Source organism: Budorcas taxicolor, chromosome 12 (genome assembly GCF_023091745.1).
Source record: "Budorcas taxicolor isolate Tak-1 chromosome 12, Takin1.1, whole genome shotgun sequence".
NCBI lineage: Eukaryota > Metazoa > Chordata > Mammalia > Artiodactyla > Bovidae > Budorcas > Budorcas taxicolor.
In genome coordinates, this window is record NC_068921.1 from 20,451,362 (window position 1) to 20,569,999 (window position 118,638).

Genomic DNA, 118,638 nt, shown 5'->3' on the forward strand with positions numbered 1-118,638 from the left:
CGATTACTGGTTTGATCTCCTTGCTGTTCAAGGGACTCTCGAGAGTCTTTTCCAGCACCACAATTCAAAAGCATCAGTTTTTCAGTGCTCAGCCTTCTTTACGGTCCAACCCATATCTGTACATGACTGATGAAAAAACCATTGCTTTGATTATATGGACTTTTGTCGGCAAAGTGATGTCTCTGCTTTTTAATATGCTGTCTAGGTTTGTCACAGCTTTTCTTCCAAGGAGCAAACATCTTTTAATATCTTGGCTGCAGTCACCATCCACAGTGATTTTGGAGCCCAAGAAAATAATGTCTGTCATTGTTTCCATTTTTTCCTCATCTATTTACCACGAAGCAATGGGACTGGATACCATGATCTTAGTTTTTTGAATGTTGTTTTAAGCCAAACTTTTCTCTCTCCTCTTCCACCTTCCTCAAGAGGTTCTTTATTTCCTCTTTGCTTTCTGCCATTAGGGTGGTGTCGTATGTGATTGTTGATATTTGGTCATATCTGAGGTTGTTAATATTTCTCCCAGCAATCTTGATTCCAGCTTGTGCTTCATCTAGCCTAGCATTTCCCATGATGTACTCTGCATATACGTTAAATAAGCAGGATGACAATATACAGCCTTGATTTATTCCTTTCCCAATTTTGAACCAGTCCCGTGTTCGTGTCCATTCTAACTGTTTCTTCTTGACCTGCATACAGGTTTCTCAGGAGGCAGTAAGTGATCTGTTATTCCCATCTCTTTAAGAACTTTCCAGTTTGTTGTGATCCAAACAGTCAAAGGCTTTAGCGTAGTCAATGAAACAGAAGTAGATGTTTTTCTGGAATTCTCTTGCTTTTTCTGTGATCCAACAGCTATTGGCAGTTTGATCTCTGGTTCCTCTGCCTTTTCTAAATCCGGCTTGTACATCTGGAAGTTCTCAGTTCACGTACTGTTGAAGCCTAGCTTGAATGTCAATTATTAGCACAGCCAAAACTAAGCTGTGATAATAGAAGTCAGAAAATAGTTATCTGTGTGAAAGGAGAGAACTAATTGAAAGGGGTACAAGGGAAATTTCTGGGGTTAATAGAAATGTTTTATACGTTGTTATACATGGTGATTACATTATTTATAAAATCATCAAAATTCATTACACTTTATATCCCCATCAGACACAAACAAACACAGTGAGACACCCTATATGCCCACTAGTCTGGCAAAAATAAAAAGGACCAACTGTAAGTGTTGGCTAGAATGTGAAGCAACGAGAACTCTCATGCACTTCTGGTGTGGGTCTAAAATGGCATAACCAGCTTGGAGACATGTTTGGAAACTTCTTATAAAGTTAAACTTACATTTTCACCATAACCCAGCAATTCCACTTGTAGGAGTTTACCTAATAAAAATGAAAACTAGGTTTACAGAAAGACTTGTGCAGTAATGTTCATAGCAGCCTTATCCATGATGGCCCCAAGTTGAAAAAATAACCTAATGTCTATCAAGAGGAGAATGGAAAAACAAATTGCAGTATATCCCTACAGTAATACAGTGTATTATTGTTGTTTAGTGGCTAAATTGTGTCTGATTCTTTTTGTGACCCCATGGACTATAGCCCACTAGGCACCTCTGTCGATGGAATTTCCCAAGCAAGAACTGGAGTGGGTTGCCATTCCTTCTTCAGGGAATCTTCCCAAGCCAGGGATCGAACCTGTGTCTCCTGTTTGGCTGGCAGATTCTTTGCCACTGAGCCACAGAGATGCCCAATACAATGTATACTCAGCAAAAAAAAAGTAATGAATGATACTCAGAGAAACATGAGTGAATCTTAAAAATATTATATTGAACAAAATAATTTCTGTACAAAAGAATGCACACTGTTGGTTCCATTTATATGAAGCGGGTGAACAGTAAATAAATAAATACATAAGTAACTATGGTGATTAGAACCAAGAATTGGTTGCCTCTGGATCTGGGATGAATGATTAATTGGAGAGGGTCAGGAAAAAACTCTGTGGGGTGATGGTAATATTCTATAATTTGTTTCAGATGGTGATGACACAGGAGTAAGTAATTGTCAGAACTTATTCTACTGAACATTGGAATCCTGTGCATTATATGTAAATTTGTCTCTTTGTAAATGAAAAAGAAATCCTAAGAAAGTGGGAATAGTATTTATTTGGTCAGCATTTACTCTCTTAATGTAATGAATTAAGTGTCTTATCTATTGCACACCTGACCCTGTGCTGAGCCCGCATGCTGGAAGACCATTTTGTCTTGATTTTATCTGTTTATTATCTTGACAGATGTGCTTCAGATGCTTCCTTAATGACAAATTTCACAAGTTCAAACAGGTCTTTATTACATTAATAGTAAAAAGTTACATGCAGATGTCCACAGATACTCCATGTACAGTGGTATGGTATCTGCATATAATGTACACACACCCTCTCATATATCTTAAATCATCTCTAGATTATGTAAAATACCTACTACCATGTAAATGCTATATAAATAATTGTAAATACAACGTAGATGCCATATGAATGTTTGCCAGAGTGTGGCAAACTCAAGTTTTGCTTTTTGGAACTTTCTGGAATTTTTTTTTCTAGATATTTTTGACCTATAGTAGGTTGAATCTGTAGATGAAGAACCCACAGATAAGGAGCATTGACGGTATCATAACTGCACCCCATCCCCGAAGCCAGCAGCTTTAAGGGTTCCCTCTTACTCGCCTTGCTACGGCTGCTACAGCACTTCAATTATGTCTGACTCTGCAACTCCATGGACTGTAGCCCACCAGGCTCCTCTGTTCATGGAATTCTCCAGGCAAGAATACTGGAGTGTGTTGCCGTTTCCTCCTCCAGGCGATCTTCTCAGCCCAGGGTTCAAACCACGCCCACCCCCGCCACCCCCGTCTCCTGCATTGACAGGCCGATTCTTTACCACTAGCGCCACCTAGGGAAGGAGGACTGACTATATAATAGTTACACTATTAGCCTAAAATGTGTGTTTCCAACAACTATAGCATGAAACACAGTGTAGCTTATTTTCATAGGAAATGGAAAATTACGTCCAGGGAATAGTTTGATTTAGAATTCTGAGTCCACCCAAACCTTATGGAGTTGAAAGCTTTGAGAGTAAACTGAAGGAAGATATTGAGATTTACATTTCTTTTTCACTTATTTCTATTTTGGCAGTATTTGTTTGCTATGGATTATTTAGTCACTGCTTTAATTCTTGTTGATACCATACAAGCTATGTTTTTAATATTGTGCTGTGGTGAGTATGAAGATTTGAAGGTTTTATAGAGAGTAGAAGGATTATCATAGAGATATAAAATTTATTTAAAATTTTTATTTTGCCCTTGCAGAGCATTTTGCTTCAGGGCTTCCCTGGTGGCTCAGAGGTTAAAGCGTCTGCCTGCAGTGCAGGAGACCTGGGTTTGATCCCTGGGTCGGGAAGATCCCCTGGAGAAGGAAATGGCAACCCACTCCAGTATTCTTGCCTGGAGAATCCCATGAACAGAGGAGCCTGGTGGGCTATAGTCCACGGGGTCGCAAAGAGTCGGACACGACTGAGTGACTTCACTTGTTCACATCGAGAGTAGAGGGATTATTATAGAGATATAAATTTTATTTTAAATTTTTATTTTGCCCTTGCAGAGCATTTTGCTTCAAAATTTAAAGCAGTTCACAAAAGGAGAAATACAAATGATTAATAAGCATATGACAGAAGTTAAGCTATTCCAATAATGAAAGAAAAATAAATTACAAATTAGATACTATGCTTTTGCCTCTCAAGTTAGCAAAGATTTATATAAGTGATGTTACCCAGGTTTGCCTGGATTGTAACATGGGTTGATGGTAGAAATGTAAACTGGTACAATTTTTGGAAAAGCAGTGTGGCTTTGTACATCAGCACCCTTACAAGTATAGGCAGCCCTCTCCTTGCATGGTGCCATGTTTAACTGAAACTCATTCATATCAGAACTATGCAAAGTAAGGAGTGTCTTTCTTGCCTTAGATATAATAATTCTGCCTCCAGGAATCTTATTTTGAGATAATACACAGAGATGCCTAAAAGATTAACATATAAGTATATTTATGGGGCATTATTTATAATAAAATGAGAAATAATACACATATCCAACAATAAGGAATTGGTTAAATAAATTATGGTGCTTGCATATAGTGGAACACTCTGCTTCTATAAAAATCATGTTTTCAAACAATAACTAAAAACATTTGGAAATGCTTATGATATAATATTCAATAAAAAAGGAGAATGCAAAAATTACATGCAGAATGAGCTCAATTTTATGTGCATCTGTGCAGCCATGCTCCCAAAAATATACACACATGATTCTAGTTTAAATTGAACCAAAACGTTAAGAAGGCTCTTTCTGAGTGATGAGATTATGGATAATCTGTAATTTTTTTTTAAGTTTTCTGTACTTCCCCCAATTTTTGTTATAAAACTATTCATTCTTATTTTATATTTTAATACTTATAATAAATATATTTTATAGTACATTTTAAAAATCTGAAACTGTATAGAGTAAAAATGTAAAGTGCCCAGTCTGTTTTCCTGTACGAATGTCCAAACCATTCTCTATGCACTTGCATAATGATAAAGGCATTATCCAAATTAAAAATGACTTCACTGAAAATTAAGTTACTGCATACAGTAAACCACATCCATTTGAAGTATACAGTTTAATGAATTTGACAGATGTACCTCTCTGTTAAGCTGGCACCATAATCAGAACAGAAGACACTCCCAGCACCCGCAGAAGTTTGGTCATGTCGCTTACAGTTCAACACTCCCTCCATTCATCAATTTTTGTTATCTTATTTGAGAACTTTATATAAATGGAATTATATAGTATTTAGTCTTTAGTATTTAGCTTATTTTGCTCATCATTATGGTTTTGAGATTCATCCATGTGGTGTGTATAGAAAGAGTTCCTTTTTTATTGCTATAGTATTTAATTGCATATATATAAGAAATGTTTATATATTCACCTGAAAATATTTGACTTATTTCTAGGTTTTTTACTATTACAGATAAATCTGCTTTTATCATTTGTACATAGTATTTGTGTAGACATAACATTTTCATTTTTCTTGGCTAAACACCTGGGAGTGTATATTAGTCTGGGTTCTCCAGAGAAAAAGAACCAAGAGAATGTATGTAATAAATATGTATTACATAGATATATAGAGAGGTAGATAGAGGGACAGAAAGGATTTACTATAAGGAGTTGGCTCCCTTGACTGTGGGGGCTGAGAAGTCCTAAAATCTGCAGTTAAGTCAGCTGGAGACCCAGAAGAACTATTGGTATAGTTCCAGTGTGAGTTCAAAAGTCTGAGAACCAGACGAGCCGATGGTTTAAATTCCAGTCTGAGTCCAAGTCTAAGGGCAGGAGAAGACTAATGTTCTAGCTCAAAGACAGCCACAGAGAGAGTGAATTCATCCTTCCTCAGTCATTTAGTTCTATTCAGGCCCTCAACAGATTGGGTGAGCCCACCCTTAACGCAGAGGGCAATCTTCTTTACTCTACTGATTCAAACATTTATCTCATCAAGAAACACCTTTACCAACATACCCAGAATAATGTTTGACCAAATATCTGGGCTCCCAGAGACCCTGTCAAGTTGACACATAAAATTAACCATCACAGAGTAGAATGAATGAGTCATAAGGTAAATGTATGTTTTACATTTTTAAGAAACCATGAGAAGTTTTCTGAAGTGATTGGGCCATTTTCCTTTCTTACCAGCAATATATGAGTAGTTGCACTTTTCCCACATCCTTTCCAACACTGGTACAATCAGTCTTTTTAATTTTAGCCATTCTAATAATTGTTATTTATTTAATTTATATGCAGAGTACATCATGAGAAACGCTGGGCTGGAGGAAGCACAAGCTGGAATCAAGATTGCCGGGAGAAATATCAATAACCTCAGATATGCAGATGGCACCACCCTTATGGCAGAAAGTGAAGAGGAACTAAAAAGCCTCTTGACAAAAGTGAAAGTAGAGAGTGAAAAAGTTGGCTTAAAGCTCAACGTTCAGAAAACTAAGATTATGGCATCCAGTCCCATCACTTCATGGGAAATAGATGGGGAAACAGTGGAAACAGTGTCAGATTTTATTTTGGGGGGCTCCAAAATCACTGCAGATGGTGACTGCAGCCGTGAAATTAAAAGATGCTTACTCCTTGGAAGGAGAGTTATGACCAACCTGGATAGCATATTGAAAAGCAGAGATATTACTTTGCCAACAAAGGTCCATCTAGTCAAGGCTATGGTTTTTCCAGTGGTCATGTATGGATGTGAGAGTTGGACTATAAAGAAAGCTGAGCACCAAAGAATTGATGCTTTTGAGGTGTTGGAGAAGACTCTTGAAAGTCCCTTGGACTGCAAGGAGATCTAACCAGTCCATTCTGAAGGAGATCAGCCCTGGGTGTTCTTTGGAAGGAATGATGCTAAAGCTGAAACTCCAGTACTTTGGCCACCTCATGCGAAGAGTTGACTCATTGGAAAAGACTCTGATGCTGGGAGGGATTGGGGGCAGGAGGAGAAGGGGACGACAGAGGATGAGATGGCTGGATGGCATCACCAACTCAATGGACATGAATCTGAGTGAACTCCAGGAATTGATAATGGACAGGGAGGCCTGGCGTGCTGCAATTCATGGGGTTGCAGAGTCGGACATGACTGAGCGACTGAACTGACTGACTGAATAATTGTTACTTCACTATGGTTTTAATTTGTGTTTCCAGAAGATGTAAAAACATCTTTTCATGTGCTTATTTGCCATATGTGTATGTTCTTTGGTAAAATGTTCAAATTTTTTGCCCAGTTTTTGATTGGATTGTTTCTGCCCTTACCATTGTGTTTTGAAAGTTCTTTATATATTCTAGAAACAAGTCCTTTTCAGATATACACTTTATATTTTTTCCTAGTCTGTGGCTTAACAGTGTCTTTCCGGGAGCAGAAGTTTTTTGTTTTGATGTTGTGCAATTTACAATTTTTTAATTTTTTGTGTTTTGCTTTTGGTATTGCAGGTAAGATCTTTGTAAATGCTAGGTAACAGGTAACAAAGATTTTCTCCTAGTTTTTTCCCAGAAGATTTATAATTTTACATTTATGTATGTGATTCATTTTGAGTTAGTTTGTATATATGATGTGAGGTGTGAATCAAATTCTTTTTTTAAAAATACAGATATCTGATTTGATTGTTCCAGCCCTGTTCCACTGTTGTTGCAGATACTATCCTTTCTCCACTGAATTGCTTTTGCACCCCTGCTAAAACTCAGTTGTTCATCCATGTGAGAGTCTGTTATTAGAGTATCTAATCTGTGTTATTATCTCTTTGTCTATCTTTATGCCAAAACTGTATCATCTTGATTAATGAAGCTTTATACTCGGTTTTGACAGCAGAGACATTACTTTGCCAACAAAGGTCCGTCTAGTCAAGGCTATGGTTTTTCCAGTGGTCATGTATGGATGTGAGAGTTGGACTGTGAAGAAGGCTGAGCACCGAAGAATTGATGCTTTTGAACTGTGCTGTTGGAGAAGACTCTTGAGAGTCCCTTAGACTGCAAGGAGATCCAACCAGTCCATTCTGAAGGAGATCAGCCCTGGGATTTCTTTGGAGGGAATGATGCTAAAGCTGAAACTCCAGTACTTTGGCCACCTCATGCGAAGAGTTGACTCATTGGAAAAGACTCTAATGCTGGGAGAGATTGGAGGCAGGAGGAGAAGGGGACGACAGAGGATGAGATGGCTGGATGGATGTGAGTCTGAGTGAACTCCGGGAGTTGGTGATGGACGGAGGCCTGGCATGCTGCGATTCATGGGATCACAAAGAGTCGGACACAAGTGAGCAACTGAAATGAACTGAACTGAGTGTTAATCTTCCAACTTTGTTTGTATTTATCACATTTAATATGATTATTTTAGATTCTCTGTATTTCTATACACACTTTAAAATTAACATTTCATTTCCTACAGAAAGCCCTTTTGAGGTTTCTACCGAGATTGTGATGAATCTATAGATTCAGTTTGGAGACAGCTGACATCTTAATATTGAATCTTTCATCTATCAGCATGGTTTCAGTATCTATCTATATCTGTATTAATCTATCTATCCTAAACATTGCTGAAGCTATCAGATATTATTAATACGTATATCAGCAGTGCACACACTCACACACACAATATTGTTAAAACCATTAAACACTGCTGAGAGATATATCAGGGCCTCGTGATACAAGGATAAAAGTCCCAAGACAGTTAAGATTCTAGCAGACTTTGGGAACAATAGAAGGATCATAATTTAGATGTGAGCACTCCCATGATATTCAAGTTCACATAGTCTAACATTTGAAACAGCTATTTCAGGAGCCAAATTATTAGGGATAATTTATTCCAGATCTCCGCTGGAATAAACAATGCTTCTGAGTTCTGTACAGATGTGTAGCCAACAGCGAACCGCCTGACTGCATCAGTTTCTAGACATCTTTCAGCAGAGTCAGAACTCCACGAGGAAAGCCAAGTATTCGGGGCCTCTGTGCATTTTCCGGCTCACTCTGGGGCCTCAGTCTAATAAGGGGATTACACTCTTCTCTGTGTGTAATTTTTTTCACTGGTGACAGATTTAATGTGGATAATAATGCTCACTTAATATAGCAGTACAGTATAATTTAACAGAAGTTAGTAATTCAAGTAAAAATGAATTTTCATCTACAATTTTCAGAGCATCATGTGTGTATGATAGAGAAGAACAGTGGCTGAAGAGCTAACCTAAAAATAGAAACATCCTGAATTGTGTGTTAGTGGATTCATTTCTTTTACTTAAACAGTTGAGACAATGAAAAGTGGAAAAGTGTATGTCATGGTAGAGACAATTTGCATAAATAGTAAGAGCTTAAACCGAAAGATTGTACCTGTCACCTAACATAAGACATGAAGTCATGTTTACTTAGAGTTTTAGCCTATCGTCTAAACCAGTGTTGGCAAATGTTTTCTCTAAAAGTCCAGACTGTAAATGTTTTAGACTAAGTAGACTATCCAGTTTCTGCTGCAACTACCCAACAACTCTTGCCTTTGCAGCCTGAAAATAGCCATAAGCAATAGGTAAATAAATGAGCATGGCTCTGTTTTAGTAAAACTTTATTTACAAGAACATGTAGCAGGCTGAGTTTGGCTTGAATAAATAGGTGGGAGCAGTGGAGCTGAAATTAGACTCGCTACAAGAAATTATAAGTTGTGCACAAAACGTGTTGATCTTTGGCTGGCTCCGGGCAGAATTAGTTGATCTACAGCTGGCTACAGGCTGTGTGTTATGCATTAATTATGACTATCGCGCAAATACAAGATGAGACTTATGAGTGGGTATTATAGCAATACGTCATGGCCATTTTCCTCAGGGTGGTCAGGGAGTAAGATCCTCAGTGGACTCAGTAGCTTTCCACTGCGTGGGAGAAGAATTAATTAGATTAAGATCATTTAAGTTATAGATGTTTTCAACACCACTCATTCATTCACCCAGCACTATGTTGTTCATATCTTGCTAGGATCTGGGAATACAAAGATAAATAGAAAATAATATCTATTCCCAAGGGCTCAGTCTAGTTATAGGAAGTGATGAAAAAATAATTTAAAGGATTTAATAAATCTCATACCTGGTAGCCCAGTGATAAAGAATCTGCCTGCAATGCAGGAGATGCGGGTTTGATCTCTGGGTCGGGAAGATCCCCTGTGAAAGAAAACGGTTACCCTCTCCAGTATTCTTGCCTGGAAACTTTCATAGACAGAGGAGACTGGCTAAGCCTATGGGGGTCACAAAGAGCTGGACACAACTGACTGACTGAGCATAGCGCAACACGCAGTAAAAGCGTGGACAAGGGACTCTGATGTGGGGAAAGAGAAGCTCGCAACTTTTCCTGAAGCTATTAAGGAAGGCTTTGCAGAAGAGACGGACACGACTGAGCGACTTCCCTTTCCCTTTGCAGAAGAGATGTCATTTATTTGGTCTTCAAAGACTAAATGTTTGCCAGGCAGACAGATGAGAGAGAATTCTAGGCAGACAGGCAATTTCATTTTACTTTCTTCACTTTATTCTTAGCCTCTGGTCATCAGGCTTCTGTCTCCACAACTTAAACTATTCTCTCTCTCCTATCCGCTGTTTCTCAGGCTGTGTATTCTCCTTGATTTTTCTGCCTTATGTCACATTGTTTAATCACTGTCTTCTCCTCATCCATTTTTTTCCCCCTCCTTTTTCTTTTTTTAAACAGATACATACTTTTGGAAAATCCCTCAGCTTGAAATATGGAAAATAGATGGTAACAGAGAGACTGGTTACACTTTTATTGTGTTAAGTAAGAAATGGTAGGTCCCGACCTGAGTCTTAGAGTGCTAATTGAGACAGGGGAAAAGATTCTTGAGGTGTTAGGGAAATTGATTCCTAACAACTGAGTAGGGACTGATCAGATTTGGCACTGTGAGAGGTGAATAAGGTATGACCCATGACCCCACCAGACTGAACTTGGTGTGTTAGAACCTTGAAAAAGCAATTGACTCCTGTCTCAGAAATACTATCACCCCTGAACACATATAAAACAGATAGATAATTTTACTTGTTTCTTTGAATTATTTTTTGTCTTAAAATACACATATAAAAAAATTAATAAAATAAAATAAGATACACTTATAAATGTTACCATCATCACGAGTTTTAAGTGTACATTTCAGTGGCCTTAAGTACATTCACGTTGTTGTGCAATCATCATCACCACCCATTTCCAGAACTGTTTCATCTTTTGTGAAACTGGAAGTCTGTATTTATTAAACAAAACTCCCGTTTCCTCCCCCTGCATCGCTGGCAAGCACCACGTACATTCTGTCTCTATGGATTTGGTTACTCTAGGTACCTTGCGCAAGTGGAATTACACAGTATTTGTCTTTTAAGGAGTGGCTTATTTTACTTGGCATAATGTCCTCAAAGTTTATCCATGTTGTAACATATGTCAGAATTTCCTTTTTAAAAACTGAAAAATATTCTATTATGTGTATATACCATATTTTGTTTATCCATTCACCCATTGATGGATACTTGTGTTTCTCCTAGCTTTTGGATATTTACTTACTTTCTAAAGCTTAAAATAACATTGTAAGATGCTTTTCAAACTAAGTACTATTTAAGTACTATTGTAACTACTATTTCAAACTAACAAATCTGCAAATTATCAACATTTTCAAAAATGCATGATTTTTTCACTAATTAACCTAGTGTAAAAAAGAGAGGAAAGCACAAAACTGTTCTTAACTGCACAGATATCTCAAAAATCTTCCATCTTCTATATACTCTTTTTGTGGTTTTTTTCTGCCTTTCCCTTTCTTCCCTTTTATGATACAGTTAGGAAGAAATTGGCTGTTAAATAACCCTCAGAATAGCCAGCATGTATAATGATTACTGTTTGGTAGTCAGAGCTTGTTTTGTTTTATTTGCACCTTTGCCAAATAAAGCAAAGATGTATTGCTTCTTACCTCCCAATTCTCTCATCTGGTTTCAGTATTCTTCCTGAAGAACATAATTCAGTAGCTCTTACAAGGACCTAGTTGATTTCTCAGGCTTTGTAGCTCTGAAAGTCTATTTTGCCCTCACTCTTGAATGAAAGTCAGAGGACCATAGTTGGACACATCGCCGTGAAACCTCAGGATACCAAGGAGAGAGAAGCCTTCTAACTTAACTTAGATGCAGACATTTGGCATATGACATAAGCAACATTATAATTAGTAATCTTGGGAAATTTGGCGGCTTAGATAGATGAAAAACCTAAATTTAAAAAATGCAATATTGTAAAAGTTTGGGAAAAAATAGAAAATAATATCTTTATGGTATTGTAATATAGTTATTACTATATGAGATTCAAGAACATAAACTATAAAAAATAGTAAATTTAAATGTCTTAAACTTAAAAAAAATCCTCACACAATACCTTATACAAGGGAGAAAAGCCACACACAGGGTAGGATATTTGCACGGCATACAGCAGACGACTACCATTATGTAAAGAATTCCAAGAAATCAATAAGAAAAAGTGATCATAGAAAAACTGGGCAAAGAATGTGAATAGGCAACTTATAGAAGAATAAACTTGAATAACCAGTAAGCATGTGAAAAGATAGTTGGTCTCACCAATAATCAGAGAACTTAAAAACAAAGAAACTTTGAGACAGCCTCTTACTCTCACTGGCTTGGCAAGAATGGTCTCACCAATAATCAGAGAACTTAAAAATGAAGAAACGTTGAGACAGTGGCTTACTCTCACTGGCTTGGCAAGGAAAATATTTTAATCTGACTACACAGAATGTTGATAAGGACATGAGAGAAAAAGAACTCTAAAAAATCATTGATTAGAAAGTGAATTGCTATAATCACTTTGAAAAATTTAGTACTGCCAGTGGCTCAGTAACTAAAAATTGCCCTGCCATTCCAGGAGACATGGGTTCAGTCCCCGGAATAGGAACTGGCAACCCACTCTGTACTCTTGCCTAGAGGATCCCATGGACAGAGGAGCCCAGTAGGCCACAGTCCATGGGGTCACAAAGAATCAGACATGACTTAGCAACTAAACAACAACTACAACAATAAATTTGAAGGCACACATAACTTACAATTTATTTGGCACACAATTTGGCACTGTGAGAGGTGAATAAGGCATGACCCATGACCCCACCAGACTGAACTTGGTGTGTTAGAACCTTGAAAAAGCAATTGACTCCTGTCTCAGAAATACAATCACCCCCGAACACATATAAAACAAATAGATAATTTTACTTGTTTCTTTGAATTATTTTTTAATTGTCTTAAAATACACAAAATACTGCTTGCTGGCTGTTCCACATCTGAGTGTCAATTATCCATTTAATAAAATACTATAAAACAGAGATTCCTTTTCTAAAATAAGGTGTAGGGATACTCTTAATGTTATGTTCTACCTTATGAAAAAATACACTTAAAAAAATCATTTTAGGATAAGAGTACTTAGGATAACCATACAGCCAAATACCTATCAAGGTAATGCTTTCCATATAAGTTTTAAAGTCCTTAATTGTTAGAGCAGACAGATTACCTGACTGTAATGTATAAATTGAAATATTATAGCCTATCTTCATTAAGGTTAAATCAAAAATAAGTAAAGATTAGCATTTTGGTACAACCTCTCCTCACTCAATGAGTGACAGTTATTTTCCAATTATTTTCCTGCAGCCTTTGGCATCTGTGCTGCCCTGCACAGCACCTAGCCTCGCCCACCACTGGAGAAGCCAGGAGTGTTCCTGGACAGTGGAAGAGGTGCTGGGGATGTGCTCACAGTCTCCCGTTCTTCCTGATGGTAAGTGGTTGCTCAGCGGCAGTTCATGTGACACGTATTCCCCTTCTCAGTATCTGTTATTCTGTAAAAGGAGAAAGAGTAAAGGAGGGGAGAGGAAATCTAGGAGACGAAAGAGAAAAGCAAGAACAGAAAGATGAATTAGAAGGGCTGTGGTTTTCAAACACAAGGCCTGAATAACAGAAAATGGAAACAGAATAAAAAACTTAAAGCTATGGGACAAAGGAATATGAGAAGTGAAATCTTTAATCTGAAAAAAAAAAAAAAAATGTTTGCTGATAACGATCATCTTAAGATGTTCTTAAGAACATCCTGAGATGCCCTTGATTGCCCTAAAGGGAGAACTGGACCGAAGTGTTTCTCGTGGTCACTTTATGTCTGTAAGAATGGTAGGTGTACATGATGTACATGGTGTAAATGTAAATGATGAAAAACAACCTTGTAGGGGAAATCCCAGGGACAGGGGAGCCTGGTGGGCTGCCGTCTATGGGGTCACACAGAGTCGGACACGACTGAAGTGACTTAGCAGCAGCAGCAGCAGCAGCAGCAAGGGAAATCAAAGTGCTAGTTTGGTTTAATATGGCCCGAACAAGCTACATACACCCACTTTATTCAAGGGCTTTGCAGCAGTCCATGGACTTTTTCGATTCTATGAGACCCTTGGGATTCCAGCCATACTTAGGATTCCCTCGCCTTGTAGTTTTGGTACCAAAGCCTTACAAACGCAGTTTGTGTAGAGAAATGAGTGATGTTAGAGAAAGCCATCATTCATAAGGAAAATTCCAAAGGGAGCAGTAACACTAAATGATGAAAATGCCAAAGACATGAAAAATAAAGACAATTGTTACAAGACACAATAGCTCTGAATGTTTGCTTTTATGTGACAGATGTTTTTAACCAAAGCTCAACGTTGGCAGTTTAAGTACACTTGTGATTTTAATTTGTATTCTATCCCCTTTTCATATCGATGTCTACTTACAACATCTGTGAAGGCTCTGTAACCTGAATTTGACAGGGGAAAGTGAACAGACTGCCTTTGGAGTATTTCCATTAAGTCCCCGTAATAGACTGTTAACAAAAATCTTAAATAACTATTCTAATCATCAACAGCAATCTTACACAAATTAAATTAGACCCAAAGGGCCCGATTAACTTTAAAATGCCTTACAGGCATGTAGCATAAGTTTAACTCTTTTTTCCTTTGGAATAGAATAGGATTGTTCGGTGTGTGTCTGATGAACAGTTTAAAAACGAAGTTAGCATGCAGGTCGGATTCATAAGGACTCAAGACAGTTTCATTTGCTTTATCAGGAAACCACACTTCTGTGCCTAGAAATTCAGTTACACCACAGCCAAGCTCCCTGTTTACATGCAAAGTAGATGCTTTGAAAGAGGTAGGGAACACAGCTCCTCTAATAAGCTCAAGGAGGTCTTGCTGGTAGAGAAAAGAGGCATATAACAATAGGCATTAACATTAAAATGATGCCATCAGCAGAGGTTAAAGCTGAGCTAGAATTTCTGTAGTTCAAATCTACCTATCAAGAAATAAGCTGGATTCATGATGTGAAGTATAATTATACTACGAATCAAGGAAGAACCATTGTTATAAATATCTTCCATTCTTTGCTTTAGCCAGTTCCCCAGAGGCCTGTCCAAACGTACTTCTTGAATTTTCACTCATCTCAAATTCTAGCCATCATTTGTACATAAGGTATAGTCTCCAGTCTTCATGGATAGTTGATAACTTCATGTAGGCACCTTCCTTCCGGCTGCATGGAACATGTAATTTCTGCCCAAATCAATAGCAGTGAATGGGAAAGTCGATTCATATTAAAGAATATTAACCACCAAAAATTCCCCAAACTATATGTGGACCTTTGAGGGAGATATGGCCTTTCAAGTCTTACAGAGCTATCACAGACACCCATACTTGTCAACACCCCTGCGTTACTGCTCCCCATCTCCCCAGACACTGGATCAGAGTCGTGCAAAATGTCCACTGCCTGCAGAATATTCATTAGTACCTTACAGAACCAAAACACTTTTTTCTCTTCCTTTCATACATCTCAGGATTTAACAACCACCTGGATCACCAAGGATAGAACCAGATCCACTCAAGTCAATGGCAGCCACTGTCACTGGGCCAAGGATGGGCATATGATCTGAGATGACATAGACAAGGAAGAAAGAAGGCTTCTATTAATATTTCATGCTTCAGTCTAAACCAGAAAGTGCATAGCTCCCATTGCCACCGGCAGCCAAATTGTGAGCGTGAAGAAAACCAGTCCTCGGAGGAAAGTGATGCTGCTTTACCTTTGTGAAAGTGTCAGTCGCCCAGTCGTACTGACTCTTTTGTGACCCCATGGACTGTAACCTGCCTCTGTCCATGGAATTCTGCAAGCAAGAATACTGGAGTGGGTTGCCATTCCCTTCTCCAGGGGATCTTCCTGACCCAGGGATGGAACCTGGGTCTCCTGCATTGCAGGCAGATTCTTTACTGTCTGAGCCACCAGGGAAGTCCTGCCTTTGGGATCTAGTTATACAAAGAAATTTTCTTAGTGTTTATGCCAACCTGAGTCAGGGATTTTAATTCCCTGTAGTTGAAAATACTTAACTGATTTAAGGGGTCTTCTGAGCCATTTGTAGGCCAATGTCTCTGAAGTTTTCCTAGAATTCAACCTCCAGTTCATGAGGGCTGGGCCACGATGCTATGAACCACGGAGTGTGTCCTCCATGCCTTCTCTGTTCTCCAGGGCTAGAGATCTGGTTGTGAACCAAGCATGTGCTTGGCTTTCTAAAAATGGATTTGTCTCCCAAGAGAGTTCTATCCTCATGAAACTAGACTTCCTACCCACCCGTCAAGTATGTTCAGGTAAGCCGTAAAATATATCAGGCTAGGCTCAAACTAGAACCTTTGTTACATAAATACATTTATTTTTTATTCAGTTCAGTTCAGTTCAGTCAGTCATGTCCAACTCTTTGCGACCCCATGGACTGCAGCACGCCAGGCTTCCCTGTCCATCACCAACTCCCAGAGTTTACTCAAACTCATGTCCACTGAGTCGGTGATGCCATCCACCCATCTCATCCTCTGTAGTCCCCTTTTCCTCATGCCTTCAATCTTTCCCAGCATCAGGGTCTTTTCTAACGAGTCAGTTCTTCGCATCAGGTGGCCAAAGTATCGGAGTTTCAGCTTCAGCATCAGTCCTTCCAATGAATATTCAGGACTGATTTCCTTCAGGACTGACTGATTTGATCTTGCTAAAACCCACTTTCTTAGTTTATCTTCACACCCCTCAATTTTAGATGAAACCTGGAGTGAGGAAGGGGTAGCTCAGACAGTAATGAATCCTCCTGCAATGCTGGAAACTTGGGTTTAATCCTTAGGTCAGGAAGATCCCCTGGAGGAGGGCATTGCAACCCACTCCAGTATTCTTGCCTAGGGAATCCCCTGGACAGAGGAGCCTGGAGGGCTACAGTCCATAAGATTGCAAAGAGTTGGACATGACTGAGTGAGCACAGCACACAGGCTCCAGCTAGAACACTTGTTACATAAATAAATGTATTTTTTATTCATTTGTGCTAAAACCCACTTTCTTAGTTTGTCTATCTCCACATCCCTCAATTTTAGAAGAATCCTGGACTGAGGAAGGGGCCAGACTCAGGAGAACAATGGAGGAAAACCTGAGCTGGGACTGACCTCGCATCCCTGCCCTCAGTTCAGGGTTCTGCCTGAGGCAGACACGCAGCCTGCCAGGGCAACCCCAGTGCCCTTCCCCAATGGCCTGGGAGCGCAACGCGTGTGTTATGCTGGCGATTTGGAATAAAACTGTTGAAATGCTATATTTAAGAAGTTTGAATTTTTGTACCGGCCAAATTAGCCGTTTACATGATTTTTGCTATTTTTCTTGAAATAGGGCTCAGGTGCAGTAAAAATCTAAAGAAGAATCAACCACTTAGAAGGGCTGTAAGCTCCAGGTCAAAGCTCTGCAAACGGCGTCTGACTGATGATCAGGTTCGTCCAGTTACACTTGGCCTTCTCTCCACAGGTGTGTTTTAAATTAATTGAGTGTCATTTAAAAACAAAAATTGTATATTTTAACAGAAAAAAAGAAGTAGAGTTTTAATTTTCTGCACGTGGACCTTTCATTTCATGCCTTGTGCTCAAGCTCAGTCGCTTCTGTTGTGTCTGACTGTTAGCGACCCTGTGGGCTGCACCCGCCAGGCTCTGTCCATGAGACTCTCCAGGGCAAGAATGCAGGAGCAGGTTACCATGGCCTCCTCCAGGGGATCTGCCTGACCCAGGGATCGACCACTGGCCCCTGTGTCTCCTGCAGTGCAGGCAAATTCTTCACGGCTGAGCCACCTGGGAATCCCATTTTATACCTGCTGCTGCTGCTGCTGCGTCGCTTCAGTCGTGTCCAACTCCTAGCGGCCCCATGGACTGCAGCCTACCAGGCTCCTCCGTCCGTGGGATTTTCCAGGCAAGAGTCCTGGAGTGGGTTGCCATGGCCTTCTCTGATTTTATACCTAATCCATATGAAATACTTGATTGTAAAAAATTGCTACCAAACACATCTGGAAATGTGGTTTACAATATATCTCTGACCTACTCAAGAACACACACTGCTTCTTTCCTTCTTTCGCTCCCTCCTCAAGTCTAGAATTCTCTGGCTGATTTTCAAAGCATTCTGTGACCACACACCACTAATCAATTATTCCACTTCACCACCTCCCGTGCTCTCCAACATATCTGCACTATAGACAGATTCAGCAGCATACTCTGATACTCAATCCGGTTTTAGCCCCCATTTAGCAAACATCTGGAATGCCCTCCACAGTCTACAACGGTTCAAGTTCCATCCGTCCCCCAAGAATCCTCATAACCCCCTCTTCATTGCTGGTGAGCCCACACGCTTTGCTGCGGCTCAGCCTTATCCATTGCTGTGTTATGTTTTTCTAATTATTTCTTATGTGTGGGTCTTTTCAAATTTGATTGTACACATTTTAAGAATAAGCAATGATGGTATTCTTTCCTATATTCATTCTGCAGAGCACCTTATACAGTGTGGAATGTGAATGATCCTCTACAGATGCTTGTTGATGATGGAAAGAAATAACCTGGAATACAGATGAAGAGGCACCTTCCCCTGCATCACTGGCCCCCAGAGCCTTGGTTGCGATGGTCCTGCTCAGGTACCACTAGCATCTGTTATGTTATAAGCTCTTATGAGGACTGATGGCCAAGCTTTCTTGTTCTCTTCCTCAGTGTCCTTCTTTCTTTGTTGCAGATTCTGAGTAGATCAGTAAAGATCAGTAAAGAGTAGATCATAAAGATCAGATCTATAGAGTTGGTGGACAGAATCCAAATTTCAGAGGACATCTGTGACATTGGTAATCCCTTCTGGTTCCAAGTAGGCTAGAATCGAAGCTGTTTCAGCAAATCTCTTATTCTCAAAATCCCCAGGCAGTCCTGAAAGTCTTACAGAGATCTGAAATTATTTCTTATGTCTAATCTAAATCTCTCTGACTTCAACAGTTTGTTGAAGTTTATTTCCTTCAACATAGAAACATTCCAAAGCCTGTTTCCTTTATCACAACCCTAAGGATTGATAGAAATAGAGACAAGGGCTTTCTTTGCTGAAAACCATGTCCACACCCTAAAACTGATTTTTTTAAAAAATGTATTTATCAGGCTATCTTCTTTACAACATGAGCTGTACCTTTTCAGCCTTTACATAATATTTATAAATGCTATCTGTTTGGAATAGTGTAGCTGGAGACTTGAAGTGTGCACCCAGTATGCAGTGTGCCCTGACTCGCTCCTTATTGGCATAGCTGAGAGGAGATCTGGCGGATGGATGAGAGGCATGGCCTCAGTGGACTTAATTTAGTAAATAATTTAATAACTAGCAGGAATTTGGGCACAGAAGATGAAAATCAATGAGTCGTCACTTCACCAAGACATTCTAAGAATTCATAGAGTATCAACAAATTCTTGATTCTTGAGAAATTGTAATTTGGACTCAATAGGTTGTCCTTGAAAAGTTTAAAACCTTTAGATAAAACTATCTTTATTAGTCAAAGGAAATCATAATTAATACTCACTGATGAATTTTCCTTTCATAATTATTCTACAGTAATTATTCTAATTTTTTAGACTTCAAAAAATTTGCTTATTCATCCGCTAACAAGAATTTACTGAGCATTGATTATGCACCAGAGTCTGTGCTGTGAGGAAATGAGACAAGATAGATGGGTCCCTGCCCTCATGCACCTTATACACCTCAAGGAAATATGTCATCACAGGGACAAGTTTAATTTGTGCTGTGACAAGGGCCCTCCAGCACCCTCTTCCTTTTCTTCACACATGGGGCTCCTTTCTTCCCTCAGGGTCTCAGTGAAACTGTCATATTCTCCAAGAATCCTCTCCCCACCAGCGACTAGCCTCTGGTCCAGCTCAGAGCCCTGACTTAAGATGCTATCCCCACTTACTCTCGTTTGGGTGTTTTTAGACAGTCTGTCATCCTGACGAGACTAAGAGCTCCACAAGGACTCAGAGCCTGTCTCTTGTCCTGTCATCTTTGCTGACCCTCGCCAACATCTAGCGCAATGCCTGGCTCACAGATGGAACTCAACGCACTTGCTAAAGGAGTGAATGAACACGTGAGCCAAGAAGAGGAGATCAAGGAAATGAGTTGGCTTTGTCCAGGAAAGAAGGACATGAGACGAGTGTTGGATGGGAGTGGAAACGACTTCCTGGCAGAGGAAACACCCTGTGCCTGATTTTTGAGGCTGGAAGGAGCGTGGCATGCTGCAGAGGCAGAAAGAAGACCAAGAGACTGGAGCTGCAGGGACCCAGTGGTGGGCAGTGGCTTCCCTCATGGCTCAGACGGTAAAGAATCTGCCTGCAGTGCAGGAGACCTGGGTTCAGTCTCTGGGTTGGGAAGATCCCCTGGAGGAGGGCATGGCAACTCTCTCCAGTATTCTTGCCTAGAGAATTCCATGGACAGAGGAGCCTGGCAGGCTACAGTCCATGGGGTCACAAAGAGCTATACGTGACTGAGCTACTGACACACACACACACAAACACACACACACACACATAGTGGTGGGCTGGGGTCGGTTTGTCTTGGTTTTGAATGCCAAGCTGAGGATTTTAAATTTTGAAACATTGTTGGAAACCGCTGAAGGGGTTTAGGCAAGGCAGTGATTTGTTCAGGTTCTCATACCATCCACATCAGGGCTCAAAAGCGTAAGTGGCTAGTGGCTACCCTAACAGAGAAAAACAGCTATAGAGCATTCCCATCATTGCAGAAAAATCCATTGGGTAACACTATGGAAAAAATTGGCCACTCTTGCTCTGTGGCCAATGACAAATCTAAGAACTTTTTGCAGTGGCAAATATATATATATATTTAAAAGTACAACCTTGTTGAAAATGAATTCTGAGTTTTGAAAGGGCAATTTAACAGTTCAGAAAAGTACCAGTCCTTATATATTCATAAAACCAAGCTGTTCTCAAACATTTTGAAAAACTTTAAAAAGATTTTTGAGATCTAGTTCTAAAGTTTGCACTGTTTTCTAAAACAACTATATCTAAACATTGGTCTGGAGATAATGAACAGAAATCTATTAGCAAATTTACTAATTAGGGTCATGTCTACACTTTTATGGAAACATTAAACATTTGTTTATTTGAAGTAAAGTCTCTTTAGTCAGCTACCATAAATATTGGCTGCCTGTCAGAAATGATGTGCCCAAATTTCACATGTTTCACATTTCCTAACAGTGACCCAGCCCACACAAGATTTTTATATGACTACAACTGTCATGAAAGCAGAATATCTTATATTGGCTTTTGATTAATGAGCTAACGGTGGTTCCCTGTTGAAAGTCATTAGGCCTTATGTGTGTTTAGCCAAATCTCACTCAGAGTTGACAAAGATGATGATTATGTCATCCACATGTTAGGGTGTAGCCAGAACGGTCACATTACCGATTAGCCGTGCTCTTTTAACTGTATATCACAACCCATTACTAGATTGTAAAATCAACTTAGTCATTGTTACCAGCATTGAATAAGGAAAAGAAACCCAATAGCCTAGATTCAGAGTCCACTGAATGTTGATGTATGTAAGTTTGGGTTTGTGTACCTTTTATTTGTATGTGTGCCTTTTGTGTGATGGTTGGGTCATGCTGTAAAATACGTTTCTTATTGTGGATGACAGTGGAAACATTTTGAGCAACACTGGGCTTTTCTGTCATGTTTTTAGTTGCAACTATTCTTGATTGTTCTCCCTTTTCCCCTTTTCTTACCCTTTATTACACTCCTTTAGCTTTCCTTGGTCAGCCCTCTGGAGAATCCCATTTTACCTCTTCCCATGGCATATAAGGGTTTCCCTGGTGGCTCACACGGTAAAGCCTCTGCCTGACCCAGGTTCGATCCCTGGATCGGGAAGATCCCCAGGAGGAGGAAATGGCAACCCGCTCCAGTACTCTTGCCTGGAAAATCCCATGGACGGAGGACCCTGGTAGGCTGCAGTCCATGGAGTCGCAAAGAGTTGGATGTGACTGAGCAACTTCACTTTCTTTCTTTCTTTCTTTATGGCATATAAGGTCCTTACTTCTCTATACCTGTCTCCTGCTTCTCTTCCCCTTGCTCATTTTGGTCAAGCCACACAGCCTTGTTTGCTATCCTGTAATATGCCATAAAAGCTGTAGGCTGGAGGTTTTGCACTGGTTGTTCCCTGTGCCTCCCCTTCCCTCAGATATATACACACCTAACTTCCTTTTCTCCTTCAGGTCTTTGCTCAAAGTTTACCCTCTTAATGAGGCTGACACTAACCACTTTATTTAAAACTGCACCCCTCCTCATCCTCATGAACCCCTTGCCCTGCTGTCCCTCTTTCCTACAGAGGACTAGCCCCCTTCTTTTGCACTATAAAATCTATTTATTATGTGTGTTGCGTGTCTGTCTCCCTCCACTAGATGTAAAATCCAGGAGGACCGGCATTTTAATTTATTTATTGATATAGCCCAAGGCACCAGAACAGTGTCTAAAACAGAGTGGGTATCAGTAATATTATAGAATTAATTTAGATTTGCCCATGCAGGGAGAGAGAGAGAGAGAATGAGAAGGACCAAGCATCAAAGTAACCAGGAGACGGCATGCGTGCTTAGTTGCTCAGTCATGTCCAACACTTTTGCGACCCCATGGACTGTAGCTTGCCAGGCTCCTCTGTCCATGGCATTCTCCAAGCAAGAGTATTGGAGTGGGTAGCCATTCCCTTGTCCAGGGGGTCTTCCCAACCCAGGAATTGAACCCAGGTTTCCTGCATTGCAGGTGGATTCTTTACCATCTGAACCACTAGGGAACCCCCTAACCAGGAGATTGTTATTGCATTATTAGGTCATTTCCTGCCTTTTATCAAAACTTTCTGAACGCTGAAGTTTGTAAGCACTTTTAAAGGACAATTGCTTTATGACACTCTTAAAGAACTGTTGTTTAGTCACTAAACAGATAAGTTGTTTCTGACTGTTTTGTGACTCCATGGACTGTAGCCCACCAGGCTCCTCGGCCCAAGGGATTTCCCAGGCAAGAGTACTGGAGTGGGTTACCATTTCCTTAAAGAATTAGGAATGCTTAATAAACTAATAAAGAAGACTCTAAGTTTTCAGGAACGTTACATGGTCAATTTAACTACTAAAGTCAGTATGAAATTGAATATTATTCTGTTGAAGATGCATCAGTTCTTCCTTAAATAGTCAACCATTACTTATTTTTTCTTTTGAAAAAAATCAGGTGGAATTCACATTACTAAGAACATTGTTAATCTTTTGCAACAGATCAGCCATATTTAGCAATTGCATTTCCTATTTTTTGCTAGTTTGACAGAATGAATTAATAAAGGATCACATTACTATTTGAAGAGTATTTTATTTGTAGGGAGAGAAGAGCAGAAATGTACTGCTTAGATGTTATAAATGAATGTGTATCTTTTTGATGTTCAGTCGTTCAGTCGTGTCTGACTCTTTCTGACCCCATGGGCTGCAGCATGCCAGGCTTCCCTGTTCTTCACCATCTCCTGGAGCTTAAACTCATGTCCGTTGAGTCTGTGATGCCATCCAACCATATCGTTCTCTGTTGTCCCCTTCTCCTCCTCCTGCCTTCAATCTTTCCCAGCACCAGGGTTTTTTCTAATGAGTAAGCTCTTCACGTCCTGTGGCCAAAGTATTGGAGGTTCAGCTTCAGCATCAGTCCTTCCATTGAATATTCAGGATTGATTTCCATTAAGCCTCCTGATTATGAGATCATCAGTAAAAGTTATCAGAACTAACCACATGAGAACCAGAATGTTACTGTTTTAGTAGCTAGGAGGAAGCACAGAGTCTAAAAAAAAAAAAAACAAATAGAAATGAATTATATTGCTATTATCAAATTTAAATTATTAACTGAACAATTTTTTAAAATATATCAAAGTAGAAAAAAATGATTAAAGGACAACTATGGTTAGATGTTAGTCACCAGTCTTTTATTTTTATCATTCTTCTTAGCTGTAATCATGCCCTCTATACAAGTTTGTATCCTGCTTTTGAAAATTAATATTTACCTGAAAAATAGCCAACATTTTGGCATTTCTCCATTTCTCCTTGTCAGATAACTCATAACTTAAAAGATACGTCTCTGTACTATATAAAATATTAAAAGCACATATAAAAGCAAAGTGGGAATAAATAGAACATCAAGTTACTGAAAGTTTCTGAAGTGATTGCTTAGGCTGTCAGGAAGCAAAATATGTAATTATTTGACTGTCTGCTTCACTTGAGGAGTAGGAAATGGCAACCCACTCCAGTGTTCTTGCCTGTAGAATCCTGTAGATGGAAGAGCCTGGCAGGCTATAATCCATGGGCTCACAATGAGTCAGACACGACTGTGCAACTGACCTATTGCTTCACTTGAACGTGGCAGCCTAGCTCTATAGGCTGCAAAAGTACATTTTGGAGCTTAAATTGCCTGAATTTTCATACTACCTTAATTTTACGTAAATATATGTAAGGTTTATGACTGCACGCACACGCAGAGAGGAAATGTGTAAACACAGTGTCAAGCCCAAGTTTAGCCCAAGAACAACCTGCGCTTGATCAAGCAGATCCAATACTCAATTGCAGGAGGCGGAGCACAGGCCATGGGAAGTCAGGGCTTGTCGGGAGCCACGTTAGGCATTACTGACAAAATAGGGGCACGGCCCTAAACCCTCTCCTTTTGCTCCGTAGGCACGGACCCGGAATGAGGGAGTTAGGTTTTGTGATTCTGACTTGTTTTTTCCTTTCCTCGGCTGAGTTGACTGAGGAGACTATTAAGGTACTTATTGTTTTTGAGAGGAGCAGGAGAAGGCATAAAGCCTTCTGCAGCTGTGCTCAAAGAATAATTCATAAAGTTAATCACTGACATTTGTTCAAGGACTTTTACAAAAAAGTGTTCCAGGGTGAGCACAGAGGCCGCAGCTTGAGACCATGGGAGGGATTCCTATCTGAAGCCTATTTGTGAGAAAAGTGTTTATGGCAAAGGAGTTTGCTGAATTTAGGGCTTAGGAATAATTAAAATAGTTAGAAGCTAAAGATTTAAGGATGGCTGTAATGTTACAATATTCTACTACAGCTTATAAAAATTAGGGACTTTAGAGATATTATTTAGCTAGAAGCCCTTTCTAAGAAATAGTGAGCTTAGGATACTAGGGGCAAACAGGACTTAGAAAGATAAGAAATAAACTGAGGAATGCGGTATGCAGCCCAGACATTAGCGTGAGTTACAGTGTATTCACAAGGACACATGAGAAGAAGTAGATAAGAGAATCGCTGAGGAAGGAACTCCTTTTGAGGGGCAACAATGATTTTTGGAGAAAAATAAATCTGGGTCAACGGGAACTAAAAATATCAAACCTCTGACCTAATGCTTTTGTAAAAGTATAAAAGAGAATCATAAGCTTGAAATAAACAAGCAGTCCAAGAAAACCGAGAGGCTGCCTCAGTTTCTCTTGCCGACACCGCCCACCCCTTCAGGGTGAATCCCTGGCTGCTGGAGCTGGACTCTGGCAAGGGGTGTTGAGTAGGAGGGGGCTGGGAGGAAGCTTGGGAGGGTTGGGCTCTGGTTGGGTGACCTGGGGAGGGTCTAAGGACACAGGGATCCACCCTGGCTCTGGTGCTATGAGAAGGCAGGGCAGATCTACCATTGGTGTCTCCTCTACAAGGAGGGGAAGCTGGGGGAGGATGAAGCTGTAATTGCAAAGAAGTAGCAGTCACTCATTTCGGCTAGGAGAGGAGGTTTCAGTATTTTGCAGGTCAGCCAGTGACCTGTTTTTGTCTTTGCTTCGCCCAAATCGTGAAGCGGCCTTACTCTCTCATTTTATTGTGGTCTCAGGGCAGCCTTGTCTGAGGCTAGTATGGTCCTGGGAGAGTCATGGATTCCAGGGGGGCCAGGTTCTGAATGTCTGAGGCTGCTGTTCTTTCTCTCTCAATAGCTTCGATCATTCTTGTTCTATAACTTGCAGATCTCAGTTTTATATGTGGGTATTTGCATATAGCATATGCAGCCTTTTGCAACAAGTACGATCCTGTTGGGTTGGATAAGAGAGTGAATATAAGAGGAAATATTATCCCCAGAAAGAACAGCTCAGTACTACTCCTTGGTCTCCCATCTAAACAGTTGGCCCTTTCGAGAACTGATGCCCTTCTCCTCCCCATCTTTTGCTTGGGTACCACGTTGCCTTCCTTGATATCCCTAGATGAATGCTTGGCAACAGGACAAAAACACAGCAACAATCCTTTCTCAGGATAAAAGTGATGATAAACTAGGATTTTCATTCTCATTTTGTTTTGAAAGAAGGATTCTCATAAGTGTTTAATAATTTATAAGAGGAAAAGAATTTTATTTCATTATCAGTTCAGACTCTGTGTTCTGATCATCATTAACCATTGCTAGAGGTCACTGGACTGTGAACTGTCTAAAATTTTTTTCCCCAGTTCCTTTTTTTTCTTCTACTAGAAAATAAACATTTCTTATTTCTGGTATTTAGAAGAGGTTTTTTTTTTTTCTTTCTACTCAGAGGTATTAATGTTGCTATTCCCTTCTTACTCCTTGGAGAATGACCTGTTGGTCTCTTTGTGTGTCAGTATAACTAGTACAAAAATTAATTTATGGAATATTTTATGATATACTAAATATAATCACTTTGTTCTTGCTTATGAAGCTTAGGAATGCCACACTGACTTTTACGATAACTGCCTATCTATCCACATGCATGTTTACTCAGAAAATATTTGTGGGGCATATGCTATGTGCCCATACAGCTTTGTTCCAGGCACTGGGACACTAAGGAGGGAGGGAGGGGAGGCCAAGAGTCCAATGTCTGGGTTGGAATTCCTGCTCTGCCACTGCTGGGTAATTAGTTGACCTCGTTAAAGTTTGCATTCTTTCTCTGTAAAATCTGGGGATCACACTGCTCCTTCCGCTTAAGACTGCTGGGAGGACTCAAAGAATCAGTCACATGTTCACCGCCATGCTTGTCACAGTTAGTATGCAGTGAAAGTCATCTCCCACTCTCTTTTTTTTGAGGATAAACTGTTGAATTATTAGATGCTGTCCTTCCTCAAAGAACTGACTGAAAATCAGGCTCACTCCCTTGTAAGCAGGCATCTCACTCATTCATGGGGAGGGTGTTTGGAGAGAGGAAGAGGAGTGCTAATGAGAAGTGAGCCTGATGGGTGAGGGTCCAGGCTAAGTGGAGAGTGAGAGAAAAAGTGGAGTTGAGAGCTTAGTCCATAGTTGTGTGTGTGTGTGTGTGTGTTAGTCACTCAGTCGTGTCCGACTCTTTGCGACCCCATGGACTGTAGCCTGCTAGGCTCCTCTGTCCATGGGATTTTCCAGGCAAGAATACTGGAGTGGGTTGCCATTTCCTTCTCCAGGGGATCTTCCCAACCCGGGGATTAAACCCGGGTCTCCCACATTGCGGGCAGACGCTTTACCATCTGAGCCACCAGGGAAGATTTAGTCCATAGTTGAGGGCGGTGCAGTTCCAACATTAGGGACACAGTGTCAAGTGCTGACAGACAGCAGTTTCTTAGGACCTGCCAGACTGTGGTCAAGGTGGGGAGGGAGGGAGGCAGTGGAAACTGACAGGAGAGGCACGTGAGGACCAGATCTCATGGGCCATGTATTCCAAGCTTAGGACCTTAGACTTTACCCTGAGGACAGTAGGAATCTGGAGCCCGTCTGGAACATCACCACTTCCAAGAAGGTCACCCAGTTGTGTCAGACTCTTCACCACCGCATGGACTGCGGCACACCAGGCCTCCCTCAGCACACAGAGTCTGAACTGATAATGTCCTTTGCATCCAACCATCTCATTTTCTGACGCCCTCTTCTTCTCCTGCCCTCAGTCTTTCCCAGCATCAGGGTCTTTTCTAATGAGTCATCTCTTCGCATCAGGAGGCCAAATTAATGGAGCTTCAGCTTCAGCATCAGTCCTTCCAATGACTGGCATGTGAATGTGAAGTTGCTCAATCGTGTCCGACTCTTTGCCGCCCGATGGACTCCAGCCTACCAGGCTCCTCCATCCATAGAATTTTCCAGGCAAGGGTACTAGAGTGGGTTGCCATTTCCTTCTCCAGGGGATCTTCCCAACCCAGGGACCAAACCCGGGTCTCCTGCATTGTGGGCAGACACTTTACCATCTGAGCCACCTCAGAATAATCCAATGATTATTCAGGGTTTATTTCCTTTAGGATTGACTGGTTTGATTTCCTTGTTGTCCAAGACAGCAAGGGTTCCAAGAAGGTACTTAACTAATTTTTTGATGGATAAATGAAATTGGATAGAGATGTTTGTTTCAGCACATTAAAAAAGAAAGAAAGTTTTCATACTTGGACCTACAGTGAATTATATTCTCATTCACAGGACATAGTGACAGTCATCCACGTGCCCCTCCAACCCCTCTTTTGATATTTCTTGCCTTCTCATTCCTTATCCCATTCTTTTGTCGTTTAAAGACACCCATTTCTTATGTGTTTGATATATAGCCTTAAATGTGCATGTATCCTTCTAAAAGATATGTTGTTTTATGTATTTCTAATTTACCGATATTTTTTCTGCCCTAAATCTTTTCCTACTTCTCTTTTTCCCTCTTGATATAAAGCATCCACGTTGCCATGTGTACATTAGTTCACTATGTATACCTCTAGTTCATTGCTTGGCTCAGTGGGTAAAGAATCTGCTTGCAGTGCAGGAGACTCAGGTTTGGTCCCTGAGTCAGGAAGATCTCCTGGAGGAGGGCATGGCAACCCACTCCAGTATTCTTGCCTGGAGAATCCCATGGATAGAGGAGCCTGGTGGACTATAGTCTATGGGGTCGCAAAGAGTTGGACACGACTGAAGTGACTGAGCACACACTCCTGCTGCATAGTCCATATATAGTATACAGAAAAGGAGCACGTCAAGGCTGTATACTGTCACCCTGCTTATTTAACTTATATGCAGAATACGTCATGAGAAACGCTGGGCTGGAAGAAACACAAGCTGGAATCAAGATTGCCAGGAGAAATATCAATAACCTCAGATATGCAAATGACACCACCCTTATGGCAGAAAGTGAAGAGGAACTAAAAAGCCTCTTGATGAAAGTGAAAGAGGAGAGTGAAAAAGTTGGCTTAAAGCTCAACATTCAGTAAACGAAGATCATGGCATCCAGTCCCATCACTTCATGGGAAATAGATGGGGAAACAGTGGAAACAGTGTCAGACTTCATTTTTGGGGGCTCCAAAATCACTGCAGATGGTGACTGCAGCCATGAAATTAACAGATACTTACTCCTTGGAAGAAAAGTTATGACTGACCTAGATAGCATATTCAAAAGCAGAGACATTACTTTGCCAACTAAGGTCCGTCTAGTCAAGGCTATGGTTTTTCCTGTGGTCATATATGGATGTGAGAGTTGGACTGTGAAGAAGGCTGAGCGCCAAAGAATTGATGCTTTTGAAGTGTGGTGTTGGAGAAGACTCTTGAGAGTCCCTTGGAATGCAAGGAGATCCAACCAGTCTATTCTGAAGGAGACCAGCCCTGGGCTCTCTTTGGAAGGAATGATGCTAAAGCTGAAACTCCAGTACTTTGGCCACCTCATGCAAAGAGCTGACTCATTGGAAAAGACTCTGATGCTGGGAGGGATTGGGGGCAGGAGGAGAAGGGGACGACAGAAGATGAGATGGCTGGATGGCATCACTGACTCGATGGACGTGAGTCTGAGTTGGTGATGGACAGGGAGGCCTGGCGTGCTGTGATTCATGGGGTTGCAAAGAGTCTGACACGACTAAGCAACTGAACTGAACTGATAGCATTGTTTGATGGGTGTCCCTGGTGGCTCAGAGGTTAAAGCATCTGCCTCCAATGCGGGAGAACTGGGTTCGATCCCTGTGTCAGGAAGATCCCCTGGAAGGAAATGGTAACCCACTCCAGTATTCTTGCCTGGAGAATCTCATGGACAGAGGAGCCTGGCAGGCTACAGTCCAAGGGGTCGCAAAGAGTCAGACACGACTGAGCTACTTCACTTCATAGCATTGTTTAGAATAACTGTTTGAAATAACCTAAATATTGCAGGTTAAGGAATGGGTGAGTAACCATGGTACATTAGCAGTGTGAAATAGCCTGTCTCCAATGATGGTTCTGGATGCCATGGGAAAGGTATTTATGGCAATCTCAACGGAGAAAAGCAGACAAAAATAGTTTTGTACTGTCCATTCTAAAGAAGATCAGTCCTGGGTGTTCTTGGGAAGGACAGATGCTAAAGCTGAAACTCCAATACTTTGGCCACCTCATGCGAAGAGTTGACTCACTGGAAAAGACTCTGATGCTGGGAGGGATTGGGGGCAGGAGAAGAAGGGGATGACAGAGGATGAGATGGCTGCATGGCATCACCGACATGAGTTTGAGTGAACTCTGGGAGTTGGTGATGGACAGGGAGGCCTGGCGTGCTGCGATTCATGGGGTCGAAAAGAGTCGGACACGGCTGAGCAGCTGAACTGAACTGAACTGACTGTGAAAACAACCACATAAAAACACATATTCAAACAGCCAATGGCTGGGAATGTTCAGAGAAAGATGAAAATAGCTCTAGAGCAATACCTCTCTGCCGCCTGCCCCAGAGCTGGCCTCTGGGTGCCCCTCCTCTACCAGAAAGGCTTCCTCTCTGCCAGGTGCTTCCTGCAGTCACCTTCAGTTGCATTTGTCTGCCCTGGTGGGAGGTAGGATGGAAACAGAGAATCTTTTCAGAAGGCCGAGATGATCTAGTGCTGCAGCATTTAACTATCTTCAAGATTAAACAAAAACGGATAAGTGCCTTAAGAGTTATGCATGTTACTCTTTCATTTGTGCAAAATAAGAGTAAGACACAGGAACTTGTTTGTGAATGGAAAAATTCTGGAAGAACAGATAAGAGACTGATAACAGTAACTACCCTGGGGGAGGGGGATTGGGGGTCTGGGGTAGCAGGGTGTCAAACTTATTCTTAAGTATGAGACACACACTTGGTACCTTTTCTAAAACCGTGTACAATTAAAATTTTATTTTTGAGAAGTTTAAATACGTAAATATCATGACTCTGACTTTGTAAACATCGCTTTTAAAAAGTCTTGACTTGTTACAAATCAACGTCTTCCAAAACAACAAATGTACATTTTGGGCCTCAAACTGTGCCCCTCTTTGGAGTAATGAGGACTAACCCCAATTTGAGGTCTGCTTTGCATGCATTTTGTCATGAATCACAAAGCACGCCAGATTCTGGCATTCATTCCAACGCAGAATGCAAGCGCTATCCAGAAACGTTGACGAGGAACAGCGGCATGAGGTTTCGGGTGTGACGGTTCTCGTCCTCAGGAGGAATTTGCGCCAGGCTTTGCGGCCGGCCAGGTGTGCGCGCGTCCGCCAGCCTACTGGGGCGGCGAGCGTCAAGCCTCCGGGTGCCCCATGGCCCGGAGACCCGGCCTCGCCGCGATCTCCCCGGGCCGCGCCCCGCCGCGCGCGCGGACCGCCGCTGGGAGCGCGGACCCGGAGCCTCCGGGCCCAGGCGACCCCGCCCCCGGGCCGCGTCACGGGGCGCCGCGGGTGAGCAGCTACCATTGGCCGAGCCGCGGAGGGGGGAGAGGCCGCGACCCTTCCCTGCCGGCGGGCGACGAGCCAGGGGGCCGGCAGCCTGGGCCCGGCGCTCAATTTAAACTCTGAAATCTGGGCCGCTGGCGGACTCCGGAAACGAGACGACGTTCGCCCGGCCGGCCGCGCGCCGCGGGCCCCGCCGCATTCCCGGAATCGACCCTTCTCCCGCCATTCGCCACCCGCGTCTCGCCGAGCCCGCGCTCCGAGGGCTGAGGCCCGCGGCTGCCGGGAGCGGACGAGTGGCATGGCGCGCGGCGCGGACGGCGGGGACGGGGCTCGCGTCTGGCAGCACGTGTTCCTGCTCCCAGGTAACCACGCCGGCCCCGGGGCGGCGGCGCGCGGGCGCGGCCCGGGCTCCTGCCCTGGGCGGCCCGGCCCGAGAGCGCGCCGGGCGGGTTCTCGGCGACGGGGCGCGCCCCCTCCGGCCCGCGGTCCCTCGCGCGCGCGCGAACCCTGACTCTTTGCGAGTCAGCGCTTGGCTAGGGGCTGCCGACCCCGGCCCTGCCCCCGCGGCCGCGCGTGGGGGACCCGAGTGTCACCCGGAACACGTGGTTCCTCCTCTTGGTCACAGTGCCCTCGGTTTCGCTTTTTTTTTTTTAAACCTGAGCCGGAAGCGCAGAAGCAGACCGAGTGGATTTTCCCCGTTCGGGTTCCTTGTGGATCGGGTGACCTGGAGGGAGCGGCGCAGGCTTGGGGAGGGCCGCGCGGGTTCAGGACCTGGGGGCCAGCGGCGAGGCCTGGAGGTGTCTGCTCTTGGGGTGTAATTTGGTATGTCCTAGACGACAGTTGTCTTAGCGTCTGAGCCCTACTAGATCGGAACCTAGAATCCAATAGGTTCGCATTGACCTGAAGGCTGTGCTGTCTTAACACTTTCCCTCCACTGGGACATGCCTTGATTTGTGAGGCTGCATGGTGGTGGGGGTTAGGACAAGGGTGATTCGGAGATTCAGGCAGGTAGCTAAGGATTGGAGCCAGCCTTGTCACCTCCCCGGGATGGTGACCACATCCAGGCCTGCAGGGGCTAGAGATGATGGACGTCAGTTGCCACCTATGATGGCATGAAGTGGCAGAATAAATGGAGTTTGGGACCAGGGAGTGCAAGCCAGAAAGTTTTGGCCTTTTCATAGGAGGATACATTGATTTGATGGCGTAATTGAATATAGGAAAGCCCATTCTTCTCTGTATCTAATTTTGAGATGTAGCTCAGCAAATGCAGTATTTTTGCAGTAAATGATACTCTGATGTCAGATGTAGTTGCCCAGTAATTTAGATTTTTATGTGTGCTTAGTTGCTCAGTCATGTCCGGCTCTGTGATCCCTTGGACTATAGCCTGCTAGGCTCCTCTGTCCCTGGGGTTTTTCAGGCAAGAATACTAGAGTGGGTAGTCATTTCCTTCTTCAGGGGATCTTCCTGACCCAGGGATGAAACCTGAATCTCTTACGTCTCCTACATTGGAGGCCGATTCTTTACCTTCTGAGCCATCAGGGAAGATTTTTATGATAGATATTGAAAATTATTACAGGATAATTTGTCAAGGATATTTAGTGTGTGTGTAACTTTTCTTCTCTTTGTAGAGAAGTATACATATCGTTGTCCCTTTATAAAGAAATATAACATATATATTGTTGTTTAATCATTTGGTCATGACCGGTCCGACTCTTTGTGAACCCATGAACTGTAGCCCGTCAGGCTCCTCTGTCCGTGGGATTTCCCAGATGAGAATACTGGAGTGGGTTGCCATTTCCTCCTCTAGGGGATCTTCCCGACCCAGGCCCAGATCATACCTGCCTCTCCTGCACTGGCAGGCAGATTCTTTACTGCTGAGCCACCTGGGAAACCCATGTACATATAGTAAAGTGTAAAAGTTTTAAGTGTGCAAGTCCATGAACTTTTCATATGTGTACACCCCTGTCACCATTCCACACATCAAGACCTAGAACTTATCCTGTGAGCTCCTCTTGCCTGTTCTAGATGGCCTCAGTAACCTCTATGCTGACCTCTGTCACCAGATATTTGTTCTGCCTGTTTGGTCAAGCACGTGATTCTTAACCCCTTGCATCTTTTACTCAGTGTTACGTCTGTGAGGCTCATCTATAGTCTGTAGCAGTGGTCAGGATTGTTGGTTCATTTGTGTTTTCCTTGCTGTGTCTATTTTATTGTATGCATAGTCATATTATTTTTTTCCACTACTGAGGATGGATATTTGGATTATTTTTTCCTGATTGTAACTATTACGAGTTGCTGCTACTGCTGCTAAGTCACTTCAGTCATGTCTGACTCTGTGCGACCTCATAGATGGCAGCCCATCAGGCTCCTCCATCCCTGGGATTCTCCAGGCAAGAACACTGGAGTGGGTTGCCATATCCTTCTCCAATGCATGAAAGTGAAAAGTGAAAGGGAAGTCGCTCAGTCATGTCCGACTCTTTTTGACCGCATGGACTGCAGCCCACCAGCCTCCTCCATCCATGGGATTTTCCAGGCAAGAGTACTGGAGTGGGGTGCCATTGCCTTCTCCGTATTAGGAGTTACACTTCTACGAACACTTTTATGAGGCTTTAAGTAGCAGGATGTAATCATTTCTCTGTGGTGCAAACCCAGGAGTAGAATTGCTGGCCCTGGATATCGTGTTTAGCTTTGGTGGACACTGCTCAACAGTTTTCCAAAGTGGTTGTACCGATTTATTTGCCCAGCTGTGTGAGAGTTCCCGTTGCTCCACATCCTCACTGGAGATGTTTGTAGTTTGTGTAAGGCAAATTAATGCAAAATTCAGGGTTTTCATAGAGTCTAGTAAATAGTAAAGGGATGCCTGATACCTGAGATTTTAATGGTGGGAACTCTAATCATTCAGAGTGCATAAAAATAATTCAGATACACATAATGGCTGAGAATAATTTGAATTTCTTGTTCTATTTAATAAGTATTGAAATTTTCATTCTTCAAGTATGTTTGTATCCTCATAGTATTAAACACAAAATCTTTAAGATAATTAAATATTGATTGCATCCCTGAAATTCTTAGGGTCAATATTTCTTCTTTCGGACCACAAGAATTTCAGTCCAGTTCGTGTTCAAAGCTGGGACGTACAGTGACCTTCAAACTCATTGGAGGAGGCTGAGCCAGCTGTTAAGAAACTGTTGAACAGTGTGGTCAGGCAGGCTGGCTCTGGAACACTTAGAACTTGAGCTCCTAGTGCCTGTAATTCTTCTAACTGGCCTTTACTGCCACCTGCAGGCTCTGGGAGTTACAGATGCCGGTGGTGTGATAGTTACCTCTGTGCAACTGTACTTCTCAAACTTGGGGGCATCAGTCACCTGGGGAACTGAGCCTCGGAGAGTCTCTGACTCAGTAGGTCTGGGGGCAGAATGCGCATTTCTAACAAGGTACCCAGTGATGCTGGTCAGAGGTTCCACTAGGAACCACTGCATAGGCCAGCCCTAGGGAGCTGGACTGGGAGATAGAAACAGCCAGCCTCAGGTTTAGCTGTCTTTATCTTTATGGTGGGTCAGAATTCCCACAGTCACGGGAGTACATGTAAGTACAGGGTACGAGGCCCATCTTCACAGACTTCTTGTTTTTCTTCCAGTAGATGAAAAGTCTGCCCCAGTAAGTTATGCATTTGAGTGGAGGAGAACCGTACCCTACCGCTGTTATTTGCTTGGTTGCTAAGTCATGTTCAACTCTTCGTGACTCCATGGACTGCAGCCTCCCAGGCTCCTCTGTCCATAGGGTTCTCCAGGCAAGAATACTGGGGCGGGTTGCCTTTCCCTTCTCCAGGGGACCTGACCCAGGGATCAAACCCATGGCTCCTACCGAATCTCCTGCATTGCAGGTGGATTCTTTCCTGCTGAATCAGTGGGGAAGCCCATACCTTGCCATACGACTGTATTATATCTTAAAGGACACAGTAAAGGACGTGTTAAAAAGTACTAGTTAGGTCTCTCTGCTGCTAGTTTTCAGTTTGTCTGAGAAGTCCAATATCCCAGAAAAACAAGAGCTGAAACTTGGAAGGGACACTTGTGAGGTAGTCAGACGTGGGGCCTTGATTTTTATAGGCCAGTGGAAACAGAACGGCCTCCCGTTTCAGCAAGGTAAGCATTTCTTGCAGTTTGGGTTGGTCTTCAACATTTCTCCCACATGGCCTGGAACACTAGCTGGTTTGCACTTTTAGTTGCTACAAGAGACCGTGAACATCTCTACTTTTTGGAATAAGGTAGAAGTTTCCAGCTCTCTTTGCTGCCCTAAAAGTAAATGTTTTAAGTTATATTTTTAATATTTTTCTCTAGTCCAAGTTTTGTATGCTTGTCGGTCCTAATAAGTTGGAGTGGATGCCAGCAGGAACGGATTCAGTGAATGCAGGAGAGAAGACTGGGTAGACTGCTCCTGTGGCTGAACTCTGTTACTTAGCCATCCCCAAGGAAACATGAAAGGCTTGGGAAACCCTAACGTTATGTGAGGGAAAAAGAAAGTACAGAAATGATCTCAGGGATCACGCTGAAATCTCGCCTTAGTCAGCCGCTGCCTGATTGGAGAGTCCAGGTCAAACTGGGCTTCCCTGATAGTTCAGATGGTGAAGAATCTGCCTATAATGTGGGAGACCTGGGTTTGATCTTTGGGCCAGGAAGATCCCCTGGAGAACGGAATGGCAACCCACTCCAGTATTCTTCCCTGGAAAATCCTATGGACAGAGGAGCCTGGCAGGCTACACTCCGTGGGGTTATAAAGAGTCAGACATGACTGAGCGACTAACACTTTCCCTTTCAGGTCAAACTGGATTAAACATCTTCAGCTGTAGACAAATTCTGCAATAAAGTTATTTCCCTTTACTTTATGGAAATACACGTTTTAAAGTATTTTAGGTATTTGGTATTTTTCCCTCACAGATCGCATTAGCAATGCCAGCTTTTGGAGGCGGAGTGCAGACGGAGTGCTGTCTGGGAGATTATTCCAGGCCTGCCTGCCTTAGACATTCCAAGTACAGAAACGACCCTTGCGTGTGAGGTGCCATGTTAATCACACATAATAATATCAGATTTGTCTCTCAAGAAGAAACACAAAAATAGATTTGTATGACTGCAAGCTTTAAAGCTATATTCTAATTAATGGATTAAAAAAGATTGAATTAAAAAGGAAAAACGAATTTCTTATTTAATAATAGAGAAAATTTATATTAATGTTACATTTGATTAAAGACTCATAGCTATTTTTTCATAGGCCCACAAGAAACACCTCTTGTTTGAAAAGTAAAAGTTTAATGTGGCAAAGAAAGAATTATTATAGACCCAAATGACTTTTCAATGACCCTAAAAAAATAAAACTTTTTTCCTCTTTTTACCTGAAGGCATATGGTTAGCCTCAGAAGAGTGTAAGCAGATTATTTTGTTCTTTGTCAATACCGTTTGCATGTATGTGTGTCTGTGCTTAGAATTACACCTTGTGGGCTGGAAGCTTCTCTGCTTCCAGAAGAGCTTGATCACCTGGGGGTAACCTGCGTTAAGTTGGCCAGAGACAGGGAACCTGGTGGGTTCATGTGCTGACTTTCCACAACTCCGAATCATTCAGCTCAGCTTCCTGGAAGATGTGTCGTTTATCGAATAGTAAGGCTGATGGCCGAGAGGGAGTCTCTGAGTTTTCCAGCAGAGTGTTTTTCACATGTTCCATACAAATCCTCAATCTGGTTTTGTCTTTATGAAACGTTTTTTGAGTTAACCTGGCTGACCTTTCTCCGATGACCGCTCACTGGACACGCTCCCCTTGCTCTCTGAGCACGTTCTGGAGTGAATGGACTCCATCAGTTGCCAGTCAGTATAATCCGGCGGTTTCCAGAGCTTGATCCGGTCCTGCTAGCAATTGTTCCAAAAGGCCTTGGATGTTTGTAAGTCAGGACTCAAGACTCCCACATATTTATCCTCCAGGGCAGAAAAGAATTCATAAAAGGAAAGTAAGACATGCTCATGATTTTTTTTTTTCCACTTGAATAGCAGAATAGGGACTGCTTGGTTCTCCCCCCACCCCTGCCACGCTCTGAGCGTTAACCATGATGTTTTAAGAAACAAACAGCTCATCAACGTTCTCGAAAGCCTGGCTATAATAAAAACACACCAAAAAGTAGATGTATACTATTTATGAGCTCTGTGTCCTTGGAAAAGCTGCTCGTTGTAAAGCCTCCTTTTCCTCATCTCTGCAGTGGGGAGAATAGTACTGGTCTCACGGGGTTGTCTGTTGGCTTGAATTAAATGTCAGCCCCCTCTTGGACCCCAACCTCTTAGCTCCCAGACCTGGGACAGAGGAGGCATGCAATGAACATTTGCTGAAAGAACAAATGCCTTTCATTCTATTTCTCCCCACAGCCTTTGTCTTTGCTCATACTGTCCTTTTTCTTCCCTTTCCCCTTCCATCCAAATTCTACCCTTAATTCAAGGCTTGGTTCGCCTTTGTCTTCCCTGAAGCTAAGCCTTTTGTATGTATCACAAAATAAATTCCAGTGTTCTCTTTTCTGTCTCTGCCTTGATTTCACTATTTACTCTTACTGTCTATTTACTGGATTCCTCAGTGAGATACTTAGCACTACTTTGGGGTTACACAGCTTCTCTTTCTTTGAGTGCCCATGACTTGTGCCTGCCTGGACCCCTGCGCACTCTTTTCCACATACTTTGCTTGGCAAAGAAATGTTGAAGAACACTTATCTCTAACCCAGCGCAGGTGTCACCTCCTGCAGGAAGCCTGCCTTCGGGGCTGCTCCCACTGTTAGTGTGCGACTTAGCCGCACCTCTCCCACCACCTACATGTTTCATCGCGGTTGTTCAGTTCGTTGTCGTTTATATATGAGTGTGTGTTGGATGCCCAGTGCGTGCCTGAAGCTGGGGAGGATCCCGGCACTTTCTCCCCGGTGGCCCCATTAGTTCCTCAGTGGTAGGCTCACCTCTGAAAGCATACATGCCACCAAACCCTTCCAGCGTTTTTTGTTCTGAGGTCCTCCATATGTCCTTTTAAAATACCTTTAAAAGGAAGGGCCTTTCTGTTCTAGGTGTGGCTGTTTGCTGAAGTGGAGTGAGCCCTCTGGTGAAAGGTTCTGACCTGCTCTGAGCCCATTTTCTACCTCCTGAACCTGCAAGGATCCGGGCCACTGAAGGCTCTCCAGCCAGAGTCAATCCCCCTGTGAGGGTCTGATGTCCCCACAGCTTTTGACAGGACTCTCTGCCATCTCCAGCTGCTCATTTAACCTCGGTTTTGACCATTTAACTGTTTATTTAACCACATTGTTCTCCAGTGTTTTTTTTCAGTAACATTTTTTAAGTTAGGACGATACATAGTGCAGAAATTTTAGTAATGCAGAAAAATATACAGAAAAAAGAGATTTGCCCATCATCCAGCCACTTAAAAATAACAATTTTAGGAATATTTTTTCTAACCTTTTTGTGTTGTTGGTGCCGTAGAATAAATCCCAGTGGCATTTTTTTTTTTTCTCATTTTTCTATTCCTGCTTTTATTTCACTGTTTACTCTTATTTGCTAGAACAGTGACTAAAACACTGAGGGACATTGAGGTTACACAAGAGTACTATGTGGCTCTGTGTGCTATACTTCTACATAGAATTAGGGAAGGATGGCTAGACTGATTTAATGCAGAGCTGTGTGTGTGCTGAGTCATTTCAGTCGTGTCTGACTCTGACTCTCTGTGACCCTGTGGACTGTAGCCCACCAGGCTCCTCTGTCCATGGGATTCTCCAGGCAAGAATACTGAAGTGGGTTGCCATTCTCTTCTCCATGGCATCTTCTAGGGGGCCAAAATTTTTTTCTCCTTTTTTTTGAGAAAGACAGAAACTCCATGACATGAATAAGCTGACAAAGAGAATCTGTAGGTCATACTTTGAGCATTGAAGAGGCTTGTGACGAGCCAAAATCAGATGGTGACTGCAGCCATGAAATTAAAAGACGCTTACTCCTTGGAAGAAAAGTTATGACCAACCTAGATAGTGTATTCAAAAGCAGAGACATTACTTTGCTGACTAAGGTCCGTCTCGTCAAGGCTATGGCTTTTACTGTGGTCATGTATGGATGTGAGAGTTGGACTGTGAAGAAGGCTGAGCGCCGAAGAATTGATGCTTTTGAACTATGCTGTTGGAGAAGACTCTTGAGTGTCCCTTGGACTGCAAGGAGATCCAGCCAGTCCATTCTGAAGGAGATCAGCCCTGGGATTTCTTTGGAAGGAATGATGCTAAAGCTGAAGCTCCAGTACTTTGGCCACCTCATGCGAAGAGCTGACTCATTGGAAAAGACTGATGCTGGGAGGGATTGGGGGCAGGAGGAGAAGGGGATGACAGAGGATGAGATGGCTGGATGGCATCACGGACTCGATGGACGTGAGTCTGAGTGAACTCTGGGAGATGGTGATGGACAGGGAGGCCTGGCGTGCTGCGATTCATGGGGTCACAAAGAGTCGGACACGACTGAGCGACTGAACTGAACTGTGACTAGTTTATTTATACTGTAAGAAATCAACCAAATAAGAATTGTCACTTCGCAGGGTGCTGCTGCTGCTGCTAAGTCATGTCAGTTGTGTCCGACTCTTTGTGACCCCACAGACGGCAGCCCACCAGGCTCCCCCGTTCCTGGGATTCTCCAAGCAAGAACACTGGAGTGGGTCGCCATTTCCTTCTCCAATGCATGAAAGTGAAAAGGGAAAGTGAAGTCGCTCAGTCGTGTCCGACCCTTAGTGACCCCGTGGACTGCAGCCTACCAGGCTCCTCCATCCATGGGATTTTCCAGGCAAGAGTACTGGAGTGGAGTGCCATTGCCTTCTCTGGCTTCACAGGGTAGGCAGTACATATTAGGAATGGCTTATCTTTACGAGTGGACAAAGAGAGAAAATTCAGTCAGATGCCAGAAGGGTGAAGATAAATTCATAGACCCATTGTGAACGTACGGCCAGGCTAGGATGTTTTGGAAGCCATTTGAGCTTGAATTTTTGAAGACAAGTGTGGTTTCCTGCAAGCGACCCTGGCACATTTGCCATAAGTAGGATGCTTGTTTGAATGGACCATGGGTCTACCTTAGTCTGGAAATTACTCTTTCTTTCATGTGGGACCAACACATCCTGATGGTGTGTTAGGAAACCTGACTATGCTTCTTCAGGACTTCCTTAGCAGGGCCATGTGTGCTTGGCAAAGGCTAGCTGTGTGGGGCAGGGTGGCGGGGTGGTGGAGAGCTCTGAGACCTCGGGAGTAGGGCGCCCCAGCACCCGGAGGTCCAGGGTGTGTGCCTGTCTCAGCGGTCACTTCGTCTTTTTAAACCAATTTCCTCCAGTCCGTATGAAACAGGCTGCATACACCCTGCACCCAGGCCTCAAACCTCCTGGTGTCTGCTGGCAGAAGCTGCCCCCTTCTCTTAGCTGTCTGTCTTCAAGACAGCCTTCTGACTGGTTCCCTGTGACTGCTTGTAACCCAGCCTCCACCCCCCGTGAGTTGTAACTGAGGAGCTGTGAGCTCCATGAGCAGCGTAGGTGGGAGAGGAGGACCACAGAGGGTGCTGAGGGTGTCCCCTTTGTCCAGAAGAAGGAAAAAGTGCAGGGCGGATGGCCCAAGAGCCAGCCCCTGCCTTCACTCAGCCGTGAGACCCAGCTCCAGCCAGGAGCCTCAGCCACACGTGACCTGGCCTGTCCTGGTAATTGGTAGTCTTTGAATGGCACAGAGGTACGGCAGTGCCTGTGTGCCCAGTCACTTTAGTTGTGTCCAACTCTCCTTGCTTTGCCAAGGTTTATATCATTTTTAGGAAACCCACCTGCTAGGCCCGTATCTTCCATCTCTTACACTGTTATAATACACGCTGGTATATGTTATTGTATTTGACCCTCACGGCAACCATGGGAAGTAGTCCACAGAGGCTTTCCCCATTTTAAAGACTTCAAGAAGTCAAATAATCTGCCCAACCCTCAATAGGAGTTAAGGGGCAGAGACCGCCAGCTCTCCCAGGTCTTCCAGGCCCTCTGCTCTGTGTGCAAGGCCACTCTGCCTGCAGCTGATGGTCCTCTCCCCCATGGGGGCAGTGGGAGGGCCAGGCTGAGTGCCCTCCATTGTCAGTGTGATGACTGGGAGCCAGACTCACCTCCTTTCCATGAACCAGCGCTGTTATTGGACATCCCAGCCAGGTCTATCCTTTCTACCTCTCCAGGATTCTCCTGCGTCCCACGTATTTCAAGGCCTCGGCTCCATCTCCTTATGTTGCTGACCTTTGTGGCTTTGAGTGGTTGCAAACCTGGAGTTCTGCATTAGTTTAGTGCACAAGCCATTCCTAGAAACATGGCCACTGATAGGTCAGCCTTAAAAGAAAAGAGATTTTATCTCCTGTGGTCTTGGCTCAGGAGGTCTTGGCACTTTTATTTTTTCTTCAAAACTTCAAAATGAAAAGATATTCTTAGAGGAACCCGTTACTGGGAAATTGTTTCCCTAGTCCATGCCACTCCAGCTTTTCTTGGTTTGCCTCCTGTAGTGGTTGAGCAAGCTGAGAGCTTCAAAGCAGGGAAAATGACCCAGATCTCTTTGATAATAGTGCTGACATCTTGGGAAGGGAAGGCGTATAGTTGTTACTGAAATTAGCATTCCTGGAAGCGGCAAGTAGCTTGAAAACTGTGCTGATTTGTCTTGCATGCCTTATACTTGTGTCCTAGCAAAGCCTTCCCAAGGAGATATCCCTGGCTATCAGGCAGAAAGAACCAGCGGATCTGAGTATATTCTAATGACTGGAGTCTAAAAACAAACTGAGACCTATTTTAGAGCACAGCATTACATGAGCATGAGAGTGATAATCTTTTTTTTCTTTTTTTTCCCCTGCTGGATATTCTTAAGAAACCTGAATAGCCTTGATATGGTATCTAAAAATAAAATGAGTGGTGCTTTGATGTCTGTTCCTTCTTCTCCATGTAACAGTGGGTGTGTGTTTCTCAGCGCTTATCTGCTATGTGCCAAAAATCAGACAGGGTCAGGAACAAATGCGCATGGCTTCCAAGTCATGAGAACACTTGGCAAAAAGGTGGCTCTTCTCTTTCCCCCTGTTTCGTGTCTTTGAACGGTATGAAGAAACTTGTCTTAACCAGGAGAGGGATAAGAAACAGCTGCCAGGTTTAAAAACTAGTTGATAAATATCTGCAGATGAAAAATAATGTTCCATTTTGGCTTGTGTAATACTTTACAAGTAACCTTTCAAAATTACTGAATGGTTTTATTACAGAGTGAATATTTAGAGAGGAACATAATCATGTAACTGAAAAATACCTTGATTTGATACATTGAACTATTTTATATTTTGTATTTACTGTTATCTACTGAGTTTGCTTTCACTTATTTAAAGCAATGTCAGTTACCTCTTGTAAATATTGAACTTTGTTTTCTTCCTAATGAACATGTTTTGTCATGTACTATTCTTTTCTTACCCTCTGAAATCACCATCTACACATCTTCATTAAAAATTACTGAAGGTTAAGTCTGTGCTTTTGATTATGTGCTGTACCCTAATTTTTAAGCATTAAAATGTCATAGATAATTGGGGGCAGGGCTATATACAGCTGTGCATAGGATATTGTAATAGGAAGATCAGTTTCTTTTCTTTCTTTTTTTTTTTTTAGCAAACTTCACTTAACTGTTTTTATCACCAGTGTTTCTTATATCTCACAATAGATTTCTCTCATCCTTCTTTTATATATTTTTTGATCCTGTCTTTTTCTCTTTCTCCTTTTCCTCAGCTCCCCCTCCTTCCTCTTCCTTTCACTTCACCCCCTGGCATTGTGGGGTACGGGCTGGCTTGGAGTGAGGGCAGCTCATTCAGCAAGAAGACTCTAAGAAGGACAGGATAGGGCTTTGAGGTGTTAGTGTCACAGGAGAGCAGTTATACCAAGATAATTATTGTGCTTCAGAGCTTCCTTCTCATTTCCTGAGTTAAGAAGGAAGAGTCTTCAGATTAAGAGTTTCTCTAAAGGATCATAGTTTAAAAATGTTGCCTGATTTAAATATTGGCTCTCTGTATAGCTGAATAGCTCTATGACCTTGGACAGGTTTCTTAACTTCAGTCAAATTTTTCATTAAAAAATTGGAAGTTAAAATTGTACCTCCCTCATGGAGGTATATTATGTATACGTATATGTGCGTATGCATATCTGCGTGCTCAAGTCACTTCAGTCGTGTCCGATTTTCTTCGTGACCCCGTGGACTGTAGCCTGACAGACTCCTCTGTCCATGAGATTCTTCAGGCAAGAATACTGGAGTGGGTTGCCATGCCCTCCTCTGGGGGATCTTCCCGACCCAGGGATTGAAATCGCAGCTCCTGCAGCTCCTGCATTGCAGGTGGATTCTTGACTGCTGAGCCACCAGGGAAGCCTATGTTTATTGTATATGTATATAAAGGTCTAAATGCTATATACAAATGAGCTGTTGTTTTACGTTTACTGTACACAGTTGTCTCTGTGTCATTGTATGTTTTCTTTAAAGTTCACGTGTCAGGAAAGTAGCAATCAGAGTTCCCTCTTTGTTGAGGGGTTCAGATCGGGATGGTAAACAGATGGAAGGTTTGCCTGTAGGGTTGATGGTGACCAGTGAGACATAAGGTTGGATCTTTACAGGGAAGACGGAGACCATAAGGAAACTATGTGGAACTGGTTAGACACAAGAAACTTAAGTGGCAGGGCTTGAGATAATGGGGAAGTTTAAGATACTATTGAATCTAAAGTGGCACAAAAGACTCAGTACCCGCTTCTGATTTGTCTGAATTTTTTGTTTTTGTGAAAACAGTTTTAGCCAGCATGGCTTATGATGTCACCTCTTATGTAAGAGAAAACAGTCAAAAAAAAAAAGAAAGAGTAAAGCTTACTTTTTAAAAAATAAAATGTGAAGTCTTATTTTACTCAGCATGGTTTTAGAAGGTGTTCCACATGAGTATATATTCCATATAAATGAAGTTTGGCTCATTAAATATAAAAAGTTTCTTTTATCATTTCTTACTGAGAAATTTTTCTAAAAATCAAACAACACATTCATGTAACATTTATCAAGCACATTGAATGTGCCAGAAACTGCTGAGTATTTAATATATGTTATCCTAATTTTTGCACATAAAATGCTTTGCGTTCTGGTTTCTTGAATATGTTTTTGTTGTTTAGTTGCTAAGTTGTGTCCAACTCTTTTGCGACCCCACATACTGTAGTCCGCCAGGCTCCTCTGTCCGTGGAGTTCTCCAGGCAAGAATACTGGAGTGGGTTGCCATTTCCTTCTGCAGGGGATCTTCCCCACCCAGGGATTGAACCTGCATCTCCTGTGTCTCCTGCATTTGCAGGCAGATTCTTTACCACTAAGCCAGCAGCAAAGACTATACAGGCATAATTTTATTGTGTTTTGCTTTCTGTGCTTTGCAGTTACTGCATTTCTTTTCTTTCTTTATTTTTTTTTTAATTAACAGTTTGTGGCAACTCTGCTTTGGGTAAGTCTATTGGTACCATTTTTCCAACAACATTTGTTCAGTTCATGCTTCTGTGTCACATTTGGTAATTTTTAGGATATTTCAAACTTTTTCATTATTATATTTGTTGATCAGTGATCTTTGATATTACTGTTGCAAAAAGATTATGACTGAAAGAGCAAATGATAGCTTTTTTAGCAATAAAATATTTTTAAATTATACTTTTTTAGGCATGATGCTATTATATACTTAATAGACATAACTTTTATGTGCACTGGGAAACCAAGAAGTTTGTGTGACTCACTTAATTGCAATATTCACGTTGTTACAGTGGTCTAGGACTGAACCCACAATATCTCTAAGATGTGCCTCCACTGGTACTGATTTAGCCTCCTCTTGGAAAGCTAATTGTTAGGCCCTTTGGTCAGTTCTGTGCTTGGATTCTTTGACTTTTATATTTTGACCTGAATATTTCTAGCACACTCTTAATGTTTCCACAGAGTTAAGAGCAAGGAAACTGATTCTTAACTGAGTGCTTATTGCATGTTCTAGGCACTTTCACATTGAGTTAAGCCTAACAAAAACCTATAAATTAATTATTGTGCCCATTTTGTAAATGAAATAAGTGAGGTACAAGAGATTGAATATCTTGCCCAAGGCTGCACTGCTGAGTAAGAAGAGGAGCTGGGAATAGATTATGGATCTGTCTGACTTAAGACCTTGTGTTCTTTCTGTGCTGACCTGATTAAAGAAATAGATATCAATTAAAAATAGTTTATAGAGGAAAACCCTTCTTAACACTCCTACTTTTCTGATTCTTTCCGACTAGTCTAAAAGCAGATTTTTTTCTTCCTTAATTAATTTAGCTGTCTTTCAGCTGTGCTGAAGGTACACAGAAAAGTTAAAGGAAAAAACGGAGATTTCAAGCTTGATAGGTAAGGGACTAGCCCAAGGGATGACCCAGGATTTTCCTAATTTAAATGAGAAATTTTAAACTCTGTATCTTTGACAGAGCCTTTAGTTTAGAGTCAAAACTAACCTTATGTGCTTCAGGCACACACACAAAATTATCAGCTAAGCATTGTAGCAATAAGAGTTGTTTTTTCATACCAAGCCTTCACAATCTGGTGGTGGTAGATCCATCCCTCCTTAAAAGCAGTGAAAACATTGGCAGAGATGGCCAAAATCAGCTATTTCCGAACTCTTGAAATTTGCCAAAGGCTTCCAACAATTGAGGAGTGTTTATTCAAGAAAAACTGCTGAATCTCATTGAGCAGGGTTTGTGGCATTGCAACTTGAACTGCGCTCATCTCTCTTTGCTCAGGTCTGCAGTAACCTTGAAAACCAGCAGGCTTGCAACCACTGGATGGGCAGGGCTTGTTTGGGGGCGCCTCAAAAAAAGAAAAAAAAGGCCTATTCCGAAAGCATTGTCCCTATTTGACCTGTTGTCCAGCTCCCTGGAAAAGCCCTGTTTCATTGTCACTTGACCTGACGGGAGCTCAGAACTTGATCTTCAGGAAAACCCTGTCCTCAGGGCCTTGGTCAAAAACAATCAGTGGCAACTGATACTCAGCTGCTGAGGGGTCAGTAGCAGTTGTGGAAATAAGAACCTGACCCAAAACTAAAGAGGAGGATATGAGAGTTAAACCTCCATAAAAGACTTCGAAAAGCCGTTAGTATAGCCACTTCAGCTGTCCTTGCCCATTGGCAGAGACTCTTGCAGGTGGTAAATGTATTAAACATTCCTATTAAAAAGGTGGAGACTGACGGGATGGAGAGGGAGGAACATGATCCAACTGTGTGCTATCTACAGGTCACACACTGGAGAGTCAAAGACACAAACAAGTTGAAAGTAAATGGATAAAAAAGATACACTGTGTAAATGGTAACCACTAGAGAACTGAAGTGGCTGTACTAATATCAGATGATACAGACTTTAAAGCGTTGTTACTGGACAGGAAGAGGGATGCATTGTAATGATAATTAGGAAGCTATAACAGTTATAAACATATGACCTAATGACAGAGCCCCAAAATGCACGAACCAAAACCTGACGGAGTTGAAGGGTGATACGGAAATTTGAACAGTAATAGTGGGGGATTTCAATCATCCATTTCAATATGGACAAAACAACTAGGAGGAAGATCATTGAGGAAATAGAAGACTTGGCAGTCTATAAACCAGTAAGACCTAAGAGACATCTATAGAATGCTCATTCAAGAACATTCTCCACAACAGACCGTATTCAAGACCATAAAACAAACCTCAATAAATGTCAAAGGACTGAAATTGTACAACGTGTGCTCTCTAAAGATAGTGAAGTGACATAGGCAATTAATAGAAGAAAATGTGGGGAATTCACAAATATGTGGAAATTTTAAGTTTGCATGCTTCTAAAAATCGGTGAATCAAGGGAGAAATTACAAAGGAAGCTAGAAAGTACTTTGAAATGAAAGAAAATGAAGCACAGTGACATAGGAATGCAAGTAAAGCAGTGTTCAGAGCAAAATGTTTAGCTGTACATGCCTGTATTAAAAAAGAAGGATCTCAAGTCAGTAACCTAATCTTTCATCCCAAGAAACTAGGAAAAGAAGAACAAACTGACACCGAAGCATTCAGTTCAGTTCAGTCGCTCAGTCATGTCCAGCTCTTTGCGACCCTATGAACCACAGCATGCCAGGCCTCCCTGTCCATCACCAACTCCCGGAGTCCACTGAAACCCATGTCCATTGAGTCAGTGATGCCATCCAACCATCTCATCCTCTATCATCCCCTTCTCCTCCTGCCCTCAATGTTTCCCAGCATCAAAGTCTTTTCCAATGAGTCAGCTCTTCGCATCAGGTATCCAGAGTAATAGAGGGGAAGAAATAAAGATTAGAGAAAAACAACACAGAAAAGAAAAAAAAATCAATGAAAACAAAAGTGGCCCTTTTGAAAAGACCAGCAAAATTTTGCAAATCTTTAGCTAGACTGACCAAGAAACAGAAAATTAAAATTACTGTTTATCAGTAAAATCAGGGATGAAAGACAGTGCACCATTACTGATCTTATAGAAATTAAAAAAAGGAACAGAAGGGAATACTGTGACCAACCAACAAAGTAGATAGTTTAGGTGAACTAGGTAAATTCCCAGAAAAGCATAAACTACAAAAGCGGACTCAAGAAGAAATAGACGATTTGAACAGACCCGTAGCAGATAAAGGCTTCCCAGGCGGTGCTAGTGGTAGAGAATCACCTGCCAGTGCAGAAGATGCAAGTGACGTGGGCTCGGTCCCTGAGTCGGGAAGACCCCCTGGAATAAGAAATGGCACCCCACTCCACTGTCCTTGCCTGGAGAATCCCATGGACAGAGGAGCCTGGTGGGCTACAGTCCATGGGGTCACAAAGAGTCCGACACAACTGAGTGGCTGAGCACACAGAGCAGGTGAAGGCGCTTCCCGGTGGCGCCACTGGTAGAGAACCCACCTGCCAGTGCAGACACGGCAGAGAGACGACGTAATCGCCGGGTCAGGAAGATCCGCTGGAGGAGGGCATGGCAGCCCACTCCTGTGTTCTTGCCTGGAGAATCCCATGGACAGAGGAGCCTCGTGGGCTATGGTCCATAAGGTCGCCAAAAGTTGGGCATGACTAAAGTGACATTACACACACACACACACACACACACACACACAGCAGGTAAAGAGATTAGATTAGTAAATTTAAACTCTTCCATAGAAAAAACCCCAGTCCCAGAGTGCTTCACTGGTAAAACCTAAACACTGAACAAATTAAAACCAACTCTTTACAAGCTTTTCTCCAAAGACGAATAAAGAGAGACTACTTCTCAATTCACTCTGTGAGGCCAGTATTACCCTCATACCAAAACCAGACAGAGATGTCATAAGAAAACTACAGACTATCCCTTATGAACATAGATGCAAAAATTCTCAAAAAGTGACAAATCGAATCCAGGAGTGTGTAAAAAGGATTATACATCATGACCAAGTAGGATTTGTCCTAGGAATATAAGGTTGGTTCAACATACCAAAATCACTTAATGTAATATACTATCTCAGAAAAAAAAAAAAAAAAGACCCCAAACCACATAATCATCTCAGTAGCCATAGGAAAAATATTCAAGAAAATACTCTTCATGATTACAAACACTCAAAAAATTAGGAATAGGAAACTTTCTTGGTCTGTTAAAGGGCATCCATAAAAAATCCCCACAGCTAACATATTTCATATTTTTTATGTATTGAAGTAAAGATACTTTAGATACATTGGGTTAAATATATCACTGAAAATTTATTTTACATATTTTTAATGTGGCTTCTAGAGAATTTTTAATTGCATTTGTGACTCATGTTTGTGGGATGCATTTTATTTGTGTTTGACAGTGCATTTCTGGACACGGGGCCTCTCAGATCTGAGTCCTACTCCCTGCCCTGTAGGACTGGATTATGAGACACAGGGCAGAGGCTTGAGGGACTCAGGTGAAGAAGCAGCAGTCAGGAAGATGAAGGGGCGTCTGAAATGCAGTTTTTCTCAGAGGGGTTTGTTTTATTCACGGCTCTATCCTCAGTGCCTCGGATAGTCAAACTGGTAATAGAGTGGGTTTCGATAAGAGGATAGTATTTATTACTAAATGGTTATTTAGTCAGCATCTGATCTTTGCTGTAGGTACCTAGAAAATGAGAATAGTGCAGTTTAGTGAGCACAGACGTGGCTTTTGATAAGCATCCAGCCATGAGATGAGTGTACAGACGTCTTGGAGGACGCAGGGAAACTAGACAGTGGTAGCTGCCATTTAACAAAATCTTTGTTGCCAGGTGTTTTGATAGTACAAGGCAAAATCTTTGCCTAATAATTTTTTTTTCAGTATTTAGGGAGACTATATCTGATGTAAAATTAACTGATTTCCAAATATTGGCACCTAATTCAATTTTTTTTTAATGTGTATATCAAACAAAACCTGCCTGTACACTGGATTTGGCCCCAAAGCCAACGGAATGTCTGACTGGTAAAGTGAATATATAGTTCCTTTGAACTCTTAGGCATCAAAGCAAAGGACTCAACCAGTGCTACACACAGGAAGCCTTCCTTCCCAGACCTCCTTATCTGTATTATATCCTGTCACAAGATCTCATAGTCCATGTATTTCTTCTTCTCAGCAGTTGTTAACGTTTGATGTCTACATTTGTGTGATTATTTGATTCTAAGATATGTCTCTTCCATAGGACATCCAAACACTCCTCATGGACAGGACCTGGGTCTGTTTTTACTAACCAGTAATTAACAAATAAATGAATAAATTGAACAGGAGAGATGAATTTTGAAATGCATTCTGTATTTTAGTTAAAGAGTATAGCATCTTACTTGGAATTCTGTGTTGAAAGATTACATCCAATAACAAGTTGTTTTGTTGGCTCTGTATGAGAAAAGATGACTTTTTTCCCCATTACACAGACATTTCACTGTTATCTACATTAATATATCTTAAAGCATATTTCAGAGCACTCTGGCATTTGCAGCAGAACACATTAATGTCAGTATTTATTTGTACTTAGTAATTCCAGAGTTCTTATAGTCTGACATGTTAGGCTATAGCTAATCCTCTGGACTTACTGCTCTTCCTGGGAAAAATAGAAACACTGCTTCCCTTGAATGGTTATTACAAATATCTTTTTAAGATTTTGGATATTTGTAAAGTTTGATTATTTTAAGCTCTGGGAGGGGAAGGGAAGGGTGGGAACTGGCAGGCATCACTAGAAGCACAGTTTTCAATTGAAAAACAGAAAGAAACAAGAATCAATAATAATCTGCCACGTTCAAGTTGAAATATTTACTGTCATACCAAAATAAAATAAAGTCTGTCTTGCTGAAAAAGAGAGGTCACCTTTTCTCTGCCTTAAGACAGAATGAAGAAATGTGACTCTGGGGAAGTGAGAAACAGCAGGCAGGAGGGGGAAGGAGAGGAGACCACAACCGGCTGCAGTCTCCTGGAATCGTCGTTAACGGTGCTAACCCTTATCCTTTATGTTTTTGTAAGCTGCAGAAAAGAAAGCCTTAAAAGATTTCTTAAAATTGAGTCTGTATGGTTCCGTTTACATAGCATTCTCAAAATGACAGCATTTTCGAGATGGAGAACGGATTAGCGGTTGCCCAGGATTAGAGGTAGGGCAAACGGTTCTATCAGTTTTTGCTCTGTGTATCTTAAAGCTCTCTGTGTGTGTAACTGGAAACATCTAGGGTATCCTCCTGATCCTTCCATCATTATGAAATAGCCTTCTTTATCCCTGGCCATATCTTTTGTCCGTTATTAACAGAGCCATTGCATCTCTTCTTTAATTAGTTTAGCATGATAACCACACTCATTCTTCCTCCTTTCAATCAACATGTGTCTTTATATATAAAATGTGTTTCTTATAGGGAGCATATAATTTTATCTTACTTGTTTACCTGGTCTGACAATTTCTGCCCTTTCAATGGAATGTTCACTCCGTTTACCTTGAATGTGATTACCGATGTGGTTAGGTTTGAGTCTTTTATTTTGCTATTTGTTTTCATTTGTTTCATCTGTTCTTTGTACTGCTTTAACTCCCTTTCTGCCTTCTTTTGAATTCAGTGCTTTTTATGATTCTGTTTCATCTCCATTGTTGTCTTTTTAGTGATACCATTTTTGTTTTGTTTTGTAGTTTTTACCGGCGCCTTTGGGTTTACTGTCCACATATTTAAATGATTACATCTACCTTCAAGTGATGTAACACCACCCCACATATAGTACAAAAAACATTCAATGGTGTGTTTTCATTTCTCCCGTCCTGGTCTTTATGCTATTATTGTCGTATATTTCATTTATGCATAGATTATAAACCCTGCTGCACTAAATTGTTACTTTTGTTTAGCCAGTGATCTTTAAAGAGATTTAAATAATAATAAAAGTTATTTACCTCTGCAGTCACCATTACCAGTGTTTCTCATTCCTCTGTTTAGATTCCTATTTTCCTGGGGCTTCCTGTGCCTTCTAGCAGAACTTCCCTTAGCATTCCTTGTTGTGTGGGTCCGTTGATGATTATTTTTTCCAGCCTTTGTATGTCTGAAAGAATCTGTTGACCACCTCCACTTTTCAAGGGTATTTTCTGTGATTTCATCATGTGTTCTTTTAGTATTTTAAAGATATTTCTCCATTATCTTCTGCTTTACATTGTTTCCAATAAGAAATTTGCTCATTTTAAACTTTGTGTTTCAGTACTTAGTGTCATTGTTTTCTCTCTGCTTTTAAGATGTTTTCTTTAGTACTGGTTTTGAACTGTTGATTCTGATGCATAGTTTTATTCCTGTTTCTTGTGCTTTGGGTTTATTGAACTTCTTGAATGTTTAGGTTTATAGTTTTCATCAAATTCAAAAATATTCTGCCGTACTTTCTCCAAGTTTCTTGTTTCTCCCCTCTTCTCTTTCAGGAGCTCCAGTTGCACATATATTATTAGGATGCTTGAACTTGTCCTACAGTTTGCTGATATTTTATTTTTAGTTCTTTTTTATTTTTTTCTGTGTTTTCATTTTAGATAGTTTCTGTTGCTCTGTCTTCAAGTTTATTAACCTTATGCCATTAATTGCATCTGGTATATTTTTCATCTAAACTTGGGTCTTAAAAAAATCTTCTATGTCTCTAGTTTTTTAGTACCTGAGGAATACTGTTTTTAATTCTTTTATCTCTACATTTTAACATCTGTATCTAACGTCAGTACCCCCTCTCAGTAATTGATTTCTTTATTTCTTTTCTCATTGTGGGTCACATTTTTCTGCTTCTTTGAATGCCTAGTAATATTTGATTAGACACCAGACATTGTAACTTTTACCTTTTTGCCAGATGAATGTATTTGTATTCCTTAAATAACCTCAAGCTTCGTTCTGGGACACAGTGGAGGTACTTGAAATAGTTGGTTCTCTTAGGTCCTGCTTTTAGAATTCGTTTGGTGGGACTGGCAGCATTTCGTCAAGGGCTGTTGGCCCCTTACCACTGAGGCAGGACCCTTTGGAGTGCTGTGCCCAGTGTCTTCTGAATTGTAAGTTTCTCCAGTCTGCCTGGGAACAGGCCCAGTGCAGGGCCCCGTGTGAATCTGGGGCACTGTTCCCTCTAATCTCTTTGGCCGGTTTTTCTCCCACCCTTTGGCAGATCCGTGCACGCACTGAGCAGTACTCTGCTGAATGTTCGAGCTGTGTACCCTTTACAGGTCTCCGGGGTTTTCTCTGCTCGTAGTTCGCGCCTTTGCTGACTTGGGAACTCTAGCCGTGGCGTCCTGAGAACTCTCCACTCCATCTCTTCAGCTCAGGGAGTCCGCCAGGCTTCAGCCGGGATCTCCCATTCTGCACCGTGGCCTGGGAGCTCTCTCATGGCAGTAAGCTGGGGCGACAGGGCTCCCCTCATTTGTTTCTCATCTCTCAGACATCACTCTCCTGTATCGCCTCATCCTCAGTGTATTGAAAATAGTTGTTTTGCCTATTTTTGTCCTTTTCATTTTTGTTTTTGGTCGTTAAATTGGGTTTCTTTTATTCTATTTGGTTCCAAGTAAAAGTCTCAAAATCAGGAGTTTTTTTTTTGTTGTTGTTGTTTGTATATTTGTCGCTATTGAGAAAAATGTTGTATTTAGACCATTTATGCGTAAGCCAGTTTCTAAACATGTTTGCTATGTTTAAGTTTATGAAGATCTGAAGTGCAATAAAGAGGGGGCTGTAGAAAGTAAACATGACTGTGAGTCCCTCTCCTTCCCCACAGCTCTCTGATTTACTCTTTGGCAGGTTATTGCTCCCTTGTTAATCAGGGTGCCTTGGAGGGTCCCTGGAGAGAGGGTCCTGGTCCAGGGTCTTCTGGAGAGAGATTCTTTCAATGGGTTTAAATACGCCACTGAAAATATGTGAGAATGCTATAAATAAAATTGTCATGGTTTTTATGTTTTAATCTAAGTGATTTAAACTTTAAAATATTGTAGAGAAAGCAATGAGAGGATTTAGCTCAACAGATGTTAAAATGTCTTTTAAAGCTATAGTAATTAAGATATTGAAATACTAATGCTAATGCAGCCACAGACTCGTGGGTCAAAGTACAGTGTCCACAAACAGACTTATAAATGTGTCTTAAACATTTAATTTAGGTTATTCAGTGGATGTGAGGAGGGCATGGCCACCTACTCTGGACTCTTGTATTCTTACCTGGAAAATCCCATGGAAGAGGAGCCCTGGTGGGCTACAGTCCATGAGCATCCCAAAGAGTCAGACACAATTGAAGCGACTTAGCACGTGCGCACTCAGTAGATGATGTGGAAACAAGTGGACAACTCACTACAAAAGTGAAAATTGGAAATCTCCTCCTCTGATTTTATAGGGGATGTATTCCAAATAGGTTAAATATAATTTAAAAGCATTAGTAGAAAATAAGGGCAATTCAGATAGTCTTGAGGAAGAGAAGGACTTTCTAAGTATGACACAAAAGGGATAATCATGAAGGAAAATATTGATAAGATTACGCAAAGATTTTTTTATCTCCTAAGTGGCAAAATAATCATTAAAAACAGGGAGCTCCCTGATGGCCTACTGGCTAGGATTGGAGACTTTTGCTGCTCTGGCCCAGGTCAAATCCCTGGTCAGGGAACAGATCTTGCAAGCCACACCACACAAGCCCCTTCCCCTGCCCCCTAAAAAAATCACTAAAAAATGAGTTTATATCCTTACTGTATAAAGACTCCTAATAAGGTAGTAAATATAAATGTCCTACTAAAAAAATGGACAGAGAACATGAGTTAGGTAATCATAATTACGGGCAAAAAACATAAATTTATAGGAAATATTTATCTTTTAAATGTTCTATTTCATAATAATAGTAACAATAAAATAATTAAAGTAATAAAAGCTATCATTTATTATGGGTTTCTGTTTGTCTGAGTACGTTAAGAACTTTCAACAGATTAGCTCATTTAATCCTTTGAAAGGCAGGTATCCGTCCATCGTCATCATTTTATAAATGTGACACCTGAGACAGGACATGAGGAATCTTGCCTGAGGTGACAGAGCAGTCAGGTGGCTGAGCCAAGGTTTAAGCCAGCCATCTGAGTCCTGCTCCTTCTCTCAAGAAGTCAATTAAAACTACCTTAGATTCCACTGCACTTCTCAGAGAAATTGGTAATTTGCACAACATCACATAGTTTATAAGCAGTAGAACAGAGCTAAGATTTTTAGAAAGAAAAATCATATAAAGAGAAGAAGGAAAAAGAGCCAAGTGAGCAACAAAGCAGCGGTCTTCTAATTTTACAACGTATTTCTTTCCAGAATATTTGAAGGATGCTTCAAAGAAGATGAAAAGTGGGCTTGTGTTTGTAAAACTGGCTAACCCATGTTCAGGTAAGTGCCCCTCTCCTCCCTTCTCCCCTGATAACTTGAACATTTTTAAAACATTGTGGCTGAAAAGTGTGCACATTTATTTGTCTTCTCATGTTTTTTCTCCCTGTCTAGCTTTTAAAGGTAAAACATATTACGTGATGACAAAAGCAAGCTAATGACATAACCAGTCTTCTAAGATAATTCACTTGACCTGAATGTTTTTTTAAATTTCTTCATAATTTTAATCCATAGAACTGTTTATTCATCAGAAATGCTGGCAAAACAAAAAAGCATAGCATGTTTGATTTCTCTCTGAAAACAGATGAGTTTTCCTTGGCCTTTTAAAGCCAACTTTTCTTAAAGTAGTTATCCAATATAAGATTCCATTTATACTCATGTTATAAAGTAAAATAAATAACCCAAGTTTAAAAAAGGGGCAGGGGAGGCTTTTACTCGACATGCCAAGGTTTTGAATACTTTCATTTTTAGCTGTACTTCCCTTATTTTGTTCAGACCAAAAAGTAGTGTGTATATATATATATATATATATATATATATATATATATATATTTCCTGTCAAGGGTGATTTTTTTTTTTGCATTAAAAAACATTGTATTTTGAGGAAATACACATTTTATCAGGAATAATTTTAACTCTACACTCAGTGTATTTTCCTTTGTCTTATCATTTTCTGGCAAAAGTATTAAAATATACTAAATATATGGTGATATTGATGACATTATTTATCTTTGTGAAATTATTTTTCCATCAGTTTATTTTACGAGATTTATAAGGTTCTTATTAATTTTACAAAGTTTTAAATAGCTGTCTGATATTTAGCAGACTAGGTCGTCCTCCTGGGGACTGTCATACTGAATAGTGACAGCAAGAGGCATCAGCGGGCGGTGCCGCGTTGTTACTGTTGTTGGAAGGACACGTAAATAGAAGTAGCAAGAGAGGCAGAAATTCATTCCAGTTTCCTTTTCCTCATAACGAAATTGGATGTAATCAGTCAGCTACATTATTTGGAATTCCTTAGTATGCATAAATGTAAGATGAGGTGTGAAGTGTTTTTGCAAGAGAAATCTTAGATAACCAGTAAAGCATTTAACAAAGGTAAAATACAAATAAAAGCCAGGCTTCCTGGAAAATTCTAAATGTCCATGGACAACACTGCTGTACTGACTATGAAAAGATAAAGGCTAACCTTTGCTAAGCACTAACTAATGTGTTGTGCTAGGAGCTTTACGTGTCCATATTCTCTTTTTAATCCTTAAAAAATCTCTGGTGAGGCAGTTCAGTATCCCACGTTACAGGCGTGGAAACAGGTACAGAAAGGGTGGTAGCGCTTCCCCAAGGGCACACGCCCAGATGTAGTTGAGATAGATTCTAGGGCCCCGACTCTGCTGTTTGGAAGGAAGTTCCTGCATTGAAGGGATTCACGCAGATGAGTGCAGTCCTCACCCCTTCTACTGGTCCTTTTTTTGGGAACTCTGAGGAAAGGGAGATTTTCATCTAGTTGGGCATGGCTCTCTTGACTCCTCACGGCTGAAAGTATGCTGCTGTTGTGGGCCCTGGCCTTCCTCCCGGGGGCCTCCCCTCTACGGTGTGCGGACCCCCATCTTGTCCCTCGGTGTGGGAGGCTGCAACCCCCTGACAGGCCAACTCAGTTAATCTGACCGAGCCATTTGGGTTTGAGTGGCTTAGGAGTGATGGAGGACTCAATGAGAGGCTTTGGAGCAGTTAAGATAAATGATTTGCCCTTTTGTATTTATTGGTCTAAGTTCAGTGAGGATTACAGAGTTGGGAAACAAGCATTTGTGTGTAATAACTACAAGCTTTCCTTGGAGTAACTTTGTATAGACTGTGTATGTATGTTTATGTTCATATTAGGAACATTTCTCAGAACTATTAGTCTTTTGAGTGTGTGTGTGTGTGTGTGTGAAAACTTACAAATGAAAAACAGATTTGTCTTAACAGGGGAAGGAGCCATTTACTTGATCAACATGTGTCTACCGCAGCTGTTTGAAATAAAAGTTTTCAAGGAAAAAAACCATTCTTGGTTTATAAATGAATCAGTTCAATCAGGTAAGTGACTAGTGTGTATATTTCCATTAACTAAACACATACGCTGACATTGCCATCCTTCACGCATGAAGTCTTGAGACAGTCTGCCTGGCTCGGAGTCTAGTCCATAATTGTTTTTTTTGTTGTTGTTGTTGCTGGCATCAGAGTAGGGTTTAATCAAGGAGAAAGGAAAGATGGTTTGAACAAGTTTAGATCAACAACTTTGTGTCTTAGGTGTCAGGAAATTTTTAGCTATTAATAACAACTCTGATTTTTTTTCTCCTAAAACACTGTCGCACCCTGAGTCAGAAGTAAGATGACTTTTGTACTATGGAGTACACACTGTGTTGACTAAAACTCTTTGCTCTTCTTTTAGCCCCTTTTGCGAGTCTTCAAATTTTTTAACATCTTGTTTCCATTGTAAATGGATACTGCTATAGCTTCTATCAATAAAGTAGAATAGAATAGAACAAAGATATTTTTGAATGCTTTGTCATATAAATTACCATTGCAAGCCCCCACCTCCCCTATCCTCTGGGCTTCCCTTGTGGCTCAGCTGGTAAAGAATCCACCTGCAATGTGGGAGACCTGGGTTCAGTCCCTGGTTTGGGAAGATCCCAGGAGAAAGGAAAGGCTACCCATTTCAGTATTCTGGCCTGGAGAATTCCATGGACTGTATAGTCCAGGGGGTCACAAAGAGTCAGGCAAGACTGAATGACTCTCACTTTCACCCTACACCCCAACACACACACCCAACACCCAGTTTCTCTCCATTTCCCTTTGTTTTGGGTCATTGTGGACTCTGAAGGAGAGAGGATACCAAATGTAGCCCTGCCAGTTCTGAGGTGCCGGGGGTGGGGTGGAGGGGTACCCTGGGGTGGTTGAGGCCATCTCAGTTCCCGCTGTTCCTTTGTCTGGTTTCTGTTGCTTCCTAAGCCCCTGCCTTCTGTCGAGTGTCTAAGCCGCCACCTAGCGCTAAGGTTGAAAGACCTCTTGACCTTTCTTGTAAGGCATCCAGAAGAAGGGTTTATTGCTGGCGGTGAATTTCATATACCTGTGTGCATGAGAACATTTGAAGTGGTTTTCAGTTGCCAAAAGGCAATGGTAGACTGTGGTAGGTGCCAAGTATACATTCCTTTTTATTGTTCCCTTTTATTTTTCATTTGCTAGTACATAAGAGTTCCAACTTCTAGTGTAGTATACTTGCCTTTGGGTTTAGCTGCATAGACACAGTAATATCCAGATGAAACTGGAAAACATCCAGAGGCAGTGACCAGCTCTTCTGAACTGTCTGAGTTGGTACCTGCCTTTTTTTTTAATAGACTTTTTTTTTTTTTTTTTTAGTTTTTGGTTCTCAGCAAAGGTGCCTGTTTTTTTTTCATAGTCTTCTTTTTAAACATAACCTTGAAGAAGGAGCTGTTTTTAAGAATGGCCACTAGGATATTGTTTTCAGGTTGAGAAACCTGTTTCTAATTTCTGAATATAGTAGATGTCTCATATAAACTGGGCTTAGAGTTTCTGATAGATTTGTTTTCATAAACTTCCTTCTACTTTTAAAAAAAATCATTAAGTAGGGTCATCATATAAAATTATGCCCTTAATTTTTTCTTAAACATACTATGAAATGTATTCACGTATATAACTTAGGGTTAGAATTTCTTGGCTGTATAGTTGGGTTGCACTGTTAGAGAATAAAAATCAGTACCTGTTTCCTGAAACCAAATTGGTAAGTATGGAGATAAGTGAATTGCTTATTGCTCTTCTGTGTCACTTCCATGGAAGGATTCTGGGATGTTTGGAGGGGATGTGATAGACTAAAGAAAAGTAAGGTCCAGGAGGCCTAGTTGGTTTGATTTGCCTATTTTCCTTTCAGCCTGGTGAGCATCACTCATCTAACTGCAGAGATCCCAGTTTCCTATGCTCAGTCTTGTTAGATACCTACCCCACCTGCATTTTTTTCTTTGGGGGATGGTTAGGATCTGGGGTGGGTAACAACCTCTGAGCTTTGAGTCATTGACCGTGAGCCCAGAACACATAGAAGGAGCCATGTACAGAAGGAGCATAATACCACTTTCCCATGGCTTCATCCTCGAAAGCACAGGAAATTACATTTTACTGCAGCTCTGTAGATGGACTTACAGTGGTTTCCTGATGTTTGCCTGGTTCACATTCTGTCCTCTCTCCCCCCAACCCTGCTATTTTGGGGGGGTGGGGGAGGAATGGGAGGTGGGGAGAGGAGGGCCTCTGTTAAAAATGATTTCTGAAGAAGAAATGGAAAGTTGAAGATCCAGTTGAGTGTCTTGGCTCCCCTCTCTGCACCAGGATTTGAAGCTCTTTGGAGTAGAACCTCAGGGACCACATTCTGCCCTTGAGAGATTCTTGGGCCTGAATAGGGGGAGCTCCGGAATTTGGAATTTCACATATATTTTTCAGTGGATGGCTTCCACATTAGGATTAAGATGAAATGACTCAGTTGTCTTCCCAGAACATTGAATTCTCTTTTTAATCCATAGGAGGTCTTCTTCACTTTGCCACACCCGTGGACCCTCTGTTTCTGCTTCTCCACTACCTTATAAAGGCCGATAAAGAGGTGAGTTTCCCAGGTTGAGATATTGACAGTGGGGAAATAGAATAGCTTTTTTTGTTGTTTAACTTCCTCTCTGTCCTTACAGTGGTCCCAGTGTAGATCCCCCACAGTTGAGATGTAACTTGGTTGGTGTTGTACACCTGCATCGTGTGTGCCAGTGTGGGTTGGAGCACTGGTCGGCAGGCCTGAGACACTGCACCGTGACCTCTGGACTGGTTCACCAGAGACTTCTGAGAACCGCCTACCCCTCTGTGTTTCCTCCCTTCCTTGTTTGACAGAGTCTAGCAATGAAAACCTCATTCGTTTTGAAATACAGTGCAGATGTTAAGACCTCAGTCCTTAAGAGCAGAAAGTGGATTCATTGTCTTTCGTTTTCTTCTTTGTGAGAGACTGTGAAATAGGTACACTGGAGCGTGTGTCCAGCGAAAAGCTCCTTAATGGGGAAGCTATAGCCCAGGCTTAAGGAATCCCAGACAGTAAAAGTTGCCTTTGTAATATAAAGACAGAGTCTATTAATAGTAATAGTTCCAAACAGAGGTTGTGAAATACTTTGGTCCTAGGATACTGTTACACTTAACAATTATTAAGGATCCCAAAGAGCTTTTTGTTCCTGTGTGTTTTATCTGTCAATATTGACTACATTGGGCTTCCCAGGGGCCTCAGATGGTAAAGAATCCACGCGCAGTGCTGGAGACCCAGGTTCAATCCCTGGGTCAGGAAGACCCGCTGGAAAAGGATTAGCAACCCGCTACAATATTCTTGCCTGGAGAATTCCATGGACAGAGCACTCTGGTGGGCTGTAGTTTATGGGGTCACGAAGAGTCAGACACAACTGAGTGATTAACAGTACAGTTTCATTGACTACATCAGAAATTAAAACTGAGAAATTTAAAAATAGTCTTATTTATTTATTTATTTTGAAAATAAAAATCATAAGCCCATTTGGAAAATATTGTCTCACTGAATTTTTCAGGTCTTCCAAATGTCCACAGAACACATGCACGCATGCACACACACACACCTTTGTTAATTTAATATTACTGGAGGAACGGAAGAGCCTCCTGATGAAAGTGAAACAGGAGAGTGAAAAAACTGGCTTAAAACTCAACATTCAAAAAAAAAACCTAAGATCATGGCAACTGTTCCCATCACTTCATGGCAAATAGGTGGGGAAACAGTGGAAACAGTGACAGACTATTTTTTTGGGCTCCAAAATCACTGCAGATGGTGACTGCAGCCATGAAATTAAAAGATGCTTGCTCCTTGGAAAAAAAGCTTTGACCAACCTAGACAGCATATTAAAAAGCAGAGACACTACTTTGCTGACAAAGATCCATCTAGTCAAGGCTATGGTTTTTCCAGTAGTCATGTATGGATGTAAGAGTTGGACTATAAAGAAAGCAGGGCACTGAAGAATTGATGCATTTGAATTGTGGTGTTGGAGAAGACTCTTGAGAGTCCCTTGGACTGCAGGGAGATCCAACCAGTCAATCCTAAATTAAATCAGTCCTGAATATTCATTGGAAGGACTGATGTTGAAGCTGAAGCTCCAATCCTTTGGCCACCTGATGCGAAGAACTGACTCATTGGAAAAGACCCTGATGCTGGGAAAGATTGAAGGCAGGAGGAGAAGGGGATGACAGGATGAGATGGTTGGATGGCAACACCAACTCAATGGACATGAGTTTGAGTGAGCTCCAGGAGTTGGTGATGGACAGGGAGGCCTGGTGTCCTCCAGTCCATGGGGCCACAAAGAGTCGGGCACGACTGAGCAACTGAACTGAGTGATCTCTTTAGAAAACTCTTTGAATGCTGGGAAGCACGTCATAGTGACAGATACAAATTTTCTGCAATTCTAATTGTTGTTTAAAGTTCAAATTTTTTCATTGGCTACAATACTGTCAGTCTTTCCCTTTAAGTGACAGATTCACTGCATTGATGTTCTGTCAAATACTCAAGTCTGAATAACCATAGTCCATAGTGATGTTTTCAGGTGAAAATCCGAGTAAAGGGCAGCTAGTTCTGCTCACAACTCAGATAGTTACACAGTGCATTTCCTTGAGCCTCAGCGACAGCAGAAGTGCTTTAGCCACGCTTCACTTTCATCACACACAACATTGAACCGACTTGCACTCAGGGTCAAAATTTAAATAAAAATAATTGTTTTGCTGCTTGGTCCAGGAAATCCTTAAGTAAAGTGACGTTTTTATAACTGCTTGTCCATGCAGTGAAGAACACAGTGACCACTGGGCAGTTCGCCGGCACCATCGTGACTGGTGCTGAAAAGCCAGCAGTTTTCCCCAGCTTTGCACTGGAGTTGTCAGTGCAGATGTCAGCACAGTGAAAATGCAGACAGCGTGATCGCATTATTATGAAAGTAGTTTGAAGTTTGTGGGCCCCCTGCAAGGGTACTGGGGCCTCCCAGGGGCCACCAACCACAGCTTGAAAACCTTCGAAATAACAACATCAAGGAATAGTGTTATTTAAACACTTAGCCACATCATATTTTTGCACTCAGCATGTTTCCCAATAGTTTAAGAGCTGATGGGTTCTCATTGAGTGCTTAGGCCCATTTTCCAAAACTCCTGTTTTGTATTTATATCAATTTAATTTGCGATAAACACTGAATAATGAAACTGACTTAAAATTCGAAATTGTGCTTTCTCCTCATGTACCTTGTTTTCTCATATTCTCCCCCTGTCCTGAATCTTTACTCTGTTTTCTAGTGTGGTTTAGTGAAGTTTTGTTCCTTAGTTTAGTCATGTTTCCCCTTATCTGGAAGCTGCTGTGATAACCAGTATAATTAGGGCATGAGAGCAGTGAGGCTACTAAGCCATGTATATCTGAGGAGCAGAAATGGTTCTAGTCACCCCCAGGAAGGCCCTGGAAGTGTTCAGGGAAGAAGATGGCAACTCCAGGGGCCTTCCACTCCTGGTGTTTTCTAGGGTATACCAGCAAGGAGGAAGCCTTGCTTCCGACCAGCCTCAGTACCTGAGCTGATGCAAGGCCTTCCCCCCATTTAGGGCGACTGTTCCCCTGTTTCCCCTTAAAAACCTGACTTGACTGGTGAATTAATCCTCACCTTGGCCCTCTGGGAGGCTCTGGGGGTGCTGTGACTGGCTCAGGTTGGCAGATGTAGAATGAAGCTCTTGGTGACGGTTGGCTTTCATTGTAAACTGTTTTGCTGTCTCTTCTCAAATACTTTAAGTGCCCCTTGAAATAGCCTATGAGGCACTCAGATATTCCTCCCCTATATTTTAGATATGATCTTTCTCTATTTAATTAAGAAAAATAGCACTGAGCAACTAACATTTTCACTTGGGACTTCCCTGGTGGCTCAGACGGTAAAGAAACTGCCTGCAGTGCAAGAGATTCAGGTTCGATCCCTGGGTCAGGAAGATTCCCCTGGAGAAGGAAATGGCAACCCACTCTAATATTCTTGCCTGGAGAATTCTGTGGACAGAGGAGCCCGGTGGGTGACAGTCATGGGGGTCACAAAGAGTCGGACACAATTAAGTGAATAGCACTTTGACTTTCACTCACTTTTGAAATGGTGACCTATTTTTTTTTAAATATACAATTTATTTTACGATCAGTAAAAAATAATTCTTCTGTCTAGCTCTCTCAGCTGTTACTGACTTTATGTTCAAACAAACTTCTTATTTCAGAACCTTTTTGTGTATACATGGTAAAGAAAAGGAGAATGAAACAGTAGTTTATTATGAAATGATTCTGTCATGACTGCATAGTTCATTACATATAAGTAAATCATTGTTTTAAAGTAGTTAAATATTTAACACTTCGGGTGATCACAGAAGAAAATAGACTAAGCTAGGAATCTGAAGACAGTGAGACTTGGGAAGCCTGTGGATTATTCTTACTATCTAGGAAAAAGAGAATATTTAAACTGAAGCCTTTCTTGCCACTTGTCAATGGATCCCCAGTGCTTTCAAGAGCTTTCTAAAGGGAGCTGAGAGTCAGTTCTGGAGCTTGTCCCCATAGAGGGAGTTCTTGGGTGGAACACATGGCTTGGAACTTAGTTTAAAGTTCCAGCTATGAAATTATATATCTTTTTCTCTTTTTAAAAATAATGTATGAGTCTGTTGACTGGAGTGCTTGCCTCCTGACTGACTTACACTCTTTTCAGGGGAAGTTTCAGCCCTTGGATCAAGTTGTGATGGATGACATGTTCCCGGATTGCATCTTGTTGCTGAAACTTCCTGAACTTGAGAAGTTACTTCGACACGTGACAGAGGAGAAAGGTATAGCATGTGGCCTGTGAAGTCAGGCTTATGGCTGCTGGGGAAGCTAGCCGGTCTGAGAGCACAGCAGCTGGAAGGCCTGCGGAATGTGATGCTTATTCCTGTGGGTTATAGGAAGAGTTCTGGTTCAGATTCCCTTCCATTTGTCGGTATTCTTCCTCTACTGCACTGCTTGTTCCGTCTGCGAAGTTTGGACCAGTGAAATATGGTGGCCTGTGTCCTGCAGGGCCAGGGTTCATGAGGCTTGGGCTTTAGTTTCGTTCTTTGAACGAGGCTGTGACTTTGCCTAAGTCCCTCAACTGCTTTTTGCCTTGGGTTTCCATGTGTAAAACTTGCATAAAATCTTTGCCTTTATTGATTCAGGAAACATTTACTGAGCACCTACTAAGACGCATATATGAAGCGCTAGAGCCAGGCTCTAGGGATAGTCATAAGTAAAATACTGGCCTTCATCTTACTTTGCTTTGACTTTGATGGAGACAAATGACAAGTTAGGGTAACAGCAGTAGAGTGTAAGGGAAGTGAAAACTGGGTTTTGCAGGGATGCACCGTATAGAAGTTTATGATATATCTGCTTTGAAAATGAAAATACATGGTCAGGTGAAGCAATTTTTTGATTGAAAAATTTAAAAATAATGGAAAACTCAGAGTAAAAAACTACAAATACTGTTTGTCCCCAACCCTAATAATCAACCACTCTTAATATTTTGTTATATTTGCTTTAAATCTCAGGGAAATAATTTCTTTAGGAAAAACCTGGTAATCTGATTGCAGGATCTGATGGCCTACAAGAAAAATTAAAAATGTATTTGCTACATAGTTTTGAGTAAATCATTCAAACTTTTCAGCATCCATAATGTGCCAGATGAAGGGTTTGAAGGGTTAAGAGTACTCCTCATATTCTACTATACATTATAATTAGTCCCCTTCAAAATTGTTCTAAGTCATAAAATGAAGCTTTCCTTCTCTTAGCTTTAGAGTGTTGAGATCTCTGATGACCAGCATATGAACATTGTTTAGGTATTACAATTAATAGTTTCTACCACAAAGAGGTACTTCAGGAATTAAATGAAATAATACAAGTAAATCAGTGCCCAGAGAGTGCTGGGTGCACAGTAAATGTTAGTATCATTAAGGCTTCTAACTAGAGAGTTTTAATTCTTTCCTAATGTTTAAGTACTGCTGCTGCTGCTGCTAAGTCGCTTCAGTCGTGTCCGACTCTGTGCGACCCCGTAGACAGCAGCCCACCAGGCTCCCCCGTCCCTGGGATTCTCCAGGCAAGAACACTGCTTCCCAGGTGGCTCAGATGGTAAAGAATCTGTCTGTAGTTTAGGAGACCTGGGTTCCATCCCTGGGTTGGGCATATCTGTTAGAGAAGGACATGGCAACTCATTCCAGTGTTCTTGCCTGGAGAATTCCATGTACAGAGGAGCTTGGCAGGCTACAGTCCATGGGATGACGAAGAGTCTGACACAACTGAGCAACTGAGCATGTACGCTCACATATAGTAAATGACCAGTACACACTTGTTTGATGGTCCATTGATTAATATATAGTCAAGTGGTTTGAGTAGGAGAATGAGGATAATCAGACAATAATAAAAATGTCTGAAAATGAAGGTGTTAGTGTCCCGGTTGTGTCCGACTTGCCTGGTGGCTCAGACAGTAAAGAATCTGCCTGAAATGCAGGAAACCTGAGTTCAGTCCCTGAGTTGGGAAGATCCCCTGGAGGAGGGAATAGCAGTCTATTCCAGTATTCTTGCCTGGAGAATTCTGCCAACAGAAGAGCATGGTGAGCAACAGTCATGAGATGCAAAAAGTCAGACATGAACTGAGCAACTAACACTTAAGCCTGCTAGGTTTATGAGAACCTTCACCCCTTGCCTTCTCCCCACTGGATAAACCTAGCCCCAGTTGCTTGTATCCTGAATGGTGATGGTGGTGGCTTTAGTTAGCGCTGTTCACTTTATTAGTGAAGGAAATGATGTGTCTCTGCTAGCTCTGGGGCTCAACACGTTTCTTGCCAAAAAAGCTCCCATTCAGTGGAGAGTTGACAGGGGAAAGGACTAATAAAGGGTTATGAACTTCGTCTTGAGTGTAATGCTCTGTTTCATATTGCAAGCAAAAGCTGCTCTGCATTGTCAGATAGGATTAACAGGAAGAGCCAGGAAAACTTACCTGATTAAAATAGCCCAAGCACCGTTGCCAGGTTTCTATTCCCAGAAGGCAAGAGGAAAAAAAAGAGACCATATGAGTTTCTCAGTTGTGGAAAACATTCAGAAAGTAGATGTGAAAATGTGCTCCAGGCAGTTTGTTCAACAATACATCAGGGAAATTCAAGTTTGAGAACCGATTACCCAATTGCTGAACATGTTATTTGATTGTGGACTCCTTTTTATTCCATCTTTATTTCGTAAACCCAGTCTTTCCAGATGTTCAAGACCAGTTTTACAGGCACCGGACACATTAGGGAAAGAAACCTCTCCAGCATATGTACGTGTTATCTAACTCACAAACTCTTGCAAATATTAAGTTTAGGATACAATAGAATGGAAGGAGAAGATAATAAGAAGAGGTGGTAAGAATACACAGAAGAACTATACAAAAAAGATCTTCATGACCTAGATAACCATGATGGTGTGATCACTCACCTAGAGCCAGACATCTTGGAATGCAAGGTCAAGTGAGCCTTAGGAAACATCACTACGAACAAAGCTAGTGGAGGTGATGGAATTCCAACTGAGCTATTTCAAATCCTAAAAGATGATGCTATGAAAGTGCTGCCCTCAATATGCCAGCAAATATGGGAAACTCAGCAGTGGCCACGGGACTGGAAAAGGTCAGTTTTCATTCCAATTCCAAAGAAAGGCAATGCCAAAGAATGCTCAAACTACTGCACAATTGCATTCATCTCACGTGCCAGCAAAGTAATGCTCAAAATTCTCCAAGCCAAGCTTCAACAGTATGTGAACCGTGAACTTCCAGATGTTCAAGCTGGTTTTAGAAAGGGCAGCGGAACCAGAGATCAAATTGCCAACATCCGTTGAATCATCGAAAAAGCAAGAGAGTTCCAGAAAAACATCTGCTTTATTGACTACACCAAAGCCTTTGACCGTGTGGATCAGAATAAACTGTGGAAAATTCTGAAAGAGATGGGAATACCGGACCACTTGACCTGCCTCCTGAGAAATCTGTATGCAGGTCAAGAAGCAACAGTTAGAACTGGACCACAGACTGGTTCAAAATCGGGAAAGGAATACATCGAGGCTGCATATTGTCACCCTGCTTATTTAACTTATATACAGAGTACATCATGCGAAATGCCTGGCTGGATAAAGTACAAGATGGAATCAAGATTGCTGGGAGAAATATCCATAACCTCAGATATGCTGATGACACCATTCTTGAAGAAGAACTAAAGAGCCTCTTGATGAACGTGACAGAGGAGAGTGAAAAAGTTTCTCAGAAAACTAAGATCATGGCATCCAGTGCAATCACTTCATGGCAAATAGATGGGGAAAACAATGGAAACAGTGACAGACTTTATTTTCTTGGGCTCCAAAATCACTGCAGATGGTGACTGCAGCCATGAAATTAAAAGACCCTTGCTCCTTGGAAGGAAAGCTGTGATCAACCTAGAGAGCATATTAAAAAGCAGAGACATTACTTTGCCAACAAGTGTCTGTCTAGTCAAAGCTATGGTTTTTCCAGAAGTCATGTATGGATGTGAGTGTTGGACTATAAAGAAAGCTGAGTGCCAAAGAATTGATGCTTTTGAACTGTGGTATTGAAGAAGACTCTTGAGAGTCCCTTGGACTGCAAGGAGATACACCAGTCCATCCTAAAGGAAATCAGTCCTGAATACTCATTGAAGGGACTGATGCTGAAGCTGAAGCTCCAATACTTTGGTCACCTGATGCAAAGAACTGACTCATTGAAAAATACCTTGATGCTGGGAAAGATTGAAGGCAGGAGGAGAAGGGGACGACAGAGGATGAGATGGTTGGATGGCATCACTAACTTGATGGACATGAGTTTGAATAAACTCCGGGAGTTGGTGATGGACAGGGAGGCCTGGCGTACTTCAGTCCATGGGGTCCCAAAGAGTCAGACGTGACTGAATGACTGAACTGAACTGACAGAACATGCTGTGGTAATTTTCATAATCGTGGATAATCTGTGGCCTTCATGAATATTTTAAACCACTTTGCTTATCAAAATAGGTAAATTTTAAAATTAAGTGGTAGTTTATGTACTTCGTCCTTGTATAGCATCCTGGGGTATTCAAGTTGGATATTTCTTAGTGATCATCTTGTCCAGGGAATGTTTAATTCAAAATAAATTTGCAGTTTAAAAACTTAGGAAAAAAAAAAACTCTAGCCCCACCTGGCTTCATTAAGTGAATTCTACGATACTTGAAGGAAAAAATAATACTCAAAAGAAATAATGATACCTAGATTATTTTAGAAATTAAATGAGAAAGGCATATTTCCCAACTAATTTTATGAAATCAGAGTGGCTAAAAGAAAACTATAATTTAGTATTCTTTATGATCATAGACTGAAAAATACTTTAAAAATATAGCAAATTAACTGTGTAAAAAGGACAGTATGTTAAAACCAAGTGAGGTTTATCATAGGAGTGCAGAGTTGGTTGAACATTAGAAAATCAATCAGTATGATTCACCATATTTATGCATAACAAAAGAAAAACTGTATGATCATCTCAATAGATGTAGGAAAAACCCTTAACAAAATTCAGTCATTATATAAATTCTCAGCACATTAGAGATAGAAAGGAACCTCCTCATTCTTTTAAAGGACATCCATGATAAACCTAAGCTAATATAAAGACTGAACGCACTTTTTCCCTAAGATTGGGACAAGATAAGGATGTCAGTCCTCTCCCGTCTACTCACCAGCGTGGTGGACGTCCTAGCAGTTTTGATAAGAACAAAATTAAAGGTATATAGCTTAGAAAGTAGTAGTGAATTGTCTTTTTGCATCAACAATATGGGTCATGTATATAAAAAGCTCAAAAGAATTTACCAAAAAAAAAAAAAAAAAAAAAATCACTGGAACCGATAAACAAGTTCCCAGGATATAAGATCAATATACAGAAATCAATTCTGTTTCTGTATATTAGCAGTGAACAATTGGACAGTGGAATAAAAGCATGCCATTTGTAATATTAAAAAATCATGAGGTTGTAGGGATAAAGGTAGCATAATATATGCAAGACCAGTACACTGAACAATGTAAAACATTGCAAAGAAAAATTAAAGAATTAAATAAATAGAGAGATATACCATGTTCATGAGTTGGAAGACTCAGTATTGTTAAGATGACCATCTTCTCCAAAGTCATCTCTAGATTTAATGCAATGCCTCTCAGGGTTGTTGTGGTTTTTTTTTGTTTTTTTTGTAAAAATTGATAAGCTGATTCTAGAATTTATAAAACTGTGCAGAGAATCTGTAGTAGTCAAAACAATTTTGAAAAAGAAGAACAAGTTGGAAAACTTATACAACCTGATTTCAAGACTTACTGTAAAACCACAACAGACAAGAAAGTATGGCATTGGTACAAGGATAAAGAGACAGTTATATGGAACCAAACAGAATAGAAATGGACCGACATTTATGTAGCCAGTTGTTTTTTTCAGTGGTGTCAAGACAATTCAATGGGAGAAAAGATAATCTTTTCAACATATGACCTGGAAAAATTGGATATCCATGTGAAAAACAACATTGACTCTTACCTCAGAATCATACACAAAAATTAACTTGAAATGGATTAATAACTTAAATGCAAAAAATGAAAACTACTGAATTCCTAGAAAAAGCCATAGAAGAAAACCTTTGTGACCTTGAGGACAGGCAAAGATTTCATAGCACACAAAAGCCACTAACCATTAAAAAAATTGTAGATTACATTTCAGTAAAATTAATATCTTCTCTTTTCTGAAAGATACCATTAAGAAAAAAAACAGACAAACTACAGTTGAAAGAAAATAGTTACATGACAAAAATCTGATAGTGTATGTGTGTATATATGTGTGTGTGTATCCCAAATGTATAAAGACCTCTTAACACACTGATAAAATGATATCCTGGCTTCCCAGGTGACTCTAGTGGCAAAGAACCTACCTGCCAATGCAGGAGATGTTGGGAAGATCCCCTGGAGGAGGGCATGGCAACCCACTCCAGTATTCTTGCCTGGAGAATCCCATGGACAGAGGAGCCTGGCAGTCTGCAGTCCATAAGGTCACAATGAACACCAAATCCATGGCTTCTCATTCACCATCCAGGTTGAGAAGGAATCCAGTGCTCCTGTTTACCAACTCAGTGACTTTGGACAATTTATTTTAACTTCACTCAAACCTAGTTTTTTAAGGTGGAGACAGATAGTAGTTTCCACCTGAGATTCATTCTGAGCATTCAGTGAGAAAACGTGTGAAGAACTTAGCACAGGCTTGAAGATGTGATGTTATTATCACTAATGAGCTATTTCATTTTTTCTTAAATAACATGAAGGACTTGCCATGTGCCAGATGTTGTGCATCCCCTCATTTGATAGGTGACTGGGGGTGTAGGAGCCCCAGCAGTACCGCTCAGAGCCTGGTCTCCTCTTCTGAACCAGCATTTCTAGAGGGAAGGGGGCTGCAAGGGTCTCAGACAATGAGCAAGAGGAAGGAAAGCTGTGGCAGGTTGTAGATCATCCTTTCACGAAATTTGGAGGCAGAGGCAAGAGACGAGCGAGCGGCAGAGTCAAGGTGGGATTCTTGGATCGGAGCCTCTAGGGAGATTGTCTCAGGCAACGGTCGGAAGGTCCGAGAGTCAGCAGCACACGTGTTCTGAGTGGTGGCCGTGTGCGCTTAGAAGCGGCCCTCCTTTTGTAAAGAAATACTGCATCAGCTCCAGGGAGGCTGAGTCTAGCCTCACCTGCCTTGGTTCCCCAGCAGGCCGTTTGCAGCCCCTCCTTTTCGTTATTCCAGTGGCACGTCCTGCGGACGTGGGTGCAGAGGGCCAGCCCTGACTCTGTCCGCCTCCTAGTTAGTGCCCGCAGTGTTGACGACCACAGGCTGAGATGGGGAGGACACAGCAAGAGCTGGCTGAGGCCAGCCCTTCCCCGTACACACCGTCTCACTGAAACTCCAGCAGTTTAACCGTCTGCGGAAAACCACCCCTGCGTAAGCAGTTTCCGTTTCCCACCATGATTACGGAGGAAAGTGAAAGCGTCATTACAGAGGAAAGAAAAAGGCGAGCTTGCATCAGGCCTTAGGAATCCCAGTGGTCCTGAAGCTAACTCCTGCGTGGAGGCGGGAGGGAAGAGCTGCCCCTGCTGATGGCACAGAAAGCAAGAAACCCCATGAACGAGGTGTTACCGAGGAAATAACGGCTTAATGTCATATACCATATATATGCTATATGTGACATTAAGCCGTTAGATTACATAAAGCTAGCTGGATTGTGAGAAGAGGAAGTATAATTTATAGGAGATGAAACTTTTATCCCCATAAAGGGCCAAATTGAACCTATCATAAATCGAAATTCCCCTGAAATAGCTATGGCTATATTGGTAATACATTAAAAGATAAATCTTTTCTTCTTTCTCCACCAGTCCCACCAGAACAGTTCTAAGTAGTTAACACAATTCTTTTCCTGAATGTATGCAATGAACTTCTTAGGCACCTGCATTTAGCTTCAGTTTTCTTGGGATTTCCATTTTTATTTTAGAAAAGAAATCTTTCATTGAAAACATTGGGGTGATCTTGAAATTATTCAGAAAAATGAAGATGGCTTAGTGTGTTAATTTGCTGAGTTTTTAAAATGACCTTTTCAGACAATAACTAGATTTACTGTGGTGACCATTTCAGAGTATGTGTAAATATCAAATCACTATACCTGAAACCAATACAATATTGTATGTCAGTTATATTCAGTTAAAAAGTTACCTTTCCTCCAGATTTATCGGTACAGTTGTTTTCAGTTTTATTAAGAAATAATTGACATACGTCACTGTGTAGGTTTATATTGTACAGAATGATAGTTCGATTTACATATATTTTGAAATGACTATCACAGTAGATTTAGTTAACATCCACCATCTCATATAGATACAATGAAGAGAAAAAAGTTTCTCCTTGTGATGAGAACTATTTGTATAATTTGATAATTTTCTTTAATTCTCACTCATTTAATGTGAGTGAGAACCTGAGGTGTCCCAGTTCTGTTTAGGAATTTTTTTTTTCCAGTGTCTGAAGAATGCTCTCAGGGTTATTAATTGAGTTTTTTAAGAATATAAAGTGTTACTTATTTTTTGGCTGCACCTTGCAACTTGTGGAATCTTAACTTCCCCAACCGGGGATTGAACCAGGGCCCTCACAATGAAAGCACGGAGCCCTCATCACTGGACCACCAGGGAATTCCTTGAAATTTTTAAACTGTTACTTGTATATGAAATAGCCTTATGAGTTTATTTTTTGCTTAACCTACTGCGCTGTCTTTTTTTTCTTTTAATTTAATGCAGAAGTAGACAAGAAGAAATATTACAAGTACAGCAAAGAGAAGACATTAAAATGGCTAGAAAAAAAGGTACAGTACCTCTCAGTGCCTTGTGGCAGAAAGAGTTTAATGTTCCTTTTTAAAAATGTTTAGAGAGAAGGTAGTAAGCCTGACCCCAAAAACCATCTTGAAAGTCCACCTACAAGAGAGAAGCTATACAAAAATCTCCCCAGTGCAAGAAGAATCTGACTTTCCACTTTTCCTAACTCAGGTAGCTCTGGACTTAGCTTGATGTGCTCGCTCCCATTTCCCCGTGATGCTCACCACTGAATAAAGAAGTCCTTGCTAGTTGCTGGTATAGACTTGAGTCTTCCAAGCCAGGTAATAGCAGGGCCACGTGTACTCTCTGTCAGTCCTGCAGCCATCTCAAAGGTGACATTGCTCACACACGACCTGCAGGGGACCAGGCAGACCGGGTTCAGGTTTAGCGTCTAGATGCTGAAGACGGGTCTTATTCCAGGCAAGCCCTACTCAATATAAGATCCCTTGCAGTGTTTTTCCAATCAATTTAGTGGATCACAACCAGTATTTCTCTTGGAATGGAATGGAATAGAATGGGCTAGGATAGACTAGGATGAATTAAAAGGAAAGTTGGATTGAGAGTTTGGGATTACCAGATGCAAAGTGGTATATATAGAATGGGTAAACAGTGAGGTCCCACTGTATAGCCCAGGAAACTATATTCAATATCCTATGAAAAACCATGATGGAAAAGAATTTGCAAAAGAAAAAACTGAGATTGTTGCATATAATCAAATATATATCCTTATATTGTTTTTAAAAAAGCGCAAGATAAGGGCAAGTGTTAAGTATGACTCTGTAACATATTTATATATGTTTTGGCCTATTTGGTTGCTGAATATTTCTTACTGTGCATACTGTGAAGAAACAAAAAAGCCCCATGTCTAAGGATATCGCTTACTTTCACAGTGATAAAGAATCTCAGCAGACTAGATCTGTGGATGACAAAGGTTTTGCAAGTTTTGTGGATATCAGTTCTAGCAGTGATTCCGAAGACTCTCTTCTGTCTTGTACATGAAAACCATGTTTGTCACGTCATGTTAATGGGCATGTTGGGAGCCTGGGAACATGGAAAGGAACCTTGCAGTATTAATCAGGCTCCTTTGTGCGAAGTAGGGAAAAGGTTTAAAAAGTGCATGTGTTTCACTCTTCATTTGCATCATCAGTAGTCTTTGCATTTGTGGGATTCTGTATAGATGAAGCATGAGAAGTGCTGAGCAGAAACTGGGCATTTAGCTTTTGCTCTTAGCAAATGATAATGACATGAAATAGAGAAGTGAAGTTTATATTTATTGTGTTTCCTTTCTTAAATTTATAAACTTCCTAAAGTGAGAAATTTATATTATTTATTCTCCTTAGAAAGTCATAAAATACAAGTTTTGTGCCATCTTCTGTCCTAAGGGCCTAACATCCATTAACTCATTTAGTCCTCACAGCAGTCTTGTGAGATCGGCGCTATCTTTCTTTCCCTTTCACAGGTGGAGGCACAGAGAGGTTCAGTAAGCAGTCTGTAGTCACAGAGCAAACCCAAGCAGCCTGCCTCCAGAATCAGTGCTCTCGCACGGTGTAGGCCTTAGGCAGTCCCCGTACCGAGCTCAGCCTGCAGTGTAGTCACTACCCCTCACCTATCTCCAAATATGAAGCCATCTCTTATCTTCTGAAGATATATCTAGATCTGGACTACTTCTTCCTGGACCTTAAATGGATTGAAATCATGGGTTTAGAAGGTCTGGAAAGTCAGGGTGTCTAAAGTTAGTTGAAAATATCCTGATATTCCCCCTTTGGTTATTTCATAGGTTAATCAGACTATGGCAGCATTAAAAACCAGTAAGGTAAATGTCAGTGCCCGGGTACAGTCTACTTCATTTTTCGCTGGTGGCCAGGTTTCCAGTGACAAGGACGGTAAGTGAATCATTTTTTGTTTTATTTTGTCTGGAGTGAGTCGCCAATGTGTAAATGCCCATCTTAGGATTTAAAAACCTTAATGTCTCAGAAACTTCACATTCTTGCCGATGTGTTCACTTAGATCTCATGGCAGGTGTGCATTTTATTTCAAAACCAAGTAGTACTTCTGCTATAGATCACTTCTATCACTAATTGATACTTAAGTCATTCATTCACAAAATCTATATCCTGCTCTAAGAGTAATAACAACCCTAGCTATCATTTATTGAGGGTGTGTTGTGTGCCATGCCGTTTACTAAGTTGCCAGCGTGCACATACTTGCTCATCTGAGCCCCCCTCCAAGTTTCACTTTACAGCGAGTTTCGAGGCGGTGTGCAGAGTCACACAGGTAGTAAATGGCAGAGCTGAACTACTGATGGAGCTCGCCTGGCACTTAAGCCCACACTCGTAACCTTTTTGTTGCATTGTTCTTGGGGGCGAGGATTTCCAGAGCTGTATCTGTTTGCATCTTACTCTCCAGAAGCATAAGTCCTACTGCAGGTCTCAATATTTTGATTTTGATGAAAATTTATTCACTGGACAATTAATTCTTTAAGGGACATTCTTTTGCCTTTCTCATTGTAGTGTCCTCTTACCTTTATATGTGTAGTTGAATAACAACAGCTATCTGATACAATTTACTTTCTGAAATGGTAGGACAGTAATTATCCTGACTTTAAACTCTTAATTCAGTGTTCCCCTGTTCTAAATATACGACTCCAAAACATCTGAGTTTCGTCATTTAAAAAACAAGTACCAAGCAGCCTGTTGGTGATTGGCTATGATGCAGGCAGGCTTTAATGCAGAAACCCACCTCACAGTGCCTTGCACACACAGATGGTGGCTGGCTCCTGCCGTTCTGGGAGTGGGGCACTGCCCTTGCCGTCTGAGTTAACTAGCGGTCAGTGTCTCTGATAGGCTCTAACAGAAGGAGAGGGAGACTGAGTCAAATGGCTGGCTGGCCAGATAGATGGATAGATCATGGATGATGGATGGGTGGATAAAACCATGGATTTTCAGTAAAGCAGGAGAAGAGATGTTAGTGGTTATTTAGACAGATGTTCTCATCTTAAAAATGAAAACCTGTGGTCTCCGAGAAATAGATCACTTACTCAGGGTCACCCATCCTAGCTAGCAGACCAGGTCGTCTACTCTGAGTCTGGTGTTTTTACCAAACCAGTATCTAAATCTAAGGGTCTGGGCTTTGCTGTATTGCCATTTAGTGTTCTAGCCATAAAGTAAGCTTTATACTCTTTACATTCTTGCCTTTTTTAGACCTTTAGCTTGATATGTGCCAGAGGAAGCAAACAGATATGTTGGCTTTCTTATTTGCTGTATGACTCAGGAAACTCAAACAGGGGCTCTGTATCAATCTAGAGGGGTGGGGTGGGGCGGGAGATCGGAGGGAGGTTCAACAAGAAGGGGATATATGTATACCTATGGCTGGTTCATGTTCAGGTTTGACGGAAAACAGCAAAAGTCTGTAAAGCAATTATCCTTCAATAAAAAAATTAATTAATTTTTTTAAAAAAGAAGGGTCCAGTGATAACTTTGAGTTCTCAATGTTGGCAGTGAAAGTCTCTTACTAAACACTTTGAGATCAGGTCATCCAGGCAGCAGTCCCTTTCTAACTGTTGATAATACTGAGGCAGATTGTTATCCTGATGTCAAATGTAGAAAAGGGAAAAAAGATGGAAATGAATATCCCAGCAGCAAGCCTGGGATAATGCTTTTGGTAGTTTATATCCCCTTGTGATTATCCCATCTATTGAGTTTGATTATCCCCTAGTATTCTACAAAAAAAATACTGAATTGAGGAAGAGGGCTTTAAAACAAGATTTCCTCTTTTGTAACTGTATTTAATTGATACCAGAGCTTCATTTTAACACTGAAAATCCAGATGCTGTAGACGTCATGATTATACACTCTGCTGAGTTTTGTTTTTTTACATTTTTAAGGCGTTTTACTAGTTTGGGATTCCCTGGTGGCTCAGACGGTTAAGCGTCTTCCTGCAGTGTGGGAAACCTGGGTTCAATCCCTGGGTTGGGAAGATCCCCTGGAGAAGGCAATGGCAACCCACTCCAGTACTCTAGCCTGGAAAATCCCACTGACAGAGGAGCCTGGTAGGCTACAGTCCATGTAGTTACAAAAAGATGGACATGACTGAGCAACTTCATCCCATTAGTTTGGGGTTATATGTAACATTCAGCAAGTGCTTAATAGAGACACATATATTATTTCTCTTAAATGAGCATACTCATTACTGTTCAGTAATTAGATTTATTTTATATTGAAACCAACCTAGAAAAGATGGCTGTTTCATATTGTTACATCTGATGTTTGAACTTTATTTGTATTCAAGGGCCTCAACCAAGAGAAGAACCCTGAATTTGTATCTGTTATTTAGTGGGCATCTATTGTATTATACTTTATTATCTCATCATATCTTCAGTGTCATTGTATATGATATCTCATACATCATATCCCCCCACCACTCTGACAGATAGATATGAGCATCCCCATTTCACACACACAAAAAAAGCTTAAGTGACTCTCCAAAGCTAGATAGTGCCAGAATTTGAACTCCAGTCAGTTTGACTGTGAAGCAACCATAATTATTACTAAATTTTTTTCTCCATTCTGTTTCTTTCAGAGGATTATGTTTGTTATGCCCATGGTCTGATATCTGATTACATCCCTAAACAATTAAGTGATGACTTATCTAAATATTTAAAGTAAGTATGGTCCATCATTAGTTGTAATTAAGCATAATTGTGCTTGGTTTCCTAGAGATAGGGTTTCATTATGGCTTATATAAGGTTTCCCAGATAACTCAAGTGGTAAAGAATCTGCCTGCTAGTGCAGGAGCCACAGGAGACGTGGGTTTGGTGCCTGGGAAGATCCCCTGGAGGAGGAAATAGCAGCCCAGTCCAGTGTTCTCGCCTGGAGAATCCCATGGACAGAGGAGCCTGGCGGGCTACAGTCCATGGCATCTCAAAGAATCAGACACGTCTGAGCGCACAAGCAAGTATGGCTTGTCACGTCACTTTTTCTGATAAGAGGTTATTCTTGAGTTGCGTCGCAGACTCTATGGTTTGGAGGTGATTTTTAATGGACAGTTTTTTGATTGGAACAAATTAATTTAATGGATACTGGTTTCAAGAACCCCTGAGTATTACAATTAGAATTAAGGGTTGTTAAAATGTTAGAGGATAAATTGTGTTAAAATTTTATCCCCAGCCAGACTTAACTAATTTGGTTGATGGGATGCAAAGAGTAGATGGCAGAGTAAAATATTTTTGAAAGTTACATTTAAAGGTTGTGTACCATTTTTGTTATTTTATTATTATAATCATTAGCTGTTCCCTAGGTATTTTTATTATGCCCAGCACTTCAAACTCTACTTGAGGCTGAAAAAGATGTGTTTATTTTCTATATTTTAGCAACTACTGTTAAAATTTCATATATGTGATGATCTAATAGCTTTTCCTGATTCTTAGAATAATTTTCTCCTCTGATACATGGGAATAAAATGACTTTTTAATAGCTATAGTTGCATTTTTAGCAAATTGTATTTTTGGTCCTACTTAAAGAACAGTTAGTGGAATCTGGTTTCTGTAGTATAATATAGTACATTGAAAGCTTGCCCCGAATTGATAAAGATACCCTTCTGTTTATTATTTTCCTGAGTCTCTTTGTACCTGCTTATCTTGTTAAAGACTTGATATCTTTGTATTCCATTATTTTTTTAGATTCTTCTCTGGTGAAATTTTAAAGTTTCAGTTAAAGACTTGAGAGAAGGATGTGTCAGTTAAACTTTTCTTTAATAGAAAAGTAAAGTTCCTGTGACTTTTTGTCAGTAGAATAATTTTCACTTTTAAATATATGCTAGATTCATCATTTATGGTGAAAAAATACATACCAAAATACATATTTATAGAGACTAAAGGAAAGCAATTCCATTGCAACCAGTGACTTCTAATTTTGTTTTTTAGCTCAGAATTCCAATACAGAGAATTAAATAGCTAAATGCACATTTTTTCACTTAGAAAAATTTCACTCTTTATAATGAGGTGATCGAACAGTAAGATATATGGAGGTGAAACTATTAGATGAAATCAGGACTTACTAAGTCTTAAGTTGGTCCGGTCATTCTGTTTGCTTGTCTGTGAAAAATCACATTTTTATTTTTCACTCCTCAGGCTTCCAGAACCTCCAGCTTCAGTGCGAAACCCTCCATCAAAGGTAAGAAACTGTGACTAAAATATCTTTGGAGCACCTGGAAAAATAGTATACTTTTGCCACATACATTTAGTTTAGTATATGTTAAAGCATCTTAATTCACCTTATGTGGAATCAAGATTATACTGCTCTCCATCAGTATTTTTATTTTCATGGATTTTAGGTGAATCATAAATAAGGTGCTATGAAAATCAAGAAAGAGTTGGTTCTAACTCAATATCTACACTGACATATTAGAGAATCATAATTAAAATTAAGTCTTCTTGCGTGAGCTAGATCCTATAATTAACTTCATTAATCATTAGGAAAACTCTATAAATAAAACTCACTTTGCCAAATATAATTGTCATAGGCACAGAGGTACATAGAGCATGATTTTTGCAACACAGAATTCTTTGAGCAAGGATGACCACACTTTACTGTCTATACTCGAAATGATCAACGCAGTTTGTGAATCAGTGAAAAACCTTTCCTCTGCCAGATGTTCTCAAATTGCCACCCACAGCTCCTCTGCCCTGTGGACTCTCAGATACAGGGAGTAGAGAAGCCATTCACAGACCACACCCGAGAGCAAAGAGTAGCATCCCTAAGTCCGGGCCTGATTGCAAACTAGTAAGTGCTGCTCAGACACAAGGAAATAAACACACGCACCAGCTTGTCCGTGAGGCCACCATTCTCCAGCAGGCAAAATGATGAGTACCTTGTGAATGAATGTAACACGGGTGCTAAAGAACTTTCCTTCTTCCCTGCCTTCTAGGTGGCCAGCATTCTCAGGATTTTTTGTTGTTGTTGTTTTTCATTTGTATACAGTTTGAAGGTGATGATGGTTCTAAAAACACTCAATACTTTGACTTTTAGGAAAGGGCATCAAATTTAAAGTGCATCATTGTTAGTTGGGGACCGTTTTTAGCAAATTGTCCAAGGAGGTTCATCTTTTCCTCACTGGAGGAAGCAGTTGGTGTAAGATCTTTATCTTTAGATCTGGGACAGACCCACAGCAGCACCAGGGGACATAAATATAGCTGTCTTGCTCTAACTAAGGTAACAGGCATATTTGTTTCTTTCTTATTTTTCTCCTTCCAAAAGCGAGGCATATTTCTTTCTCTCAAATATCTGTCTTCCTTAGTAACAGAGAGATCTAAAACTGCCCTTGAAGGATTTAGCCTTCGATGCGGTTGCTGGAAGGTAGGTTCTTTTTTTGTTGCACAAAGAGTTCACAGATGAGATTCGGAGGTGAAGTAAGCTCTGTGGGAGAGGGACAGGGTGGGATGATTTGGGAGAATGGCATTGAAACATGTATACTATCATGTAAGAAATGAATCGCTAGTCTAGGTTCGATACAGAATACAGGATGCTTGGGGCTGGTACACTGGGATGAACCAGAGAGATGATATGGGGAGGGTGGTGGGAGCGGGGTTCAAAGTTGGGAACTCATGTACACCTGTGGTGGATTCATGTCAATGTATGGCAAAACCAATACAGTATTGTAAAGTAAAAAAATAAAAAAATTTTTAAAAAAGCGAAGGGTTTATTGAGCGACAGTGCACTGTCAGGAGGGAGGGAGCCTGGGCAGGCTCAGAGGAGCCGCAGCGAGGCCCTTTTGGCAAGCTGGTTATATGGGCTGTGAAGGACTGGGTGGAATATTCACCCAGGGGGAGGAGGTGAGGGGGTGATTTCCTGGTTTTCGTCCCAGCTCCACCTTGCAGAGAGGAGGAGGAGTTTCTGCCCTTCTGTGGTCTTGCTCGGATCTGTTGTGGCACCGGTGCATGGTGGGCATTGCTCTGGGCAATGCTAATTCTGTTGTAACGTGGGCATAGTGAGCAAAAGGTTACATTCGGACCAGAGGTTCCCGTATTTCTTTGTTTGCTGCTAGGTCCCTTGTCATCACAAGACTTATGATCTCCTGTCAGCCCAGAGGTTCCCACTTTTCTGTTTGCCCCCTTGGACCCCTGCCATTGTAAGATGTATGTGGTCACCCGACCCGTGCCTCCTCCTTTGCTCACGTCTGGCTAATGGCCTGCTCTGACGTTCCCCTAAAGGAGTCTGCACCCTTCAAATCTTTTAAGGATCAGAGGGTCCATGATCTGTCTTCTGGAGCTGCCTCAAGCTGAGCGGGGGCATTGTGCCTGCCTGCGGGGCCCAGATCACCTTGCCCTCTGTCAGAGATGAGGTCTCGGGGTCCTTGACAGTGGCAGAAACAGAGAGCGGGGAGTAGAAGGAGGCTGCAGCCCTGTCCCACAGATGTTGGTGGTCCCCATTGTCATGGAAAGAAAAGAAAGTGAGGTCGCTCAGTCGTGTCCAACTCTTTGCGACCCCGTGGACTGTAGCCTACCAGGTTCCTCCATCCGTGGGATTTTTTAAGCAAGAATACTGGAGTGGGTTGCCATGGGTTAAAATTCCTGGTGTATCATCATCTGTAGGTGACACTGTTGTAACCTGAAGAAACGAGCTTAACAAGCAGGTTAAAAGGGACAGGGCCAAAAGTCAGTAGAAGTATGATTGCAATCAGAGGTCCAAGCAGGGGCAGGAACCAGGTTGTATTTGATAACACCCCTCTGACTGCAGGCCAGAAGAGGGTGGCACAGGGGTCATCCTTCCTGAAAGTGTGTAGCTTTGGGGCCTGTTCGTATGTGCTTTGGGCACCTTCTTCCAGCCGGCCAGTGGTGTTGATGTCAGTGCAGCACAGTTTACTGATTGCTGCACAGACGCTCCCTGTTCAGCTGGGAGATAGTCCAGGGCTATCTGTTCTCCATCACTACATCTGCTAGGAAATAAAGGGATCCCCTGTAATCCTGGTCAGAGTAGATAGAATATCTGACAGGTTACAGAGCATTGCCTCAAGGGAGGCAAAGCCGCCCCCGCCCCCTGCCATGGGGACACATCAAACCAATAGCAGCCCCAGTGCCTTCCAGTATGTGGTCTGTATTGATGGTTACACCTGGGTTCCTCTGATTACTTGGTTGGCCGAGTGTGCCACAAACAAGGCAATATCTATACAAGGAAAATGAAAGTTGCTCAGTCATGTTTGACTCTGTGCAACCCCATGGACTATATAGTCCAGGGAATTCTCCAGGCCAGAATACTGGAGTGGGTAGCCTCTTCCTTCTCCAGGGGATCTTCCCAACCCAGGGATCGAACCCAGGTCTCCCGCATTGCGGGCAAATTCTTTACCAGCTGAGCCGCCTGGGAAGCCCGTACGTACAAGGAAAGGTCACAGCCGATCCCAGGGAGAGGCAGAGGAGTTGGGGTTGTTCTGAGGGCGGAAGTGGCTTATGTTTCAGCCACAAAGGGACCAATATCTGGAGGAAGCGCATGCCTGGCGCACTTCAGAGGAGTTGAAAAACTCCTTAAGTGGTTTGTCCGAGAAGGGTACCCATGAAGCTTGGAGAGGAAGGCCCACCATTATGAGAGAAGTTATGAGGTGTGAAGACACGGCAGGACACGGGTCACGGGACTCTGAGACCGGCAGGGTTGCCACGTGGCCGCTGCCTCCACATTGGCCAAGATTGGCAGGACTAGGTGCCTATAGCCAGTCCTGACAGAGGGGCCCTTTATGGGCCCCGGAATGGTAGTGCTCCTCTCTTTAACAGGAGCCCTCTCCCTGAAGGTTCACGGGAAGCCTCCTCTCCATCCCCGAGGATTCACCCCTGGGGTGCATTTTTATTCACGGGGACAAGTTTTTAAAACAGGAAAAGCTCATCTTCTTTTGTAATACAGCCGGGCCCCAGTGTAAACTTGAGGACAAGAAAGCCTGGCTGGAAAATGGAAGCCTCAACTATAATACCATCCTGTGATTAGGTTTTGCGAAAGGCAGGGAAACTGGATAGAGTTTCCTTATGTTCAGTCCTTTCTGACCCTAAGAGAGAATCCAGAGCTATGCATGTCCTGTGTTGGGGAAGCTTGTCAGTTGGGACTGGTTCGGATTATATAAAAACCCTCTCTGGTAGCATCTCTGGAGGAAAAGAAATCTTGGACAGAAGCACCGAAGTCCTGATACTCTCACCCCTCCAGCACCGTGTACTCCTCTTTATTCTCCCGTGCAAGAAGTGCAGCAGAATGCCCTTGCCCCCTCACCCCCGACCCCTGAGAAGCAGTAGACAGACCTCAGGGAGATACCAGAGTCCGTACCCCTTTCCTTTTTCTGGCCTCAGCCAGCGCTGCTCTCACTTAGGCTGCTTCTCAGGGGCCCCTGGCCCATTCACCGAAGGATTCTGGGAGCTAACTCTTTCCTTGCACCTTACTTGAAAGGACCCTGAATGTTGTCATTTCCCACTGCTGTGCCCCTGAGGAAAAGACCCCTATCTGGGCACAGCCTCAAGCATTTGATGATGAATTATGTATCATCTAACCCACTTACTGCCCCATGGGCATGACGGCAATGCCACTGATTGATCCCAAGTGGGACTATGAACCAGGCCAACCTGGTGTCCCTAGAAGAGCACGCACAACCCTTTGCTTCATTGAAGGGACGAGATGGTGCACAGTTAGACCTGTCAGCTGTGATAGGGTTGAAGAGGTCACCCAAGATCAGAATGAACCCTGTTTCCCACCCGGTTGGTAGATGCCTCAGAAAGTATACAGATGTGGACCAGACACTTTCGAGGGATGTGTTGTGCTTGCAACTTACTTCATTTACCAGTTGGTCCCCAACATCCGTTGGAAACTTCAACAGCTCGCCTTGGGGTCCCATACCCCTCTCAGCCTTTTTGTTGATGCAGCCTCCAGTGTCTTTGACAGTAGAGTCCAGGCTGAGGAAGAAAGGAAGAAGCAGCTTGACTTAAGAAGGGCCCGTTGGCAGGCCAGACTTCCAGCAGCCGTCAGGGCGAGATGTAACCCTCCTCCTGATCACCACAGAGGTGCTCCCAGAAGACCCCCGCCAGGTAAAGGAACCTGTTTCAGCAGTGGGAACTCTAAACCCTGGAGCGGGGAACGCCCAGGAAATAGGTCCTGGCCTCTACCCGAGGCTCACTCTGTAGGAAGATGGGCCATGGGACAAGAGGAAGCCCTCAGCTCTGAAGGAAGCGAGGAACTCGCCCACGTCAGTCACGGCCGTGGTTGACTGATGAGATCCAGGACTTCCCAGGGCCCCTCAGAATACAGCCACCGTCACATGGGAGGGATGTGGGGGACCACTGACGGGACAGGTACTCTTGTCCAGTTTCCAGTGGACACAGAAGCCGCATACTCCATCCTCGCTTCTCATGCTGGGCGTCTTGTCCCTGAAACCTGCTCTGTTGTTGGGGTAGAAGGAAGGCCAAAAGGAAAACGTTTGACCCCCCCTCTGACTTGTGCCTGGGGAGAGACCATCATAGCCCACAAGTCTCTTGTCGTGCCTGAGTGCCCTAGCCCATTATTGGGAAGAGACTTTCTCTCAGCCTCGGGGGCAACTTTTGCTCTGCCTGAAAATGAAAATCAGGGCCTATTTTTGGCCGAACTATGCGTCATACAAGACTCAGACAGTCCAGCCCATATTTTCCCCAGAAATTGGAAAACGTACAGATCCACAGACCTCAGATCAAAGAATCCCAGGATGGGCAAGATTTGCCACTTCGTTAAAAATCACCGTTAAGGAAGCTAGGATCTTCTTGCCTTCTAGGTGTCAGTTCCCCATAAAACCAGAGGCTCAACAGGGCCTCAAACCCTGATCTCAAAATTCATCAAATGTGGGCATTTGGTATTATGCCAGTCTCCTTGTAATACTCCAGCCCTGCCTGTCCTCAAACGAAATGGGGCATATAGAACGGTGTAAGGTGTTCAACTCATCAGTGAAGTTGTGATTGCTGTCCATCTACTCATCCCAGTCTGCACTCCATCTTTTCTCAGATCCCGGAGGACACGGCCTGGTTTATAGTCCTTAACCTTAAAGATGCCTCCTGCTCTATACCTGTTCAGTCTGATTCTCAGTACCTCTCTCCCTTTGAATGGACCGATCCAGACACCGGTGTGACCCGACAGTATACCTGAACTGTCCTTCCCCAGAGATTCCGGGACAGCTGACACCTACTTGGCAGAGCCCTAGGGAAGTAACTGCAGGCATTTAAATTAGAGATGGGGGCATTATTACAATACATAGTTGGCCTCATTATTTGCAGTCCCTTGAAGGAAGCCTCAGATCTAACCACTGCACAGATCCTCAGTTTCCGAGCTTCAGAGGATATCCCCATAGAAGGCCCAAATTTCCTCCCAGAGAGTCACCTTCCTGGGACATGTTCTAAGCGCAGGAGAGTGCACCTTTAACAGCAGTCCTCCACCTACAACCACCGCATTCAGAGAGACAGCTCAGAATCGCCTTAGAAGTGGCTGGATTTTGAAGGATTTGGGTCCCTGGGTTTTGTCTCACACCTTCCAATAATGCTGGAGACCCCCGTTCGATTCCTGGGTCAGGAAGATCTGCTGAGGGGATAGGCTACCCACTCCAGTATTCTTGGGTTTCCCTGGGGGCTCAGCTGGTAAAGAATCTGCCTGCAATGTGGGAGACCTGGGTTCGATCCCTGTGTTGGGAAGATCCCCTAGAGAAGGAAAGAACTACCCGCTCCAGGATTCTGGCCTGGAGAGTTCCATGGACTGTATAGTCCATGGGTTCGCAAAGAGTCAGACATGACTGAGCGACTTTCACTTTCTTTAGGGGCTTCCCTGGTGGCTCGGACTGTAAAGCGTCTGCCTGCAGTGCAGGAGACCTGGGTTCAATCCCTGAGTCAGGAAGATCCTCTGGAGAAGGAAATGGCAACCCACTCCAGTACTCTTGCCCAGAAAATTCCATGGACAGAGGGGCCTGGTAGACCACAGTCCATGGCGTCACAGAGTTGCACACGAGTGAGCAACTGCGCTTAAGCCATTATGTGAGGACTTGAAGGGACTAGACCCAGAACCTGTAGTCTGGATGGTCAGTTTACAGGAGCATTTGATCAGATTAGTTAACCTTAAAAGTGCCTTCCAGTATACTCTCAGTTCAGTCACTCAGTCATGTCTGACACTGTGACCCCATGGACTGCAGCACGCCAGGCTTCCCTGTCCATCACCAACTCCCGGAGCTTGCTCAAACTCATCTCCATTGAGTTGCTAATGCCATCCAAGCATGTTATCCTCTGTCATCCCCTTCTCCTCCCGCTTTCAATCTTGCCCAGCATCAGGGTCTTTTCAAATGAGTCAATTCTTCCCATCAGATGGCCAAAGTATTAGAGCTTCGGCTTCAGCATCAGTCCTTCCAGTGAATATTCAGGACTGATTTCCTTTAGGATTGACTAGTTGGATCTCCTTGCAATTCAAAGGACTCTCAACAGTCTTCTCCAACACCACAGTTCAAAAGCATCAGTTCTTCAGCACTCAGCTTTCTTTATAGTCCAACTCTCACATCCATACATGACTACTGAAAAACCATAGCTTTGACTAGACAGACCTTTGTTGGCAAAGTAATGTCTCTGCTTTTTAATATGTACCAATATACTTTAGGTGCAGACAAATGCTGTTTGATTCCATTTACATGAGGTACCTGGAATAGTCAAATTCATCGGGTCAGAAAGTACATTGGTAGATGCCAGGGGGTGGAGGGGGTGGAGGGGGTGGGGAAGGGGAATGGGGAGTTGGTGTTTAATGGAGACCAAGTTTTCATTTAGAGAGATGAATTTGGGAGCTGGATAATGGAGAGAATGTGAATGTACTTAGTGCCACTGAACTGTACAGAGATTAAATATGGTTAGAATAGTATGTTCTATATTATGTGACTTGTACCACAAAAAAAAGAAAATGTTTTTAATGGCTCTGACTAATGCCCCAGCCCTAGCGATTCCAGATCTAAACAAGCTCTTTACTCTGTTTTCCCCAGAAAAACAGGGATTAGCCCTGGGAATTCTTGCCCCAAAGGTGGGACCAGTCCCATGGCTGATGGCATCTCTCTCCAAGCAGTTGGGCCCAGTGGCCTCCGGCTGCCTAACATTTTGTGAGGGGGGCCTCCAGTCAGCCATTGGTATCCCCTGATTTCTACCAGCTGGGTAGAAGCCTTTCCAACTAAGACTGAGGGAGCCCAGGAGGTAATAAAGGCATCACTTAAGGAAATAATTCCTCAGTTGAGACTTCCACGGTCTTTACAGAGTGGCCACAGTCCCTCTTTTGTGGCTCAGGTCACCCAACTAGTCTCTCCAGCCCTGGGCACTTGCCTGGAGGCCTCAAGGCCTCAGTCGTCAGGGAAAGTGGAAAAGGCAAATCAAACTTTAAAAAGAACCCTGGCTAAACTTTGTCAAGAGACATCGGAACCGTGGACAAAGCTTTTACCCACAGCCCTCCTGAGAATCAGGGCAGCACCCGAAACAGGGCTATGGCTCAGCCCCTTTGGAATGACTGGCCGCAGGTAGGCCCTTTGTTCCTTCCAATATTTTGGTGGACACCAGAACTGGTAAGCTCACTAAGTAACTAACTAATTGGGGCCAGACTCAACAGGCGATTTCATGGGGGGGTGGGGGGCAGGTTACCTACCTTGGGGCAGCACTTTGTAACCTGTCAGATACTCTATCTACTCTGGCCAGGATCACGGGGGATCCCTTAATTCCATAGCAGATGTAGTGATGGAGAACAGATAGCCGTGGACTATCTCCCAGCTGAACAGGGAGCGTCTGTGCAGCAATCAGTAAACTGTGCTGCACCAACATCAACACCCCTGGCCGGGTGGAAGAAGGTGCCCAAAGCACACACGAACAGGCCCAAAGCTACACACTTTCAGGAAGGATGACCCCAGTGCCACCCCCTTCTGGCCTGCAGTCAGAGGGGTGTTACCAAATACAACCTGGTTCCTGCCCCTGCTTGGACCTCTGATCACAGTAATGGGTTTGCTGATTTGGGGGCCCATCCCTTTTTAACTTACTTGTGAAGTTCGTTTCTTCTGGCTAAAACTGTGTCACCTACAGATGACAATACACCAGGGATTTCAACTCATTTTTCATGACAGTGGGGACCACCAACATCCGTGGGACAAAGCTGTAGCCTCTGTCTACCCCGCACACTCTGTCTCTGCCACTGTCAAGGACCCCGAGACCTCATCTCTGATAGAGGGCAAGGTGATCTGGGCCCCGCAGGCAGGCACAAATACCCCTGCTCAGCTTGAGGCAGCTCCAGAAGACGGATCATGGACCCTCTTAAAAATATCTGAAGGGCTCAGATTCCTTGAGAAGGGAAATGTTAGAGCAGGCCGTTAGCCAGACGTGAGCAGAGAAGGAGGCATGGGTCAGGTGACCGTAATACATCTTGCAATGACAGGGGTCCTGGAGCAAACACAGAAAAGTGGGACCCTCCGAGCCAACAGGAAGCCATACATCTTGTGAGAACAAGGTCCCAGAGGCAAAGAAAGAAATGCAGGAACCTCTGGTCTGAATGTAACCTTTCGCTCACTGTGCCCACGTTACAACAGAATTAGCATTGCACAGAGCAGTGCCCACTATGCACCGGTGCCATGACATGTCCAAGCAAGACCACAGAAGGGCAGAAACTCCTCCTCCTCTCTGCAAGGTGGAGCTGGGACAATAACCCGGAAATTACCCCCCAAACTCCTTCCTCCCAGTCCTGCACACCCCATATAACCAGCTTGCCAAAAGGACCTTGCTGTGTCCCCTGAGCCTGCCCACACGCCCTCCTGAGAGGGTACTGTCACTCAATACATCTCGGCTTACTTGGCCTCCGAGTCTCATCTCCCAAAGTCTTTTTGCAACAAAACAAGAACCTACCCTCTGGCCACACAAAGACAGCCACAGACAATTCATAAATGAACCAGTACAGCTGTATTCCAGTAAATCTTCACTTGTGAAAACAGACAGGTGGCCTGTGGGCAGTACTTTGCTAAGCCCAGATTTCTCCTACATCTCAGCTTCATCTTCTGGATGATTTTACTTGCTTTCTAAGGTGTCCTGCTCTATTGTGTCTTCCTGGGGCTCTAGCGTTTACATCGCAAACTGCACCAGATGATGTACCGTAGTTTAAACAAGAGTAGGATAATGTCTATTAACTTTCCCATCTGTGTCCAGGACTTGCTTGATTCTTACAGAAATACAGTTGATCATTTGCAGAAAATCACATTCCAGTGGCCGTTAGGTATCTTTGCATCTCTTTTGCCTTAATATGGTTCACATTATTTTATAACTCTTCAGTTTGCCTATTTTGAGGCCAGCTTCCAAACCTCACCCCCTTCTGTCTTTTGACTTTGCCAATGTCAGCTCACAGAACTGAATACAGTCAGTGGATATGGGGATGTGGCTGAGTTTTCTTTGCAAATCACTTGTAGGAATAATAAGACCAACCTCAGCATTAATTCCTGTGTTATCTACTATCTGCCCTTCTCTTTCCAGAGCTGTACCCATTTAGTCAGATGCGTTGTTGCTGTCTTTCTGAACCACTTTTCTATTTCTTCTGAAGCAGTCCCCTAAATCTACAGTGATTCAGTCTTTTAAATAACAGAAATTTAAGTAGGTGTTACAGGTGATATGTTTTCCCAGCATATTCACTGGTATGCTCGTGAAGAATTTCAGGATGTGTCATTTTGCCCACTTGTGCTATATATGCACTGTGGCATCTTCTAGCTCTGACTTTACGGTTCTTCGTTTAGTGAAGGCTTGGTGAGAAAAGTGGAGCTGGGAACAAGCCTGCATTTCCTGGTGTGGGTCCATGTTGGATCATATCAGCATCTCCACGAAGAGCTTGAAAATCTGTAGAGAGTCCCAGTTGGGATCCCAGTGCAGTCAGCTCCCCACGTTAAACATCAAGACTCACCTGCCTGCCATGTGCCTTCTATGAAATAAGCTTGTCACGATTCCTGCTATACCATGAACATAAAGGCCACAGTCTAGCTCTTGACCTGACTCTCACATTTGTCGACTGCAACACGCTCATGTGAAAGGCGAAAGCAGGAGGTAGCGGCTGACTTAATTGCATTGGGCCCCATGCAGAGAGCACCTGTGACAAGAGGTGAGCCCTCAAGTCCTCTGCTAGGCGACCTTGAGCCTGCTCACGGAGCCGCTGTGCTTCGCTCTGCTGCCTGCTTGCTTTGCAAGGTTGCTCTTAAGTGGATAAAATGAGATAAACTGAAAGGACACAAAGATGGTAATAATAAGAATACTGTTCCCATACTCCTAGATGGACATCACACTGGTCCTGCAGGTGAATAAAGGGGGTTCTGGCTGGACCCCTGGCCACCATAAAGGAAATTCTCTTCTTTGATCTGTGTGTCTGTATGTGCCCCCTTACGCTGTCCTGGAAGTCAGCGTTCATCTAGATGCCCCCCGTCCCTGTAGTATGTGATCATACTGCTAGACAGCCTCAGGACTGGGTCATGGGCTTGCCCGCTCACACCCTCTCACCACCAAAGCTGCTTCTCAGAAGGGACGTCTGGCTTAGAACGTTCCTAGAAAAGTGGCAAAAAGTGAAGGGACTTGTGAAGAATCAGCGCTCCGCAGAGTCTGCAGTTCCATTCAGCCGCCACAGGGGTCCAAACTGTTCACGTTTGGTGGTGTGTTTTTTTTTTAATGGATTGATGTAAGTGTCAAGGTGACATTTGACAGTTCACTGCTCTAACATTGCAGAAAGCAAAGTTATCAGATGAGCCCGTAAACGCAAAAGAAGATTACACTAAGTTTAACTCCAAAGATTTCAAGACTGTAAAGGTACGTGTCCGGGTGTTAGTGGCATACTCCTAAATCCCGTGGCTGATGCTGTTGCGTGGAGACTTCCAGGAACGATTGCATGCTTGACTGTGATTTTATCGTTTTAACCGTGAAGAATTATTAACTTGAGTTTCAGTGACTTTAGAACTATTTCAAAATTGTGAGTGACAATGAAACTATCAAGCAAGGAAGACCTTTTTACAGATAAAGAAAGGCAGAGTTATGAGCAAGAGTGTGCCTAAGCTTCGTAATATAGTATATCCAGAGTGGTAGGGTGGGGCAGAGAAACAGGCTTGAAAGGTAATGTTTTGTCAACTCAACTGCGTAGTAGCTTCCCAGAAATTATGATAATAACATTTATTAACACATAACTCAGCCATCACCCAGCAAATATTTTCATAACATTCCTTACTAAGCTTTATCCTTCACATCATTATGAATACATATGTAGCTTTCAGAATTGGCATACATATGTATTGGAGTTGTGCCCTTTTCATTTAGCTCTGTATTGTAAAAATATTGATGTCATTAAGCTTTCTTTGAAAAATTATAAATGGTCTCATGATATTCAGTCACTGTTATTTTATTTCACCATGTAGAATATAATCTATTTAATTCCCCTATTTTTGGACACATGTTATTCTGCTTTTTGTCTAAATGAAGTGATGAAACATTCTTACTCACAGTCTGCATCTCTGTTTCATTAGACACAATTTAAAACTAAGAGTAAAGGCTTAGAAAACATGAGCTCTTTCCATGATTACTGAGGCACATACATAGCTAAGAAGCTTTCCAAAAAGGTAGCAGAAATTTATCCTCCCAGCCATTACTGCTGATGAGTGTTCATCTCACAGTCTTGACAGCATTGGGTATTGGTTTTATTCTTAAAAATTTTGCCTGTCTAATTAGGTTACATTTCTTTGGGTAGAAAGGTGGTTTTTCCAAATGCTTATTGCCTGTCTGCAGTTTTGCTAGTTTTCAGTTCATGTCTCTTGCCTGATTTTACATTAGGATAGTAATGTTTTTCTTGTTGATTTGTAAGAGCTCGATCTAAATTAAGGCTATTAACACTTTTCATGACATATCAAGTACAAATCATTTTCCAATTTTTTTAGCCTTTTCATTCAACTTTTGAACTGTTTTTTAAGCTTTTCTGAGGATTAAATATCGAAGTTTTTTTTTTTATGATTTTCTCATTTTTTTTAGGTTTAGACCTTGCCTGCCCCAAGATAAATTAATTCTACTTAGATTTTAGCAATACTTGCTCTCCCTTAGGTTTTATGGTTTCTAAAAATTGTATTCTTTACACGTAATTTATCTAGGCATAGCATATCAGGGAATAATCCAACTTGAGATCTGACTAAATAGCTGGTTATGTCAGTGCTTTCTGTGAGCAGGGATGTTTCTGAGTTTCTCCGTGAGGAATATTTCTGCCCCACCCTTCTAAGTGCTGTTTCCCAGTGTGTCACCTTGGGCGCAGCACCAGTGAGCTAAGAGGTTGAACCAGGATGTGAGTTAAGTGCAGGGGACAGAGGATAACTTGTCTCAGAGAAAGTGTCCCTCTTCGCCATCCAGCCAAAACATAAGCCTAGTAAGTTATAAGAGACAGAATGTAAGAAGCAAGTTTCCAGGGATCATATACTGACTGTGCCCTTAAAAGATACTTTGGCAGTGACTTTGTCTCACAGCTCGCGGGAGACAGATGATTTCTTCTTTGCTGATTCCCATCACTTACGCTTCTGTTGAACGCTGAAGTACATGCAGTCAGCTGCTGTTTCCCTTCTGCCAGTGCTTTGTTATAGGACACGCATGGCAAAACAAAACCAAACAAAAACAGTGACCAGGAAGAAACAGAGTTTTAAAAGGCAGTTATTTGGAGTCAGCTTTTCGGAAGGTACTTTTCGTGGTTGGAGGAAAAGGGACCGCTATCCTGCTGGTCCTGGTGCAGCACAGGTTATCTTGTGAATGTAACCGCTCTGTCCTTGGTGTCCCAGAGAGCCTCTGAATGAAGTCAGATGGTAGCAGGCTGTGAATTATTCATCACGTGGTAATACAAGGCTATAACTCCTCCCTCTGACAATCGCTGCCTGTGTCAGCTCCATTGTTTGTGTTATTGCACTTAATGCACCCTCCAGAATTTTCTCCCCACAAGTAAACCATCAGTTGTAACATTCCACTCCTTAGAAGGCAGCAGTTTTATCTCCTGCCTGTTGACGTACTTTGTCTCAGGTATGAATTCTGAGCAGAAATCAGAACTTTTATAAAGAGTCACTCCTGATGAGGCATGTTTTTAGCAGCATGCTTACCTCCCTGAACGAACCTTGAGACATGCATGGTCTTGTCTGATTTGCATGTGTGATTTATAAGTGTTACATTTGTAATGATTTTTCTCTCTTATTTTCATTAACAGAAAAATAGCAAAATGACTGCAGCTCAGAAGGCTTTGGCTAAAGTTGACAAGAGTGGAATGAAAAGTATTGATTCCTTTTTTGGTGCAAAACATGTTAAAAAAAAATAGGAAAGATTTGAACCTTTGAAAGTGAAATTGAGCAAAAATATCTGCCTTCTTCATGTCCCACTTTCATCCTTCCTCCTTGCTACTGTACTTCCAAACCCTTAATTACCACCTTTTGAAAAAAGGTAGGATGAGGCCAATTTTCAGATTCACTTGAACATTTCTTTGTATTTGAATTTTGTGTTTCCTGAACAAAATATGGGAAAGTAATTGTGAAACATCATGGCTTATAGCCTTTGGAGTTTTATTTGACACCATGAAAAGTAATCAAGTGAGTAGAATTAACCTTTAGCATCACAAATTCCTCAATAAACTGACATGTGACAATGTTTGAGTGTGTGCTTGTTATTTTATGCCACTTTGCACATGGTAGCTATGGCAATATGGTTTTCAGTATACAGATAGAGATCGATAACACGACTATCAGATTAACTACTAATTTTTGGTAAATCTTTTGTTTAATATATTCTTTTTTATGAATATATGTTCTTTGTAGAAAATAGATAAAACTATAAAATAGAAAATATAATCTCCTAACTATTTATTACCTGAAGATAATATGATGTATTTTCTTCTATAATAATTTTTAAATGAATTATAGTAGTAATTTTATAACCTTTCTTCTTGATGTCATTTGATGAGCATTTTCCTAGACTACTGTTCTTCATAAATATACTTTTTAATGACAGTAATTTTTAATTATTTGAGTGTTTCACTATTTAATAATCATGGCCCTTTTTTTTAAAGATATGGGCTTACTGATTCATAACTAAGTTTTTCAAATATATACTTGTGGGACTATATTTCACAGAAAGGTTATAGGATCTTGCACTCTAACAAATGATGGTATGAGTTCTTATCTTATTAGCTTTGAACAGTATCTTTGCAAGTTAGTGGAGGAAAAAAAGGCATGTTAGTGTGACTTTTAACTTATATCTTCCTGATTAGTAATGTCAGTTGAAGAAAAACCCACACAACCTACAAGTTGAGAGTTACGTTTTATTCGAGGCCCTTACGGTTTACCTTGTGTATCCTCTTGATTAGATTACCTTTTGAGCACCCACAGAAGTAACGCTGTGTCTTTCTTAATGCACCATGTCAAGTCAAGAGTCACATGACACGATACGAGAGATGTTAACTTTAATCACTTAATTAAGGTGGTGTCCACCAGGTTCATTCACCATAATGTTATTTTTCTCTTTGCAGTTAATAAGTAATTTGTGGGCAAATACTCTGGGACTTAGAAGTATTCTATTCCTCATCCTACACTCACTTACCTGTTTTAAAATAAACCTGCTAACAGTTTTTCCAACTCCATCATTTCTTCCGTATTTATTCCTTTTACATTTAGTTGGCACGCCATTTATTTATTCATTTATGAGTTAATATCAATATGGACTTGTAGGTTATTTTATCCAGTGAGTTAAATTACAATATTCTGTTCCTCATATTGTCCCAGAAGGGTCACTGAGAGTCCCTTCAAGCTGGCCTCTGTATCTTTTTGCTGTGTTTCCATCATTTTTAAATACTTCATTATTTCTTTTGCAAGAGGGTATCCCAGGCTCTTTGTGTATTTTCCCTAACCAACCTCTGGAATCAGCCTCTTTCCTAAGGAGTCAGGGTTCCTTTTAGAAAAGAATGGTGTTTAGAAACCAAGATCCAGGCGAGAGTTGTGCTCGTCACGCTGAAGAAGTTCTCTTCTGTTCACTGAGAACGGAATCGTGAACGGGTATTGAATTTTGTCAAATAATTTTTCATCATCTATTAGTGATCATACAATGTTCCTTTAGTAAAGGAATATCTTTCCGTAGGGCTACCCAGGTGGAAAAGAACCTGCGTGCCAATGCGGGAGACGCAGGAGAATGTGAATTCCATACCTGGGTCAAGGAAGACCTCCTGGAGGAAGAAATGGCAGCCAATTCCAGTATTCTTGCTTGGGAAATCCCAAGAACAGAGGAGCCTGCCCATGGTGAAGAGGAACTAAAGAGCCTCTTGATGAGCGTGAAAGAGGAGAGTGAAAAAGCTGGCTTAAAACTCAACATTCAGAAAACTAAAATCCCATTACTTCATGGCAAACAGAAGGGGGAAAAGTGGAAACAATAACAGATTTTATTTTCTTGTGCTCCAAAATCACTGTGTGTGGTGACTGCAGCCAAGAAATTAAAAGACGCTTGCTCCTTGGAAGAAAAGCTACGACAAACCGAGACAGCCTATTAAAAAGCAGAGACATCACTTTGCCAACAAAGGTCCACCTAGTCAAAGCTATGGTTTTCCCAGTGGTCGTGTATGGATGTGAGAGTTGGGTCATGAAGACTGAGTACTACAGAATTGATGCTTTCAAATTGTGCTGGAGAAAACTCTTGAGAGTCCCTTGGACAACAAGAAGACCAAACCAGTCAATCCTAAAGGAAATCAACCTTCAATATTCATTGGATGGACTGATGCTAAAAGCTGAAGCTCCAATACTTTGGCCACTTGATGGGAAGAGCCAACTCATTGGAAAAGACCCTGATACTGGGAAAGATTGAAGGCAGGAGAAGGGGGCCACAGGATGAGATGGTTGGATGGCATCACCAACTCAGTGGACGTGAATTTGAGCAAAATCCAGGAGATTGAAGGACAGGGAAGGACAGGGAAGTCTGGTGTGCTGCAGCCCATGGGGTCAGGGTCAGACACAACTGAACAACAACAACATCTTTCAATATGTGAAATATAATGATTGATTTTTGAATGTTGACTTTACATTCCTGGGATAAACTCTACTTGGTCTTCTCATGTTTAGTATTGTGTTTTACTGCCCAATATTTTGTTAAGGATTTTTGTATCTCTGTTGCTGAGGGATATTGGTCTAGTTTTCCTTATTTGTAATGATTTTGTTTAGTTTTGGTACCAGAGTAATAGTAGCTTTATTAAATGAGTTGGGGAGTATTATCTCATCACCTGTTTTCTGAAAACGTTGTGAGATTAGTATTGTTTTTATGTTGGATATCATTCACCAATAAAGCCATTTGGCCTGTGATTTTTATTTTTTCTGAGAAAATTTTTTAATTACTAGTTCAATTTCTATGCTAGACATAGAACTATTCTAATTTTCTCCTTTTTCATGTGCCAGTTTTAGTAATTTATGTTTTTCAAGAAAGATATCTATTTCATTTAGTGTCAGATTCATTGGCATAAGTTGCTTTTTATATTTTTATGTCTGTGAACCTGTAGTGATAGTCCTTCTTTCGTACCTGCTTTGGTTATTTCTGTCTCTGTTTTCTTGATTATTCTCATCAAACTGGGAAAATTTCTAGCCAGTATTTCTTTAAACACTATTCTGATCTTCACCTGTGCCCCTTCTTCTCTTCACCCCCCTGGTTTTGGGGACTCCAATCACAGGTATGCTAAACTACTTGATGTCCCATAGATCCTTTCCGTGCTTTTTCTTCATTTTCAATTTTACTTTGTCTTTAGCATTTCATCTGCTATTAACATCAGCTAGTGAATTTGTATTTCATATATTGGAATTTCTTCTCTGTTCCCTTTTTTTGGTATCTTCCCATTTCTCTCCTCATTGTGTTTTCTTTCAGATAGTTTGTTATAGTTACAATACATGTGTGCTAAGTCACTTCAGTCATGTACAACTGTGTGTGACCCTGTGGACTGCAACCTGCCAGGCTCCTCTGTCCATGGGATTCTCCAGGCAAGAATACTGGAGTGAGTTGCCATGCCCTCCTCCAGGGGATCTTCACAACCCAGGGATCAAACCTGTGTCTCTTATATATCATACATTGGCAATAGCTCTGCTTAAATCGATGACATTTCTGTGTTTATTTCTTTCTTCTCTTTTGTCTTTATCTTTTGAAATAATTTTAGACTTATAGAAAAGTTGCAAAAAAGTAGAGAATTTACATATTCCCTTTACCCATCTTCCTCTAACCATAACATCCTATGTAACCAGTACAGTTAAAACCAGGATCCTTACAGTAATACAGTTCAGTCACTTAGTCATGTCTGACTCTTTGCGATCCCATGGACCACAGCACGCCAGGCCTCCCTGTCCATCACCAACTCCCAGAGTTTACCCAAACCCATGTCCATTGTGTCAGTGATGCCATCCAACCATCTCATCCTCTTTCGTCCCCTTCTCCTGCCGTCAATCTTTCCCTGCATCAGGGTCTTTTCCGATGAGTCAGCTCTTCACATCAGGTGGCCAAAGTATTGGACTTTCAGCTTCAGCATCAGTCCTTCCAATGAACACTCAGGACTGATCTCCTTTAGGATGGACTGGATGGATCTCCTTGCAGTCCAGGGGACTCTCAAGAGTCTTCTCCAACACCACAGTTCAAAGGCATGAATTCTTTGGCACTCAGCTTTCTTTATATTCCAACTCTCACATCCATACATGACTATTGGAAAAACCATAGCTTTGATTAGAAGGACCTTGTTGCAAAGTAATGTCTCTGCTTTTTAATATGCTGTCTAGGTTGGTCATTACTTTCCTTCCAAGGAGTAAGCGTCTTTTAATTTCATGGCTGCAGTCACCATCTGCAGTGATTTGGGAGCCCAGAAAAATAAAGTCAGCTGCTGTTTCCACTATTTCCCCATCTATTTGCCATGAAGTGATGGGACCAGATGCCATGATCTTAGTTTTCTAAATGTTGAGCTTTAAGCCAACTTTTTGACTCTCCACTTTCACTTTCATCAAGAGGCTTTTTAGCTCCTCTTCACTTTCTGCCATAAGGGTGGTGTCATCTGCATATCTGAGGTTATTGATATTTCTCCCGGCAATCTTGATTCCAGCTTGTGCTTCCTCCAGCCCAGCATTTTGCATGATGTACTCTGCATATAAGTTAAATAAGCAGGGTGACAGTATGCAGCCTTGACGTACTCCATTTCCTATTTGGAATCAGTCTTGTTCCATGTCCTGTTCTAACTGTTGCTTCCTGACCTGCATACAGATTTCTCAAGAGGCAGGTCAGGTGGTCTGGTATTCTCATCTCTTGAAGAATTTTCCACAATTTATTGTGATCCACACAAAGGCTTTGGCATAGTCAATATAGCAGAAATAGATGTTTTTCTGGAACTCTGTTGCTTTTTCGATGATCCAGCAGATGTTGGCAATTTGATTTCTGGTTCCTCTGCCTTTTCTAAAACCAGCTTGAACATCTGGAAGTTCATGTTTCACATATTGCCAAAGCCTGGCTTGTAGAATTTTGAGCATTACTTTACTAGCGTGTGAGATGAGTGCAATTTGTGTGGTAGTTTGAGCGTTCTTTGGCATTGCCTTTTTTTTGGGGATTGGAATGAATACACCTTTTTCAGTCCTGTGGCCACTGCTGAGTTTTCCAAATTTGCTGGCATATTGAGTGCAGCACTTTCACAGCATCATCTTTCAGGATTTGAAATAGCTTAACTGGAATTCCATCACCTCCACTAGCTTTGTTCGTAGTGATGCTTCCTAAGGCCCACTTGACTTCACATTCCAGGATGTCTAGCTCTAGGTGAGTGATCACACCATCGTGATTATCTGGGTCGTGAAGATCTTTTTTGTACAATTCTTCCGTGTATTCTTGCCACCTCTTAATATTTTCTGTTTCTGTTAGGTCCCTACCATTTCTGTCCTTTATTGAGCCCATCTTTGTATGAAATGTTCCCTTGGTATCTTTAATTTTCTTGAAGAGATCTCTAGTCTTTCCCATTCTGTTTTTTTCCTCTGCTTCTTTGCACTGATCACTGAGGAAGGCTTTCTTGTCTCTCCTTGCTATTCTTTGGAACTCTGCATTCAAATGCTTATATCCTTCCTTTTCTCCTTCGCTTTTCGCTTCTCTTCTTTCACAGCTATTTGTAAGGCCTCCTCAGACAGCCATTTTGCTTTTTGGCATTTCTTTTTCTTGGGGATGGTCTTGATCCCTGCCTCCTGTGCAGTGTCATAAACCTCCATCCATAGTTCATCAGGCACTGTGTCTATCAGATCTAGTCTCTTAAATCTATTTCTCACTTCCACTGTATAATCATAAGGGATTTGATTTAGGTCATACCTGAATGGTCTAGTGGTTTTCCCTACTTTCTTCAATTTAAGTCTGAATTTGGCAATCAGGAGTTCATGATCTGAGCCACAGTCAGCTCCCAGTCTTGTTTTTGCTGAATGTATAAAGCTTCTCCATCTTTGGCTGCAAAGAATATAATCAATCTGATTTTGGTATTGGCCATCTGGTGATGTCCATGTGTAGAGTCTTCTCTTGTGTTGTTGGAAGAGGGTGTTTGCTATGATCAGTACGTTCTCTTGGCAAAACTCTGTTAGTAATACCATATTATTAACTAATCTCCTACCTTATTTGAGTTTCACCTATTTTTACACAAATATTATTTTTCTATTCCAGAATCCAGTCTGTCCTTCCACATTGCATTTAGTGAGCATATCCCGTCTTTTTTTATAATGTGTCTCTCAGTCTTTGTCTTTCAATGACCTTAACACTTTAATAGCACTAGTCTATTGTTTTCTGACATTCCTCTTAATTTTTGAGATACCTTGAAATTGTCCTGATTCTCATGTGATCATTTCATAATACTAGTAATTAATGATACTAACAACAACACATACTGTGTAGCTTTTATGTGTTTGATACTGTTCTGAGCATTTTACAAATAATAACATTTAATCCCCACAGCGTCTATAGTTGTAAGGCAGGGTGCCACAGGAGCCAAAGGGCAAAGGTTGAGAGAAAGGCTACTTAAACTCCTGGATTATCAGCCCTGCTGTAGGTAAGCTCCTTAAGAGCAGGAACTCTGCACTATTCACATTTGGGTTTTTCCATAACATTTTATGGAAAAATCCAAACTTTGAGGCCAACCCAATACATGATAGGTGGGCAGGTTGAGTAATCTAACCAGTGTCCTCACTAATTGAGACTTAACTTTCTTCCCCCAAGGCTCAAACCCATGATCTTGGTGTGTGTTGGTCTTTTAAAATGCCTAAGTTATTATATGGCCTTCTGTTTGGTCCTTGAATGTGCCACACTATCCCACATCAGTGCCTTTGTGTGACCAGTTTATCTTGTATACCCTTCCTCCAGATCTTCACATGATCGCTCCCATCATGTCATTACTTCTTATCTTAGGCATCATTTTTTCAGAGACCCAGTTCCTGGCCTTCCTCCCTTGCTGCCAACCCTCCTACTTGTCACTCTCCACCCCGTCTTCCTCCTCACCCTCCACAGAGCCTTGCCTGACCAGGTCACAGTCAGTGTCCAAAGCACCTCACATGGGGCAGCACAGAGTAGGCCGTCTATAAAGGCATGAGATAATCAGTTGATCAATTAATCAGTGTGAACTGAACACCTCCGAAAATGATCTGCTGTACAACATTGGGTTCCTTGACATGTTACGGCTGAACTTTGAAATTCAGGCTTGATTCTGATTCCTTTTCGGTGGCGTGCTTAAATTTGAAGTCTAAGGACATACTCATAAACTCCTTGTGTAGGCTTAGAAATGCGCGTGCTCACTCAGTTGTGTCCACCTCTTTGTGACCCCATGGACTGCAGCCCACCAGGCTCCCCTGTCCATGGAATTCAGGCAAGAATACTGGAGTGGGTAGCTAATCCCTTCTCCAGGGTGTAATAGAAATAAATAGGTATAATCGTTAATCTCTGGATAAAGGGCTGTGAATTTTCTTCTGTCAGTTGATTAAACTGCTCTTACTGTAATCATTTTATCTGTCAGAATATCCACAGTTAGAATGTATTGTTTATATCTGTGTTAGTGTTAATGAATTTGCCTTTACATGACATTTAGAAATTATTCATAGAAAGCCCATAATCTAAGTTATTGAAGTTTGAGAATATATGTGGTCTGCATACTCCTGTCTTCACAGAAGTTATTTTTTTTCAGCTTTATTGAGGTATAACTGACAAATTTATGTTATATATTTAAAGTGTACAATGTGATACTCTAATATACATGTACATTGTGAAATGATATCCACAACCAAGCTAAGTAACGTATTTATTACATCACATGTTTACCTGCGTGATGAGAACCCTAAAGGTCTGTTTTCTCAGCAAATTTCAAGTATATAATACAGTGTTACTAACTAGTCACTATGCTGTGCATTAGATTCCAGGAGCTTTAGATAAATGCTCACGTCATGACTTAGCTGTCGATTAAATGAGAATTTGTGAAATCATCAACTTTGTCTTCCATATTTGAATTTACCTTTAATGTCAAGATGAAGATTCTTACTTGCAGTGTTGACTAGGCGTTGACTAGTAATTGAAAAGTGAAATACTGAAGGGGTTACACATGCCACATGCTCTTTGGGGGAATAATATGAGAAACAAATCAGTGTGGGCTTATGTAAGCATGCCAGTACACACAAATAGACATGCTTATGCACACACCAGACTTATATACACATATAGCCTATCCTTCTTTTGAGTGTAAAGAGACTTTTTAGACTTTATTACTCAAACATTGGGGTTCCATACCTTCTTCAAATCCTTTGGCGCTTTGCTTCTCTTACCTACCTCATTTATCTTTTTTATTAATGTGCCGAGTTTGGAGAAAGCTTCAAAAAATTTCAGCCAACTGTAAAACTACTTGTGTACACACACAAGAGCCTCTATTGTTTTCATCAACCATATGCATTTCTGAAACTGATCTCAGATTAGCAGCATTCTCTCCTTTTTTGTGCCTGATTTATCTTCAGTTTAAATTTTCCTTGTACTCTGGCCCTCAGGCTCTCTCGTCTTCCAGGTTTGTGCCTCTCTGGTTCTGACTCCCAAGGAGATTCCCCTCCATCAGGTTTCACATGGATGCCAAGTGGGACTGTGTTTCATTGGTTTGGGTCTGTTTTTATTGTGCCACAGTCCATGGCCAGGATCCTATTTCTCTTTTGGGGTGCCTTAGCTAGACACCAAGGCAATATGGAAATGAGAAACTAAAATGTACCCATTTACTTACTAAATGCACAGTGTCTATACTGCATGCAAACTTACAACAATAACAGTAAACAGATGGAAGTGAGTGAAGTGAAAAATGACCAGCCGAGTTTCAAATTAAGAAGTTTGCTTTTAAAAAAGTAAAATAATTGGTCTGAAAAGACCAATTAATTGAAAAGAACTGGGTTTATATTCTTAATTCTGCCTCAACGCTGACCTGTGGACAAGCTACTAGCTGGGCTGGCCCTCAGTGGTGTCTTCCGTGTGAGATGAGACTAGGCCACTGGGTTGTTTGATGTTCTGCCTTGTGGTCGCTGGCTGCTCCGGAAGCCTCTTCTCCATACTGTGAGGAGGATGCTCTTAGATGAGCATTCGTCTCAGGCTCACCAAGCATCAGGCCCTCCTCTGAGCTCCTTGGGTGGATTATCTCATCTGTTTAGCTGGAAGGAAATACACCAGCGTGCTCGCTCTGGCTGTTGTGTTCCTGGCACAGATTTGTTTCTTGTCTTCATTTTCCGTAGATTACATTACTTTGCAGTGGAAAGAAAGAAAGCAAATTCTTGGAAAGTAATAATAAAGATCGACCACGTGTTTTGCCCTTGTAAGCGCTTCTCACGTGCATTTATGTTTTTAAAATCCTTCCAGAAACCATGTGGCAATTGGTATTATTTCCCCCGTTTTACAGTTGAGAAAGTAAGGTCACCTTATTAGCCAGAGTCGCATGGCTAATAAATGGGCCAGAAGCTAAACTTAGGACTTCTGGCCCCCAAACCCTCCACACCAAATTAATTCCCTTTCCCCTAACTTTGACTTTTGTTATATCCTGAGAAGTCACCCCTTCACCAGATTTGAAAGACAACCTCTTCACATAGGTTAAGATTGACTTTCTCGGTTCTTGCAGTTGGTTGAACTTAACTAGCTGCCTTGTATCACGTTTTTTTGTTTGTTTGTTTTTTGGTGTTTTGTTTCTTTTTGCCCAAACAGTCCTTTCTCCAGGACTAACCCACAATTTGGAGCTCTCCAGATATCGCTGCATTATACAGTTGGAGAAGGAAATGGCAATCCACTCCAGCACTCTTGCCTGGAAAATCCCATGGACAGAGGAGCCTGATAGGCTACAGTCCGTGGGGTCGCAAAGAGTCGGACACGACTGAGCGACTTCACTTTCACTTTCACTTTATACAGTTGAACCTCTTGGTGAAAAACAAGCAGCTCTGAGTCTAGGAAGGCAGGTGAAAGGCTGTTTTTAGTGTCCTTGGAAGATGCCCACAGGGTTTGACCTCATCTTATTAAGGAAGAAACGGTTAGGTTCATACACCTTTTTAAACACAGATTTATATACTCCTTGGGGTCATTAGACTGATGAAAAGTACCTTATGTTTAATAGTTTTACAGGTTTTACAGCAACCCGGTATCAGTTAAATTCTTTCCCACGACCGTCTAAGGCAAAAGGGGGTGCATCCCTGTTTTATAGACGGTCAAAGTGAAGTCACCCAGACTGAGTGGCCACACCAGGCACTGTTCTTCCATTCTTGAGCCCAGCCCTCTCTCTTTTTTGCCTCCACAAGGTTTTTGTCATTTTATGTACAGCTTTATGGCCATTTATCCTTCAGTATCTGAAGTAGGAAATGGCAACCCACTCCAGTATTCTTGCCAGGAGAATCCCATAGACAGAGGAGCCTGGCGGGCTGTAATCTTTGGGGTCACAAAGAGTCGGACATGACTGAGCACAGATCCCTCAGGAGTCTGTTTTAATTGTGAATTTTGTCCTAAGAAAGGAAAATCAGACTTAATCCTGCTTCTGTTCCTAGTGAATTCTGCAGGTCACGTTATCCTCAGCAGCGCTGAGCCAGAATTCAAGTAAAGCTTCCACTTAGCCTATGCATTTGCATGTTAAGTCTCTAATTCAGCTGTCAGCTTTCTAGCAGTTACTGTACTTTGGTTAATAAATGTTTGTGATGGTCTCACACTAATCAAGGGTATTTGAGGCAGGGAGGGGGCGGAGGGAAGCACCAAATTTACAGATAATCAGAGCCTCTTCACAATGTTAAGAGAACTGTTGCCTTACACATGTGTTTTGATCAGAACGTGTAAAATTAAAGTTAGTCAAGTTCTTAGTTCTTTCAAAAGAAAAAAGGAGCCAAGGAATAGGGCTTAGATTCATTTATTCTTTTAAGAGCCCCCAGCTTTGTGCCAGTGTTGTCTGGGCACTGGAAATGCAGCTGTCCACATGGCAGACAAAAATACCTGCCTTCAAGAAGTTTCTGCTCTAGGGAGGTGGAGAGAGGGGCTGTCAGGCATTGCCGGGGGCTGTGGAAGATGCTGGACTGGGAGGTGGCCAGAGTCCTGGTGAGGTCGGTGGTCAGGAAAGGTCTCACCTCTGCCCCATCTTATCCACATTATGGCATAGAAACTTGGCTTCCATCAACATCTTTTTTGATAACAGCTCCACAATAATTATGTTTGAAGTTTAGTCCTCAGAAACCAGCTTTCAGCAGTCACGCTTGTTCATGGCATTCTTCAGGGGGATATTAAGGACGACCACTTCCACCAGCAAGTCTGTATTCATTTATCATTGGATCTGCCTGAGGAAAAGAGAAAAATTATTTAAGAATTATCCATCTTAGAACCTTTTTTCATGTGTTTCTTGAATTTTCTTTTTTTTTTCCCCTAAAATGAGGGTGTCCATTCCCTGACTATGGGCAACCTGAATGTTATTTTGTATTTCACTCCCTTTGAACACTGGAAGGAATACTGGGTCTCACCCACCTCCTGCAGTCTAACATTGACCCTAGAATGAGGTTGTTAGATGGAAATCCCTTCCTTTGTCTGAAGGCTTCTCTCTTTTTACTTACCGTCTGAGCCACCAGGGTAGTCCATTTATATGCATATATATATGTGTGTGTGTGTATATATATGTATATATATATGAGGAGGAAATGGCAACCCACTCCAGTATTCTTGCCTGGAGAATTCCATGGACAGAGGAGCCTGGTGGGCTATAGTCTGTGAGATCATGAAGAGTCGGACACGACTGAGCAACCATCACTCAATATATTTTATTTGTTTTTTGGCTGTGCTGCGTCTTAGTTGCTGCGCGAGCTTTCTGTAGTTGCAGCGAGTGGCGGCTACTCTTTGTTGTGGTGCGCTGGCTTCTCACTGCAGTGGCATCTCTTGCGATGGTGCACAGGCTCAGTAGTTGGGGCTCCCGGGCTGTCTAGCACAGGCTCAGTAGTTGGGGCTCCCGGGCTTAGTTGCCCTGCAGCATGTGGGATCTTTCCGGGTCAGGGGACAAACCCTCCTCTCCTTCACTGGCAGGCAGATTCTTTACCATTGAGCCACCAGGGAAGCTCTGAGGGCTTCTCTTTGAAGCCCAAGTGCACAGCCGCTGGTCTCAGGATTGGACCCGCCAACCTCGCTTGCCTGTTGTGAAGGTGCAGACGGTCCCCAGGGTTGCAGGTGACTGCGTCTCCTCACCAGGATACGTCTGCTTTCCTTTTCTCCCTAGGTGGCAGCACGAAGACAGAAAAGGGACAAGTGACAGCAGATCCACGCAAGGCTCTCCTGCTTCTCCTGTGACTTAAGACTCTCCCAAAGGGCTACATACAACTTCTTCTGCACTTTCTAGAAAATCACCAAATGCCAAAAGAAGCATTTTAAAGGACTAACCAGGAATGCTTTATTTCTATGAGCAATACCAGTAGTCCCTTCGACCAGTGGCAACTCCCTGTGGAGGCGACTGTCATGGAACTAGAAAGCACCCCAAATGTGAACCTGCCCTGAGGAATTCAGGCCACATCAGTGCTCTGCTGATCTACCCGCCATAAAGCTGTGGATTTTTACAGCCTGGTGCTTCAAATTGCAACACATCGGAAAGAGACAGCTCATTGTGAGTTTCAGGTCATTTCTTATGCCAGACCCCACTGACCTGCTCTGCTTTCCTGGGGTTAAGAGAGCACTTTTAGGTTGGCATGTGGTGACTGTAAGTACTAGGTTCCACACCAGAGGCTTTGACAAACCAAGTTTCTAGACTTATTTAAGAAAAGAAAAAAAAGGGGGGTGGGGATTTCCCTGGCAGTCAAGGGGTTAGAACTTGGCGTTTTCATTGCTGTTCCCCGGGCTCAATCCCTGGTCAGGAAACTAGGATCCTGCAAGCCGCTCGGTGTGGTTAAAAAAAAAAAGCCTGACCTTTCTTTACTCCTTATCAATTTTGGCAGCTTCTAATTCATAACAGTACCTGAACATGTGCATTTTATGATCTGCTGGGGTTGTAAACTTTGCTTTATTTTTAAAAGACTTGTCCAATATGTGCGTTATTATTACTATTTACAGTGAGGGCATAAGATATGGGGGAAAGTTAGAAGTAGATGCCAAAAAGTAATTTGGCGGAGAATTCTGTGCATAGTGAGTATGATTAAGGGGTGGCCGGAGGTTTTGTGCAAACAGGTCAGGGAGTTCATGAACCTGGTGAGCTTGCTCTGCAAGAGCCGGAAGCCACGCGGGTGATCTTCATGCCTCAGACAGGACCCCAAACCTCTTCAGGAAATAATTTTGCTTCTGATTGTCTTCCTCCATCAGGTAAGTAGGTTCTGGAAAGTACGCTGTAATTTTTTATATACTTCTTTCACACAGGGACCTTCAACACTCCCAGACTTCTGGAGCTGATGCTGTGTGGTATTTGTAGGAAATCCGCACCTCCAGGGGCTTCCCTCAGAGCTCAGTCGGTAATGGGTCTGCCTGCAACATAGGAGACCCGGGTTCGATTGCTGGGTCAGGAAGATCCCCTGGAGAAGGAAATGGCAACCCACTCCAATATTCTTGGCCTGGAAAATCCCATGGACCGAAGAGCCTGGCAGGCTAAAGCCTATGGGGTCGCAAGTGTCGGACATGGCTGAGCAATTAAGCACACACACACACTCATCTCTAAAAACCCAGTTCCAGAAGTCCGTTGTGGAATTCAGGATGTATGTACCACAGGCTTCCAAGAGGGGGCGCTCAATAGAACTCATCTATTTGATAAGCCAGACCATGTGGATAAGAGTCAAGAGCCTAACATATAGTTTAATACACAGTTGTGGAGTTAAAATCCAGCTTTTCTGCCCTCTCCTTGCACAATCCGAAACTCTGTTCTTGGAGGTAGGTGGCAATATATTTTGGCCCGAAGTTTCCTTCTCTAGCAGACGGTAACCAAATGACTCTCCTCTCTGGTGGGAGCTGAAGTCCCCCATCCCACCTACCTGACCTCCAGCTCTGTGGTGTGTGCGAAGCTTTCCTTCCAGGCCTCGGAACTTGGGGACGTGCTGGCCAGGGGGTGCCCACGTGCCCAGCCCCCCAATAAGGACCTGAGCCCAGAGTCTCCGGTGGGCTCCCAAGCGGTCACCACGCGCCTGTGGCCGCACTTGGCTGTGGGGTGCACTCTCAGGGGAGCGAGTGACCCCTCTCCTGGGGAGACAAGCCCGAGGAAGCCGGCACCCGATTCCTCCCACTCTGCCTGTTATTTTTGCTTGCGACTCGGCTCTGTGTCCTTACACCGCTGCATAAATCTCCGCTGTGAGGACAGTTGCAGGACTCCTGTGAGTCCGCACAGCAAATATTCAAATGTCAGAATGGTTTTGTTCAACACACCATGGTAACCCAGAACCCTGCACAGTACCTGACACCTCATAGATGATGAACTGGGCTTTCCCGGTGGCTCGGACAGTAAAGAATCTGCCTGCAATGCTGGAGACCCAGGTTCCGTCCCTGGGTTGGGAAGATCCCCTGGAGAAGGAAATGGCAGTCCACTCCAGTATTCTTGCCTGGAGAATCCCATGATCAGAGGAGCCTGGCGGGCTCCCTAGGGGAAAGTTAAGTCCATGGGGTCTCAAAGAGTCGGACTCGACTGAGTGACTAAATACTTTCACTTTTTCAAATGATTTACTACCTATTTTTTGAAACAAAAATGACCTCAGAAGCCAAGGGCTAAGTCTGTCCCAAGAAAATTCTCAAAAGAACTAAGAAATATAAGTTATCAACTACATTCTAATGACCCAAAGAAAGTACACACTTCTGAAAAAGGAAGAATAAAAAATGGTTCAGGAAATTTAGCAGCATCAAAGCCTGTCAGAACGTCTTTCTCATGAAGATGAATGTTCTTTCTTTGTGATGGGGGTGGGGGAGCCCTGGGCCAGGACCTGTGGCCCCCCCCGCCCCGGGGCAGTTTCCAGCTTCCCTGTCCCCTCCCTCCCTCACCATGTCTGTACATTGTCAGCCAATTTGATCAGGCAGAGTGAAACTCGGTATTGGGCTCAGTGCAACTTTGGAATCATCTGGAAGCTTTAAAAAAGACATGCTGGGCTGCAGCCCTAGAGATCTGGGTATAATTAGTGGGCAGCCCCTCCTTATACCTCTACTCCCCTTTCTTTCCTGCCTCCCCCCTATCTCCACCTTGACAATCACATTTCCCAAGGTCCAGGCTCACACTCAGGGCCAACCGATTCTTATTTTTGGAGGATTTCTTATAATTTCTGTTTTCTGGTCTTCTAGCTCACAGCCAACAGGCAGGCACAGGGATCAGAGGGAGAAATAAGTCCTTTTATCTCAATAGCACCCGGGGGGAGCCGCTAGGGCAAGCAGGAGAACTCAAAACTGTAAAAATCAGATCCGTGCCAGTGGGTCACAACTAAGGACATCTTGACAGTGCAGAACAAAGTCATTCCTAGGAACGGTGTTTCTAACGGTTCATGGCTGTCCCCTCCCCCCCATGCATGCTTCACTGACCTATGAAATGAAGTTCATTAATTTTATTTTGAATTTTTGATAAGAGCTCATTGTCCATGATGAGGGTGTACATGTCATTTACTGTCTCAAGAAAGTGCTTTCGTCCAGTGAATGTAAATCCATCCCTTGCCAGTTCTTCACTCTTCTCTGTGAAAGACAGCCAACCCTGAGATGCATCAGTGCTAGTCGGCAAAGCTGTGACTTCTCTCTTCTTTGTAACATCCAGCAGGGCTGCTTAGGGAACCCAGTGGGGAATAAAATGGGTGAGGAAGGTTGTCCGGGGTCTTGAAAGTCAGCAGAATAGTTTGGCTTGTCAGTGGATGGAAATGTAGGTTCTTCAACAGAAGAGAGAAGCTATAAAAAGATGGAGGGCTCCATGGAGAAGCTAGACCTGGGATGGAATGATTGGATTTAGGCAGGCATGGCCTAAGGCCAGGGAATTAACAGTGAATGCACCTACTGTGTGGGCTTCCAGTAGGTGGCGCTATTGGTAAAGAACCCGCCTGCCAATGCAGGAAACCTGAGACAGGTTCGATCCCTGGGTTGGGAAGATCCCCTGAAAAAGGAATGGCAACCCACTCAGGTATTCTTGCCTGGAGAATCCCCATGGATGGAGGAGCCTGGCGGGCTTCAGTCCATAGGGTTGCACAGAGTTGGACATGACCGAAGTGACTTAGCACACACACACACACCTACCGTGCACCCACCTGCCCTTTGCTCAGATGGAAAAGTGGAAATCCCTTCAGAATATGATTTCACTTTTCTGCTGGATGCTGTGGCCTAAAGGTGGAAATGCCAAGGTAGGTTGTGGTCATGACCTCTGCCCTGGAAGAGTCCGCAAAGGCTACTGAGGAGGCCTGGGAGGACATGGCCTGTCCAGGGGCCCTGGGGCCAGGCAACCCAGGTGCGACAGAAGCAAAGTCAGGAGACCTCATCTACTCAGGTGCTAAGAAAGGCTCACCTTTCAAAGCCCTCCAGTCGCTTTTACATTTTAACAAGGAGGGCAGAGGTGACAAATGATTGAGCAGGCACTAATCATTTTGTGGCTCATTTATCTCCCCGGCGAATACTTTTCAACACAAGCGTTTACATTTCCAGAGAATAAAAACTTGTAAAAAGACTGTTGGAGTTTATAGCTGCAGGAAACTGGCTCCCAGTTTGCTCTGCTGACAAGTTTATAAGGTCAAAGAAGTTCATAAGGTAAAATGAATTTCTAAGTAAATGTGTTTTTAGGAAATGAATTTTTTACCTTTTTTTAAAAAAAAATATCAAACTTACTTGCATTGATTTCATCAGTGAACAAGTGAAAAGTGGTCAAAATGCAGTGTCTTATTTCCTTTAACATGTTCAAAAGCACCAGTGGGTTTGTGTCTTCTTTTTTAAGAAATGATCTGGGTAAAATATACCTTGTGTCTTCAAAGGTATCTATTTGGTCTAGTTTTTAAACAGATGATTTGTCTAAATAATTTGGTAAAGTGTTTGTAAATGAACACCCTGTTGTTTATTTTTTTAACTTTTTATTGGGTATGGGGATATAGCCAATTAACGCTGTGATAGTTTCAGGTGAACAGAGAAGGGACTCAGCCATGCATATACACGTAACACGTATCCAGTCCTCCCCAAATGCCCCTCCCATCCAGGCTGCCATATAACACTGAGCAGAGTTCCATGTGCTGTACAGTAAGTCCTTGTTGGTTATCCATTTTAAATACAGCAGTGTGTACATGTCCATCCAAACTCCCTAACTATCCCTTCCTCCATCCTTCCTCTCTGGCAACCGTAAGTTGGTTCTCTAAGCCTATGAATCTGTATCTATTTTGTAAATAAGTTCATTTCTACCCTTTCTTTTTAGAGTCCACATATAAGGGATGTCATACGATATTTCTCCTTCCCTGCCTGACTTCGCTCGATTACCCTATTGTTTAGAGCACAGTTTCCAGAGCACCAGCCTGAATAACCAGAACCCGTTCACCTTAACACAGTCTGGATCTACTCATCAAGGAACCAGAAGCAGAGGGGATCTTGTTATTTTGGTTGCATTTGGGATTAGAAGCTAAGTCAATACATATTTAAAGTATGAAAAGGCCTGGTTTTTAAATAACTGCCATGGAGATGAGAAGGAAGGCAGGAAGCAAGGGTCCCAGAGCCTGAGAATGTTCCCTCAGCCCATGCATGTCTTTACAGGGTTTACATACCTGTGAGAGTTGCTCTGGGAAGAACATTTGGCCATTTCAATCCTGGTTCTGCCATTATAAATAAGTTCTCTAACCCCTTGTGCCCCTGTTATCATGCCTCTAAAATGGAGCTGGAAACAATATGTGCTCCCAGGAACATATCTAAAGCTCCTAGCCCAGAGCCAGGTCCTAGCAACTTCTCTCCACAAGTTAAGTTCTCTGCTTTCTACTTCAGAGCCCCAAGCTGCTCCCGCATCCAAGTAGCCTGGAGCCTAGACTCCACCGCTCAAGATTCGTGTCTTGCTGTTAAACCTTGGGTTGTCCATCCTGTCTGAAGTTTTTAGAGAGCCCTTCCCCTCACTGGAAAAATGAGGTCCAAAGGATAAGTTAAGAAAATACCCTAAGTATTTTAACCCTGAAACCGTGTAATCATCAGTTAATCCATTTCACCTGTAACCCGTCTTCATCCATCAAGGTGGTTTTAATTGTTGCTACAAGACTTGCATGTCCTCCAAGAAGTGTGGCGCCTAAACAAGGTTTGCCCAAGAGTTGTCTTCCAGAAACTTGGCTTCACCTGTGTCTAGTTGGAGCCAAGCCAGTTAAGACTGGTTGGGACCACCAACTCTCCAACAGGGCATATGCGAGTGTCCTCTAGGTGACCTTTTGACGTCAGAGGGCCAAGAACCCCACGTTCAGATCACTCCAAGTGCCTACATTTTTGAACTTGTGGAACGTGTAGCTTAGTTGCAGTTCCCCACCTTTTACCAATCACCTTGTCGCGAGCTCCCCACGCCCCAGACCGCCCAGCTTCTTTATTCTTTATCCCATAAGTCTCTGCGCCCCGAGCCTTTGACAGTCAAATTGGAGACCTCTTTTCTCAGTTGCTTCTCTGCTGCTGCTGCTATGTCGCTTCAGTCATGTCCTACTCTGTGCGACCCCATAGACAGCACCCCACCCGGCTCCCCCGTCCCTGGGATTCTCCAGGCAAGAACACTGGAGTGGGCTGCCATTTCCTTCTCCGGCCTCTCTGCTGCAGGCCTCAGCATCTCGGCGTTTTGGTTTGCTGGGCGACAGGGAAATGAACCTGGCTCGGCAACAAATCTACCTGAGGCTTCAAGATGTCTATATACCCTGGACAGATGAATCCTCTGTCCTTTTCTTTTTCTTTAAAAGATGTTGAGAGTTAGCTGCTTCAGGCCTTGAGGCTTTTCATGCCAGAGTTTGCAAGATTAAGATCTATGTAGTTTTCTGGTTTGAGATGAAGGAGGGGAGCTGTCTGTCTTCTTTGAAGTTGTAAAAAGCAAAAGGAAAACAAGAAATGAAGATTAAGTTTCCATTTTCAGGAAAAAGTAGGAGGGAGTTAAAAAAACAAAGCAGGTGGATGGGCTAGAAGAAGCATGGAGCAGTTAGGAGGGCGAGGAGAGGCGAATGCCTGACTGCAGGTATCAGGAGCAGTCAGCAAAACGCCTTTGTAAAAGAGGTGAGGGACACGTACAAGCAGGGCAGCAGAAACTCCCCTGGACTCAGTTTGGTTGTGTAAAGTAGAGGTGATGGGGTTTTAAAAATCACACATTTGCAGGGAACGCCCTGCTTAGATGCAGCAGGGGAAAGGATGGATGCTTTTTGACATAGGGAACAAGCAGACTTGTGGACACAGCAGGTGAAGGAGAGAGCGGGACCAACGCATTGCCGCATATTCACTGCCGTGTGTGAAGCAGCTAGTGCGAAACCAGTGTATAGAACAGGGCGTTCAGCCTGGTGCTCGGCCACCGAGGGGGTGGGGGAAGGGAGGTTGAGGAAAATCGGGGTGTATGAGGCATTGGAAGGGACGGGTGTGGGTGGGAGGTTCAAGAGGGAGGGAATATATGTATACTTACAGCTGGTTCACGTTGTTGTAGAGTAAACCAACATAACATTGCAAAGCAATTATCCTCCAATTTGAAATACATTTTAAAAAAAACAAAAAAGATGCTTTTTGAGAAACCCCATAGCTGCTTATCTTCACTGGCTGGGGAGAAGACATTAGTATCTATAGCCAGCATAAGGCCTTGGTGCATAACGACAATTCCTACTAGGCTAGGAGGTGATCTGCAAATTTCTGGTTCAAGAAAAACTCACTTGCCTCAAACGTGAGACATCAAAAAGAACAAACCCAGCTTATTTCAAAGATATAAAACCAGAAAAGATCAGGAAAAGTAAATGGCAGATAAAATATTGCCAGAGAGCCGATGAAAAACACCGTAAAATATTTTACTACAAATGTAAAATATTTAATGAAGCAGTTACTGCTACAAAAGCTGGGCACAAAACACAGGCACAAGCCTATTGGCAGTGATAACAAGACGAGAGAGTGTGTGAACTGGCAGGGTCCAGGGTAGAAATGGGAGGAAAAGAAAGAAACAAGGGTGAACTGGAAGGAAAAAGAGACAAAAAGAAAAGTTTAAGTAAGGAACTTAGAGAATCAAAATGAGAAAAACCAAGCAAAATGAAATGGATATGAGTATAGAAAATACTTATTAAATAGGACACAAAAGGTAGGCATAATAGTGATATAAAAACCTGGTAATGTGTACAATTGAAAAAACTTAAACTGATGCAAAAATATGATCAAAATATTACCAAACGTGAGACTTCCCTGGCGGTCCAGTGGTTAAGACTCCATGCTCCCAATACAGGGGCCTAAGTTCGGTCCCTGGTTGGGAAACTAGGATCCCACATGCCTTGGGTGCCCTGCCTGCCAAATGATAAAAAAAAAAAAATTTTTTTTAATTACCAAATAGACTCCAGCAACTCTAAAGAATTAATGCAATGTGACAAAGTGGGGTTTTTGTCAGTGCAAAGGTAGTTCTGTTACCAAAAGTGAGGTCGGGCTGCTCGCCACTCACAAACTAAAAAAGAGGCAAGGTTGGTGGAAAGGAAAGTTTGCTTTATTTCGGAGGCTGGTGACCAGTTGGGGTGAGGGGGTGGGGTGGGGAACTCCTGGTCAAGGGCCGACTCCCCCCCATATAGACAGAACAAAGGGAGGGGGCTCCATGCAGAAGCAGCGGTCAGCTCTCACAGTCATCAGCGGTCAGCTCTCACAGTCATCAGCGGTCAGCTCTCGCAGTCATCAGCAGTCTGACCAGTGTCACCGTGATTGTTTTAAGTACAGTTGCCGGGTTGGTTCGTTCCCATTTCCTTGAGGCTAATTCTTAGAATTGTGACAGCCTCTGTCTCGGCTCCAGCCTGGCCATCCGTGTCGTTAACTTCTTCCATCTGGTAGGGGTTTCAGTCTCCGCAAGACAGCTCACAGTGGCTCAGAATATTCGCTCTAGCCCTCGAGAAGGAAGGTCCTTGACTTCGCTTACTGACTAAACTATTACTCTTTAGTCCTGTTTGACCGCTTCTCTTTATTTCTGCATTTTCTTACTTCTCTGATTAAACTTTATTCTTTGGCTAAATTTTTTCCACAGACAAAAGGCAGGCTGAGGACATAGAGGAAGTAGACAGGGAAGGACCACAGGGCCCTGCTCTGTTTCAGTTCAGTATTAGGAAGTCTAGTTATATGAATTCACCATATTAATGATCAAAGAAAAATATGTACTAATCTCTTTAGATGCTTAAAAGTGAAATTCAGTGTCAATTATTGATGGAAATTCAGCAATTAGGAACAGATGTGTTCTTCCCTAACACAAACCAAATTGAGAGTCAGCGTGTTTAAAGGAGAAATACCAATAGCATTCCTATTAAAGTCAGGAATAAGATTTAAATGTTATAAACAGTTAGCAAAGAGAGAAATTAGGCATATAAAAATTGAAAAGTAATCATAATTTTTATACTTGGATAACTCAAAGGGATCATCTGAAGAAAATTATAAAAAGATTTCAGCAAGGTGGCTTAATAGAAAATCAATATACAATTTTCAAAGGCTTTCATGCATTTAAACAACTTGTTAGAAGATGTAACCCAAGAAAAGACTTTTTTATACTTACAGTAAGGAACAAAAGAAGTTAAAGTAACTGAGACTAAACCTAAGAAGTGTTCCAGTATGTGTGCTGAGTCTTGTCCAACCCTGCGACCCCATGGACTATAGCCCACCAGGCTCCCCTGTCCATGGAATTTTCCAGGCAAGAGTACTGGCATGGGTTGCCAAAACGTTCCAGATCTATATGAAAAAAGCTTTTTAAATTGATCCTGAAAGATACAAAAGCAGACTTAAACAAATGCAGAGGTACACCATATTCTTGAATAAAAGGAGTGAATTTCATAAAGATGTCAAATCTCCCTAAATTAAATGTCCCTGTGTATAATACTACCAAGATAATTTTGTAACTACAGGTATGCATAAGAACAAATTCCAAGTGGATCAAAGATTAAATACTAAAAGTAACAGAAATTTGGAAGACAAAATTCTTTATTGCAAAAATCAACATAAAGTTCAAACACAAGTGGGAAAAAATACATGCATCATATCACACAGAAGTGATTTTCTAGAAACTGAGACGTAAAAGAAAAAGCCAATAGAAAAATGGGCAAGGAAATGGACAGTAAATGAATAGAAATAAAGCAGATTGCAAATGCATTTTTTGACTCAGTTTCAGCTCTGGGAAATTACATACTTGCAACAGCATAAAAAGATATACAGGCAACAAGATTAATCATTACATCTTTGGTTGAACATTCAGGTTGTTGCCAGTCTTTTATTTCATCTATGAGGGGTTAATTAAATAAATCACATGTACCTGCATATTGTATTCAGTTTACCAACCGCTATGTGACAAAGGACCTCAAAATATAGAAGTTAGAACAACAATGTCTTCTTTCAGCCCCATGGGTTGATGGGGCTCAGCTGGGAAATCTCACTTAGGAATTCTCATGGAGAACAGCTGGTAGTTGAGCTGGAATCATGAGTTCTCCAGTTTTCCCTGCCCTGTCTGAGGCGTGAGCCAGCATAGCTGAACTAGCTGGGGACCAGCCAAGCATCTCTGTTCAAAGTCCCTCCACATGGCTAGCTTGGGCTGCCTCACAGCATGCAGGTTTCAGGGGCATCAGACTTCTCCCCGGGGACTCCTGACTCAAGTGACGGGAGGCAAGAACAGACAGCTTCTTCACTCCTGACCTACAAACAGCCTCACTTGCACTGTATTCTGTTGGCCAAAGGAGTCACTAAGGCCACCACATATTCAAGAATTCACCTATCAATGAGACAAACAACTGGGGGCCATCTTTAACGTGCCACATGATGAAATCATGCATGCCTGCTAAGTCACTTCAGAGTCCAACTCTTTGCGACCGCAGGACTGCAGCCCCCGGGCTCCTTCGTCCATGGAATTCTGCAGGCAAGAATGCTGGAGTGGGTAGCCGTGCCCTCCTCCAGGGGATCTTCCAGACCCAGGGATCGAACGTGCATCTTCTGCAAATGCATTCTTACTCACTGAGCCACCTAGGAAAGCATATGCAGTTATAAATCCTCTATATACCAACATGAAGACACTCTGGGTTTTTTTGTTGAGTGAAAAAAGCTAAGTGGAGAACAGTGTAAATAGTATCTTTTTAGTAACACAGGAAGTGGTGGGGAATACAAATGCCTCTGTGTTTACTTCTGTTAAAGCAATAAAATAATGAGAACAATGGATGCGCAGGGATGGAGATAGAAGAGAGACCTCGTAATATACGCCCTCTATATTATTTCGACTTTTGAAGTGAATTGACAAATAAAATACTCGGATCTTAAATCCAAAGCTGCTCAACCTTGCTCCTTACAGCACTGGAGCTACATGGGAAAGTAACATCTGGGCCTACTTGTTTTATAATCCTAAATATTTTCAAGGAATCTTCTCTTTTAGTTACCTCCACAATAATTACAATCAACTCAGAAAATAGTGCATCAGTTATGGCTAGTTACAGCTGGTAATATTGCCTACAAAGTGTCATACTTGCAGTGGCCTGAGGTTATGACCCTTGTCCTTCGTTGTCAACGCCAAACTATCCTTTAAAGTGCAATTTAAAATGTTAACATTGTCAAAGTGGAAGATAGCTAGTGGTGTGCTGGCTCATGAAAGCCATTCGTTAAATATTCACAGTTTCACAAGCCATTTGTTAAAAACAATTGGTAACTTAACATCAACATGATGGCTGATTCCAGTAAATAAAGAAATGAGTTTCAGGTTGCACTGAGTGTTAAGAGTTAAAAACACAGGGAAGCGTATCGGAGAAGGAACTGGAGGGAGTGCTCACTTATCCCTGGAAATCAGGCAATGTGGCACATGAAAATAACAGTCTTCATCAATAAGACAGGACTTCCACTTTTTTCCTGTTTTTGTAAGAGACCATACAGACGGGCTGGACACGATTATTTTGAAAAAGTTAACTTTACGGCATAGTTAATGTGCATGGCCCTGTGCTAGCATTATCTTGCTAGCATTATCTTGCTAATGATCGTAACTTTCTGATGTAGGCGGTGTGATGGTTGCCGTTCTTCAGAGAGAAGACTGAGCATCAGTGAGCAGCAGAACCAGAACCCAAATCTGGTGGCCTGGCTCCATTCCCCCTCACTTCAATATCTCACCGAAAGCCCATTACCTTATCGTTTGGAGAACTCAAACACATCAAGGAGAAAAACAAAGTCACCCATAATTCTTGTTCCTAACGATGACCACTCGTGACATTTGATCTAAATCAGAGGCTTCCAACTGTTTCCCCACCCTGGTCCAGCTGAGAACTGTGACACTTCCATGAGTAACCGTGGCTCAGTCTAAATAGATTTTCTCCAGGGTACGAAGCCTGAAATCTGAAAAATCCCACATTTGGTTTTTATGTGGTCTGCCCCGTCTCATTTTATTTCTTTCAGTAAAGGGCATGGTTTTTCAAAGTTCACATTGCCCATGATCACGTGTGAAGAAGTTTGATATGTTTTTATTAGGATGGTTAATGGAAAGCTTTCCTGCACTGTTGCAGGCAAGTACTGATTTATCGGTACTTTCATTGGCCAGCAATTTGCTTTACTTCTCTTAAGATGCTAAGGTGGGGACTTCCTGGTGGTCTGGTGGCTAGGACTCCACGCTCCCAAAGCAGGAAGCCTGGGTTCAATCCCTGGTCAGGGAACTAGATCCCACATGCTGCAATTAAGACCCAGCACAGCCAAAAGGAGCGGTAATAAAATATACACATACATAGAGTCACCATACATACGTTACCTGAGAGTTTGCTTAATGTATAAATACACACACATTTTTTGGAAGAGCTGAGTCAAAACCAATTCTGATTTTGCCAATCACAATCACTTTGAAATAGTCGCAATCACAAGATTATAATATTTTCAAGTGTGTTAAAGAGAAGGAAAGGTAAAACCAATTCCTTTTTAATCAGAGGGTTTTGAATTGTTTTCTATAATCAGTTGATGGTCACAAATTTTGAATGGTTTTCTAAATGTGTTTTGATATTTGGGAAGCTAAACTGACTAATGATTGTATGCATGTGTGTAAATTTCTGATGCTCATTAATCGCAGGCAAATTCATAGACTGTTCAGGTTCAATTAATTATCCCTGGAAATGTGGGCGTCTTGACCTTTCAAAATGGCACTTGTTGAACCT

At 42.2% G+C, this 118,638-nt stretch overlaps 1 protein-coding gene across 2 annotated transcripts; it reads left to right on the plus strand.

The window, feature by feature from the left end:
* Positions 1-31,610: 31,610 nt before the first annotated feature.
* On the plus strand, positions 31,611-93,520 carry RNASEH2B (ribonuclease H2 subunit B). 2 transcript variants are annotated; one of them, XM_052650169.1, is made up of 11 exons: positions 31,611-31,886; positions 55,323-55,394; positions 57,354-57,461; positions 59,954-60,030; positions 64,175-64,289; positions 72,817-72,881; positions 74,669-74,774; positions 77,470-77,551; positions 79,019-79,061; positions 90,617-90,697; positions 93,108-93,520. In XM_052650169.1, exons 1-11 carry the CDS (start codon positions 31,823-31,825, stop codon positions 93,213-93,215), a joined length of 921 nt encoding a protein of 306 aa, XP_052506129.1. In that variant the 5' UTR covers positions 31,611-31,822; the 3' UTR covers positions 93,216-93,520. The 2 variants fall into 2 exon arrangements, with proteins under 2 accessions (XP_052506129.1, XP_052506128.1); XM_052650168.1 differs by lacking the exon at positions 31,611-31,886 and having other exon boundaries at positions 55,326-55,394; positions 57,340-57,461.
* The last annotated feature ends 25,118 nt before the right edge of the window (positions 93,521-118,638 follow it).

Excerpts from the sequence above, each read along its gene's own strand:
- RNASEH2B (XM_052650169.1), top strand. The coding sequence starts at position 31,823 with ATGGCGCGCGGCGCGGACGGCGGGGACGGGGCTCGCGTCTGGCAGCAC. Across the intron at positions 31,887-55,322 it reads GCACGTGTTCCTGCTCCCAG|AATATTTGAAGGATGCTTCA; the intron begins GTAACCACGCCG and ends ATTTCTTTCCAG. Across the intron at positions 55,395-57,353 it reads ACTGGCTAACCCATGTTCAG|GGGAAGGAGCCATTTACTTG; the intron begins GTAAGTGCCCCT and ends TTGTCTTAACAG.